Source organism: Sarcophilus harrisii, chromosome 3, assembly GCF_902635505.1.
Source record: "Sarcophilus harrisii chromosome 3, mSarHar1.11, whole genome shotgun sequence".
NCBI lineage: Eukaryota > Metazoa > Chordata > Mammalia > Dasyuromorphia > Dasyuridae > Sarcophilus > Sarcophilus harrisii.
The window spans coordinates 490,657,863-490,802,041 of NC_045428.1; the positions used below are offsets into that span (position 1 = coordinate 490,657,863).

The window sequence follows — 144,179 nt, forward strand, 5'->3', positions numbered from 1 at the left end:
AGCAGAATAGATCCCTTCATGTGAGAGGAAGACAAGGATAAAAGGAGACTGAGAGGCAGTTACATTGTCTGACCTCTCTCCTTTTCCCTCTGGACTCAGATTTATTTTATTCCCAATTCACAAGCAACATCTATGTCAACAATGGTTAATTTGCAATTCCTTCAAGTGTGTTATGATTCACAGATATATGGGCTTTCGGAGAACTGACCTGCTCCTTCACAGTTAGGCATAGTCCTTAACAAACCTTTAGTATCCCTGAGATCCTTTCCAGAGGTCCTTAAAGGTTAAAATTATTTTCATACTAATACTAAGATGTTTTAATTTCTAATATATATATATATATATATATATATAGATAGATATAGATATAGATATAGATGTAACCCACATAAACAGAAACATTTTGGGGGTGGGTGGGAATTCTTAATAATTTTGGGATTGTGAGACCCAAATTTTGAGAACTGCTGAATTCTAGGTTCAAAAAAGCAAAAGAAACATTACACACTAAAAGTAAAACAAATGCTTTTATTGCACATTTATAAAATCTGCATAGTTGTATCAAGTGTTCTTCCCTCCCACCTCTTAGCCATTTATCCTTACAATTTGGTTAAAACACAATACCCAAACAGGGGACTTAAAAAAATGGTCAACTAGGAATTTTTTTCTTCCACAATCCCCTCTTTTAGAAAAAAAAAGATAAAAATGTTCATTTGTGCTTGCATCCACCCTGGACACCTACTATTGATATCAGTAAAATATTTCCAGATGCTAGAAAATCTCTAAATGGTAAACTATCATCAAAATACTACTGTGGGTAGTCAAGCTTTAAATTGACAGTTGTCAATGCTTTTGTTTCTTTCACTCAATCAGAGCCAAGTGTGAGATTTTCTGATTTATTTCAGAAAATTTAAAAAAAAAAATAAAGGGAAAAAAGTAAGGAGGAACCCTCCCTTTATGACTTTCTGGTAGTCTCAGTGACATACACAGTAGCTCCATGTGCTACCCTACACCTAGAGGTCAACAGCTCTTCAGCAATCCAATCCTGACATTTCCTGTCAGAATATTAGCATATGTTTATTTTTCTCTCTTTTAATTAAGAATTTTAAAGGTGTCTACTGTGCATATTTGATAAAATAACTGGTAGCTGCTCATCTGAGTTAGGCTCTGAATCACTCTTCTATTCTGCTGTCAAAAATATTTATGCCTGGAGGACATTAAAAAAGTGGCAAGTGGCTTAGACAAGCCCAAGCATTTTTGTAGGTACAAGAGGCACATAAAGTCCCCTGAAAGAATTTGTGACCTAAGTAGTGGTTCCTGCCCCTTGCTGTAAAATAGCTCTTAAAACTTTGTACCTAAAAAGTGCAATATTGCTTTTAATCCTCTACACACACAGTACAGTTGGGTTTGGATCCAAATCTCACTTGTCCAACTATTTCCCTCCCTGAGGTGAAAACTGTGACAACACGATTCTGTGCAGCAGCTGGGTGACCAGAGACCATGTTGGGCCATGAGCAGTAGGAGGCTTACTTCACTGTCACAGCTGAAGCCCCCTGGATTGACTCCATGACTGCAGCAAACCTGCTACAGAGATCATAGGGGGAGTTGGGGCGGATAGTTGGAGGCTCTTTCAAGACTATGATTTCTGCAGAAGGGTCTAAAAGCCTGGGGAGAAACTCCCCAAGCCTCAGCTGAAGGTTTTCTGTAAAGGAAGAATTGAAGGTTAAGTCAATAGCAAAAAAAAAAAAAAAGTAACTGATAGAGAGACAACAGACTAGTGACTCTACTATGAGATCTCTGAAGAGCTGGTGAGGTACCTAATAACACAAGCATAGAGTCAAAGTTCCAAGTGATTTTTGTTTTTTTTGGAAGGGAATAGCTGGCTCTCTGAAATTAAATAACTACCTTGGGACAATCTCAGAAAAAAAACAAAAAACAAAAAACAAAAACTTGTTTTCCAACCACAAAAAACCCCAGAACTCATTGCTTCCCCCTTCCTGAGCCCACCAGAAAAACAATCACATTTTACAACCAGTCTTATAGACCAGATCCCTCATTCTTCATTTTGCAGTTTAATAGCATCAAGATGCTACACAGTTTTCTGCTTCTTTCAAATGATTAGAATGTATCTCTGTATATTCATTCACACTTAGGGACCCAAGTAAAGTTATATCATATATGATTTGAATAAAATCTGAATGCACGGGGAAAAAAAATAGTTTCTAAATCATTAAAATTCATAAAAAGATATTTCCATATAGTTGATGAGGTCAATTTAATGCCGTTTACATTTATTAAAATAGCATCAAACTGGGTGAAAACTTTCCCCCCATATACTAGTGTTCCTGCTAAGATTTTTGCCCTCTCTCTAGAACTCCAAGATAAGATTTAGGGGAAGGGTTGAATCCCTTTACTAATTTTTTCTTCCTGAACTCATGACAGCAGAAACTAATTTAAGTTCTTAACTTCAGGATAACATTTTTGAATACAGGCACCTGTAAATTCAGGGATCAGGCTCATGTATTATATTTTAGTATCCTTTACTGTTGATATGTGAGGAATTTAATTCACAGACTGTTAAATTTCAAGAGAGTTCAGACACTTACAGTTAAGATATCTGAAAATAAACTTGATATTCTTTCCAAGGGTGAACTAAGGTCATCTCACTGACTTTTGGAAGCCACAGTTGTTACAGAAATTAGGGAAAATAACCTACCAGCAATATCCTGTCCAAGGTAAGAGCACCAGTGGTTCCTCATGATTTCAATAGCAGCCAAGTCATCCTTTGAGATATCATTATTTATGATGAGATGAATGCAGGGAATAATCAACTCATTCATAACATTAATGCCTTCAGTCACATTTAGCTCCTCATTGGTTTCAAACAGAGAAGCTGCCATACTGTTCAGTTTCTACAGTTAAAAGAGAAAACAAGAAGTTAAACATCAATGAAGATAAATCTTAACTGCCTCTTTAAGAACTCAGATCACCAAATGTAGCACATATAAAGAAAAGATACCTTCTCTTTGTCTGGAAAGCTCAGAAAAAAATGACTAACACTTTAAAACTCAAATCTACTAGTTCAATAAACACCTCCATTTAAACTACAAAGTATTCAAATAATAGTTATACTGGATTCAAGTAAAACCAGAAAGCTCAATACATGGAGATATTTCACCCTTTAATACCCTCCTCTTTTATTTATTAACAAGGCAAGAGCAAAAAAAAAAAAAAAAAAAGGCTGAACTCCAAGTTAAGGAAAAATCTGACAAGGTACTAGAAAATACAACTGATTTGGGAGCAAGCAATTAGCAACTATTTTTAGATTTCTCTTAATGACAAGCACCTGTTGGGGAAAAGGGATTATATAGCTCTATAGGTGCTGAACTCATAAAAAGCCTGGACTGGAGATGCATCTTTTATGCCAGCTGCCATAGGCAAAACAGCAGGACTAATTTATGCTTTCAACTAGTCTCTACAATTCACTCAAGTACAAAAATTCTCAAATTTTCTGGTCTCAAGACCCTTTTTATATGTAATTTTTCTTTTTCTTAAATTTTACTGATGTTTTGGTTTTTACATCACCATATACTACCAATCTTTCTCCCTTTCAACAAAAGCCATCCTATATAATAGTATTGTTTTAAAAAAGGAAAAAAATCAGCAAAACTGATCAAAAAGTCTGAAAATATGTATAATGTGCAAAACTTACAGGCCTCCCTTCTACCTCTGCAAAGGGGAGCCCGTTACACTTTTACAAATTAATGAGAACACTTGAAAGAACTTTTGTTAGATTGTATCCATCAATATTTTTCCATATTAGAAATGAAAACACTTTAGTAGTATTATAAAAACAGATTTGACTTTGAAGACCCCCCCAAAAGGATCTTGGGAACCCTTACAATTACACTTTGAAAGCTCTTGTTCTATATAGTAATGTTCACTATCTTCACTGGGAGACATCTAAAAATAGGAAGTAGCCCAGGAGCAAGGCTTTTGTTCACTTCAATAAACTGTCAACAAGATTTATCAATCACTTATGTACCAAGCATTATTCAAAGTAGTAGGAATACAAAGAAGGTAAAAAAACAAAACAGTCACAATGTAATAGCAGAGACTATATACAGATAACTGTGAACACACAATATAGAAAGGATAAATTAGAGATCGACTCAGAGGAAAGGCACTAAGATTAAAAGGGATCAGGAAAGGCTTCTTGTACAAGGTGGGAATTAACTGTGACTTGAAGGAATCCAGGAGGTAGAGATGAGTTACAGGATGGGATAGCCAGCAAGAATCTCTCAGTGTTGGAAGTGTCTTGTAAGAAGAAAAGCAAGAGGGCCAGTGTCACTGGATCACAGAGAACATGAAAGAAAGGAAGATATAAAAAGACTGGAAAGGTAGGAAGGAGCCAAATTATGAAGGTCTTAAGAAACTAAAAAGATAATTTTATATTTGATGTTGGAAGTAAAAAGCAATCACTGGAGTTGGTTGAATAGATAAAGTAACATGATCAAGCTTATACTTTAAGAAGATCAATCTGACACCTTAATATAGTAGATGAATTAGGATGGGGGAAAGAAAGCTTGATGCAAGCAGACCTGCCATCACGCAAGCTACTACAATAGTCTAAGCATGAGGTGACAAGGTCCTGCACTGGGTAGTACTAGTATAAGAAATGCTATGAAAATAGAAACTACTGAACTTGACAAATAAATGCATACAGGGAGGTAAGAATAAGAAGTTAAGGATAACATCTAGGTTGTGAAGATGGGTGAATGAGAGAATGGTGTATCTTTTGATAGAAAGGGTAGGGATTTTTGGGAAAGATGAGTTCAGTTTGGGATATATTGAATTTAAGATGTCTAAAAGACATCTAGCTGGAGACACAAAGTTGTGAAGAGGTTAGTAAAGAAGTTAGGGCTGAATAAGTGAATCTAAGAGTACATAAAGATGATAAATGAAGCCATGGGAACTGATAAGATCAGTAAGTGAAACAGAATAGAGGGAGAGAAGAGGATACAGAACTGTACTCCGAGGGACCATGCATGGTTAAAGATAACAGTCAAAGATTAGAAAAGGGAGCAGCAGGACAGATAGAAGTCAGTGTCATGAAACACCTAGAGAGAACAGAATATCACAGAGATGATGATGATGAACAGTGTGTCAAAGGCTGCAAAGAGGTCAAGAAAAATGAATTGAATATGCTCTCATCTTGTCTTAGGTATCAAGGGGAGATAGAAAACAAGTCCGAACACCTAAAAATAAATTGCTTCTTCTGTAGAATCTCCTGAGAAAGTTTAAAATTTATAAAGAAGACAATTGTTATTTCATAATACATTTTTTTTTGGCTGCAGGGAACAGAAGTGTGTAAAGTTAAAAAATAATCATCTCAAAGCCTTACAAGCCTCACAATCAACCAATAATACAAACCAGAAGGCATTTTCTTCGATACAAAGCGATCACTGATTCCTCCACTCCTCTGCTAGGCCCCTTCATTAGCAGGGCTGCATTACTCTGGTATGCATACACCAAGTAGGAAAGAGCTTCATGGCACCTAGAAGATGATGGAGAACTAATGATTGAAATGCTTAATGTCCCCATATCTAAACCTTAAACTTTACAAAAGTTCAGATATAATGACCAGTTTTTTAGTTTGTTTGGGTTTTTTTGGAAGGTGAGAGAGGAGGAATGTACTAGGAAGGGAAGCAATATGGAGAAAAAGAAAATATCATTGGAGTAGGAGTCAAGAAAGCTGGTTCCTAGTTTTGATTCTATCACTAAGTAGCTTTAACTTAAGGTCTTATCTAGATATAACATTTTATGATTTACTCTCAGTTATTCTAAAGAAAGCTTGGGAAGTTTCACAGTCAGACTGATAAGTTGTGAGGTAAAGCACACCCAGCCTTATCTACTATTAGGTTGAGAAGAGAGAGCATTTGTGACATGCTAAGTTGCTTCTGAAATACAGAATTAAGAGACCAACGGTGCCAGTGTCACCTGAAATACAGAAGAGATGCAGAACTGCTATGTATGGAATTCATGGGAGAAGATTCAAAAGTATCACTATCATCAATCAATCAGCAAGTATTTGTTCAGTGCCTATTTCATGCCAGAATGCTAACTAAAAAGCAAACATACTTTCCATTCTGATAGAGCTCCAAGCCCGTCAAAAGATACACTGATACTTTGCGAAACAAACTGTAATCTTCGTGCCATTTCTGTAATGGAAATATGTATCAGTAACATAACATTTTAAACCATCAGATCATTTCTGTAATTTCCAATATGGTAACAGCAAAAAACAAAACAAAACAAAACAAAACAAAAACCCTTCAGGCAATAATCGTCAGATAAAAAAAAAAAGTTTAATTTAACATCATTTTTTTTTTTTTTTTTTTAATTCCCTGTTCCTCTCACTGCTGACCACTGAACGGGCCACAAAAAACACTAGATAGTATAAAGTTTCTTGGCACCTTGAAAAGTGATTCAATTCACCTTAGTAATGGGAATATTAGCAGTCAAAATGGCCCTAGAGATCATCTAGTCCAGCTCTATAGTTTCTCAATTTGATAAATGAATAAAATTAGGCCTCATAAAAATTAAGTGGTTTGTCTAATGTTAGAAAGCTAATCTGTGGCAGAGCTTCAGACTATATTTGCTTCAATTCTAATAACTGATCCAAGCACATGTAAGCTTAGATATAGGAGTGGATTTTTAAATTTTAGCATAAACCTATTCAGCTGTAGGGAAGATGTCAGGCTATGAGAATTCCTAGCCATCCATAAAATACTCAGTTTTAGTTTAATCAAAGGAAGACATTAACATGTGACTGGATGGTTCTAAGCAATGGCCAAATCAAGTAAATCTCAGGAGAATTTATTTTTTAGTTGGATAGAATTACCTTTAAGGTACAGAATTCAGAGCTATAGTGAAACTATTTCTACCAAAAATTTATTTTAAATCACAGTAGATTTTATTTATTAATGCTTAATACTTTACAAATCAGAAGGCCCTTGCCAGAAATCTAAACCACAAAAGCAAATTTAGGCTAAAAGAAAGTATAGATTAACATAAGTACTGTTCTTTTAGAAAAAATAAAAAATCTAGTCTAACCATCTAACTTTATGAATAAGGGAACAAAGACACAGAGAAGATGATCTTGTCCAAAAGCACACAGTAGTAACTAGCAGAAATGGGACCAGAATTGCTATTTCCCACTCTTAAATAAAAACTTTTAAGATTTTATCTAGGAAAACTATATGGAGAAAAAATAGATCACTTAAAGGGAGAATGGAACCCTTTCCAAGTTCAGATCGGGTCTGCCTTAGTTACCATTAAAGGATTTAATGTTCTGGTTTAAAAATACTCTGGGAAGACTTTACCTTGTATTCTTCCATATTCATGTCATCTGGACCAATCTCCTTTAGTTTGGCTTGAGCCACCTTCATGATACTAATTGATCTGTTTTGACAGAAAACACAGAGAAATGAGAAAGTAAAGTACAAACTACTCAACCACTACAAGGAAAAGCAGCAAGTCAACTCAAGGAAGTGTTTCTCCTGTGTATTTTCTCACCTTTCATCATAGCTGAGATTTTTATCTGCAAACTGTTCCAGAAGAGTCCGCTCCACCACACGTTTTGGAGCCTCATTTTGGAAAAAGTATACAAGGACATGCTGGAGCCGAGGGTCATTGTGAGGTGTAGGGGTCTCTTTGGCCAGCTGATATAGCCTGGAGTACTCTTCATGGAATGCCTGTCAAAATAGGACAGGTTTTTTAGTGGAATGTCCACCACAGATCTGAGCACAGAAATATGAATCCAATGAATCCAGGGTTTCTTACGAGTAAAACACAGATTAACCATGGATGATCATAAATGTGACAATGTTTGGTATGAAATGTATGAGTTATTTGGTAGGGCATAATAAAGAAAAGCAAATGTAATTCTCAAGTAACATCAAAAAGTATTCATCTTTTTCACAAAGACCTCTGAACTGCAAATGTTGGATTTAAAATGCTTTGGGACAAGCACTGAGGTTCCTCAGATTTAAAAAAAAAAAAAAGGTTATTTATGTTTCAATTCTACCCACATCCTTTAAGAAATTGTGCCCATCGTGTTTAAATTATATTCGATTACTTGCTGCCTAGGGGAAGCAAGGGAGATAAATTTGGAATACAAGGTTTTGTAAGAGTGAAAGCTGAAAACTATCTTTGCATGTATTTTGAAAATAAAAAGCTATTATTATTAAGAAAAAATACCTAATAAAAAAAAATTGTGTCCATTACCAACCTAAGCATGAACACACCAAAGACTTTTAATGTGCATTAATGTAGGAGGTCTTTTGAATATTCTGGAATGGACCATAACCTAACTATAACATATTATCTTAGAGAGTTGCCTGAAGCAAAAAGAGATTAAGTCACTTGTAATTTTTCCAGTTACAGAACTAACATGAATCAGGATAACATTTGAACACAGATCTTTTTGATCCCTAGTCCAAGATTTTTATCCATTGTGGCACTCACTCTCTCATCTACTCTACATCTCTCAAATTACTTGCTAAGGTATGAGAAAAAAAATCTATTTCATAGATCAAACAGATTTCCCTTAGATTGAACAGTGTTGGCAGTGTTCAATAAATAGCTTCAATGAAGCTACATTAATACAAATAAAGAAAAGAAAACGTTATCTGTCAGCCTGATCATTAGTTGGTCAGAGAAGGTAGAAAGACATTTGTAATTAGAATTTCTCCTGCTTTATATTGCTATATAAACACCATAACAGTTGTATGTTAAGGGTTAGAATTAAAAAGCAGAGATACCTTAATAAGCCCTGCTTCAGACCCATCTCGATCAAAGGCCTGACGGGCTTTAGCTATGGCCAGGATGACCCCCTGCATGGCGGGGCTCAGCATCACCTGGCACAAGAAGGCACAAAACAAAGAAAGAAAGAGGGCAGAAGAAAAGTTCAAAAGAATGCTTATAAAAGAAAGGTGAAAAGCCCTGAATCGAAGTAGAGCAGTTTAATAGGCATCTACTACAAGTTTCACACACAACTGCTATGTGCAAATACACCTCTGTCATGCAATGCCCCCATCCCCTTTACACAATGTCAAGCCTTTGCTAAAGTCACACTAGCCATTCCTATATACTCTCTCTAAATTAGAAAGATAAATGCAGATATACGTACTAAAAATATCCCCAATAAAGCTTTGTTAGAGAATCAGACAAAATTATAGCTTCACAGAGGAGAAGAATCTGAGGCAACCGTTCCAATTTGGCACTGAGCCTGGATATACAACATGAATACTCCAAGATTACAAAGTCCAATAGATAAACAGATCATTTACAACAACCTGGACACTACATAATAGGAGGCTACACAAAAGATGTCCCTGTAAAATAAAACCAAAGCCTTACAAAGATTAGGAAATAAACACAACACAAAAACCTCCGTTCACAAGATAATGGAAATCTGAGAGTTAGAATTGTGTATCTGATGGTGGTTTTGGTTTAAAAAGAAGATCAAAGATGAATATCATTGACTTCAGAAAATGATTACAATTTACATGAGTATCTCCCTTTGTTTTGAATACTGGGTATCTGGGGGAAAAAAAAATCAAACTTTGGCTCTGTAGGAATGACAGTGGAATAATTGCCATCATCAATAACATAGATCCTTTCCTTGAGAGTATTTCTGTCCAAGACAAATTCTCTCTACATAAACTATTGAGATTATGCAGGGGACTTGAATGTGCCCAAACCTGTACGTAAGAAGATATGTAAGTAAAGAAGGAAGATGGTCATCAGCTATTTTAGTCATAAACATATAACTGCATGTTATAATTTGTGATGATTATTATTACAAAGACAAAACCAGTTTAGTCCTGTCTATACTTGCTACCCTGAGAAAAGGTAAATTACATTCTTTCTAAAATCCTTAAAGAAACAACACCACACTCAGCCACACAAGAACAGAAATGTAGTAAGACTAAGGAGAGACAACAGCTAAGTCCTGCACTCATCTCGTGTACCTCCTCATCATATCCATCTGCATCAGATCTAACCAGAATCTTTCCCACACTGGGAATCTCGACTTCAGAGACCTGAGAATTAGGCTGGCCAGCCGACTCAGTACCATTAGCCTCTTGGAGCTGCTCTGACTGATCTGCAGGGTTTGTTTCCTGGGGGTTGGCCTTCTTGGGCTCAGCTTCCTTAAGCTGTGGCAGCAAAAAAGGGAGAAAAGAATGAGAAAAAAACAGAAGGGCAGATGGGAGAGGAGGGAATGATTAAAGATGACAAAGATGGATTTATAGATGTATGACAAAACAAAGGTCAACTTATAAAATGCAGGAGTATGCTGAACAATATGGCAGTGCAGCAAGGATGCATTTCTGACACCCATTTACCTCTGAGAGAGCTGCTTCCACACCACTTTTCTCATAGGCATATGCTGTGTTGGCAATAGCCTGGGCTGTCTGGTCCTTTGCAATCACAGCATGCTCAGATGACAAACACCGAACACCATGGGAAGGTGTCAGGGACGGCTCTGATAAGAAATTTGTTAAAAAAAAAAAAAAAAAAAGAAAAGAAAAGAAAAGAAAAAAAAGATGTAAGCACCAGAAAACAAATAAAGTGAAGAAATCATCTGATAAAATCAAGTAGGACCAGAACCTAGTTTAAAAATCCACTTCCCAACTTTTCCTACATCTGAAAAGATATCCCCCTGGGACTAGTGATGAGGAAATATTTATTTCATTGTCCCCATGGGCAGATTTCTTTAAAGGTATTCAATAGTGCAGTCCTATTTCTCAATGCATCACAAGATCTTTCTATAGGTTAATTCACCAGGCAGAAATCACCTTTTGAAAACAGTATTCTTAATCCACAGCTATTAAACCGAACTAATTTTTACTACAATTGAAGTTAATAGAGAAGTGTAACTACAGAAAAACCTGGGTATTTAAGTCTTTTGCCATCATTTCTTTTTCACAGACTATACTCTAGCACTGGAAATTTATATTTAATGAAGTTAATGTTCAACAAGGAAAAGAAAGTTATTTTTCTGGAGCATTTAGGTTGTGTGAGTTTCATCATCTCCAAACTATCATATTGTGAAATGAGTAATAAAATGCAAAATGTCATCAAAATGCCTGTAACACACTCAATTTACTGAGGGTAGAGATCCAGCTTACTATATTGGACTATTAGGTGTTAAAATATGACTGGTATGAACAAATTTCTTCAGCACCTTGTGAAGTATCTGAGAAATCCTGTGACTCAGAGGTGGTAGAGGATTCAATCTGAGGAATCTTGCAGGACTGTTGCTCCTCCCATTCCTCAACTTCCTGCTCAAATCTCCAATTATCTTCTTGGATATAATGCTTAAGTTCTACGGACAAGGCTTCTACCTCTTTCAGCATCTGGTCTGGTTCAGTTGCTGCTGCTTCTGAAGGAGACCAAAATGAAGTCAGTGTGAGACAAGCTTACCAACAAGAGAAGTTCATCAGGAAAACATTTAAGTCTTAATTGCAGAACAAATTGTTAAGAGGAAGTATTTTTTTTTTCCTCTTAAATACAAAATTTATAAAGAACCCCAACAGAAACTGCATCAATCACATGGTATCAATTCTTAGAATTTATGCCATTTATCATTAATAGCAACAAGCAAAAGTGATCACAGAAGAAGTCCTGGTTTGGAATAGATGCACTGAACTGGCAAAAGAGTGAGAATATTACAAAGACTAGGAATCAATAAACTCTTAAGCCATCCCAAAGTGTCTGACCAGAGTTTCTGGTCAGACTGAAATGTTTCACTACTTAACCAGTGCTCATGCAGGTTAAAATATTTATGTTGCAATAACTGAAAATTATGTAATAACTATTCATAATTAGAATAAGTTAAAACCCAAGAAGTTATTTATATTTTTTTCAATTTGAGATGAGTAAATTAATATAATGGCCAAAGACTAAACAATCCCTCAAAACCCAAACATGGTAAATGATGACACCAAAAACATAGGACTTTAAGACAAGAATTGAAAGGGACTTCATAAGTTATCTAGTCCAAACCCTTTAGTTTTGAAAGGAAGAAACTGAAGTCTACAGAAATCAAGTAACTTGCCAAGGTCATTCAGGAAGCAAATATTAGAAGTGACACTGGACTCCTCACAATTCCTCTCACAAGATGCCCTATCTCCCACTCTGAGATACTGTCTCCTATGCCTCCAAATCTCTTCCCTCTTCATGGCTCAGCTCAATTCCCCTTTTCTACGAGAACTCCCTCCTAGCACTCCTTTATATTAGTGCCTTCCTTTTGTTGATGATCTCCAATGGATCTTGGATAGCACTTGTTTGCACAGAGCTGTTTTACATACAGTCACCTCCATTATACTGAGCTCATTGTAATCAGGGTTTCCTTTTCACTTTTTAATGTTAAGCAGACTACTTAGCATAAAATAGGCACTTAATAAATACTTACTGACTTTATTTAATATGCTAACACCTATGAAAAGTCATTTTTAAAATAATTCTCACCAAAAGATATGTCTTCATACAATAATCGATATTACAATTGATTTCTCAGTGTCCAACCTCTCCATCCTACATATCCTTTTTATACATATAACTTAGTGAGGCCAATATACTACTTAAGCAAAATGCTCCTTACATATACACAGTATATGATAGATATCTAGCACATGCAGGAGGAAAACAAAACTCAAAGATGTTATAGAAATGTCTCTTGTGATCTCAGAAGTGAAATGTTCATCACAGTAGTTTCATCAAATGCAAAGATAAAGAATTCCACAGACCAAGTCTTTCCCCTCCCTAAAGCAGCACAACTTACTGCACTCTGCTGATTGGTGTTACCTGCAGTGAAGTGGGGCAGCTTGTCATTAATGTACATCAGGCAGTAAGCGCTAACATTCCTCAGGCCTCCATAGGAGTCCCGCTCAAGTTCTTCCCACGAAGATTCAGTCACAGAGATGTCATTGTACTTGAGCCAAATATTTCGGGGTCGATTATAGATATAAGCCCAGTAATGTCCAGCATTTGCCTGTCCTTCATGAACCAGAACTGCATGTAAACGATAAGGCACCTGAAAATCAAAAGCCAGACTCTTGGGTAATTTTAAGCAGAAACTTTTAAGTCTTCCAGTAGGATTACTAAAATCTAAAAGGATATTCCTAATTGCTAGGCATGTTCCTTAATGTTTTAACATAGAAGTAACATTTACCTATCTTCTTATTAAAAACAAATCAGAAAACCCCCTCAAAAACCCAGTGTACTCCTATAAAAATATCCAAAATTGAAGATCTGTCTACTGCTGTCAATTACTGTGAGTTTTGGCCTTCATCCTCAGAACAGAGCATGACACCTATTTGCTCATTCTGGGAAGAGAGAGAAGAAATATTTAGCAAATTCAAATGTTGTCTTGATCCTATCCCTCCTTTTCAGATCACCAGATTTCACTCTGAGCCAATTATCTAAGCTCCGCATTTCTTCTGCCAGTAGAGAGAAAAACTCTGCATAGAATCCTCATAATTTGTATAACCACTGTTATGTTCTTTCAGTGAAGTTATCCACTTAACCTTGTTATGGAAGAGATCTGGAATTACTGGAAGATTATGTCAGGGTAGTGTGAGTTCTCAAAGTCCTACCAAAAGTTTTAGTGTAGACTCAGTAATTTACTGTTTGAAGATGAGCATAATTGGGCTTAGAAAGGCACAAAGGATTTGGCTATCAAAAAATGAATATTTTTGGTCACACCAATTCATTAAACTATTAAGACCCAGTCAGTGGAAGGAGAATACACACACTAAAATTACTCATCTTTTCATGTATTGAGGTAAGTACAATCATGCTAAGGCCAAATGTTTAAACAGATTAACAGAGAACCAAATTAAGTTTCATTCTGGTGATTCAGTGAATTATCAAATATTTATGGAGTCATCAATATAGTGTGAAAAACTATCAGTGAGAATAGTGAAGATGGATTTCCCTGGATACATGGTACTTACTTCTAAAATCACACAAACTCTGCAAACACAACTAAGTACCTTAGTAGTATAATTATTCCTTTGATAAAAAAAAAGATAGGAGTAGGGAAAAGGAAGATTGAGTTTTTTCCCCCTTTCACGTCCAAAGAGTAAACTGATACCTTAAAGGTAGTAGAATAAGGAAGTGAGAATGAAATTTAGTTAGGACAGTCTCTGTGGTTTTTTTTTTTTTTTGAGTCTCTTAATTTTGCTTGAGGTATCATTTTGTGAAAGAAGTCAAAATATATAATGCTTCCCAACAAGATAAGATGTTTTAAGATAATACTCTATGACTGAACTGATGTATCAGTTCTGAAACATGCAATTTCAAGAAAAAAATATATTAATAAATCTTTTTTTGTAGCTCTCAAAATGCATCAAATTCTCACATAGTCTTATTTTTCCATTTAGTCTTATCCTACCTGGTGAAGAAGGGGATCAGAGTACATTTGCTCAATGGTTTGAGTAGTAGTTGCAATACAGTTCTTTAGGTCTGTTTAAAAAAAAAAAAAAAAAAAAAAAAGAAGACATAACACTGAAAAGTTAAATAAAGTTCATTCCATCTCATATCAGCCACATCTTTTTTTTCTATGAAGACAGTGATTAGCTATCCATAATTAGGATTCTTCCAATCCAAACTGTTCTCTCCAAAGTTACCAATGATCTCATGACAAATCCAAAGGCCTTTTTTTAATCCTCATCTTTCTTGACCTCTGTAGCCTTTAACACTGTTGATCAGCCTCTCTTCCTTCAAACTCTTCTAAAAATTGTCCTATACTGGTTCTCTTCAAACTATATGACCTCTCAGTCTCCTTCACTGGATCTTCATCCAGGTCACCTTCACTAACCATGAGTGATATCCCAGGCTCTGTAATAGTACTCTGTACTTCTCTTCCCCCATATACTATTTCATGTGGTGATGTTATCAATTCCCATAGTTTTATCATGTTCAACTCAGTTGATTCTGACATCTATTTCTCCCTTAACCTCCCTTCTAATGGCTAGTCTTACATCTTCAATTGCTTTTTGGCTATCCTGAAATGAATGTCTTGTAGACATCTTCAACTCAGTATGTTGAAAAACTAATCTTTCTTCCTCACCCTGAAAATCTTTCCTTCTTCCTCACTTCTCTGTTATTATCATGTATTTTCCACCATCCTCCCTGAAACAAGGCTTACTATCTAAGTGTCATCCTTCACTACTCAATTCTTTCTCAAATCCCTCAACTCCATTCCATCTGTTGCCAAGTCCGATAATTTCTACTGTCATACATTTCTTCTATATATCCCCTTCTCTCCTCTAACACTACCATCACTTAGGGGCAAGACCTCTTTATTTCAAGCCTGCACTACCTAAATAGCCTGCTGACTAATCTTATTCAAGTCTCTTCACACTCCAGTCCATTCTGCACTTGGTTTGTCAAATTGATCTTCCTAAAGTAAAAGTATGGCCATGTTACCTTTCCTACTCATTAAATCCCAGTGAATTTTTTTTTAACCAGTGGGATCAAGTATAAAATTCTCTATTTTTAGGTTTGGAAACCCCTTTAAAATCTAACCCCTTCATATCTTTTCAATTTTCTTTCTTCTTACTCCCCTTTATATACCCTTTAGGTTCAGTGACACTGGCCATCTTGCTAAGAGTCACACTAGAACTCCATCTCCAGATTCTAGGAGTTTTCATAGGCTGCTCTGTGTACCTGCAATTTTCTCCTCATCCTTATTTTCCTATCTTCTTTTAAGTCTTAGCTAAAACCTGACCTTCTATAAGAAGCTTTTCCAAATCTCCTTCATGCTAGTGGCCTTCTTGGTTGATTATCTCCAATTTATCTTATATCTTTCTCCTTTTGTCCACAGCTATTAGATCATAAGCTCCCTGGAATCAAGAACTGTCTTTTATCCCTTTTTTGCATCCCCCAATTGGCTTAGCATTGTGTTTAGCAAAAAGTAGGAACTTAGTAAATTTTTGTTGTCTGACTAGGTTCTGCCTATATTACTTCCACTGACTGGTAATATCCCTGAACCTTAAGGTGACAGTATCAAATGAGAGCCATTTGATTCAGAGAGACTTCTTTAAAAAACAATTTGAGAAAGTTCACTAGGGAAGAACAAAATGAAAACCAGACCAACTTAAACTGCAAAGAGAATCTTAAATGCAAAGGCACTACAGAGAACATTTTTAGTTAATGTAGTAAATTTTTTAAATTCTTACTTAAAACATACTACAACTAGAAAGAAATCAAAGAATAAGAGAGGTTTAGATAGTCAAGACAACAAAATTTATGCAATAAAGACAATGACATAGTTAGGAAGTATGTTCCAAGTATGACCCCAAATTTTCTTCTTCCATTTAACTTAAAAACATTTTTTAAACCAATAAAAAGTAACTGCTCAACATGCTACAAAACAGTCAACCTTGTATATCTTGTTCAATCTCACTTCTCCACCTCTGAAGACAAGTCTTAACAAAATTCATTTCTTCCTCAGTAATTGTTCGTGGAGCTGGGTGCTCAGGCATTTTCACTGAAGGTCGGGAAGATGTAAATGGCTTATTTATCAGATCACTTTGGAGTAAATTTTCTTTTTCCAAGGAGGATAGAGAAACTTCAACTTTGCCAGAATATTCTTCTGCTCTAATGCTGAAGGGGGAAAAAAAAGAAAAAGATCAGATGACCAATACTTCTTTTCAAGTAGTAATTTTGAACTAAATTAAGTTATTCATAAATTAACATTGTAGCTTTCTTTTTTCTATTAAGACTACTTCATGGAATATTCAGAAAACCAACTGGAAAGCTTCTAATAATAATAATAATAATAATTCTTTTTAATAATAGCCTTTTTTGCCCAAAATATGTGCAAAGATAGCTTTTAACATTCACCCTTGTAAAACCTTGTGTTCCATTTTTCTCCCTCCCTTTCTCCTATTCCCCTCCCCTAGACAGCAAGTAATCTGATATGGGTTAAACATGTGCAATTCTTTTAAATATATTTCCACCATTCATCATGCTGCACAAGAAAAATGTTATCGAAAAGAAAAAAATTAAGGGGAAAAAAGCAGGCAAAAAACAACAAAAAAGGTAAAAATATTATGTTGTAACTCATATTCAGTCCCAATAGTCCTTTTTCTCAGTGCAGATGGCTTTCTCCATCACTAGTCTATTGGAACTGGCCTGAATCATCTCATTGTTGAAAAGAGTCATGTCCATCAGAATTAATCAATAAATAATCTTCTTGTTGCTTTGTACAACGTTCTTTCTACTCATTTCACTTAGCATCAGTTCATGTCTTTCCAGGGCTCTCTGAAATCATGTTGCTGATCGTTTCTTACAGAACAATAATATTCCATAACATTCATGTACTATAACATATATTCCATAACATTCATATACTATAACATATCAGCCCAACTGATGGGCATTTATTTAGTTTCTAGCTCCTTGCTTCTACAAAAAGGGCTGCTATAAACATTTTTGCACATGTGGGTCCCTTTCCTTCTTTTATGATCTCTTTGGGATACAGTCCAGTAGAGACACTGCTAGAACAAAGGATATGCACAGTTTTATAGTCCTTTGGGCACAGTTCCAAATTGCTCTCCAGAATGATTGGATCCATTCACAATTCCACCAACAATGTATTATTTCCTCTAACATTTATCATTAACTTTTCCTGTCATCTTAGCCAATCTGAGAGGTGTGTAGTGGTACTTCAGAGTTGTAAGAACTAGCTTTCTAAAGCAGACTCTTCTTTTAGACCAAATCAGATAGAAGCTTGAAATATATGCCCAATACAGGATCAGAAACTGAAATCACATTTTCCTTAACAGTTTGATAGTTATCCACTACTCTCTGAAACTAATTTAGTTTAAATTTAGAGATATAGACACACAAAACAAAAGAGAACAAAACTCAAACCCCAAACCCTTCTCATTATTGCTGGGGATTATCATCAAATCTAAAAATTAGAAATGGAGGGAATGGCAATCAATTGAGGAATAGTGGAACAACTAAATATATGATTGTAATGGAATAAGGGAAATTATGCTTTCAGAAAAACCTGTAAAGACTCATAAGAACTGATAGAGAATTAACAAAACCAGGAGAACCTGTCAGATTGGCTAAGATGACAGGAAAAAATAATGATGATTGTTGGAGGGGATGTGGGAAAACTGGGACATTGATTCATTGTTGGTGGAGTTGTGAACGAATCCAACCATTTTGGAGAGTAGTTTGGAACTATGCTCAAAAAGTTATCAAACTGTGCATACCCTTTGATCCAGCAGTGTTACTACTGGGATTATATCCCAAAGAGATTATAAAGAAGGGAAAGGGACCTGTATGTTTGTGGCACGAATGTTTGTGGCAGCCCTTTTTGTAGTGGCTAGAAACTGGAAACTGAATGGATGTCCATCAGTTGGAGAATGGCTGAATAAATTGTGGTATATGAAAATTATGGAATATTACTGTTCTGTAAGAAATGACCAACAGGATGATTTCAGAAAGGCCTGGAGAGACTTACACGAACTGATGCTGAGTGAAATGAGCAGGACCAGGAGATCATTATATACTTCAACAACAATACTAGATGATGACCAGTTCTGATGGATCAGGCCATCCTCAGCAACGAGATCAACCAAATCATTTCTAATGGAGCAGTAATGAACTGAACTAGCTATGCCCAGAAAAAGAACTCTGGGAGATGACTAAAAACCATTACATTAAATTCCCAATCCCTATATTTATGCACACATGCATTTTTGATTTCCTTCACAAGCTAATTGTACAATAATTCAGAGTCTGATTCTTTTTGTACAGCAAAATAATGTTTTGGTCATGTATACTTATTGCGTATCTAAGTTATATTTTAATATATTTAACATCTACTGGTCATCCTGCCATTTAGGGGAGGGGGTGGGGAGGGTAAGAGATGAAAAATTGGAACAAGAGGTTTGGCAATTGTTAATGCTGTAAAGTTACCCATGTATATATCCTGTAAATAAAAGGCTATTAAAAAAAAAAAAAAAAAAAAAAACCAGGAGAATATTGTACACAATCACAGCAATATTGTATGCTGATCTCCTGAAAATGATTTAGCTACTCTCAGCAATATAGTAAACCAAGACAATCCCAAAGGACTCATGATGAAAAATGCTAGTCACTTCGAGAAAGCTGGGAGCATCTGAATTCAGACTGAAGTACATTATTTTTTATGTTTTTTTAATTCATTTTCTTATACAGAATGAATAATATGGAAATATTTTTACATGATTAAACATTATAAACTGTATCAGAATGCTTGCCTTCCTAAAAGGGAGAAGAGAAGGAAAGGAGGAACAGAATTTGGAATTCAAAACTTTAAAAAAACCAAAAGTTTAAAGTTGCTTTTATGTATAATAGGGAGAACATACTACTACTAACAAAAACAAAAATGAGTCAAAAATACCATCAAAAATGAGGGAAAAAACCATTCAGCCTTCTTTTCCCCATATTTAGTATATTTAGAATATATTTAAAATATACTAAATCAGGCATCAGTGAACTTCAGTCTGTCACCTGTTTTTGTACAGCCACAAAGTTTAGAATAGTTTTTATATTTTTGAATGGTTGAAAAAATTAACAGAATACTATCACATAACATGTGAAAATTATATTACATTCAAATTTTGGGCTCCGTAAATAAGTTTTCTTGCAACACGAGTTGTTTGTCTTATATGTCTCATTTGTCTATACATTATCTGTGGTTGCTTTTGTACTACAATGGTAGAGCTAAAAAATTATGACACAGAGCATCTGGGGTACTGTCATTCTTTTACATTGCAGCTGAAAATACCTATAAATAGCAAGGCCTAATTCTGCAGGACTGAATGCCAATATGTGGGGAGTAGAGTATGAAGGGGTATATACACATACATACACACATCTATTTTTTTCTGATTGAGAAGAACTGCCTTACACACTATTATCACTGAATGCCTTTGGAAGTTAGCTTTTGCTGAAGATCTGTTTTTAACAAATCCAACCTAAAATTAGGGGGGCAAAACAGAATTTATATATAAAACCTGTATCAAAGCAAAATCAATTTGGCAGCAACAACTAATAAATGTCTGAATCAAAAGTAATCTCAAGCAGCTCAACACTTTCCATCTTGACAAAAATTAAAATAAGATCTCTATTCTCATACAAATTTGCAACAGATACATTGTCGAAGATTGAACTACAGTTCCAGCAATATTTTTCAGACCTTGATATAAGTGCAAAAGAAATTCCCCACATTTGGATATCCACTGAACTGGCAATTAAGGAATTTCCACATAACCTTGAAGTGGAATTACACATTAAAAGGCAAGCACCAAGAGCAGACTATCTAAAAAAGTCTTCTAAGTCATGAATAGATTCCATTAAATTTATATTCTCTTGTAATGATATCAGTATATGGCAGTATCTCTGTGTGAAAAGACATTTTTAAAGATGAAATAAGTAATATTTCATTACAGATAAGCATTCACAGATGAACATCTGCAACGATTTTGATGCTCAGGAATACTAACATTGAACCCCAATTGAAATGTTACTCTATCACCATCACCGTGCACTCTTCTCATTAGTAGATCTGTCTTTTTAAAAACTGTACTCAATTATTTTTATTATATTTTGAATTTCATCAATAAAAAATTTGTGGAAATTAGCCTTTTCTCTTGTAGCTACATAAAGACCTTGATTTTTGTCTCTTGGTCTACAAAGCCTAAAATATTTACTATCTGGCCCTTTCAGAAAAATTTGGCCAACTCTCATAGTATATATAGTAAAGGAACATCTAGATAGCACAGTGGACATGGAATAATAAAGTCTTATGTTCAAATCTAGCCTTCAACATTTACTAGCTGTGTGACCCATAGTGAATCACATCCTCTGCTTGTTCAGTTTCCTCAACTGTAAGATGGGAATAAAAATCTCATTGGTTGAGGACCAAATAAGATACTATTTGTAAAGTGCTTGGCACATAGTGCTAGATAAATGCTTTTTCTCTCTAGTCTGCACTCCATAGAACCTATTAACATATTTAAAAGCCCTCCCCATTCATTATCTCTAGGTCTTCACAACAGTCCTTTTAAGAAAGTCTCCCCCACATTTCATAAATAGACTTGGATGATATAAGAGGTACAAGATCAGCCAGTCATTCCATGGGAGCAGTCACCTCCCTCCATCTTTTCCAGATACTCAAATGGTACTCACGGGCATTATCTCATTAGACTCTCATCCTACATGGGTGGATGCCAGCAGGCAGCACATGGCTCAGGGTCATGGCTACACGGCTAGACTATGGGAAGACTAAAACTGAGAATACATAGCAGCTTTAGAACCCAAAACCCAGAGCTCTGCACAATGCCCAGGACTCAGCTTGAATATTCAGTGACACAACACCCCACCCTACTACAAGAAGTCCAATCACCTCTTTTTGGCTGTCAGGTCAGAAATGGGGCAGTGGAGAGATGAGGCATGCCCCGAGGGAGGCACTTCCTCGGCAGGCTTGGTGCTGGCAAACTCAAGGACATACTGCAACATGTCGGGGAGGGGGAATCGAGCTGGGCCAGAGCCATACTTCACATACCTAGGAAACAACACAAACATGCACTCTGAGAGCCAAAGTTGCTGCTGTGTTTCCTGAGACAAATCCAGGATCATTGCTGTGGAGACCCAATAGAAAGGCTCACACCAAAGCAGAATGAGTATCAGGAGAACACAGAGAGAAACCTAAGAAAATTTCTGCAGCATCCAGACGGAAAGCTATTCTGAAGGGCAAGACCATGATGACCAACACATTTTTTAATATCTCATAAATAAGACTAGAAATTCAGAGCATTTCAAGTACGTTCTAACTTACTAAGAAATTGTCAGTTGTCCCATATTACTGATATATCCCAGTATGGTTCTAGGCTAATGGGAAGGAATTAAATACCTCAAAAGGGAAATAAACACTTCATTAGAATTGCCAGAAAAAAATGAAGCTGGACTGAAGAAATAATGCAATTAGCTGGTAGTGTCAATGATAAATGAATTCCATGCAAAACCACATGTTAAAATGATTGTCTTAATTTGAAGGATTTTTTCAGTCTTACCTATTTTTTACATTTATACCTACTTTCATTTCAATAGCAAATTCTGATTGTTAGTCAGCAAATTTCAGGTTCATCCCTGTTAAGAGATGATAATGGATGGGTATGGTGGGGGTGATCCAGCTATCTTGATCTTCTACCTTGCAGTAGCAGTAAAGAAACTAGGAGATTCGAGTTCTAGTTCCAGTTTTGCCACTAACACTTTTGTATAACTTTTAGGCAATCACTTATCCTCTCAGACACTCATTTTAAATTCTAAGATGTCTTTTAGATTTGAAATATTATTTTCATTTCTCATTTTTCTTGACCATTTTGTAAAAACACAGGAGTTAATACATACAACTATACATTAAATTTCTTTTTTTCTCTGAGGGGGGGGAGAAGAGGGAGAAGAAATCAATACAGCCAATAGTTATTTCCGATACTGTGTAGCAAGACAAAAAAGTTATCTAAGCTAAGCCTGATAACATAACCTAATAATTTATGAATGATAGTTATTACACTTTTTATCATTTAGAATGTACATATTCCTGAATTTTAAGATGCAGATAACTTACCTTTCCAATTTTTGCTGCAAAACCTTAACTTCCTCTTTCAACTTCCGAATGTGTTCTCTTTTAGTTCGAATAAGCTCTTTGCTGCTATACATGTACCTATAAAAATTATAATGTATAACTTAAGAAAATAATAATCTCTCAAATAAACTTCAAACTAATATTTTAAAATTCCACTAAGTAGCAATTACTTTTAAAAAATAAAAATACAAAAGTATTATTTCGAGTATATAACACATACTACCTGGCTTCCACATTTAATTGATGCTTTCTTCTCCCTTAACTGATTTTTCCTTTCCTAAATTAAGAACCCTTCACTTAAAATAGACTCATTTTATAGCTGGAATTCAAATAAAGGCAATCTGCAACACAGTAAATGACAAATGAGTGGAGAGTCTCACCTATCCATATAAATAATCTGAGGAAACTCCAGCTTATTATGAATTTTCTCTGGTTGACCTAAGGATTGATTGAACTCAAATCTGGAGAGTTCAAAGGTCAGCACTGGAGGTAGCTTTGTAAACCATCGCTGTCAGAAACAAAAATTAAAAGGAAAAGAAAAAGAAAAATCAAGTTCAGAAAAGAGCAATGTTTATATTTAACATCAATAATAGTATCTCCCAAAACTACTTCTTTAAAACTATACTCCTGCTAAACACACATATGAGAAAGGACCTTCTTCCTCCTCCTCAAATATCTAAGGAAATGGTCTCTTATAACGGAGGTCACTCAATAAAGAAGTTAGCTAAATATTTACAAAAGAAAGAATTTATGCATATTTTCATCTATTCCAAGATAATCATTTAAGGGATAAATGAACTGGCATGGATTCTTCCCAAGATAATGGACTTATACCAAAGAGCAAAGATTAGTTTGTAAAGCAGCAAGCATTTAAGAGGTATCAGACACTAATATAAAGAGAAGTCATCATCTCTCAATAAGATAAAGAGAGAAATATTGGGATTGTAATGTGAAAATAGGCATAAATTTAATTATTTTTTCTCATTGTTTAAGTTTTTGGCAATTTAAAAAATTCCTATAGTGCTCTTTGATGGTGGTAGTGGAAGGTTTTTCCCAAAATTATTTAAAAATATTTGGTGAGTGCCCAGTGTTCATAGGACAAGAATGACAATTACAAAGGGGCATATCCTACTTAATGCATTACGTATCAAGTCACAACTTCATTTGAATAAAGCTATCTATTAACAACTGAGCAAGAACTTATTATTTCCCTTCAGATACCTTGTCCTTAAACAAAACACTGAATCTAGGCATTATGAGGGTTTTATAATTACCAAAGGACTAAACTTAAGCATACAAAGTAATTTTTTCAGTCATTTAAGGGTACCTACATTCTCGATTGACAGGTCTCCAAACTAAGAACAATATATTCAATTGCTTCTAAGGACATAAAAGATTGCACAGATGGTATAAGCCACAAAGAGTTTTTAGTAAGATAGGTCTTCATCAGAAATTAAGAGCCATTTTCCTGAAAATCTAGCAAGGTATGACATTCTATTTTTAATCTTATCCTACAAATGTTTCCTTAAGATTTTGTTATGGGTTTCCCAATATCATATCAAAAAAGCTTCCTTGTTTTTCTTACAGTAACTAAGTTGGAGTCTTCAATATTGTGGCTAAATAAATGAGTATCATTCAGTACTGGCACTAGAAGTTTGACTTGAGGTCTTGTATTTTTTTACCTCATGCTTCTCACCACCACCCCCTATCTATCTGTTATTCCCCATCATCTAAAAAATAACACAAAGCACAGCAAGAGAATTTAATACTGAAAAAAAGTTATAGGAAAAATATTCTAAATTGCATATTAAGAGTTAATAAGCACTTTTTTGCCTTCCAAAAATATGAAGGCAATAGGTTCCCCCCTATTTAGGTATAGATCAGGTTCAAAAGAAAAACTGGATTACACTGAAAGCATGAGATAGATGTATTTTATGATTTTTAAATTACTAAAGAATCTCTCAATTACATTAACAATTTCTCTGCCAAAAATATGCAGGCTCAAATACAGACTTTTGCTCACACCCTATAAAATGTCCAGCAAAATAATAGGTTTTTATAAAATGATAGGAAGAATCCCCTGCAAAAGATCTTAGCCTTATTTAACTGGAACTTTGTCCTTTGCAAAGCAAATAAAAATATCAAACTAACCTCTTGTCCATACTTCACTGAATGATCAGGAGGAAGCATCTCGATCTCCCCCTCCACCATGGCTCCTTCCAAACATTCATCTAAGTTCCGATAACCATTTACCTGAAGGGGATACTGGCCAAAGGTTTCATTGTTGCAAAAGGTCTTACCTGGAAGAAAATTTTGCATGAAAAAAAAAAAAAAAAAACCATCCTACCTCCACCATCTGCCTTCTGGTCCCCAAAACACTATTTTACAGTATCTTCCTAGAATTGGAACAATTTCTGGTGAATCAGGAATTAGAAGTCACTTAAGGTTTTGTAGCAAGCATGCAGCTTAAATAAGCCCCCCAGTGGAGGACATTAGTATTTTCCCAAAGCAGAAGCTCCTTATAAATCTGTCCTTCCCAGGAAAAGTGTGGCTTCATATAAAACTAAAACCTCTGAGGATCCATATTAAAGAAATAAAAAAGAGAAAAAACTATAATACAAGGAAAGATTTCTTAACCAGATAATTCCACCTAGAACCTGAAATAATATATTCCAGATCACAAATCAGAGATCCAGAAGTGACAACCAATCAGAACACAGCATTTACCTTCATGAACCCCTTCAGTCAGGAAAGTGCCATAGAAAAGCTGCACCATTGGGTTTTCGGATTTGTTCCTGGGACTGCTGCTTTCAAAAAGGTAGAGAATTCTGCATCATATGGTCCATAACATCAAGCCCTCCCATTATTTAAAGGTGGAAGTTATTTAATTTCTACCAACCCCAAGAGAGCAACATATGTTATAAAACAAATTTTTAAAATCACTTTTAAGAAGCCTTGCAAACAAATATATTGTTTTCCCCAAGCACCTTCTACTCCAGTGGCACACAGGATACACATGAAAATCAGATTCCTTCCTAATTTGCCTAGCTTAAATTGTTACTGGCTTTGGGTAAAAGGCTTTGTAAGGATACTTTTATAACTCACAGATATTTTCACCTAGGAAGTCAAAGCCTTTTAGGGATCAAATTCCTAATATCGATAAGACAAGGAACATCTGTTACTTGTCACAAATTTCATTTCTGTCAAAACTGAAATGGCTAATGTTGCCACTACCCTCACCTATCCCCACACAACAGGAGTAATTTCAAAATGGTCACATATTAATAGAAAATGCTGCCACTTTCTCAGAAACTAAAGCAATGTCTTCAATTATAATTAATGCTATTATGTCCATACCACAGGTTAATTTGTGTGCATCACAAGTGGTACGTGGTTTAAAATAGCAGCCAGGGACAATCAAGAAAAAGAATTATAGGCTGGGATAGCCTATTAACTTTGAGCTATCAACTTTGAGAGAAGAGGAAAGGCAAAAATCTAATTGTGATTCTCAATAAATCTATAGGTAACACGATCGATAAGACTTGGTGGGAATTTATTTATTTCTCCAAGCAAACAGCCCGAATAAATTTTAAGGTATCCTAATTCATAAAATTTTGAAATTCTCGGAAAATTAGGGGTGGGAGAAAAAAAGGGATCAAAAAGTCAAATTCTTAATACTTACTTGACATTAACAGCAAGCTGGAATGCATCCTCCAGCCAATCTAGGAGCTTGTGGGTAAATTCACTCACATCTTGCTGTAAGAGGCAAGAATAGCATGGACATCAGATATGTTCAAGGGGAATGAATTTTTTTCCTTTTACCCACCAAGCAGGAAGACTATTCTTTACTAAGAACACTAGAACATGAAAGCATCTTTAGAAAAATTCATTATAAATGGATTCAATTTCACGTGTCAAATATTTATTAAATGCACACTATGTGCTAAGCACTCTGCTAACATCTGGGGATACAAAGAAAGGAAAAAGTTAAAGCATGGGAGGTAAGGACAGGGGTGGTAAGACACTGGAATGAGTAGGAAAAGATTAGGGAGAAGAAACAGTGTGGCAACCTAAGATACTGAAAACAGAAAGTAATGTCAGAAGGCACTTATGGGTGATACTCATCCCCTCCTTGCCAAATATAAGGGAAACCAAAGGAACTATATCCCTCAAAAAAAGAAAGATATCTGATGGTAACAAAAACCAACAAATTCAAAACTTAATTGTTAAGGGATGCTAAAGGTTGTCTTTGAGGAAAACATTTAGTATGCAAATTCTAACTTTCTTTCTTTCTTTTTTTTTTTTTAATAACTTTTCATTGACAGAACCCATGCCTGGGTAATTTTTTTATATTATCCCTTGCACTCACTTCTGTTCCGACTTTTCCCCTTCCTCCCTTCACCCCCTCCCCCAGATGGCAAGCAGTTGAATATGTCACCGTGTAGCCTAGATACAATATGTGTGCAGACCAAACAGTTCTCTTGCTGCACAGGAAGAATTAGATTCAGAAGATAAAAAATAACCGGGGAAGAAAAACAAAAATGCAAACAGTTTACACTTCAGTGTTCTTTCTTTGGGTGTAGCTACTTCTGTCCATCCTTGTCAATTGAAACTGAGTTAGATCTCTTTTTCGAAGAAATCCACTTCCATCAGAAGACATCATTATACAGTATCATTGTTGAGGTATATAATGATCTCCTGGTGCTGCTCATTTCACTTAGCATCAGTTCATGTAATTCTCTCCAAGCCTCCCTGTATTCACCCTGCTGGTCATTTCTTACAGAACAATAATATTCCATAACATTCATATACCACAGTTTACCCAACCATTCTCCAATTGATGGGTATCCATTCATTTTCCATTTTCTAGCCATTACAAACAGGGCTGCCACAAACATTTTGGCACATACAGGTCCTTTTCCCTTCTTTAGTATCTCTTCGGGGTATAAGCCCAGTAGTAACACTGCTGGATCAAAGGATATGCACAATTTGATAACCTTTTGAGCATAGTTTCAAATTGCTCTCCAGAATGGCTGCATGTATTCACAATTCCACCAACAATGCATCAGTGTCCCTGTTTTCCCACATCCTCTCTAACATTACGCATTACCTTTCCCTGTCATTCTAGCTAATCTAACAGGTGTATAGTGGTATCTCAGAGTTGTATTAATTTGCATTTCTCTGATTAATAATGACTCAGAGCAGATTTTTATATGGCTAGAAATAGTTTCAATTTCTTCGTCTGAGAATTGTCTGTTCATACCCTTTGACCATTTATCAATTGGAGAATGGCTTTATTTCTTATAAATTAGGAGTCAATTCTCTATATATTTTGGAAATGAGGCCTTTATCATAACACCTCTGAATGTAAAAATGTTTTCCCAGTTTATTGTTTCCCTTCTAATCTTATCTGCATTAGTTTTGTTTGTACAAAAACTTTTCAATTTGATATAATCAAAATTGTCTATTTTGTAATCAATAATGATCTCTAGTTCTTCTTGGTCATAAATTCCTTCCTCTTCCACAGGTCTGAGCGGTAAACTATCCTATGTTCTTCCAATTTATTTATAATCTCCAAATGCTAACTTTATAAAGAGGATACTGAAAATCATAGGATGAAAAAATACTTATTCCTGGTGGTTAGGCCATGGGAGCAAACTTAGAAAGAATCTTGAAACTAGTCTTATTAGTTTAATAAGAAACTAGTCTTTGATATTTACTAGTCTTGGCTCTTATGTCAAATTTTCTATTAAGTTCAGGCTATTTTTTGCAACAAAATCCTGAAAATCTAGAATATTTTTCCTTCGTGATTATAATTAATTTTGCTGTACCTATTTTCAGCTGCAACCCTAGTTCTTTTTATCTTCAATAGATAGTATCCCAAGAACTATGTTCTTTTATTGTGGCTGCTGACATATCTTAAGTGATTATAATTGTGACTGAACTGAATTGTTTTTTGTTGTTGTTTGTAACATATCCTCTTTGATCTGGTGATGTTGAAAAATTTAGGAATTGATATTTCTGTACATCTCTCTTTCAGGTGATGATCAGCAGATTTATTTTTTCTATTTCTATTTTCCCTTTTTGCTCTAATACTTCAGAACAATTTTCTTTAATTATTTCTTATATTATTGCATCAACATTCTTTTGTGATCATAGCTTTCTGCAGTCCAATTGTTCTGTTTTCTCTTCTTGAGCAGTTTTCCACATCTGTTGTTTTTCTGAGCTGTTTTCCACATCTGTTGTTTTTCTTTTATCACACATTCTCTTCTATTTTTTGATTAGTTACATTTTATTTTATTATTTCTTAGTCTATTATGACTCTGCTGGCTTCCCCTTGCCCAATTCTAATTTTCAAAGAGTAATTTTTATTCCTTAAGACTCTGGATCTCCTTTTTTCTAGTTGGCTTTCTTTTCATAATCTTCTTGATTTTCTTAGATTGTTCTTATTTTATTTTTTAGTTTTTCCTTAATCTCTCTCATTTTTTTAAAATCTTTTTTGCGCTTTTCTACAAATTCTTTTTGGGCAAGTAAAACATTTGATGTTAATCTTTGAGGTAAAAGAGGCTTTTTTTACTTCAATATCCTCCTCTGAATATGAACTGCAGTCTTTCCTAATCCCACGTTAACTTTCTTGGGTCCTTTCTCTTTAGTCTACTCATTTAAAAAAAAAAACAAAAAACTAAGGGCTTATCAGTGTAATTACCTCTAGTCCTGGGCAGAGGGGAAGGGAATGGTATCTCTGGCCTCAGGTCCCTTCAGTTTTCCCCCTGGCATGGAACCAGAAATGTAGAACTTACATGCCCACCCCCTGAAGCGTTCCTGTTCACTGCTTCTGCACCTACCAGGTTCCTTTTTACCCAGGACCACCTCTCTACATTCTTTATGCCTGGCATTCTTTATCAGCAAAGATTCCTTCAATCTTTCTGAATTCAAATACTTAACTCCTTATACTCCTTGTTATCTTTCTACAAATCTTCTCCAACTGTTCCAGTAAGAACACTGTTTTGTCCCAACTCCTATTTGTTTTTAATTGCTTTATGTTCATCCTGTGGCTCAGTTTTGTCTTGTTTGTGGGGGAAATATGGAGAGTCTGGAATTTTCTGATCTTTTGTACTATTTTCCCAAAATTCTCCTCTAGGAAAGAGCAAATTGAGGAGAGCCTAGCACAGTCAAAAGATTAATGGTTCATCACAAGGAACCTGGACTCTTAACCTTAGTGCCTATATCCTCCTGACTGAGTTCATTCCTTGGGCCTCAGTTTCCTTCTCCATAGAATGAGAAGGAGGGGATAGATTGCCTCTGATGGCCCTTCCAGCTGCAGGTCCAGGAGCAGATGCTTCTTCAAGGGCAAACTGTGAAAAGCAGAAGTGCTGGAATCTATCTTAAAAGCCCCATGGAAGCCACTGAAGATTCCTGAACAGAAGTGACATGCACACAGATAACATGATCCTTTTAAAGAAATGCCAGAAAATGCTGAACTGAGAATCAGGATTTGTGATGTAAGCAAAACAGTCTTGGCCTGGGACTGAAGGACAGCACTAGGTCCAAACAGAAAGAAGCTTATTTTCATGGTAAACAGGAGAAACGAAGCTGCTCTGGGGACTTAGACAAGAACACTGGAATAAAGGGTGTATAAATGAGCAAAAAAGCCTCCAGTATCTGTGTACCTATAACATACCTAATTGGTTTGTTTCCTCAAATTCCCCACACAGTCTCTAACATACCCACCTAAGTGACTGAGGATCAGAGAAAGTATGATGCAGGGGAGAGAACAGTGCCTGGCATATAATAGACCTCAACAGATTATTTCTGTTGAGTTGAAATTAAGTAAAATGCCCATGGATCCAGGGGGAAATTCTTGTTTCTCTACATACTTACATAGGTGAGAGCAACAAAATCTTCTGGAGAGTACTATAGTTGGAGATTACCCTCAGCTGGTCCATTGTGTTCATTCTGAACACTGCAATCTAGCTCAACTGGCCTCCTCTCTGTTCCTCATTCACAATACTAAATTTCCTATCTTTATGCCTGTTCCACCAGTTTACAATATGTTCCTTCTTCACCTTTGCCTTCCTGAAACCCTTTGCTTCTTTCAGATGCTGCTTAGACACAATCTTTTGCATGAAACATTTCCTGATCCCACTCCAAATGTTAGCACCCTCCTTTTCACAGTACTTAAGAGTTATAACTGCCTTTTGTGTTATGTAAACATATAAATATATGTATATGTATTTATTAGGAACGTAAGCTCATTAGGAATAAGAAGTGTGTTATTCCTTGTCTTACAAACAATGCTTAGCAGAATGTGGAACGCGTAATAAATACTTGTTGACTGATTGATGATGGCACTTGCATTTTTCTCTCTACCTATTTTTCCCTTCCTTCTCTCTTCTACTCTCCAAAACCTCTTCTTCTTCCTTTTTGTCTGCTTATGCTTTAAGGCTGTCCATAACTCACATAAGCACTTATATTGACACCCATTTTTCTTTCTTTCTTTCTTTCTTTTTTTTTTTTTTTGGCTGAGGCAATTAGAATTAAGTGACTTGCCAGAGTCACACAGCTAGGTAGTATTAAGTGTCTGAGACCAGATTTGAACTTAGGGCTGGTGCTTTATCCCATGCACCACCTAACTCCTCTTGACACCCATTTTTCAAAACTTAAGCAGATGCTGATTGCTGAAATAAAGCAAAGTCAGTGGAATATGAGCAAAGATTAATTGAAAGAATTTTTTTTCAGGATATTTTGAGACAAAAAAAATTTACTACTTTTGTACCTGCTGTTCATCAGCTGAACGGAATGCTCCCTTTAAGAGATCCAGGGCTGCTGAAGGGTCTACAAATTTACGATTTGATCCCATCATTAGAGCAAACAGATACTGAAGCTCCTGCATAAATACAATATTTCTTTTTTCCTGTAGGAAACACAACATACAAGGTAGTTAACATCTGATATAGGAAATTAAATGGCTCAAAATAAAAATTGTTAGGGATCACTCCATAAACAATATTCAATCTTATTCAGTAAAGAGTCAGGCCCTAAAATATAGAGCAGAAATCAAGGCTTCTATGATTACTGCTAAACTCAGTCTAAGTGGGACTGACAATCTTGGCTGAGGACCAACTATGTCATCACTCATGGCAGCTGTCATCCCACTTGCTGTTACGGAAATACATTACCAGAAGAAATCTAAAGAGGCATTAGAAGAACCCTGGCTAAAGGCTCAATCCTCAGATAAGAATAGATTATTCTCTCTATTTCAAGAATGTTCAGGCCTCTGGAGAATTTGGGTTGAATAGCTACTGAAATCTCACTGAGGGATATCCCAAAATAGAACAAATGTTTTCAAATCTTCTATTCTCTGAATCCCAAAGGCAAACAGATACAGAAGCTAGGAGTGACAAGATGACTCTCACAACTAGAATTCTTTGAATTCTTCCTTTCTTATAATTCTTCACATAAATTTAAAATCCTATGTAATTTTTAAAAATCTGTTCTAAGAGAAGAAAACTTGCCACTCAGAGAGCAGAAAGCAACTGCTAAGACAAATCAAAGTAGTTCAGAAACAGAACACTTAGAGAACCCAAGCTAAGCCTCTAAACTGAAAGGAACTCAGTCATTAATTATAAAAATCACTCAGTAACAACTTACTGTGTGGCTTCGGCAATTTTCAAGTATATTTTGTGGAAGACTGTAGCCAAGAACAAGTCTTCGAAATTCAGAGAGCTGAAAGAGAGACTAGGGAAAAAAAGTATGTCTTATAACTGTCACCTCAAAATATATCAAAAAAATAACATCCCTCACATACACAGGTATTTACATTCCATATACTTTTAAAAGAGAACATTCTGTTCATTAGCATTCCATAAAAACCCATTATATATAAATGAGTATCTTATTAATCTATCCAATTCAATAATACTTATTAAAACCTTGTACTGTTTATTAAAAAGTCTGTATCTTCTGTTCATTAGTTGATCAGAATGCCCCTTTAAAAGATCAGGGCTGCTAGATCTCTTAAAGACCTCAGTACTATGCTCAGTTCTGAGGATACAAAACCAAATACAATCCTTGCCCTTAAGGAGCTTACATGATAGTTGGGGGAAGAAGAGTACACTTAGCACTCAAATGATTCATTCTTCCCCAAGACCGCTAGCAACCTGAAGAAGTTAGGTAGAAATAGATTCTAAATCAGAACTAAATGGAATATCTTTATCTCTGCAGATATATCAAGTACAATAGAATGTTATTGATCCTAACTTTTACCTCAGAGAACTTAAGTTCATCCTGAATGGGCCCCTCTCAAGTGACACTACAGAAAACAGATCCAAAAGGAAACTAAGATTTCACAGAGTAAATAAATTATCAATTATTAAGTTAATCTGTTAAAATTTCAAACTGATAAACTTACCAACTGTGATCTGATCTACAAAGTGCTATCTGAAAATGAGTATTCAGAGTTGGAAAGGAGGCCTCTAAAGCCATATAGTCCATTCCCATTTTAAAGAAAGATAACTGAGTACTAGAGAGGTTAAGTCATTTGCTGAAGGTCACTCAAGTAGTGTCAAAAGTTATACTAAAAAAAATTTAATTGAATATAGTTTAATTTCTAAGTATAATTTAAGAAATGAAAAAAGAATTCTATCATTATTTCTGATCCTGGAGTTATAACTATAAAGCGCCCACGAATAATTTTAACTTCTATTATATTCTTAGAAATTTTTATCTTCATCTGATTTAGTCTTTAGGATATCTGGGCTCCCAAAAGAAACAAAACCCAGTGGCACATGAAACAGACTTGCTAATCATTTTAGATTATTAATTTAATTTTAAATATATATTCATCACATTTAATTTTGGTGATAAAGATTATGTGCAGAAGATTATCTAAAAAACTGGAGAGTACTTTACCTGTATAACAGCACTAAACCAACAGGTATTGCCAACATTTTTAAGTCCGACTGGCCAACCATCTACTCTTCTCCAGTCATTGGGATTGGGATTTTCTCCCCAAACTTCACAGCGCTTCCTCTTTGAACGTTTATTTTCAACAGTAGCTGCTTCATGAGTCCTGTGTTTTTTCAATATATATACCCATAAAATCAAGAGCTGAACTTGGCAAAATAGTAGCTGACATTTATATAGTGTATTATACTTTATAAACCTTATTTCATTTGTGAACCATGTGGTAAATTTCAGTGACCTTGTGTAAACGATCTAAGTTTAAAAGAACTACATAATCACTGGTTACATATGAAATGAATTCATTAAAAAAAAACTTCAAGGAATAGCTGCTATTCATACACACATAATTAAAAAAAACAACAAAGGATTCACTGACTCGAGGAATTGAGAATACTGATTCTAACATAGTGATTCTAACATAGTCCATCAGTCTTGACCTTAAACACAAATTTATTTGATGATTATTAGATAAAAGAATCTGGGGTTGTCAGAAGGGAATACTATCACAATAGAGGTTCTTCAGACTACATTCCTGGGTGAAACTCAAATTGCTCTTATAGTATATGGAAACAGATGATATTTACAAAACATTCTGAGGTTTACAAAAGGCTTTAAATACATTGTCTTATTGTTATCTTTGATAATTCATACTCGCTGGGGATTTAAAAATATAAATAACTCAATGACCTGTTGTGATCTCTTCCATCAGCTTGGATTTTTGGTGACTCTAGTAGACTCAAAGCAATGGCTGCCTGAAGATCATCTTTATTATCATGTGTTGGATCAATTACTTCTGTAAAACAAAACAAAAATATATTTTGGCTTCTTTACACATTTGCATAAAATACAACATGTTCACTTGAACTAGAAGAAGAAAAATTAAAGATTCACACATACCAAATATAGAATTCCAAATACATAGTAGATAGGCTATACTAAGTTATTATCACACCAGGTAGACCAGTGAGGTAAATTAATAATTTAATTTATTGGTAGGATGTAACCTTAAACAGTTTCAAGAACCAACAAACTTTGGGACTATAAATGAACAAACCTCTTGCTTCATACTGTCTTTCCAAAGAGTCAATTTAAAAATTTCCCCTTATTTTAAGTTAAATTTCATCTGTCTGGCTCATGAATTTATAGGTACATTAAGAGTACAATGTTCCAAGTTTACCAACTTCCCTTTGAATGCTGTTTCTGGAAGTTATGGGGGGGGGGGGGGGGGGGGAGGAAACTACCTAGAGGCTCAATATATTTCCCTTTCCTCCTGGGAAAAAAGAAAAAAAAATGTTATCTGGCAAATAAATAGTTAAATGAAAAGAGTCTAAACTAAACTAAACTAAGTGATTTCCCTTCAGGAAATGTTTGAGAACTCTTACTAACAACTTTCTCATAAAATGCTAGAACAGATATTTTCAAATGTGGTTCAGTCCAGAGACTTGGGGGTGAGGAAGGATCGTTTTAGAGTCTATGAGGTCAAAACTATTTTTTACAAAATTCTAAAATATTTTAATCTCATATAGCAGATGTTGATAGATACAACCTACTTATCAATTTTTAGGAAGTGTAAATGGGGTTAGAATATATACATTCCTTAAAAACACTGTAGTGCCTAGTTAAATAAAAGGGCTTTTAAGAGCTTGATAAGTGCTATTTCATTTTACAGTAATGTTGTAAATTTCACTGATTTTATGGAAATAGGTATCCTCCTAAATCATGATTTGAATTACCAAAACTTGCATTTAGGAACGAGGCTCCTAACTAGAAGATTCGGTATTGTTTATAATAGATCTAACAGAATAGTATATAAAATACGCATGAAGCTACTTTACTATGAGAGGAATGCTCTACTGAGAAAGATGTGCATAAATTTCTAACAAAAGTTAAAAAAATTATAAAAAGAAAAAACTTAACATTGTAAAATAAAACCTACATTACACACAATTCATAACTTAAGTGTTCCCATTTTTAAACCATAATCTCTCATGTAACTGCACTTTGAATCAAAGAAACCCAGGTGTAAGAGACTTCAAAGGTCAATGAATCCAATTTACACTGGTTCATTCACAGCCTTTTCCTAAAAACATTTAGTGAGGGGAAAGAATCCTCAACTTTCCTTTCCCAGGCAATTCATTCTATTTTTGTAAGATAATTGTTGAAAATTTTTCTTTATAGCAAAACTTCAATTGCCTCTCTACAATTTCTATTTTCTACCTCTAGGTTCTGTCCTTGGACTTCAGGTAGAATAGTTTAATCCATCTTCTTCAAGGGTAGCCCTTCAAATACTTAGAAGTTAGCATATTTTTTTCTCTGCAGGCAAAACATCCCTATTTCAATACTTACATTATATAAGCTTAAAACCCTTTATTATTTCCATCACCCTTCTCTAGAACTCCAGTATATATATATATATATATATATATATATATCTCCTTCCCAAAATGTAGCCTAAAAGTCTACAGGAAATATAAAAACATGAAGAATTAGAAGCACTCAAAAATGAAATTTTGCAGTCACAGAAAAAAAAAATTCTTTTGATTAGGAAGTGAAGGAGATACTAAAACAAAAATGAAATGGTAAGGAAACATGATGTGGAGAGGAACTATCACTGGCTTTAAAGTAAGAGGACCTGTGTTCAATTCTCACCTCTGACACTTATTACCTGTATAATTTTGAACAATTCTGGACCTTGCTTTCCTTACCTGTAATATAAAAAGTTGGACTACAAGTTCACTAATGATCTTATAAATTTTGAGCTTTCTAAAGAAATTGACAAGGATGCACATAATATGCAGAGATGACAAAATTAAAGACAGATTATGACTTCTATAAAAGTGTGGCATAGTCCCATAATTATAGTATTATTAGCACTGCAAAAGCTCAGAATGAACTGGGGATACATGTTCCCATTAGCAAAAAGAATGTACTAAGAGAGCTACAACATAAAAAAGGATCCTGAATATCCAGTATTCTGAAGTTTGAAGATCTAGGACAGTTAATACACACTCACTCATTAACAATCTCTCTTAACAATCTCTCTCTCTCTCTCTCTCTCTCCTTTCCCTTCCTCTCCATCTCTCTCTTCTCTCTTCTGGAAAAAAAAAAAAATCAAGGACCTTTAAAAAACAACTTGATTAAAAATAAAAAAAGCCTGGATACATATTCCAAGAAATAATAAATAATATTTTAAGAAATAAATCATCATAAACGAAAATAGTCCATATCTATTAACCAGAGGTCAAAGTGAGGACAGAAAGAATTCAACAATCACTTCCTGAACCCAGAAAGAGTCCTAGAGATGTGATAGCCTAAATCCAGAGTTAGGTAAAGTAAGTTAAATCAAGTAAATTAAATAAATAGTGCCAAGTAGAATGATGCCTTTCACATCATGGGGAATATCACCATTGTAATCTGGAAAATATGTATTAAAATTTTGGGCCTTTTTGAATCAAAGAAAAAATCTGAAATTTTGCTTTTTTAATGAGGTGTTTATAGTATTACAAATTAAAATGTTTGTGTTATACAATATTTTAGACATATTTTATTAATTTCTGAGTGTATAAACTTTTCTATGTTATCTGCTAGACTTTGCATGTCATGAGATTTCGGCAAAACTTACAAAAAATTTCAACTTAATTTCTTATATCAATCTGTGATATATTGAAAGTACAATGGGGAAAGTCTCAATGTGGAAGGGATAACTGTATCCAGAAAGAAACAGTTCAAACACCCAAGGATCACAGTTAGGATCACATACTAGCCCTAGAAGCTGCTACTAAAAACTCCTATGCATTTCCAAAGTCCCCATCTTGGGGTTTTCTGGACCACTTTGGGACTTAGGACTCTACTCCTATTGTCTCAGGACACAAGAGACTTATAGGCTTGTGTTGCTAACTAGGGCTCCCTTTTCCTATAGTCTATATGACAGGTATCAGTTGATCAGAGGAAGAGAACCCAGGAGCAGAGGAGAGGGTTCTTTCAGTGTGGTATGTCCAAAGGTTGAATGAACTAGATACATCTCCATGTTTCTCACTGAATTTCTTAATCATTATTTTGTCTGGTGTAGAATTCAGCATTTTGCTCCAGTCATGCAGACATCTTGGCAGGAAGTTTCCCATGATCATTTCCCAGAGCCTCAGAGTATATTCTACTTTTCAACTTCCAAGAGTTTTTTGACTCATTTCCTTCACTGTGAAGAATGTTTAATGTACTGGTTCTAGATTGTATACTAATTTCTCTAACTCTTATCAACTTTTATAAACTTCTCTGGTCATTTTTCTAGGATGTCCTTTCTCTACTTGGGCTTCTTTCTATGAATTTCTTTCATTTACCTTAGATAGAAGGAAATGAAAAATCCGGTCAGAGATGTTGTACTATTCCCTCTACCCCAGCTGCCTATTCTCTCTTCTCTCCTAGTGATCAACATTATAATCTACTAGGGGTAGACAAAAATCTGTAACCTTCGTGGACTAGATAATTACTTGGGTCTTTACTATAAGAAGACTCTGACAAGTTAGTATTTCTGGGCTTATTCACTACTTTTGCCAACTCCCCTCACTTGGACTCTGAGCAACCAAGTTTTTGGTATAATAATAAGGAGATGAAGAGTTGAACGTGCCCTAGACACAAGCCTCTCATTCTACCATTTTCTTATGATATCTCCCTAAGTTCCTTACTTTTTATTTACAACCATGATCAAGAGATCTTCTCTATTCTAAAACCAAAAAATCTTCTTCTGATCCTACTATTCCCTCTCATGCTGTTAGTTACTACCTCACACCAACTCACTTTTCAATCCCTTGCAATAAAATTCCATTTTTACTTTAATGAAATTGTTCTCACATAAAAAAGGAATTGAAAAAAACCCTCACAGATCTTTTTCTTTATATTCTTCATATATCTCTAGCATGATACTGTTGTTAACTACATATTCCTTCTTTAAAATCTTTCATCCTATGGATTTAGTGATAGTCTTCTTGTTCTTTTCTTTCCCACATGAGTACTTCCTTCAGCATCTTTCAACAGTTCCTTTTTTCCCCCACTGAACATAGTTTTCTCTTCCTTGGGGATTTGATTCACTCCCATGGTTTTAATTATCATCTCTTTGAATGATTCCCAAATCTCTATCTTCCTTGAGCCACAGTGCCAAATTTTCAATAGCACATTAGATAGCTTTACAGTTCAAATATGGTATAGTGAATAGAGCGTTGAACTTGGAAGTCAAGAAGGACTGGGCTCAAATTCTTTATCAAAACACTAACCCAGATATGCAGCAATGTTTCTATTAGGATTATATCCCAAAGAGATCTTAAAGGAGGAAAAGGGACCTACATGCGAAAAAATGTTTGTGGCAGCCCTTTTTGTAACAGCTAGAAGAAACTGGAAACTGAATGAATGCTCATCAATTGGAGGTTAGCTGAATAAATTATGGTATATGAATGTTATGGAATATTATTGTTCTGTAAGAAACGACCAGCAGGATAATTTCAGAGAGGCCTAGAGAGACTTACATGAACTAATGCTAAGTGAAATAAGTAGAACCAGGAAATCATTATACACAACAACAATAAGATTATACAATGATCATTTCTGCTAGACATGGCTCTCTTTAACAATGAGATGATTCAAACCAGTTCCAATTGTTCAGTGATGAAGAAAGCCATCTACACCCAGAGAGAGGACTGTGGATCATAACATAGTATTTTCACTCTGTTTGTTGTTTGCTTGCATTTTGTTTTTTTTCTCAGTTTTTTTTCTTCTTGATCTGATTTTTCTTATGCAGCAAGATAACTGTATAACTATGTATACATAGATTGGATTTAACATATATTGTAACATATTTAACATGTATTGGACTACCTGCCATCTAGGGGAGAAGGTGGGGGGGAAGGAGAGGAAAATTTGGAACAGAAGGTTTTGCAAAGGTCAATGTTGAAAAATTACCTATGCATATGTTTTGTAAATAAAAAGCTTTAATAAAAAAAAATAATAAAGGGTTGGACTGGATTAAAAAAAAAGAAAGAAAAAGAAATGATGATCATGCTGATTCCAAAAAAGCCTGGAAAAGACTTACATGAATGAAGTAATCAGAACCAGGAGAAAATTATATATAGTAACAATAAGATTGTGTGATTATCAACTATAATAAATTTAGCTCTTTTCAGTAATAAAGTAATCCAAGACAATTCCAATAGACTTGGGATAGAAAATGTCACTCATATCAGAGAAAGAATTATGGAGACTTGAATGCAGATTGAAATATTCTATTTTCACCTTTTTTTGCTTTGTCTTTTCCCTTTTGTTCTGATTTTTCTTTCCCAAGATGACTAATATGGAACTGTTAAAAATGACCATATATGCATAACCTATGTCAAATTGTTTGCTCTCTTGGGGAGCGAGGTATTAGGGAAGATTTAGATATTTATTAAATATTATACTAAATGTATACTATTACTAATATTATATTTAATGTGTTTACTATTAAAATGAAAAAAAGTTACAATTTATATATTTGGAAATAATTGACAAATAACCTGGGTGTAGTTTCCAGATCAGCAGTGGAACTCTCTAAAGGGAACTGACGCCCTCAAAAAAAGGTTTCAAATAGGATTGAGAGTAATCCCTTAAAGAAGTCTTTGCCTTCAAGGAAGATCCCCAAAAGTCAAGGGGTAATCAGAAGGCTGTACCATATTGACATTTCCCAAACCTGAAAAATTGAGAAAGTCCTACATTTCTACTGCAACAGTGGACACTAATTACTTCTAGTGGTGTTCTTTAAAATTTAGGGGGAATTGAGAAATTAATATTTCTATCCAGGGACTCAATGTGATTGCTATTGGAGGTTTTTTTTTTGTTCTTGTTTGGGAGAAGTGAGGAGGCCTAATGAAATATCATGATTCTCCTAGCCAGGCAGGATATTAGGGAAATATCTAAAATACAGAGGAACAAATTGATTTGAGCAAATTCCCCCTCCCCATTCTCCCCACAGCCAGCAGGTCTCTGGAGACACTTAGTGGCTAAACTGAGAATAGTAACACACCTGTGTTTCTGCTTCTTTTTAGATCTAAAAGCTGTCAGGGCCATTTAGTTAAATTCAAGAATTCTTTGAGCAGAAATACTTCATTTAACAAAGGAGAAGTAAAATTTGTAAGATTGTTTCTGAAGCCTCACACTGATATCAGTAAGTAAACATTGTAGCCACTATCTAACAGCTTTGTGTTTTTCTGTTTCTCTGTGCTTGTGTGTTTACAATTGCGTCTATATAGGAATGTCTATGCCAAGTTAGAAGGCAAACAGACCAGATAGAAAGGTGGGTTTCTTTGCCTAACTTTACAGGGTTTTATGGCATCATACTGGCCAGGGACTATCAATTTCCAAATTGTGGCTTAAACGTTTTTGTCTGTTTTTTTTTTTTTAAATAAATGGAAAAGACTTTTGTTTGTATTATTTGCTATTTAAGACCATAATTGTGAAAGTTGAAGGGAAATTAATACTTAGGTTTCTTATTACTCTTCATCTACTCAGTGACAAATTTATTATTTTATAGTTAAAAGAGAAAGCCATTTCAATGATTAAAAAGCTGATTTGAAAGATGGCATCAATGAAGAAAAAAATAGATTGCAGCTTATATTTTAAATAGATGTGGTACTTAGGAACTACCTGCCTATTAACTCTTTTCAGTTTTACAAAGAGACAGAGACAAAGAGAGAGAGAGAGAGAGAGAGAAAGAGAGATTGTGCAAATCAGAAAACATCCAAAAAGTATCCTTTTAATTAGACTATCTAATTAGATACTTGGCAGTTTTGCAAATTAAAATTGAAAACAAGTCGATTGAGATAATTTTTTCAAACTGATATGTTTTGAAAGAGAAACTTTACCCTTTGCCAACTTAAGTAATTTAGAAATTTTGTTATAAATTGTAATAGATTCCTTGACTCAAGTACGGATATTAGTTGGAATAAACTTTGGACAATTTGTCAGGAAGAAAATTAAACTCCTACCCATTTTTATAACAGATTATGTAGAAGTACAAGGCAGATTTGGGGTTAGAATCATTCAAACCATGTGATGAAGAAATTATTAAAACTGCTTTTGCTAATCAATGTCTGCAGGAATTTATTAGTATATCTATATTTTCTGCCCTAAGTGACATGAGAAAGGTATAATGAAATTAGGAAAATTGCCAGAAATATATATGAGAATGAAAAAAGAAAGGGAAATTATTCTGGGCTAATTTTTAAAGCAAGTTTACAAGGTAAATTTTTAATAACTGTTTTATTTCTTGCCTACAAGAAAGAGAAGCTGATTAATCAAAGGAGCAACTTGGATATAAGTGAAATTTAATTTGGAAAAATCTTTTGTATTATTTTTATGAATAATATTACAACTGGATTGTTATTTGAATAGTCCAGGCTTTTATAAACTGGTAAAGTTTGTATTTAATTGCTAAAGACATCTTAATGGATTTTTAAATTTGCAGCCACAATTAGGACTAGAGTTGTGCAGTACAAGCTTCTTTCCCCTTTTGGGAGAGTAAGAAAAAAATAAGATGCTTTCATCTCTTAGGGAATTATAGAATCATGGCTAATCAGCAATAATTCAACATATTGTTACAGGCAATTTAGTGGCAGAGTCACCTGAGCTGAAATAAACTATGCAACTTTGGCAGTAAAAGTTACTGGTTTTGTTTAATTTTGTATGCTAAAATTATAAAGGAGAAATTCAATGAAGATTAGTTCTATAGACAGTTTGGGATATGACTGAAAGAATTTGGGAACTGAACAAGTAAAATAAAAGAATAACTTTTCTTATAGGTGTGATTTTCAAGGCCACTGGAAGAACAGATAGAGAAATGTAGAAGTTTAAACACTTTGGAAAGAAAGCTTTAAGAGAGGTTTTTGGTTTCATTAAAAGAAGAATGTGAGAAACTTTGTTGTTTATTTTATAGGAACTATAGTAATAAAAATTATAACTTGAAATGCCCAGATTCCAAGCAGAGGAAAATCTGAAGGACCAGTATTGATACTATATAATCAAGTCCCTGCTTTCAAGGCAAATCTATGATTTTTTCTTGCTACAATACTTTAGCACTTCTGTAGTGCTACAGGATGCAAATATATAAAATTTTACCATCTTCAATCTGAAATTAAGTCATTTTGATATCCTAAACAATTAAGCAGATAAGGAGTTGGCCTTGTCATCTACCTGTTAACCAGTTTTGTGTTCATGTATAAGATAAGATTCCTAAATTATCTCAGAATGTTATGGGAATAATTGGACAATGAAACAGAAATTTGTGGGACCAAGCTATAAAATCTTTGAATTAGTAAGATGAGAATCATGTTCTGATTTGTTTTAAAGGAAGAGTTTTTCAGTGCAATGGACTATCTTGGAGGAGAATAACTTATGGACTATCTTGTGCTAACTCAAAGAAGAATCCATTTCTACTTAGGTTTATTATTTAATTTGGGATTAACATCTATGTGTACAGCATGTCCCGAAGTACAAGCAATTTACATTTAGACTGCTCATTTGTGATATACTCATTTCTTTGAATACAATTTGGAACTGATTAGCATATACACATACCATCTTTTAAGTGAATTCATTTGTGTAATAGAGGTCATCTATTTACAAAGAATGTTGTTACCTATGTGTTCCTGTAAAGATTAAATCTCCTAAGGGGAGAATTGGAATTAATTGGAGTTCTAAATAATTAAAGTAGAAAATTAACTTGATAGAAAATTTGAGGAAGCAACAAGATCAGACAATTATATATGTAATTTTAAAAGTTTTCAGACTTCTGCCTTCTGTGGTACCTTAAAATATTTAGATTTTGATTCCTCAATTATTTGAATTTCTTAAACATAATTTTTAACATATCCCAGGAAGTTAAATGATAATGTCTTGAATGGTAATCTAAAAAACTACTCAACTCTAGCTTATAAGTCATATTTGGTAAATATTAAATCCTTAATCAGAATCCTTAATTATTTACAGGTCAGATCCTCACAGATTAAAAAAAGAAAAACACTCTTCAGCCTATTTGTTGGCAGTGTCTATCTCAGATACAGGGTTTATATAAAGATAGAAATAGCAAGGGGTATTTAAAAACTGAAATTTTCTGACATTTCAAGTAAACTATGGGTTCCTAATTTGATGGGGGCTTTTTATAGCTCTGTTGTTAATAAAATCCAATCCATAAGTTTATACCATATGATCTAGTTATTAAAGTAGTAAAATTTAAAAGGGCATTCTAAATTGTATTGAAATCTGTTATACAAAAGATTTTAGCAGGAACATCTAAGATTCTCTACAAGTCATAGTGAAGTGGGTTGTGGTCCCTTTAAGAAACTGATTTGTGATTCCTTTCAGATTGATTTATTCCTTTCTGATTCCCAACCCTTCCTGGCTGATGTATTATCAATTCAGGAAAGTAGGACCTTTGATTCACAAATCTGGTCAAAAGCACCCCTTTGAATTCCAATAGGAGATACGGGCTTGTCCCAGCCCCCATCGATCTGAGCCAATTAGGGCTGTCCCAGCCCCATTCTAATGAACTGCTCTGGCTGTCCCAATCCCCACCAACACAAGCAATATAATGAGCTTCCATCAACTAAGGCTTTTGCAGATGGACTTCAGCAGTGCCCTTTACAGCCAAGATCTCTCTGCCCACTGGAATACTGTTTCCAGTGCTATCTTCTCTTTATCCTCACCTATTTCCTTAACTAGACTTTAAACTTACTTCCAATCCCCATAATAAACCTCTTTTTATCAATCTAGGTTTTCGGGTCTGTAAATTCATTTACAGAGAACTGTGTTGCCGGAAGGGAGTTCCCCAAAACTCCCTACCTTTGTGCGGAATCCTGAAGGGTTGCAGAGGAGCCAAACTCCTCCATTTGATTCCCTGAACCTGCTACTAGACCATTTAAGTCCCTGACCACCAGAAACCCTAATTTCATTTGGGTTCCCCAAATCTAAACCTCACCATTAGGGAAACAGAGAAGCACATATATTAAAGAGGAATCAGAGTTGCCCTGAAAATAGGATCTATTCTAGAATGTCCAAGAGAAGATAATTTCCAGCAAAAAGAAAGGGATACTCCTACTTCTCAGATCTGTGTACAAAGGAGGATTTTATGGTCAAAGAAAAACTAAGAACATGAAATTTCAGATGGATAATTCCTTCTAATCTTGGAAGCAATGGTTTTCTTTGTGCAAAAACTTTTTTTTAATTTAATGTAATCAAAGCTGTCCATTTTGCATTTCATAATATTCTCTAGTTCTCCTTTGGTTATAAATTCCTCCCTTCTCCAAAGACCTGATAAGTAAACTATCCCTTTATCTATTTGCTTATAGCATTACCCTTTATACCACCTAAGTCATATACCCAAACCATTTTGACTTTATTTCAGTATGAGGTGTGAGACATATTATTTTCTAGTTTTCTCAGCAATTTTTGTGAAATAGGGAGTTCTTACCCCAGAAGCTAGAGTTTGGGAGTTTATCAAATACTGAAATATTATAGTCATTATCATGTCACGGTCATCACATTTGGCACCCAAGTGTGGTAACCAAAGACCCTACTTTCACTGAAGAAGTCTCCGGTGACCAGGAAATTAGGTGAGTATTTTAATAGACAAACAGGGAACTTCGTTTCTTAAGGACTAAACTAGTAACCTCTTCTGGCTGAAATGGGACAGATGTTAGGAAAAGATTCTCCTCCATCCCCACCCCCAACACCGAAGTGGCACTACAGAAAGCATGCTTATGGGGATAGAAGGACAAGGGCTACTTATAACTTGGGAACAGATAGCCAGACTTCAGGGTACATTAAAACGCACCTCCCCTTGGTTCTTAGAGGAAGAGCAAATCTCTCCAGATAATTGGAGATTAATAGGTCACCAGCTCTCTGAATATTACAACGGAAAAGGTCCTCCTTCAATTTCCATCGAGGCATTCTATATATACAATATAATACAGTTGACCTTAAAGAATCCTACAAGTTATAGAAAAAAAAAAAAAAAGTTCTAGGAATAGCCAGATGAGGAAGCCTGAGAAGAAAGAGGAAGACAATGAACAGATTAATGACTATATCCCCAAAGGGCATGGAGATTTAAGTGAGGCTCAAGGGTGTGGTGACTTTCTATGAGGCAGTTTCAACCCTGCCCAAAGAGCAGGTAATTGAATCTCCTCCATCAACTCCACCTTCCTGGATGGAGGGAGGAGGGGTTGGGGGGAAGGGGGGAGGTAGTGACACCACCAGCACCTCCCCCCCAGCATCCAAGGGCTCCTAAGAGTAGATTGCAAAAGGCACTACTCAAAGCCATGGAAGACCGGAAAGATGTAACTGAGCTCCAACTTCATATTTTTTCCTGTGATTCAACAGTTTAATTCTTCAGGTTAAGAAAGTAGAAAATATACTCCTTTTGATCCTCAAATCCTCAAAGACCTGAAAAAGGCTTGCACTCTTTATGGGGCTACATCAGCTTATGTTAAGATGTTATTACAGAATTTGGCTTTTGAAATCTTGACCCCTAATGACTGGAAATCTATAGCAAGGGTATGCCTAGAACCCGGACAAAACTACTTGTGGCTAAAGTGCAGTTCATGCTGCAATCACCTATGACCTACTAACAGGTGTAGGTTCCTATGCAGACGTTGCAGTACAGATTAATTACTCCATAGCATCATATGAGCAAATTGCTACTAATGCTATCAAAGCTTCTCTCCACAAGAAAGACGACAACAGTGAGGCTTTCACAAAAATAACACAAGGGCCAAATGAACCCTTTTCTGACTTTATGGGATGTTTGCAGACTGCTATCACAAGAACTAATGGTGAAAATGCATCAACAGACATTTTGATAAGGCAACTTGCTAAGGAAAACGCTAATGAGGTTTGCAGAAGAATTATACTAGGACTGTGCAAGGATGCTCTTTTAGAGGAGTTCATAAGAAGCTGTGCCACAGTGGACACAAATGCCTTTTATTCCCAGGCTATAATGCAGACTTCCCAAGATCCAAATATGGGGAGACAGAGTCCCTTTTGGCAAGGAACTTCCAGAGAGACTCATCAATGCTTTCAGTGTGGTAAAGTAGGGCATCTGAAAGCTCAATGTTAGTATAGAGACAGAATGAGAAAACAGGGTGGGAGAACAAGACCCAATACCCCATGTCCAAAATTCAACAGAGGCCTCAGAATGTAGACTGATTCAGGCAAACGGGATGAGGGGGCCCCAGAGCCGAAGACAAAAAACACTTGGGGCATGATGGCAGCTGATGGTGCACCCAGAGAGTGCCTATAAGTCCAGTACCCAGACATGACCAATCAGCCAGGAAGCCATATGATGGGAGAAAGGGATTACACAATCAGCCAGGAAGCAACCTGATGGGAGAAAGGGATTACAATTGGGGAGAATAGAGTTGTATGCAGCTGGGTGAAATCTGTTCCTCTCCAGCCTATGGATCCCTTGCCTCCAGGCACAGTAGGCTTGATCATTTCACTTCCTTTTTGTCCGTACAAAACAGTGTCCATCCACACACTGATGTGGGAAACTGGGGAATGTGTAGATAATATCCCAGTCACTAACACAAGTAGACAATGTGTGACATCACCCAGGACAAGTAGTAGCAAGTTTACTGATACAGAATCCTAATAAGCAACCTGGTGATAGTAGCCCAGATTCTGACTCCAAACCACAAAATCCAGGAATATACTAGACAGCAGCTGTAACAGCTGATCGACCTATGCTCATGATCTATGTAAATGGCCTACCAACAGAAGGATTGGTAGACACAGGTACAGATCATATAGTCATTAGACGTGCCAACTGGCCAAAGATTAAAGCAGACACCTACATGTCTGGTGTAGGAGGATCAATAGCAGCTGAAGTTAGTGTGCCCCTATGAGATGGACTTCTGAAGGCATAACAGGAGTTTTTACTCCTTTTATAGTTGAAAAAAATCCCCATCAATCTGTGGAAAAGAGATGTTATACAACAATTAGGGTTAAAAATGAGTACTTTGGTCTTTTTAGGCAGGGCTGCTGTTGAAGGCCTGCCAACACTTTCATCTGTTCCTATCCAATGGAAAACTGATACACCAGTGTGGATAGAATAATGGCCCTTAGGTAGCAATAAAATTCAGGTCTTATTAGATATAATACAGGGGCAACTTGACCAAGGACACTTGCAACCTTCTCTAAGTCCTTGGAATTCCCCAGTATTTGTTGTAAAAAGAAATCTGGAAAATGGAGGATGTTGACTGATTTAAGAAAGGTGAATGAACAGATGGAAACTATGGGAACTCTTCAGCCTGGACTCCCATCTCCTACTCAATTGCCTAGAGAATGGCCTCTTTGGGTTATAGACATTAAGGATTGTTTCTTTATATCCCTCTAGATAAGGAAGATATGAAAAGATTTGCCTTTTCAGTGTCCAGCATTAACTTAGCTGAGCCTCATAGAAGATATGAATGAACAGTTTTGCCACAGGGAATGAAAAACAGTCCTACTATGTGTCAAATGTATGTTGCTGCTGCTTACTCCAGTAAGGAAAGCATTTCCAAAAGTTATATTGTTACATTATATGGATGACATATTGGGATGTGCACCTGAATAACAAATGTTAGAAGCATGCCTACAAAAGACCATAGAAACACTAAGAAATTAAAAATTGTACATAGCTCCAGAAAAAATTCAAAGATATGCTTCTTTTCAATATTTAGGATATGAAGTATACCCTAAGGTGCTTACAGTACAAAAACCTTCCTTAAGAACAAAGAAGCTAAACATCTTAAATGATTTTCAGAAATTGATAGGAGATATCCAATGGATGCGACCAGTGTTAGGTTTGACTACTTATCAATTGCAACCATTATATGAGATTTTAAGGGGAGACAGTGTGATAGAGTGGGTGAACCTCCTGGTACAACCAGAACAAAGTCTTACTCTGTACCCAGTGCTTGTGGCTAGAATTTTATTAAAGGCCATTAAGCAAGCAGTACAATTATCTGGGACAAGACCTGACAAGATATGCACCTTTTATACTAATACACAAATTAATGTGTGCTGTGAGATCATCCCAGAGTGGCAAATTTTATTATCCATGGCTCCAAATTTTACACACGGGTCTCCATTAAAGAAAACCAGACTATTACATAATTGGCGATGAATTCTTGAAGAAAAAGTTTCTAAAGTTCCTCTAAAAGGACCAACTATCTTTACAGATGTATCCAAACATAATATTTGTGCTGTATACTCTCATGACTTAACTATAAAGAGAGTAGTCAGAACTCCTTTTCAGTCCACTCAGCAGAATGAATTGTATGCGATCATTCTAGCTCTTACTTATTATCCAGGAGATATAAATATAATATCTGATTCAGCCTATTCAGTAGGTGTGGTACAAAGAATTGCCACAGCCCAAATAAAATTTGTAGCCTCTAATATATATCAGCTCTTTAAGAAACTTCAAGAGCAAGTGAGAAAGCATCCAGGTAAGATTTATATTTTGCATGTCCACTCTCATAGTGGACTTCCAGGTCCTATTTTTGAGGGTAATTCAAAGGCAGATAGCTTTCTAACTATGTTGGTCAATACTCTTTTATTCCAAGAAGCCCAGGAATCTCATTCCAAATATCACAGGCTGCTCAAGCTTTACGTTTACAATTTGGAATAACAAGAGAGGAAGCCAGGAGCATAGTAAAAGCCTATATGGCTTGCCTTCCTTTCCACACTCCTACACTGCCTCCAGAGAAGAACCCTAATGGTGTGAGACCCAATGAAATCTGGCAAATGGATGTGACCCATTATAAATCTTTTGGTCGCCTGTCTTTTATCCATGTTGTGGTAGACACTTTTTCAGGATTCACTTTTGCAATACCAGCAGCAAAAGAAACAGCCCGAGTGGTCATCACTGAATTCCTCATACAAGCATTTGCAAATTATGGATGTGCCGCATATACTTCTAAACATTTTGCACACTTTTGTGCACAGTAAGAGATTTTACACACCACTGGCATACCTTTTAATCCTCTTCTTGATTTTTGACAAAGATGCACTAGTTCCGGCAGACAGGTTTTATAACCCACCAGCAGGGCATGTCCAGTGAGAGCAGCTCCACTATCTTTAGATAATTGCCAGGTAATGTGGAGAGACCCAGAAAGTGGTGAATGGAAGGGACCAGATAGATTAACTGCTTGGGGGAGAGGGTTTGCTTGTATCTCTAACAGGTGGAGAAGGAATCAGATGGTGCCAACGAGCCACATTCGCCTTGTCCATCACAGAGAGATGGAGCAGACCCTTGAAACAAAGAACTCCCAAGAAATATCAAGTGGTTCTGTTGCTGATTATGCTCACCATTGAAAGAGCATGGCAGTTATGGCATTTGACTCATGGACATCGAAAATTGTTGGACTTCAAAACCCTCAGGAAACATTGAATTCTCTGAGACATGATAAGACTGTTGTAGGACTTGAAAGCCCTCAGGAATCATTGGATTTTCTGAGAAATGATAAGACTGTTGCAGGACTTCAAAATCTGCTGGAATCGTTGGATTCCCTAACACATAAAAGGACTGTTGCAGGATTTCAAAAACTTGGGGGGATCATTGGATTCCCTGACATGTGAAGCAATGGACAATAAATTGGTTTGGGACTATCTCTTGGCTGCTGAAGAAGGTGTGTGTGTGACTGTTGTGTGTGTCTGTGACATGCCCTCCTCCTAGGACTTCTGGCAATCTTTTAAAACATCATATTGATTTATATTGTTTGTTATACCGCTACTTGCATATACAATTCATATTTGTTACACCACATAGAGCCTGCACTGACTGTGGGGAGAGTCATCACTAAAAGCCTCTGCGTTATAGCTATGTGCTTGTGTAATACCTCCCATGCTGATGGGTTTGTGCATACTTGTTTCTAATAAGACCCTTCAGCCCAGAAACCCACTAGCAACCCCCACTTCCCTTTGGTGCTTTTCATCTCCCTTGCTGAGAAGTCGGGGGGGGGGGGGGAGGGTGTGATCATCTCCTTTTTGGTGCTTTCACCTCCTTTCCTGAGAAGTCAGGGAGGGTGTGATCACCTCCCCTTGGGGGCTCTCACCTCCCTGAGAAGTGTTCTAAAACAAAAGAAAGTGGGAGATGTAATGGGCTGAAGCTTGAATTGATGCACTGAGGTCCCAAGCATGTGAGTCTAAATAGCAACTGGGTGATATTCTATTAATATATGCTTGGAAGAAGAATGGCCCTGCCCACTCTTTGTGCAAGTTTTGATGTGTTGTATAGGAAATGACGTAGAGACGATTTTGGTGGGTGGAGAGAGGCAGAGAGACTGCTGGCCAGATTCGAGTTGCAGTTGCTCACACTTCCTATCGCCATCCCCCTTCACCTCCGCAAAGAATAAAGATTGAGAATTTTCCCTTAACCTGAATTCCTGACTCCAGCTGATTTTAAAACAAGCGGTCATCACAGAAACACAGAAAGGTAAGTGACTTCTCCAAACTACTAGGCAAGGTAGTAATAGACAAGTTATGATTTGAATCCTTTTACTCCAAATCCAATACTTTTCATTTTATCATACTCCATCTCAAAGGCAAACAAAAAAAAAATATGGAGGTAGGCAGCCTACCCCCAGCACCCCCCAGGTTAAGCCTCTACATTTAAATATGCTAAGAAGTTCTAGTAAGACCTAAACCTAGTGGAGAACTTGCTTTTTCAAAAGGGAAATATATAAGGCTCAGGACCTGACTGAAGGCCAGTAAGAATCCAATCCCATATTTCCACAGGAAAGTTCAGGCCTCTCTCCCAATAGGATCTTTGCAAAGATATGCTCCCCTTCTACTACAACCTATTAGATGAAGCAAATTTGAAATTTGCTGGCCTAGCCTTGCTTTTGTTGACTTTGATAAGAACTTTGCTATCATTGAAAAAAGGTTTAAGTATTTATGAGGAAAGTTTACATGAAAACATAGCAATTCTGACCACTGTTTCACATCTTTTACTGGCACCCCCTTTTAAGTCTTATAGGCCCATAGCTTAGAAATTTTTGCTCTAGCACAGCCCTACTTCTCCATTTATCTAAAAACTACTTTTTCTTCAAGACTCAGCTCAAGGGCAATTTCCTCCAGAAAATTATCACTCCCTCTTCTACACTCTTATAACACTACATCATTCACATAGGGTCATTAGTGTATTACACATTTTTATGGACATATCAATCTGCCTATTAAGGTTGTAATAAGCAACTCTAGGGCAAATGCCAGTATTCTCATATCATCTACACCTAGCACATAACAGTGTCCTACACTTAGCAGGCAGTCAATATGCATTAATGACTATGAAAACTCATTAATAAGTCTAGCCTAGAAGGCTTTGTTCATAAATGTAATTGTTGACTGATAGTAGCTAAATTACAGAAAACTTAAGCTACTTACCAGATGGCAGGTGAAGTTCATTATCTGAAACTCTGACCTAGATCAGATAATCAAATCAAATGTGCTTCTCAGTATATCCTTCACTCATTCATTCAATAAGTTTATCAACAGATCTGGCACAGTTGGAGAGGGTACAGAGAGTGGTGAGGAGGAGAGATAAAAAGAAGTATAACAAATTACTTCTAAAAGTATCAAACTAATTTGGGGAAAAAATCCATGGCAAAAAGACAATATAAGACATCTCTACCAGATCTTACTGGCACTTAATGGCCTAGGTTTAAATGCTATCCTCTCTGCAAAACTTTTCTTATTTTGCTGAATACTCATACCATTTTCACAGAACCATAAAATCTCAGACATAGAAGCAACCTCAGATTTCATCTTCATTTCCACACATTTAAGTCTCTTTCTTCTACAAAATAACCAACAAGTAGCTATTTAGGCTCTGCTTGAAGACCTCCAACAAGGGGCAACTTATTACTTTCCAAAACAGTCCATTCCACTTTGGGGCGATAATTTTTCAAGACATTTTTCTTTAAATCAAGTTTAAATCTGACTCTCTGAAACACCTAGTCTGGATCCTTGTTCTGCCCTCTAGATCAAAGTAAGAAAAAAAAAAAAAACACTATTTCTTTAAATTCTTGAAAACAAGCTGTACTAAAGTCAGAGGGGAGTCCTCTCTCCCCTAATCTTCTCCAGGACAGCCATCACCATTTCCATTTTACTGAATAAAAACAACTGTTACAAATTTTAATTAACCACAAAACATTCTCATGGTAAATGAGAAACTTCCTATCCTAGAAAAAAAGAAGGCTAGAGGAACATCAATTCCTACCTAATAGTCTTATCTATCTCGGCAGGACATCTGAGAAAATCTTTCTCCACAAAGTTATGAGTTTCTTGTGAGCAGAGGCCAAGCTCTATTTGTCTTCCTTTCTCCTCATACTATTTGCTGGTGGTAAATACCAGATGGTCATTTGTTTCATTAAATTGGCATTAGAGTTAAAAAAGACCAAAACTACAGGTTCAATTTCTCTTTCAAGCACAGGATCCAACTTTTAAATGGATTACTGGATATCTCAATCTAAATATGTCCATATGATACCTCAAGCTCAGTTTGTATATAATACATTTCATCTGCCTACAAAACATAAGTCATTGTTTTGACCTGAATGAAGCATTTCTTAAGTACTTACTAATATATACACTAAGCGCTAGGAATACAAATAGAAGTCAGAAAGTCAACAGAAGCAGACTTCAGAAATTCCTGTTCTACTGAAGATTATAAAGAGAAAATTTCAGTTGCATATCACATGGGAAGGTCCCATGATCTTCAGCAGATGGCAGCCAGACACTAATGAATGCCTCTTTCTTCAATGTCATTTCTTGATCAAATTCTATCAGTTTTTCATGTTGAATGATTTAACAGAGGAAAGCAAGGATTCTGATGACAAAACCTTTCTTTTCTAGGTGTCAATGTCAATAGTTGCAGTGCTAGCATTAGTGGCCAAGCTGCTTCTGCATAGGCTTGCTTCTCAGAGCTTTCTCCTATCTGCTAATAACTCTACAATTTATCCAGACACCCAAACAGCAAACCTCATTTTCAACACTTTCCTCTCCCTCATCTCCCACATCTATTTCTTACTAGATTTTACCAATTCTAATTCTGATGTCTTAGATTTTTATCTTTCTATTGCCACTGCTACCATCTCAATAGTCTCCTAGATTAATATGGCCTGAATGATATTCTTTCCTCTAGCCCCTCCCCTCAACCATCTTCCCCAGAAATTTACTTTTTTATGCCAATGCAGCTCAATGTTCTTTACTATCAAGAACTGAATCATGTTATTCCTCTGCTAGAAATCCCTCAGTGATTCCTTACTACTTATCAAAGTCCTCATCTACAACCTAGCATCCCACTATATTTCTAATTTTACCTCATATTACTCTTTTCCATGGACCACATTTAAGCCAAACAGATCTATTCACTGTCTCTGGTGCAGTAAAAATAATGCTGGATTTGGAGTCAGAAGATCTTTGTTTAAATCCCAGCTTTGTCACTTACTACCTGAATGATGATGGGCAAATCACTTAGCCTTGCTAAGTCTCAGTTTCCTCATCTGTAAAGTGAAGGAAATGGATTAGATGGCCTCTAAGGTCCCTTTTAGCTCTAGCTCTAGGATCCTAAACACAGAGTATTACAGTTTCTATGTTATCACTCATGCTGACCCCTCCTGTGCTTTTTATGTTTTCTCTACTACTTCCACTTTTTGAATTCCCATCCATTTTTTAGTACCCAAACCCAATGTTATTTTTTCTAGGAAGCCTTCCCTAACCCCTCCAGTTGGAAAAGACTTTTCCTTCCTTTGACCTTACAGAGTACTCTGCTACCTGTCATGAGCTATTACATTCTCTTTTGCAGTATTATTTTAGTTACATAGTATTGCACAGTTCTATATCTAATGTTACCACCAATAAGATTTAATAGGACAGGTTACTACTTTAAGCTCAGGAGAACAGGAATTATGTTTTAACTATCTTTGTATATCTCTAGCAGAGTGATTTGCACACAAACATCTGGTGAAGGAATAAATGAATTAAATGAACATGAATTATAATGGATGGGGGTGGGGGCAGGGATAAATGGCATAAGCAAAACACCAAGGAAGAAATGATTATGGTATAATTAGGGAACAGCCTGGCTATAATATAGCTTTCATGAAGGGAAACAGCAGAATGAATGAATTATAAAACATTTATTACACTATGATGCAGCCAGATAGCAAAAGACCTAGAATGTCAGGTTATCTAGTTATCTGATGATATTTAATGGAAATAACACAGGAATTCACTCATTCCAAATAGTTAACATATAGTTAAGTTCAAAATGTATAATAGCTGAACTACTTGTCAATTAAACTCCAATTTAGAACCATTTGAGTTTTATAAAAATTATGCCTCTTTTGGAATACTTGCCATTTATAAAAGATTCCTCAGCAGTTCAATTATCCTTTCAACGATTAGAATAACCTCTAATACTAGTAAAAGTTGGTTTTATATAAGACCTTCAAAATAAGTTTTTACACTAACCATATTACTAACCATAGGACTCAACCCACAAATCCCTTAATTTCCACTAAAACACTGAAAATCTACCTACTTGTTGGTACTACTTTGTTGGCAGCACTCCCTTCTCCTTCTGATGGTTCTGCAGCAATGGTGTCTTGGCTTGGCTCTTTAACTCTTTCATCAGTGAGAAGGCTTACTGCTTGGGTTATATCACCATTACTAGCCTAGAAAAGAAATGGGAATATCTGTAGGAAAGCATCAGAGTCAAGAATTTTCCTTAGGCTTGACAGAAGGGAAAAAAGTAAGCCAAAGAACCTAATACAAATAGATAAATTTGCTTATAACAGACTAAATAGCTAGCTAAATTACTCAGATGCTCTAATTCCAATATAGAATAACTACAACAGTAATTGGAAACTTAAAATAGGGCAGGAACTAAATAGACAAAGATATGAGAGGAATGATGTTGGGTACTAGCTGTTTTGAAAAAGGGAGTTAAGCAGCCACATACTAGTTGTCCAAGGGGGTACTGAGGCTGGGAGGGAGTGGTTTCTTCAACTATTTCCTGACACAGAATCTTTTCTGATATACTGTGTGAAGGTGCTAATGAGCAAATTACCACCCCCTACCCTCCACCCCACCCTTCCCCCATCAAGGTTTAATCTCTACATAGATTTACTGATGAAATGAAAATGTGGATAATGACTTCTCTAAATGTAATTGCTTAAAAGACTCTTTAAACTAACCTTCAAAGCTTCATGAAGAAAAGATGGATCCTGAATTCCAGTGATTTCTCTCAGTTGATTTAATAGCATTTGGCAGCTCTACATTTGGAGAAAAAAAAAAAAGGGGCAACATCAGAATGGGACAAACTTGGATAAACTTCAAGAATAGAAATGATATCATTTGAGTGAACCAATTTGTGAAGTCATTTTTCCTAAGAGAAAGCAGAAACCAACAAGGTATTCACTGTTCAATCAGACCTACCACAGAAACCCAGAGACAAGACTGATTTTCCTAACAGTTTATTCACAAGTAAGATTTTGAGCACTAACTGATAAGAAATGCATGCAAACAATACAACTGAAAATGAGTTATATTCAAAGTCTTTCATGAAAGTATGAGAGTGGAAAGAGAATGCAAAAAATCAACTCGTTCAGTTCCAGTTCAGAGGTGAAGAAACTGAGGCCTACAGAGTCAAAGTAACTTGTAAAGGTCAGAGAGCTATTAAGAGACAGAAGAACCCTAGCTCTCATGAAGCTTAAAGTGCCCAGGTACTTCTTGATCCAATAAGCACCAACATGAAGACATATAAGGAGTCCAGGGAATGTGCATGGGTATGAGGATGGGCTATTTTAAACTAGGCTGAGCATACCATTTGGTTGTGTGTCATTTTTCATTTGTAAGCTTCCAAATATGCTGTCAGTTACAGATACAACCAGTAACGGTTTAAACAACAGCATTATTTATGAGTTTTTTTTTTTTAAAGATAAAGATGAAACTATATTTCTGAATTCCAAAATAGCCTAATTAAAAAAAAAACAAAGTGATTCTCTCCCTCTTATCAGCAAATTTCCAGTCAGCAAACAATTTAATAACCCCTAATCAATAACAAGACTTGTTTAGAATCCTTTTCAGTCATTTAGTAAACAATGATTTATTAAAAAAAATCTATGTACAAGGCACTATGTTAAGTGCTGGGGATAAAAAAAAAAAAGTCAAAAAAAGTCCCACTGTTTAAAAAAATTTTTATTCCTATAGCAGAGACCACATGTAAACAATTATATACAGGGCAAACTGTAGGTAATCTCAGAGAGAAGAAATTAGAAATAGGTAAAAGGAGAAGCTTCTTGCAGAAAATTGGGTTTTAATTGAGATTCAAAGGAAGCCAGGGATGCCAGGAGTTGATGAGGGAGAGCATTCTAAGTATAGAAACAGTCAGTGAAAAAGCAAAGATTAGGGAGATGAAGCATTCCATGTGAGGAACAGCAATGATAACAGTATCAATGGTGGGAAGAGGTCAGGTTATAAAGTACTTTAAAAGCCAACTAGAAGGCATTATACTTGATCTTAGGAGTTAGAGAGAACCCCTGTAGTTTACTGAACAGAATTATGACATGGTCAAACCTGTTTCTTTTGTTTGTTTTGTTTTTAAGGAAGATCAATGGAAAGCAGACAGGAAGAAGTTGAAGATTAATGAGTTACAACGATAGAGGGGCCATCAGCTAAAAAATGCAAGACGGAAAAGGATTACTTGTATATGTACAGTGGTTTGTCTTAGCAAGAAGGGATGGAGATTAATGAGTGACAAAGCAAATAACTGATGTGAGATGAAAAGAAGATAAGAGGGTAGTCTTCATAAATGGCTCCCATTTTTAAAAACTGAATTCATGTTTAATAATTATAGGTGCTATGCCCCCTCCTTTCCTCTGCCTAGGCAAAAGAAGAGATCCAGGGAACTGGGGCAGAACACCTCCAACAGCAAGGACAGCCAAAAATGATTTTTTTTTTTTTTGTCATGGCAATTGGGGTTAAGTGACTAGTCCAGGATCACACAGTTAGCAAATGTTAAGTGTCTGAGGCTAGATTTGAATTCAAGTCCTCCTGACTCCAGGGTCCACACTCTATCCACTGAGCAATGTAACTGCCCCCAAATGTGATTTTCTTAAAATAAAAAAGACCCTAGGGATATGCCACCCCAATTTTTAAGACTTTATACACACACATGTGTGTATGTATGTATGTATGTATGTATATGTCTGTCCTAGAATCTTTCTAGATGGGAGAAAGGCCCTAATTTTTCAGTGAAATGTGATTCAAGAGTCTCAGCTGAGAGGACAGGGGGAAAGAGAGCCATAAGAATTAGATTCTTTGCAGAAAGAGAAATCAATAAAATACCTCTTAACAAGGTTAAATTTGCAGCTTGAACAGGATCTTTAGGATAACTATCAAACTAGCCAAACTAGCCTATATAAACTATTTGTACTGCTTACTCTGAAATGAGAAGTTTGGTAGATGAGAAGTTCTACTACATCAGTAGAATAAAAATTTTAGTAAGATTAATTTCACAATGTTTATCTACTGCTACTTGTGCAGATGAAATTCCAATATTTACTGTCTAATCAACATATGAATCAATGACTCTAAACAATGACATCAACTTTATAAACCTCAATGCTGACAACCACCTTTTTGCTCAAATCAATGAAATGAAACTACATACTGCTGACACATATTAGAAGTTACATGAATTATGTAGTAAAAAGGAGTCACAAGCTAAGTATTGGGAGACTGTCTAGACCAGAGTCCCCAGATTCAGTGTGGGTAAAAGTTGAAAAACACAAACCAGTGATAGTGATATATTCATTAACTTATTAATTTGTCCTAATATCATTTATGCTATTTTATACTCAAAGTTTGCAAAAAACTAAATCTGAATTTCTCAACTTAACTGAAGTGAATCTGTATACATTTTGAAAATTTAAATGACACAAAACCAAAATATCAAAAATATTTTTATGAAAAGCAAACTATCAACTAAAAAACCCTAAAGCCCTAACTTGCTGAAACAAAAGAAAGAAAAAGGATTTCTATAATCAACAACAAAATCCAACTCAAAACTATGCAAATATTTGTACATTTGATTCCTGTTAAAAGTTCTTTTTTGAGAGTTGATGGAATAGCAGAAAGAAACTTCCAAGTGAGTCCCTTAGCCAAAATTGCTCTAAAGAGATCTAGAAAATGCCCTTAACCAAATCAGAATCAGAATTCAAAGGAAAAAAATCACAGTGAATCATTTGTCCAAATAGTTCAGAGCAGGAGAGAGAGGTCTATGAGTTCAGGGGATGAGATCTAAGCATTCTAGCACTTAAGGACGGTGCCCAAGTACAAAATGATAAATTTAATACAGGGTGTGGAAAATAACTTTGTGGCCCACTACCCAGTTCCCAATTACAGAATCAAGTCAGATTGAGGAAATGACCTGAATCCAACTGTGAGTAGAAAACTCAAAAGTAAGCAGTGGCAGTTTGGCTCCAGACCTCAAATATGAAGCATGATATTAGTTTCAGCTTCTAGCCCAATCTGAAGGAATAATCAGGATAGAAAAACATGACAAAATAGGAATACAAGTTACAATAAATGGTGAAGTTTTGAATGCTGTGGATAATTTCATGTATCTTTTCAGTATACTTTTCAGGGACGTATACACATTATTAATGAGACTGATACACACATTGCCAGAATTAGCTCAGTGTTTGGGAGGCTCCAAAGGAAAGTGTAAGAGAGGTATTGGACTGAGCTACCAGACTGAAGGTCTACAGAGCTACTGTGCTGACCTCATTGTTGCATACCTGTGAAACCTGGACAGTGTATTAGCGCCATACCAGGAAACTGAAATCACTTCCATTTGAATTGTCCTAGGAAGATTCTGAAGATCACCTGGCAAGATAAGATATCGGATCCTGAGGTCCTTTTTTGAACTAAACTGCGAAGCATTTCAACTCTACTAGAGAGCACAACTCCATAGGGCTGACCACACTGTTTGAAAGACAAATGTACACTTGCCAAAAAGATTATTTTATGGAGAACTCACACAGGGCACAAGCACTTACAAGGTGGTCAGAAAAAAAGCAATAAAATGACACTCTCAAGGTGTGTTTTAAGATCTTTAGAACTGATTGTATGACATGGGAGACATGGTACACTATTGCCTAGCATGGTCTACTCTAGTAGTATTGTGTTCATAGTGCTGTGCTCTATGAACAAAGCAGAAGTGAATTAGCTCAGAAGAAACTTGAGATGCACAAAGTTAGAGAGTACATCCCAAGTGTTCATAAGGTCTATTTGTGTCTGACCTATGGCAGAGCATTCTGAGCTCATATTAATCTGATTACTTGGACACACTGTAACTCGATTCTAACACAGTGATGTCATTTTGGTCCTCTTCGAGAAGGAAGGATAACAACCAAGCAACTCAACCAAAGGGAAGCCTACAGTTGTGTCACTAACAGTAGAGCTTTTCAACTGGCTCCACAAGACAAAGTCCAGCAGCAGTCTACTGTTGCTCAGAATCAAACTCTGGTCTAACTTTCAGAGCTCAGACCAAGGGGACAGCAGTCAGACTTTGTCCTGGATTAAGTCACTTTAGAACACTGAAAACCTGAAGACCTCTAATCTGGGCTAATCCCTAAAAGCCTAGAATAGCACAACACATAAAACCTCTAAAAAGCAGCAAGAGGACCAGCTCAGCCTTTCCCTCCAGAAGAGCACAAAACCTGACCTTAACAAAATTCAAAGTCAGAAAGAGACTGGAAGAATGAGAAAAAGCAAACTAAAAAACCAAAGAATTATCATGGTGATAGGGGTACTCAAGACACAAATCAAGAAGAAAATGACCCCAAAATATCTAAAAGAAAAACCTCAAAGAAATGAAGTCTAATTATAAGTCTAATCAGAACTCCTGAAAGAGATACAGGAAGATTTTAAAATGAGTTAAAAATGATTTTAAAAACCAAATGAATGCACTAAAAGAAAAATATTGGAAAATAAATGAGAATTATGGAAGAATCTGAAAGGGAATTTTAACAGCTTGGTACAAGAGGTACAAAACCTTAATCAAGCAACAAACTCCCTGGTAATTATAATGGGCCAATTAAAAGTCAATAATTATTTGTAAAAACTTCTGAGGAAAATCGAAACCAATCTGGCAGAAATTAAGCTTATACCAACAGCTTATATCATATTCCATACTGTATTCTAAATGGACATACCTTAATAGTAAAGAGCAGAAAAATATCAAAAAAGAAGAAAATCAAATACCTTTCACAGCCACAAGTATGAGGTATATTCTTAACCAAACAAGAGACAGAATAACAAAAGATAATTTTAATTACATGAAATCAAAAAACTGCTGCACAAACAAAAGTAATAAGGATAGGAAGAGAAGTCACGTGGTGTGGGAAATGAGGAGAGGAGAAAGAGAATATATATATATATATGTATATATGTGCATTACATATATATTTCTGATGAAAAGATCTGAGCTTTAATGAAAGTTTAACATTCAAAGGAATTTAAAGAAACATATAAAGGTAAACATGAATAGAAAAACTATAAAGGACTAAACAAAGATAAAAATGCTGTCATTCTAACATGAGGAGATGATAGGGAGTCAAATTGTTTTGATAGTCTTTTAAAGACAAATGAAAGGAAAAGAGGAATACATGGGTTAGGAGGAGTAGCAAGCAGGAAAGGTTAAAAATGTATACAAACAGAAAAGGTAGGGAGAGAAAGGACTGCCACTTGGGCCTCACTCTCACCTGAACTGGTCAAAGGAGATAATAAACACATATAAGTACAGAATTATATATAAAACACACACTTTGCACATGGATACAAAGAAATAGAGAAAGGGGAAGTGAGAATAGGGAATTAAAGAGAAAGTAGAGTAAGGTAGAAGCAAAACAAACTCTAAAATAAGAATGTACAAAAATGATTGTTTTTCACCTCATATCTATCAAATAGGCTGACAGGAAAAAAAAAAGGAAAATAACATGTTGGGAGAGAATGTGAGAAAATTAGGATATTAATAAACTGATGGTGGGTTGTAAACTAAATCAACTATTCTGGAAGGCAATTTGGAACTATGTCTAAAGGGCTTTAAAACTGTCCTTACCCTTTGACCTAGAAATATCGCTACTATATCTGTATCCCAAAGAGAATTTTTAAAAAGGAAAAGGATTTACACATATAAAAATATTTATAGCAGTTCTTTTTGTGGTGGCAAAGTGGAAATTAAGGGAATGCCCATCTATTGGAAAATGGTTGAACAAACTATGGTATGAGATTGTGATAAATACTACTATCCTAAAAGAAATGACAAGCAGAATTCTTTTCAGAAAAGGCTGGAAAGATTTGCATGAATTGATGCAAAGTAAAGTAAGGACAACATTGTACACAGTAAGAGCAATTTTGTACAATGATCACCCGTGAATGACAGCCATTCTTAGTAATACAAAGATCTAAAACAATTCCAAAGGACTCATGATGACAAATGCTACCTACCTTCAAAAAAAGAACTAATGGAATCTGAATGTGGATAGAAACATACTGGGTTTTTTTTCAGTTTTTTTGGTCTGTTTGCTTTCACTACATGACTAACTAGTAAGGAAATATTTTGCATGAATACACATACATAACAATCATCAAATTGCTTGCCATCTCAATGAGGAGGGAGGGGAAGGATAGAGAGAATTTGGAATTCAATTTTTTTTTTAAATTAATGTTAAAAATGTTCACATGCAATTGGAAAAATATTTTAAAAGTCATTTTTGCCAGTTCAAAAACTGGAAACTGAGAATATGTCTATCAATGGCCAGATAAGTTACAGTATTATAAATGTGATGGAATACTATTGTGTTGTAAGAAATGAAGAAAGAGATGATTTTGGAGAAACCAGGGAAGACTTATATGAAATGCAGCAAACAGAGAGAATAGAAACAGGATAATTTATATACAATGACTATAATACCTTAAAGAGAATAGCTTTGAAAGACTTAAGACACTATAATCAAAATGACCAACTAATGATGAAACATGCTATCCATGTCCTAATAGAAGAGTGCAGAATGAAACAGATGTGTCTATGCATTTGCAGATGTATGTGTGTATATATATATATATACTCACAAATGCATGCACAATCATTTAAATGTTTTTTAAACACTTGATCAATGTGAAACAACATTCAGCCCCACAGCATCTCCATTCTCACTATTTTCATAGTGAATGATGAGACAGGGAAAGAGGATAAAGCAGGAAGGGGAACTCTAGAAAGTAAAGAAAGGGGCATGAATAATGATGAACTATGTCCAAGCAAGTATTCTTTTTTTTTTTTTGGTGGGGGGGGGAAGAAGGGGAGATTACTTATTGGTGATATTTTCTTTTTTCCAAATACATATAAAGATACCTTAAAATTAAATTAATTTTTATAAAACTGTGTTCTAAATTTTTCTCTGTCCCTCCCCCTCCCCCTCCCAAACAGCAATCTATGTTAAAATACGCATAATCTTTTTAAACATATTTCTATATTTGTCATGTTATACAAGAAAAATCAGACCAAAAGGAAAAAAAAAAAAATAAAAATAAAAAGGTGAGAATACTATGCTTTGATCCACATGCTGTCTCCATAGTTTTCTCTCTGAACGAACCTGGCATTTCCATCTTAATTCAATTGGAGTTGCTTTGATTCACCAAACTGAAAAGAGCCAAATCTATCATACTGGTGGCACATAGATTTTGCTAATTAAAGAAAATGTAATTTTTTAAAAGTTCTTTTTTTCTGATATGGACAGGTGATTTCAACAGTATACACTCAGTGAGGAAATTCTCTTTACCAGTGTACCTTGGCGAATAATTTAAAGTTTATATTCTTATTCTTAGGAAAGCCCTCCCTATTTGTTAAAAACTTCTGAGGAAAATAGAAACCGATCTGACAGAAATTAAGCTTATATCATATTCCACACTGTAGTCTAAATGGACATATCTTAATAGTAAAGATCAGAAAAATATCAAAAAAGAAGAGAATTATATACTTTTCACAGCCACAAGTAGGAGGTATATTCTTAACAAAACAAGAGACAGGAGTAATTACAAAAAATAAAAAAGATAATTTCAATTACATGGAACTGAAAACCTTCTGCACAAACAAAAATAATGTAACTAGGACAGGAAGAGAAATCATGTGAGGCGGGGATGGGGAAGTAAGGGGAGGAGAAAGAAAGGGGTGGACATCAAATTTTTCTGATGTTTAGTCTCTAAAATAACTTATACATACACAAAGACCAAAAATCTTGTGTGTGTGTGTGTGTGTGTGTGTGGTCAACAGATAAAAACAAATAGTTCTCAAAAAAAAAAAAAAAAAGAATTTCAAGCAATAAGTAACTGTATGAAAGGCTCCAAAACACTAAAAAAAAAATTTTTTTTTTTAAAATGCAAATCAAAATAACTCTGAGATTTTACTTCACACCAGGAAATTAGCTAAAATGACACAAGATTGGCACAATCAATGCTGTGGGAAGATAGTACACACACTAGTATATTGCTGGTTTAGCTGTGAATCAATAGAACCAATCTGGAAAGCAACTTGAAATTATATAAATAAAGAAACTAAGAATATAATTGTTCTCATCTATCTAGTTTCCCCCAAAGTTTTCCTTCCCTATATGTCCATTCCCACAGTTCTCTCACTTCACCTAATTTGACTTCTTTTCCTTCTTGGTCAATAAACTGCCATGGCAGCAAGGTTATCAAAGGATAGAGCACTAGGCTTCAAGACAAGGAGGAGTGGAATTCAAAACTAATCTCAGACATTTACTAGCTGTTATGACTTATGATTCTGAACAAGTCACTTAACCTGTTTGTCTCAGTTTTTTGTTTTTTTTTTTTTAATCTGTCAAATCTATTTCCCAGGCTTGATGTGAGGATAAAATAAGATATTTATAAAGCACTTTCCAATCTTTATAATCCTACATCAATGTCATTAATAAATCTCAATTTTGACTAACATCAAACTACAGAGGAAGGAGAGTTAAAAACACTAAAAGATATATGTTAAGTAGAAGGAATAAGTCACATCTATTTTAAGAACACTGAATTTTGTCTCTACATTGTAAACTTCTTGATTGGCCTGGTATAGTGGAAAGGGATTGGGAGTTGGAAAGGAACTAAAACTACTTCAACCATGTTGTTGTTTGACTTGAAGCTGAGACTTCATATGAATTGCTAAAAGTCAAAGTCGGTGACAGAGGCAGGATTTGAACCTGCGATATGAGGCCAAACAGCATTGTTTACCATCACAAATGCCTCTAGGAAAAGCATGGTTAAGCTGAATTAGGAACAAATGGGCCTGAAGTAGCAACCAGTAGCCAGTCAGAGGAAATTAGGTTAGTCCGCAGATTGTGGGCTTGCTCTGAAGGATCGTATCTGACTGCATATCTTATGTGTCTTTTTATATCATGCTACCTTTGTGGTTTTCAGTCTCCTCACCTTTAAAATAAGGGGACTGACATTGAAAATCTCTAGGAATCCCTTCATGTTCTAAATCTATCATGACAAGAATCCAAATCACAGATTTAAGCTATAATCTCACAACAATATGCTAGATATTAACAGCTGTTCAATAATTGCTAAATCAAATGAAATGACAATGGCTATTTGAAAATTTAATTTCACTGACTTCAAACTATATTAATATGTACACTCCTTCCCTGTAATAACATGGTTTATTATTTCACCCATTTAATTATACAAGCTAAATCAAATATCCCAAATTATAACAATTACATATAGACAAGAGTATGAAGCAATGGCAAGGGCCAGTGGACTGAGTGGGAGTCTTAGTGTCCAGGTTCAACCACTGACTAGCCATGTGACTTTGGCTGTGTATGTACCTTAACCTCTCTGATAATCAGTTTCTCCCATGTACAAAATGAGACTTGGATTAGAAGACCTCTAAAGTCCCTTTCAGTTCTGACATCCTATAAAATATAATAGGTTATGAAGCCAAGTGGGATTCATACTGCAACTTCTTCAGAACTTCTGAGCTTGTTTTTTCAGTGGAAATTTACATACTTTACTTGAGACTTCATCTTACCACCGCATATGGGCAGGCCAAGACCTGTTAAGATGTAACACTAGTTACAATCTATATACATCCCTATCAAATCAATGCAGCTGAACAGAATAAATCTTAATCACAGCAAAGGATGACAGCCAAAAGATTTGTACTTCCTTTTGCCAAGTATGCAGTTTTCAAAACAAAGAACTCTACTTTTCTAGCCCTAGAGGCAGAAAAAAAAAAAAAAAAAGACACACAAACTATCACTAAAGAAACTTAGGCTTTTTGACTTCCACAAAGTACCATGGTTTTATGCAAGCTCTCAGGCTTTATGGGCCCAAGTTTTCCAGGGTAAAGAAAACTAATTGTCACTTTGCAAGAAACCAAAAACAGTCCAGAATGAACCTTTTTAGACAAGATACATGCAAACACAAATTGGTGCAGCCTCATAGCATTTAATTCACAATGGATGAGGAAAACTGCTAGAATCAGTTAAACAGCTGGTGAAAAGTCACAACCTTAAAACCATTACCTTCTCCTATATGGAAAGTAGATCTCCCTGTACATGATGAGGCTTTTAAAGTTCTATTCAAATATTTCAATGTAGAGATTCTCTGCTTACCAGTCTGCAGCTGACATCATTTGCCTATTCTCCAGCAATGTTTCTCAATTTTAAATTAATAAACAATTGATAAACAAGCCTTTTTTAACCATATCCCAACATCTAAAAAGTCTCTTCTTAAATGGCCTGAAAATTACTTTTACATATTTCTATTTTTAAAAACAACAGAGTCCAAAGAAGAGAATACTAGGGCCCAAGGAAAACACATTAATGTGGCATAAAGAAAGTAATCAACATTTATTGGCACCTACTAAATAAAGGCACTGCATTAGGGGTCAGGAATATAAGGACACAAATTAAATACTCCCTGACTTGAGTTTATATTCTACTATAAGGGTGGATGAAGGAGATAAAACATGTATACAGATCAATGTAATAAAGTTATTTTGAAGGCAGCACATTAATCTGAGGATGAAGTAAGACTATGAATTCCTAGAGGAAAGGGAATTTGTCTCTTTCACACACACTTTATATACTTTCTCCATTTAACAATTTGAACACACAGCAATTACTTTATGAACTGAAAATTTTAAAACTCTGAACTTAGCCAATCTCAATCAAATTGAATATTTTTATATTCAAGAGAACAGAAAAGGAATTATGCATGAAACGGCCAGTATTATATTTTACTTTTGTTTATAAATAAATTCAACAAATAACTTTCAAAGCTGCCCTACTTGTCTATAATTCCTTTTGTTTTCTTCTATGCTTTTAACAAAATTTTATTCCATGCCCCTTTTCATCATCCCCCCTCTTTTCCCACTGGGTGAAAAAACCCTTTTAACAAGTATGTATAGTCAATCAAAATAAATGTCTACAATGACTTTAAAATATATTTCTCATTTTGTACCTTGAGTCTATCACATCTTTGTTTACTGACTGATAGTGATTTATCTCTTGGGGAATGGCTCTTATTCTTTTAAGCTTTAACCAGTTCCTTATATATCTTGGATATGAAACTTTTATAAGAAAAACTTGATGCCAAGATATTTTCAATTAATTATTTCCCATTTAATTTGAAATGGGAAAGAAAAAAAAAAAAGATTAAATTTCGTTTTGGATTCAAGGTGGAAATTATAGGATCAAAGGCTCAAGTAAATCATTTGGTCAAACACAACATTTTATAGGTAATGAAAACAAGTTTCAGAGAGACTTTGTCAGGATTGCCCACTAAGATAGAGTTGTGATCTGATGCCCTAGCTGCCAGTGCTCTTACTTTTTAATTGTTTTCTATTAATAAAAGTAAACACACATTTTTGCACTCTATATACTTCCTCAGTATCCTTAGCTACACAGCGGGAACAGTATCTCCTTCACAGAGCTGTTGTGAAATCAAATGAAAGAATGTGCTTACAAATCTTAAAAATGTTATAGAAATGGCACTTATCTAATGTCTCATGCACATGACAACTCTTCAAAGACCTGAGGAATTCTGTCATGTTTTCTCCCTTCCTTTTTACATGCCTTTTCTTCTCTAGGTACAACAACTCCTTTGCTTTCAGTCCTCATTTTGAATTTTGTGGCTCTTTGCCAAATTCCTATTCTTTAATGCTAATGAAGTTACAGGCCTACAGCTGGAAGTCGGCCCAAAACTTTTTCATTGTACAGATGAGATATGGGAAATGGAGGGAGATTAAATGACCTGCAGAAGGGCACACTGAGAGACAGTAAAAGGCAGAGCCAGGCCCACTATTCCTATCACCAAGGTCTTCTGAAATGTTGCCCCTTACTAACACCTAAATAGGGTAACCCAATCTGAAGGCAACATTACTAAATGTAGTCACTAATGTTGGTCATTAGGCCTATTTTAATGTGGAATAAAATCAAACTGGCTTTTTTTAAGTTGTTGGTCACACTATTGACTTATATTGAAGTGAGAATAGCTTTGGAAAAAATTTAATTCATTTAACAAACATGTACTGAGGGAGAACTTGTCATATGCAAGACACTGTTAGATGCTCTTAAGAAAAAGATAGCCACGTCAAATTTAGCCCTTTTCTTCAAGAAGCTTGTTATCTAAGTAAAGTGATGGACCAAAAAAGCCAGACAGTAGGGAAATAAGGAGGAAACATGAATGGAAAAGGGCAGCAGACACGGAAAGGTCTTTAACGCAGTTTTAGAGCAGTGTTATGATTTAGGGTTCTGTGTACATTTGAAGGCAACAGAGGAAAATGAGGAAACTGAACATTCAGGAGATGGCATGCATTTGTAGAAAACATTCTTCTCCTTATGAGGAGAAGAGGGATTTATATAGTAGATTCCTTTCAAAGATAAGAGTTAAGAGGCAACAAAACTTTGGTCGAATACAGTAAAATTAATATATAATCCAAGTTAATGAGCAGATCCTTACTTTTCATTAATCAATAAACTTTTTTCAAGAAATATACATTAAATATGAAATGACAGGGATTATGTTTATAAAACAGCTGTATTCAAACAAAATACATTAGTGATTTTTTTAAATTTAAAAAACATTTTCTTTTTTGAGACTGAAGAGAAAAATGAAACAAACTAAGTATAGAAACACTTTAGAAGAGCTAAGATGGAAAAGGCAGTCCCTGCTGAATAACCTTAATTTTTTAATAATTAAGAGGAAAGAAATCATTTGCTCAGTTAGACATGGACAGGGAAGGTCTAGTAATGTGACAAAAGTAGAAAGTTTAGAACAGGTGAGGAGCTCATCAGGGAAATCAGTAAAAGGGGAGTAAAGGGACTGTTGAACAAAATAAAGGCTACTGTATTCTCACTATTATCACTTGTGACTGTACTGGTAAAAACATACTTGCTATAATCTGACACTTGCTTTCTTTGATTAAAAAAAAATCTTTATAAGTAAATAGAACACATGGTGAGCTCTCTTCTGGTAAGATGCCATTTGTCAGTTTGTTTTATAAATACTCTTTGTTTAGCCTAACACCCTTTGCAGCCGATGAAGCAACATTAAGTGTTGCAGAAGAAAACCAAGATTGGCTCATTAATATACCAAAAAATATAAATGATCAACAAATCCTGGGCAAAAAGTCAGCAAAACAAGAGAAAACAAATAACTATGAAATCCAATTTTTAAAATTACAGAAAAATAAGCAAGCTTTCTTAAAACTAGAGAAAATATTAGGCTGTTATTGCATAAGAATAAGGTTAATGTCACCGCAACAGGCGACAGGTTTCTTTAGATCCCAAATTGTCTTCATGTGATTATTGTTGTAACATTTTCTCATATTGTAAATTGAAATTTAATGAAATTATAAAAGCTGGAACATCGAACTTAAAAGGAAAATTTTTATAAAACTATGATCAAGACTCCTAAGATTGTTATTTTGGTAACTTATTCCAGGAGTACTACATTTTTTTCTTATAAAAATACTGAATGGTTATGTGAGAATTGTGATCAACTTTTAAAATTTTAATAGTTTTGGAAGGCAAAGGAAGTGGTGTAGTACTTTTAAATTAGCAGCATCTTTAAAGGGTAGAGGCATTAAGTCTCAGAAAACTGTTCATAGTCTACAAAAAATTAAAGTTACAGGACACCCAAAAGGCAAAGGATAAATAGATGTAAAGAACAAAGAAAGGTACATAAATGATTTTATCGGAAAAATATATGATCAGAAAAGGAAGACAAGCTGCGATATAAATTATTGGTATAACAAAATATCATGAAATCTAGATGAAGGGATTCATCACATGTGATATACCACTTATTGAAAACTTGTAGAAGAATGTGAACAGTCAAAAAGAAGACTTAGAAAGATTTCAATTTACAAGACTGTAGATTTCAACAGTGACAGGATCACAGTTCTACAGAAGTACTGCTTAGTCATGTCTGACTTCATGAACACATTTAGAGTTTTTTTGGCAAAAATATTAGGAGTTTCTGATTTCCTTCTCCAGCTCATTTTATACATGAGGCAATTGAGACCAGGGTTAAATGACTTGCCCAGGGTCACACAGCTAGTGCCTGAGGCCAAGATTTGAATTTACTAAGATGAGTCTTCCTGACTTCAGGCCCTGTGTTCTATCCAAGGTACTACCTTGCTGTTCTAAACTTCTATGAAAATATAAATCTATTATAACAACCAAGAAAAAGATGTTACTAACAATACATCTATCATAATGAGGGAAAAAACAGCAACACATTTTTAATATCACATTCATTCAAACTGAGTGGCTTAACTTGAAAAGCTTCAAACTAGCAAGAGGAGGAAGTAATCCAAATATGAACTAGTATTTCACTCCTCATTTGTCTGAAAAGAGCAAATCATCAGTACAATATAGCAAATGTCATCACTCTACAAGATACCAGGGATCAAACTACTCTTGACTGTCCCTGTGATTCCAAGTCCTCCAAAAATAGTGTTGACTTAACCAATAGTATCTGTTGAAGACCTAAACATTAGTTATATCTGAAAACAGATCTGGATACACAAGTTGAAAACAGTGACTAGTTGGAAAAAAAAAAAAAAAAAAACAGTTAACCTGTGATATAGGTAAATGAAATTGCCATTAGGTACACAGTCTCATTAACTAGCAAAGATATAACTGATTTGAAGAAAGTTCACTATCTTTTAATTGTTTCACTTCTATTACCTACAATGTCTTAAAACTAAAACATTCTTCTGTTTCTAAGCCATAAATTGATTTTTGAATCAAAAGGGACAATTTCGGTTCAAATTCCAGCCATCTTTTGCAAACAACATGTACATTAACTAGATAATAGTCTCCTATTTCCTTTTGGGGAGTTTCTTTATCTTTTCTTTTAAGAGAAGTTCTAAATAGACTTCAAAAGGAACCCAGGTACAATTCCTATGCCATAAGCTATAAACAAAACTAAGAAGCAAAAAAATTTTTTTGTCTTTTTGTGTAGGTGCATGTGATTAGTTTGATGGTTCTGTGGTTTAGTTAGTCAAGCAAGGTCTTCCAATTCCTGACTTTTGACACCTAGTATACTTTCAATATTCCCAGAAACCACACAGCGGTGTCTCCTCATCCTTACCATCCTGGAAAAAAAAAAGTACAACAATTGGATATCATGTACTTTAATATCAGCAATTAAAAAAAAAAAAAGGTTAAATGCAATTTCTGGCTTTTCAAAATAACAGCACCTGCCGCCAAGCATTTGTTTCCTCGGGGAAATTTTTGAGCATCCTACTTCCTAACTGTTTCTACCACATTCTTACTTTCTCCCAAACCTCGGGTACCGGTGTTAATGGACACCAGATTCCTTGGACAGCCACGCTCCTTCCTATCTTTCTTACTCTTTTATTGGAAACTGTTACCGACCAGACCAGCTACCATTTTAAAAATCTGCCTGCATGCTCTTGCACTTATCACGGTCTCTCTCTGGGTAGCTATTTCTGTCCGTGTCCTCCTACCCCCCCTCCCCAGCCCCCAAACCCATTACACTACATTACACTACCAGAGAGCTGGGTGTGTGTCAAGTCTTTGTATCCCAGTGAGGGGCCCTGCACGTACCACTAAGTTCTTAACCAAGGCGGTTGGAGCCGATCAGAGCCCTTCTCTCCCGCCCCAACAGCCCCCCGCGTTTGAGGGTGATGAATGCTAGTTTGGAAGCCAATCACCCAAAGAGAACGGGGACTCTGGGGCTCGAGCCTTCCAGGCGCTTCAGCCGAAGAGGTTCTTTCTCCGCAAAGTTTTCGGAGCCCCACAGCGTCCTCCTTTGCACGCACGGAGAACCCACTCGAGGTGCTCCTCCAGCACCCCCGGCTCGCCAATCGGTCTCATCCGCGGCCGCCCGCCCCTCAGCCCCCGTGTCCCCGCTTCCTTCGGCCGCGGGCTGCACTCGGCCTCCGCCGCCGGCACAAACGCCTGGCCGGCCGCCCGGCCTCCATCCGGCGGGCCCTCCTCCCCGTCCTCGCCCTCTCCCCTCCCGCCTCTGACACTGCTTGGGGGGCCCGACGCGCGCCAGCCCCGCCCCGCCGCCCGCTTGCCCCGGTCCCGACGGGCTCACCGAGCCGTGGCTCTCCGCCGCGCTCGCCGCGTCCTCCTGCTGCAGCTCCGCCGTCATGGCTGGGACCACCCGCCCCTCCCCCCTTCCCGCTCGCTCGCTCGCTCTTTCTCCCCCCTCCGCGGGGTGCGCAGATATCCCGCCGCTGCCGCCAACGCCACCGCCACCGCCACCGCCGGACTCAGCCCCGAGGAGGAGACCCCCCCCCCCGCCTCCTCCGCCTCCTCCTCACAAACCCCCCCTCCTCCTGGGTTCCGTTCCAGCCCCGCCCCCTTCGCTCGCCCTCCCCTAACCTGGACGCGCGCGCGCCTCGGGCGGGCCCACCCCTTCGGCGACACCGGAACCGTGCGCGCGTGCGCAGGAGTGGGAGAGGCGGGGAACGAGGCCGCTCCGCGTGCACGCCTACTCGGGGTCGCCGGGCGAGCGGGAGCGCGCGCGTCCCAGAGAGAGCCGCTTTCCCCTTGACTCACCCCCCACCCCCGCAATGCCTCCCGCCCTCTCACGTGACTTTGCTTCAGCCTCATAACGGTCGCCTCCTCCTCCGCCTCGGCCGCGGCGGTTGGGGCTCGGGGTCCGTTGTCTGCCGGGCAAGGAGTTTTGGGAAGCATTGTTGGCCTTGCCCTCCAAATCTCGGCCCCCCTACTCTCTCACGCTAACCCGAAACCTAAATTTTGCCCTCATTTCAGCGGAAACGGAGGCCACCTTGAGTACGGGTCCTTTGAAGAAAGGGCTTAAAGTGCCCGCTGCTTCATGTGACCCCGAAGACGCCCCCTAGCCTAAAAGGGGAAACTGAGGTATACCGGACGGGCCAGGCTCGGCAAAAGCGAGCCCCGCCCCAAGCGTGACTCGCTGCGTCCCGGTGCAGTGCTCCAGACGCTGCGGCTGCTTAGCGCGGCGAGCACGAGTGAGGTTTTATTTAATTTCAAAAGACAGTCCAATAAAAACTGTAGTGCTCTAACTGCACGTGGGCTCAGTGCGGCGTCAAACCTGCAAAGTACAGAGCTCTGGGACGGAGGGGACTAGGAAGGAGTAGCGAGGACTCCAGCCCCGCCCCGCAGGGGGCGTTGGTCCCGGTCGCTGCCTTTGCGTTGGAAGGACTAGGACGATGGGGGGCTGGGTGCTTTAGAAAGTGGTGGGTTCGTGGACTAGAAGGGGAGGACGCCTAGAGCCGGGAGACGGTCCGGTGCTTAACAGAAGAGAAAGCTTAAGTGCGGTGACTCGCTCAGGGTCACCTGTGCCAAAGCAGCGTTGCACTTCGATCCTTTGATTCCAAATACAAAGCTACGGCCACAAATCGCACCCCGCCGGGGGCCCTGGAGTTCTGTGATCGAACCGCATTCCACGCGGGAGAGAAGCGCGGCGGCTTGCCGAGGATCCCAGTGGGCGAGCCCACGCGGGAGTTCCCCAAGCCCTAGACCGAACCCCTTCCTGGGTGATACTTAGGAACTGCAGTTTGACGGCTAATTTTGCTCATCTTTAAAGTCACCATTCATATGCACATATGTAGATTCGGTCACGGCTTCTTTTGTGAAATGGTTATCTCTTGTCTTTATCTCCCAGTGCATCCTGCCCCTCATTTCCTCTCCGAGGGGTCATCTCTTACAACAAAAGAAATCAAAAAGCACCGCAAAAAGCAATTTGCAAAAGGAACCCTTCTCTTAGTACAGTGTATGATACAATGTTCCACATTCATAATTACCACTCCAGGAAGGAAAAGGGGTGGGGGGGACGTTCTCATTTCGGGGGCCAGGTTTGGTCGTTATAATTTTGCAACATTCAGGGTTTATTGTTTACTCGCTGCTGTTCTTGTTCTCCTTTATTCATTTTGTAAAAATGGATGTTTCCCTATACATCTCAGTATGGGTCACACTCCCTGTAGTTGTAGTTCAGTCCTTTCAGACTCTTGGTGACTCATTTGGGGTTCGCTTGACAAAAATACTGCAATGGTTTGCCGCTTTCTTCTCGGGACGAATCTTCCCGACTTCAGGCCCTCTGTCCATTGTGCCGCTCTCTATCCTTCATTGTTTTCTTACAGAACCATACTTCTATTATGTTCGCTTGTCATGACATATGAATGCTATTTATTTGTGTAAATTTAATAAGTATGAATACAAGACTTCTTTTCATACTGTGTATACAAATGAACGTTTTCCTTTGTTTTTTTGCTACGCAGGTGTAAATTAGTGCTGATTAATACTGCTGTACTGGGATAAGAAATAGATTCCAGCTGCTTCTAGGTTCCCCCCGGCTGAAGTGGGGAACGGGGAGAGAAGGAATGACTAGTAATTCATTAAGTTGTAGGGGGATCCTTATGCCAGAAGACATAACTGACATACATAAAAGAAGTAACATCAATGGGATATTGGATTTACGGAGTTTATTCTATTGGTGCCTACAATTTAGGTTTAGGGAGCTGCTGGTGTCTGTGGGTTTGCCTTTGTCTTTAATGCTACCTTTGCTCAAAAAAGAGTGGTCTTTTTCTCATTTCAGTCCACCAAATTGACCTGTTTGCTAGCAGTCCACACCTGTATTCATTGCTTAAAACTAAGTATCTCTGCATTTCTTCTATCTTTTCTTTGCTTGATCAGCTTATTGCTTGGTTTTTCTATAGTAGAAGGAAAAATTTCATAGGATAAAATGTACTGGAGAGATCACAATCTACATTGGTGGAAAGAACATTCACAGCAAATTAAATCACAGATCCACCAAAATTCACTTATGCCTCTTATGAATTTTCCTGCCTTGGGAAAATTTTCCACATTATCCTAAATGCACACCTCCAAAAAACCAAATTGTAACTGAATAGAAAATAATGGGCCCAAATGATTAATAATTCATGATTAAGGCTCCTTATGTTGAACTTGCTATGAGTCTAAATCTAGCAAATTATTGGAAGCTCATCTTGTTCCCCCTGGGTAAAACTTCCTTCTTGGGGATTACAAATCTTGACTGTGATAATCTACCAGAGACACACTGTCCAACATTGAATTTAATGAGCAAGTCCACATCAAATCTTGGCCATTAGTTGGCAGTCCTCACAGAGATCAAGTATCAAAAGTAGATGTCGTGGGACATTTTGCTGTCGCCAAAGGGAATCATTTTCTTGTTACTCTGTTTAAAAGCCCAGACATGATGGCTGCGGAATGATTACATTATTGGATTTTAATCATTGTAAGATAATTGGGGGGGGGGGGAATATTGTGAAACGATGAGCAATAAACAAAACCTAGGGTAAGGCAACTTAAAGGCATAATAAAGGTTCCAGAATACTCAGAGGAAGACTAAGAATATTTTATTTTCCCCTTCTTGGCTAATTTGTCCTAATAGCAAGTTCTATTTTATAAACTGGTGATTTTTTTTTATTTCTGGTGGTCTGAATCAAATTCAGAATGTAGTTGGGATTACATTATAATGACTATATTAGATTTGTTGGAAAAAAAAGAATGGAAGAGGGGAAAATAGAGAAAGAAGGGGGATATGAGAAATCAGAAAAGGAAAATGTAGCAAAAGGCAAAAAGGAAAGAAAAATGAAGAAGAAAAAGTGACATTAATAAAATTACTAAATTACTCAAAAAGTAAAATGGTTATGCAACGATATAAGTTAAATTCTGATACTTCAAGAGAAAGTTTCAAAAATGTCTCCCTTTGCAAGTTGAAGGATTTCTAAATTCTATTACTATTGTCACGTTTTCACTGATGTGACATTGTAAGTGCAGTGTTTATAAAAGTCTGGGATAACTTGCAGTGAACTAATGTGTTTATTTTAGTATTTATACTTGGTATTCAGTAACAATCCCTTGCATGCCTTTTAGCCTTCTCTCTTTGATGTTTGAAACCAAACCAAACCACATACTACTAATAAAAAAAAACAAACCAGTAACCATAGGAAATCTCTTCAAATCATTACTACCATTAATTATTCATAATTTATGAAAATCTTAAGCTATAGAATTCTGAATTTCCATTCTTAAAATAAATATTCAAATAGATCTGTGCTCTCATCCTTTCAGATGTTCTTTCCATTGAAGTATATCACAACTTATCCATGTCATTCCATACTGTTCAGCTTGGATCCTTATCTTCTGTAATTTTGCCATAGATATGAACCAAACATATTGGGGATCTTCATTGTTTTCTTTTCCCTTTCCAGTTCATTGTAGGGATCCTGGTGTAATATTCTAGTTATCTACCTATTATCTTTTAATCTCCTTTGTATGAAGTCTGTCTTCTACAGACTGCTATTTCTAGTAGAAGGAGAAATAGCTGTAGAATTTTGCAATTTTCTAAAGTTATTCCTGTTCACTGTCCTGTCCTATTCAATCTGGGACCAACTCACTGTCCATTTGGATACTTATAGATATTAACAGCTGTGCACTACATGGTGTCCTTCTGATTACATGTAATAATCTGGGCAATGATAATTTTTCATCCACTTGTTCTAACTATGTGGATGTTTGGGCCAAATTCTTTTGAGTGATTAGAGTCCTTTCAAAGGGTTTTATGCAGTGTTTCAGGGTTTATGGCAAACACCAATGTTACTCATAAAAACACCTACTAAATCTGACTTTCCAAGTTGGGCACTGTATTGTATCTCTCCTCCATCATAGTGACAAATGACTTTGGCAAACTCTCTATCTTTGTTTTATGATTTGTTTGATATGTATGACCAATGGATTATTGAACAAAGTTTATCGCCACTGTTACATACTTTAAGGAAAACTGGCATGACTTTAATGTATGGATGGAAAATACCTTATTAGAAGAGAGATGACATTTTACTCTACCAAATCAAATTGTCTTTCAGTATCAATAATAAGCACATGAACATCTTAGTATCATCTACATTTTTCAGTCAATTATATGATGATAAAGATATGGTCCATAAAAAATATCTTTTGTAAAAAATTGCTTGCTCCTTTTCACCAGGAAGACTATGCCACATATGACCCTATTCATTCATATCAAGCATGTAATCCACTGAAGCCTCCAAATATTTTTCAGTACCTTTTGAGTCCAGTCATTTAATCAATTGTGAATCCACCTAACTATACTGTCTAAACCAACTCACATCTAATGGTATCATCCATTTCTCCTTCAAGGATCTAAAAGGGAAACCCCTAAGGAGCTGAAAAGTTTTTTTTTTTCTTTAATCTATCAGTTTAAGCCCATATTTTAGTGTATTTTTCCCAATGTTAAGTATTAGCTATTAGTTCCTCTATAAGTTAACCAATGACTATGAATTAGCTTTTACAAAGGAATATTTGCTAAGAATATAATAGCAAGAGCAAAAGTGATGAACCATTTTCCCTAAGATCTGAGAGTACAGCCTTCTTTAGACAACCTCAGTTCCTGGGGGAAATGGGCTCAATCTTACAGCAGATGCTGCTAACTATTTTTTTTTAAACTAAATTCACTTTCAAATGCATCATAAGTGATAGAAGACTCACTTATTACCTCTTGGCTACCTTCAATCTGTTGCTAATCAAATAGTTCCCTTAGGTTTTCACTCCTCCTTAAGATTGGCTATTAGCATGGCCTCAGGTTCCCAGTCTTCTAACAGTTCACTTTTCTGACTTTTCAAAATTCTCATGGTTACTGCTAAGGTCCAGAATGAACAGATTCAAAGAGAAAAAGAACAGAAGTTTATATTCATTGTTACATGTGTGCCCAAATGAGGAGATTAAAGCCTGAGACCTTTTCATTCAAAGTGTCACAGCATATCTTCCCTCTATCATAGAAGAAAAAGGAGAAAATGAAAAAAAAAAAAGTTTTTTGAAATGCACACAAAATCTAGGTTCAGCAGCCAGTTAAATTTCTATTTCTTTACCATTTTAATAGACTGAAACAACCATAACTTGCCTCTGAAATCCATAGGAAGATTGCATTAGCCAATGATGAGCTTGTGAGGGATAAACTAGGCAAATTCCTATTGCACAGATGTACAGTATTCCTTTCATCAATTGTTTACTAACCTAGTTTTAAAAAGGCAATAAGGTTAGTCTGTCATGACCTATTCTTGATTACCTCATAGATGGCAATGGATTCCCTTTCTAAATTTTCATAAAATATTTCTTTGACAGAGGTTCTATAACTTTGCCAAAAATCTAAGTTACACTAGCCCATAGTTTTGGACTCTACCCACTTCCCTTTTTTGAAAATCAGGACATTTACTCATTTTTGTTTTGTCTGCTTTTTTATATTAGCAAGCCTACATTAATTTCTCACCAGATATGAATAATTTTGTGGAGAAGCTGAAATATTATAATTATATACATATAATATTTCTATTATATAATTATAATTTCAAAAACACACAAAAATGCTTAAATGAAAAAGTAAAAATTAAATATTTTTTATGAACATTTTCTTCCTCACCATGCTCAAACTGGCTTCAATCTGTATGTCTGGAAACATAAATAGGATAATAAGCCCAGTTCTAATAAACAAAACACTTTTAAAACAAGCTGAAGTCAGTCAACCTGAGTTTGAAGGTAGATTCAAATTTACTAAGTGTGGCCATAGGTAAGTCATTTAATCCCTTAGTCTCAGTTGCAATTATATGAAATAGTGATCATACTTAAAGAATCTAACAAGATTGGATGGACACAAGGGAATATATCAAAACACTTTGCAAATGTCAGCTAAAATGGTATTTATAACTTGCCTTGGGTAGTAATAACCCATATTTATGTATGATCTTAGTCTTCTTGTCGAGTCCTATGGCTAGCAAAGGTCTGATGTGAGATTTCCTGTCATTTCTAAGGATTATTATTAGAAATAGATATAATACTATCAGGCAAAGACAGAGACAAAAAAAAAAAAGAGCTTGGTGAGATGTCAGGAATCATAAAGATGGGCTGAACTTATTCTAGATCAAAAAGACTTAAAATGTCATTTGAAAACTGGAAGTTCTGGCTATCTTAGAAATAAAACGTCTTCTTTCCAGGTATCATGAATGAAGCTGTCAATGATCTCCATGATAATCCTGTATTGATATTAGACCTTAAGCAACTTATTTCACCTCTCTCTAGACTTTAGGGAATTAATTGTCCAGCAGAGGAGTTGAACTAGATCAGAATTTTCTCTTTTTTTATCTTAGTTTTTTTTTTATTAAAATCTTTTATTTTCAAAAACATATGCATGGATAATTTTTCAATATTGACCCTTACAAAATCTTGTGTTCCTAATTTCCCCTCCCTGTTCCCTCCACCTCCTCCCCAGATGTCAAGTAATCCAATATATGTTAAACATTTAAAATATATGTTAAATCCAATATATGTATACACATTTATACAATTATCATGCTACACAAGAAAAATCAGACCAAAAAGGAAAAAAAATGAGAAAGCAAACAAAATGCAAGCAAACAATAACAAAAAGAGTGAAAATGCTATGTTGTGATCCACACTCAGTTTCTACAATCCTCTCTTTCTGGGTGTAGATGGCTCTCTCTTTTCACAAGTCCTTTTGAACTGTCCTGAATTGTCTCATTGTTGAAAAGAGCCACATCCATCAGAATTGATCATCGTATAATCTTGTTGCCATGTACCATGATGTCCTGATCCTGCTCATTTCACTTAGCATCAGTTCATGTGAATCTCTCCAGGACTTTCTGAAATCATCCTGCTGATCGTTTCTTATAAAACAATATTCCATAACATTCACATACATAACTTATTCAGCCATTCTCCAAATGATGAGCATCCACTCAGTTTCCAGTAACTTGCCACTACAAAAAAGGCCACTATAAATGTTTTTGCACATGTGGATCCTTTTTCCTCTCTTATGATCTCTTTGGGATATAAGACCAGTAGAAATACTGCTGGATCAAAGGGTATGTGCACATTTTGTTAATTCTTTGGGTGTAGTTCCAAATTGCTCTCCAGAATGGTTGGGTCAGTTCACAGCTCCACCAACAATGTATTAGTACCCCAGTTTTTCCACATCCCCTCCAACATTCATCATTAACTTTTCCTGTGACCTTTGCCAGAGGTGTGTAGTGGTATCTCAGAGTTGTCTTAATTTGAATTTCTGTGATCAGTAGTGATTTAGAGCATGTTTTCATATGACTAGAAATGATTTCAATTTCTTCATCTGAAAATGATCTGATCATATCTTTTGACTATTTATCAATTGGAGAATGGCTTGAATTCTTATAAATTCTTATAAATTTTATAAATATAAAATATTATTTTATAAATTCTCTATATTTTAGAAGTGAGGCCTTTATCAGAGCTCTTAAATGTAAAAACTTTTTTCCCTGTTTATTGTTTCCCTTCTGATCTAATCTGCATTGGTTTTCTTTGTACAAAAACTTTTTAACTTAATATAATCAAAATTATTTAGTGTTCAATAATGTATTCTAGTTCTTCTTTGACCACAAATTCTTTCCTTCTCCACAGATCTGAGAAATAAACTATCCTTTATTCTTCTAGTTTGTTTGTTTATAATATCACTCTTTATTGTCTAAATCATGAACCTATTTCAACTTTATCTTGATATACAGTGTTGGATATGGGTTAATGCTGCATTTCTACCATACTAATTTCCAATTTTCCCAGCAATTTTTGTCAAATAGGAAGTTCTTATTCCAAAAGCTGGGGTCTCTGGGTTTGTCAAACACTAGATTGCTATAGTTATTGATTATTTTGTCCTGTGAGCCTAACCTATTCCACTGATCGACTACTATACCAAAATAGCCAGTACCAAATGGTTTTGATGACTGCTGCTTTATAATATAGTTTTAGGTCTGGTACAGCTAGGCTACCTTCATTTGCATTTTTTTGTTTCATTAATTCCCTTGAATTTTTGACCTTTTGTTCTTCCAGATGAACTTTATTAATTTAATTTTTTCTAGATCTGTAAAATTATTTCTTGGGAGTTTGATTGGTATGGCACTGAATAAGTAGATTAATTTAGGTAGTATTGTCCTGTTTATTATATTCGCTGGGCCTACCCATGAACACTTGATATTTTTCCAACTGATTAGATCTGACTTTATTTATGTGGAAAGTGTTTTGGAATTGTGTTCATATAATTTCTGACTGCCTTAGCAGGTAGATTCTCAAATATTTTATATTACTTACAGTTATTTTAAATGGCATTTCTCTTTTTATCTCTTGCTGCTGGACTTCGTTGGTAATATATGATTAGAATTTTTAAAAGTTACTTTTAGCTAAAAATTTGAATATATATTTATATCTCTTTAAATCTTGATCTACATGGTTCATAGACTTAAAGTTTAGCAGGGGTTTGGGAAATTACCCAGTTCATCATCTTCCATTTACATATGAGGAAACATAAGGACCAGAAAAATTAAATGACTTCTCTAGGTTGAAAGTGGAGGCAAGCTAAGTGGTTTAGTGGATGAAGAGCTGGGCCTGGAATCAGGAAGACCTAAATTCAAATCTGGCCTCACATACTTAATACCTGTGTGGCAAGTCATTTAATCTATGTTTGTCTTAATTCACAAAAGAAGGAAATGGCCAACCACTTCAGTATTTTTGCCAAGGAAACCCCACGGATATTATTGATATACTATGGTCCATAGGATCATGACGAGTCAAATAGGATTGAACAACACAGGACAGAAACTAGCAAAGTCTGGATTTGAACCCAGAATTTTCTCTAGTCTTTTCTCTACATCACATTTCTTATCACCTTTTAAATAGCTGAAGATTTCATTGATGCATAAGAACTATGAATAATATAGTTATTTTCTGCAATACAATGATCCAACACAATCCCAAAGGACTGATGATGAAGTGTGTTATTAGCCTCCAGAGGAAGAACTGATAATGATTGAATACAAACTGAAGCATTCCATTTTCATTTTCCTTCATTTTTTTCTTTTATTTGAGTTTTCTTGTACAAAATAACTAATGTTTTACATAATTGCTATATCTGATTACTTACTGTCTCAGGGAGGGGGAAGAGGATCTAAGGAAAGAATTTGGAACTCAAAATTTTAAATGAGAGTATTTTTAAATGAAAAATAAATTATACAATTAAAAAGTGAGGGTTTTATAAAGATAAAAAATACATTTTATGGTTTTGTTAAGATTTCTGTTTTTAAAGTAAGGAAAAAGTGAGCCTAGATATTCAACCAATCATGCTTATCTATTTGGGATAGTTGCTTTATCCACAAGTCATAGGCACAGCTCCAGTTACGACTGATAGCCTATCTAGAAGGTAGGGAAGTCCTAGCAAATACAGATCTGTGCAGTGTTGACAAAACTTAAATTAGTCCACTCATGGGTTCACCTCTCCCTACTCCTTACTCATCTTATGACTGATGATGAAGGTACTTCCTTAAAGGAAGAAACTACAAAGGAGTGATATCTATGGGCATTAGCAGGACCTGACCTGAGACAGAAATTAAACAGACAATATTTTATTAGGCATCTACTATTTGCAAGGCACTATTTTAAATACTGAGGACACAAAGATGAAAAAAACAAATGTGGCTCCTGTTCTCAAAAGGTTTTTAATATAATAGAATAGGTAAAACATGTAGGAAGAAAGGAAGGAAGAAAAGAAGGAAGGAGGGAGGGAAGGGAAAAAGAGAGGAAAGAAAGGAAGGAAGTACAGATGAAGAAGTGGAAGGAAGAAGGAAGGAAAAAAGAAAGGAAGGATGGAAACATGTATTAAAGGACCTATTTTCCAGACACTGTGTGGAAGTTTTTACAAATATTTTATGATCTGATCCTCAACAATCCACCCTAGATGCTAGGTGCTATTATTCCCATGATATAGTTTGAGGATAGGTGACTTATTTAAGTTCACACAGCTAATAAATATCTGAATCTGGATTTGAACTCAGGTTTTCCAGATTTTGCCATATACACAAATGAGTAATACAAGTATTTACATGATTAAGTACTAAAGTTTGAGTGACATGAGATCAAGGTAAGAAGGATCACTTGAATCTGGAGACACAAGAGAAGGCTGCTTGAAGGAAGTAACCCTTGTGTCAGGTATTTGAGAAAGAGGACTGAAGAAAACAAAAATGGAGGAGTTGGGGTTGTTCCAGGCATAAATAATAGCATGGGGAATGTATAAAGGTAGGAGAAGACAGGGCAAGATTAGGGAATGGGTAACAGTCCATTTGGGCCAGAATCTAATTACATGGAGGAGAATAGTATGTGTTATGGGCCAGAATTTGAAACAAAGTACTAAGTGGAATTGAGGAGACAATGGTTAGATCTAGTTTAGCATGGATTTAATCCTACAACAAATAATGGATTCTTACTGATATAATGATTTGTGTATACTCAGTGTGGGGCATATAAGCTAGAAGCTCTCAGGGCCAGAAGGACAAGCACATTAGAAGCTCTCGGAGGCTGAGACAGATTCATTCCATCTTCCACTTTTGTTGTGGCTGGACGCTAAAGCACAAATTCTTGGGAGTCGGGGAGATTCAGAAGCCAGAGAAGGCAGGCAGGAGCTCAAGCTCTCAGAACTAAGGCCAGACTGAAAGGCTCTCCAGAAAGCTACCCAGCCCCAGGAAGGAGGTAATAAAGGATCTGGACTATAAGAAAGCTAACCAGGCCACAGGAAAAGAGACAAGATTTGGAAAGAGACAATAAAGGATTTGGACTTTAATCCCTGGCTGCACTTGTGGTGATAATTGAACTGAAAGGAAGGATGCCTCCAGCAACCCCAAGAAAACCTCAACAGAGAATATTACATTTTAAGAGAGAATATTACAGTATGAAATAACACTGTTTATGAATATTACAGTATGAAATGAGACTGTTAGGCTGTGGAAGACCTTGAGTGCCAGGCACTGAGCAGTGATGTATAAGATTTATATATCTGGAAGATTAGTTTGTCAATAATGTGAAGACCGGGAATAGGAAAACTGGTTAAGAGGCTGTTACAGTAGGCTGGGTGAGTTAACAATTAACTGAACTAAGATAGTAGCAGCAAGAGTGGGAAAGAGGGAATAGCTACCAGAGAGAGTGCAGTAATATATCATAAAATTATAGATTTAGAACCAAAAGATATTTTAGAAATGTAGTACAACTCCCTCATTTTTCAGTTGAGGAAACTGAGGCTCAGAATTAATAAGTGGTGACATAACTGTTAGAAGAAAAATCCAAACTTTGATTTTTCTTCCTGTCTTCAGTCCATCATTCTATCCACTAATGTCATACTACAATTGATTAGATGTTTAAAGTTATAGCCAAAAGAAAAGTCTTACATGTATATGTATATGTCCATATTAGAACAGAATCAGAATTTATAGCTGGAAGGGACTTCAGCATCCATCCAAGTCCAATTCATACCTGAAAAGGAATCTCCATACCAATATACCTGACAAGTGGTTATCCAGCTTCTGTCTGAATGATTATAAATGTATCTAGCAATGTTCTGAGGCACTTACCCTAACTCCTTCTTACACTGATAAATCAGGTTCCCAGAGCATGCTTACTATACCCCTCAGCACCCTTTAGGGACTCTGAAGGAATGGAGAAGTATTTTTAAAGTCAATGATTGTTGTTGACTTGATTATAGTTAATAAACCCCCACTGATGTGCTCCCCCTCTCCCCTCCCAAGATCATTTGTTGAGAATCAATTTGATTGTATGGTCTTAATTAACTTTTTGTTGTTATACAGTCATTTCAGTCCTGTCTGACTTCCTGACCTATAAATTTGTTGTTGTTGTTGTTGTTTTGGCAAAGATACTTTTTTAGTTCATTTTACAGACAAGCAAACTGAGTCAGCAGGATTAAGTGACTTGTCCAGAATCATAAAGCCAATGTCTAAGGCCAGATTTGAACTCATGTCTTCCTCACTCCAGACCCAACACTCTATATACTCTTTTAGAAAGGGGTATTTCCTAAAGTAGTACACTAAGAACAGCTAAGAACAATGCTTAGAGTGTGAGACCTAAAGTTCAGGGAAAGTCTTCCTGCCTCAGTTTCTTCATCTATAAAATGAGCTATGGAAGGAAATGGCAAAGCATTCCAATTTGTTTTTGTCAAGAAAACCCCAAATGGGGTCATGAAGCATGAGACATGACTGAAAAGAACTGAACAACAAACAGTTGATACAAAAATAACCCCCCAAATCTATAATACACTGTCTCACCATTACATACAGTATTCAAGTGACAATAAGCTTAAATTTAGAAAGCATATATGAAAAAAAATGTCTAGTTCTGGAAGTCCCTTTCTCCCTTTCATGGGATAGTCAGGATATCTCTTTGAAGTATGGCTTCTTTTCTGGGCTCCTTATGGGGCCATGAATCTACATCCAGTTTAACCTTGGTTCCCAATGTGGCCACTCCCTGCTAGTCTGGGCTCACTGCTAGGATGAATGAGATTCACAAAATTCTGTGGATTCTTTGAAATTCACAATTCTGAGAGTCAATTGTTTTTCCAGTCCCTGGGGTGGCAGGGGAGGAAGATAAGGAAGCTAGGATGAGGAGAAAAGGAGAAGCCTCTCCTTCCCCCAATCCTCCCCAAAGTGGTTCTTGAAGGCCACACTTTCATTCCAATATATCTAATAATTCTAGTTCTAAACTGTCTTGTTTAATTAAACTACCTACAGAACACTACTAAAGCATGAACAAGTTTCTTCAGCCAACCAGAACACTATTTTTTGCAATTTCAATCAAATTCCAAAACCTTTTTACATTTAGTTTAAAACCTATGATTCAGATAAGTCAATTAAGACTTGTTCTAAATTTGTTTAAGCTTTAGGGCACCTTATTATTTATTTTTAATTAGAGTGGGGTGATTTGAATCACTTAATCATATTTATATTTAAAATATAAATTTACAAATTATATACATTTATTTAAAAATAAATTACTTTAAATAAGTATTTAAGATTATATTTCAGTCTAGTAAAATGAAATTTCATATTAAATTTGTATATTCCCAGCCCCTTCATGCTCCAACAGCTCCCATTATAGTCAATCACAAAGCATTTATTAAGCACTTACTATGTACCAGGCATTGTGCCAATGGAATAAATGTAAGCTTTGTAAGATATATATAGACAAGGAGGAAGGATATGTCTGACTCTAAGGGGAGGGGGAATTAATGTAAGGAAATATAGAAGATCTTTAGATAACAAATCTTCATTAAGGTAGAAAGATAAGTGGTACTAAGACATTAAGAAAGCATGAGAAACTAGAAAGGAGACAGCATTATGATGATAAAAGTTACAAAATTGCTAGGATAATTTGAAAGAAGTATATTACTTAAAACCATAGAAAACATCAATTCAACTGAACAAATATTATTCATAATAATATCTAGTATTAACATAGTGCTTTAAGGTATATAAAATACTTTACGTGCATTATCTACCTCAGCTTTGTGTTACAATCTTGTTAAATAAGTAGTAGACAGAATTATAAATCTCATTTTACAGATGGAGTATCCACCTTCTATGTGCAAAATATTGTTCTAGGTGGTAGGGAAATCAGATTTTTTTTAAGTCCCCGTCCTCAAAGGGTTTACCATCTTAAAAGGAAGATATCACTAGTACACCAGCAGATATGGTAGACAAATGTCAGAGCTGTAAAGTGTTAGAAATATAAAAGATATCAACTCCTTAATTATTGTCCTGAATGTCAAAATCCAAAAGGACTTCACAGGTATTATAGTCCATCCTATCCTGGAATAGGAGACCTCTCTGCAAGATTCCTGACATAATTAACCAGGCTGCACTTAAGGAACCTCTAGTGAGAAAGAGATCAAGATCTCTTGAGGCATGTCACTCTTGGTCAACTTGAATTGTTAAGTTTTTCTTTACATTAAACTGAATCTGTTCTTCTGTAGCTTCTCTTTACTTCTAGCTCCATCCTCTGAAGCCAAGGAAAACAATAGGAATTCCTTTTCCCCATGACGGACTTTCAGATACTTGAAGAAAGTTATCAAGTTATCAAGCTCCACACTCTCTCCTAACCATTCTAATTTTCTTTAATTGATCCCCTTGTGGCATGGATTCCAATTTCATCATCTTGAAGAAGTTGCCATACTCCCCTGTAGCACACCCTCTCTCCCTCTAAAATTTGTCATTATGATTCCTAAAATCTGGTTCTCAGAATCTAAATAAATATTTCAAAGGTATATATATAAAGCAACAGGACTAGCTTCCTCGTATCCTGAACATTTTTCCTACGTTAGAGCCTAAGATTGCATTGCATTTTTTTGGCTTTCATGTCACCTCAGATAATTTTCAGAAAATTGTTTTCCAGGAACCAATTCTATACTGTACTATTTTGCTGTCATCATCCAGGTAGTGGCTTTAAAATGTTTAACAACTTGATTTATATGCTATGTATGTCCATTGATGATTAGTTTTTAACTCACAATGAAATATTGTTGAACACCTAATCTTATTTCCTTTCTGAAAACTGGCTCTTAATTTTAGGCTGTGTTCCAGAAGGATCCATTTTGGGATTTACAGGCTTTCTCAAAAGAATTAGATATGTCAGTGATACTGAAAGTAATAGTCCTTTCTTAGGCATCCTTTAACTTACATAAAGCAAGGCATTAGGTCTAACCTGAGATACTTAGGGCCTGGGGAAAGACCAATTAACAAACAGATAATTTTGTTCCTTAGGTGTGAGAAGTAGGAAGAAGGTCAATAATGGCCCAGGAAGAGGGGCTCTCTGGATTTGGCACCTCCAGATTATAACAGCCTCTCCTCATTCCTAGTTTTATTATAGGTAGGATACTTGAATTCTTTGTTATTGTTGTTTTCATCCTGGAGCAGATCAATAATTCAGAAAAAGGCCATACATTTTATAAAGAAGGATGAGGTTCTACTCAGAGATGTCTAACTGGTTTCTCATCCCTGTGTCACAGGACTGGGAAATGGCAAAGATTAGCTAATGAGACCCCATGAAGGGGGGGGGCAGCTAGGTGGTGCAGTGGTTACAGCACCAGCCCTGAAGTCAGAAGGACCCGAGTTCAAATATGGTCTCAGACACTTAAAGCTTCTAACTGTGTGACTAACTTCTAACTGTGTGTGTGTGTGTGTGTGTGTGTGTGTGTGTGTGTGTGTGTGTATATATATAAAACATAAAGGATGAAAATTGCCAATTATTGAAGATGCCAGAAAAAGGCAGAGAGGCCAAGAGAAAGGAAAAGAGTAACAAGATGAAGCTGTCACAAAATACTAGTTCTAACAGATCTCAAATAAACCCAAGGGAAAGATTTTGTCTTTTCTCTAATACCTAATCAAACACAAATCTCTGTAGATAGTAGAAGTTAATAAATATGTTTGAATTATGGATTTACTTAAAATGCTAACAATTGAGGCCTGAAGCTATTAGGTTTGAAGATTTTATATGTTTGACTGAGTGAGCATAGCTTAGGTACTTGTATTCTAATTCCATCTTTATAAGACTGTGTATGTATGTTAAAGGGACCCCTAAACTATGACTACTGTGACACACACGTGTGTGTGTATATATATATATATATATATATACACACACACATACACACATATGTATGTCTGTGTGTTAAAAGGACTTAAATTTGACTACTATGATTCATTTCATAATGTTTGGTTTTTGATTCTATGGCCATTTCTTATGATGTGTATAAGGATAAATTTGCTTCTTAGAATTTCCTAACTACAAGTGCTGACTTTTCTGTGGAGAATGTTAATGAATTGATATTGCTTGCTACAGAATATATACAGGAATTCTCTTACATATTATATATATATATATATATATATATATATATATATATTATAGGAATACTCATATGTGTGTATGTGTGGTGTGTGTGTGTGTATTAAATGGGCTCCTAAACTGGCTACTGTGATCCATTTCATAATGTCTTGTTTTTCGTTTCTATGACCCTTCCTTATGACATAAGGATAAATTTGTTTCCCAAAATTTCATAACTATACATGCTATTTTTTCTGTGGAAAATGTTAATGAATTGATATTGCCTGCTACAGAAAAAAACTATATATATGAATACTCATATTATATATATATAGGATATTCATATATATAACCATACATATCATACTCACATATTACATATCAATATTAATAATCAGACCTTCTTTGCCTTGTTAGGATATTTATTTTTGGAAGTTTATTACTCCTCTCCTAAAGAATCTGGGTTAGCTTTCATTTGTACAATTTTGAGGAAAAAGCCATACCCACTTCCAAAGAAACTGAGCCTCACGCTGAGAGAACAATCCCAACACTATCATCCTGGTATTAGTCAGAAACTTTAAGTCAGAACTCTCTAAGGAATCTGCAAATCGGTAAATCTAGAAAATTTGCAAGTAAATTTCACAGAAAACATTGCCTTGATATGGCCCATAGAGTCCCAAAGAGTTAAGCATGACTAAATAACTGAACATTATCCTATATACTCATACAGTTTTAATTCCTTTTTGTTTTCATTACTGAAAGCAGCCAAGGTGTCCCCTATTTTCTTAATTACAGTACATCTGCATCTAAATGGATCGTGGCACCTTGGACTCCCCCTCACATTTCCCTTGTTAGATGACATGGAGCAAATGGAGAAACATTCCAATCCTACATGTCATGCTGCCCCAAGCCAACTACTTCATTCAAAGATCTGAAAGTATAGATCTGGAAGAAGAGATTATAGATAAAACCTTGCTCTCCATCACTTACAACCTTGGAACTCACCAAAGGGAGAAGTATCTTTAATATATATCACAGATGAGATTTTCTTTTCCTTCAAAAAGGGGAAATCTGGGAAGTCATTCTGAATTAGCATACTACCACCCCAATTTTCTATAGAATTGCATGGGAGTATTTTAAATTAGAAAATTCCTAAGTCCATGTGTTTTGATAGTTCTTCCCATTAGGATCATAGGATCATAGATTTAGGGCTGAAAGAGATATTAGAGTTTATCTCACTGAACTATTTTTTTTTTAAATAGATAAGGAAACTAAATTTCAGGTGATAAGTGAGGAAGTTCATATTTAAACCCAGACCCTCTGATTCCAGATCTGGGATCCTTCCATACTTCTTATTTTGTTGGTACTTAGAACTGGCCATGTAGGAAGTGTCATGTGAATTGTACTTTGAAGAAAACAGGAATTCTATAAAGTCAAATTGAGGAAAAAACATATACTAGTGTTGTCAGAGAACCACTTGCACAAAGGCAGAAAAGAAGGATATAACAAATCCTGCCCCAAGAATGGCTAGTCAACTGGCTTGATTGGAGTAGAGATGGTGAAAAGGAGTAATATGAAAATTAAGCCTGGAAAGATATAAGGGCCAGATTGTGTATGGCTTTAAAATGATAAACTGAAATTTTATCTTAGAAGCAAGAGTGAATCAGGGGAGATTTTTGAATAGAGAGATGATATGGTTGATTCTGTGTTTTAAGAATTTAAATTTGACAGCTGTGCAGAAGATTGATTGGAGAGGGAAGAGACTTAGACCAAATCAAGAAATTATTGCAATAATTTAAACCAGCAGTTCTCAAAGTGTATTCTGGGACCCTGGGGAATCTCCAGGATACTTTCATGGAGTCTGCAAAGTCCTAAGACATTTTAATTTTTAATGTAATAAATATCAAGAGATAAAACCCACATAAAAACTCATGGGGGAGGAGTCTCATTAATTAAGAGTGTGAGGGGATCCTGAGACCATTAGTTTGAGAACTAGAACAATAAATGATTGAACTTAATTCATTTATTGAGGCTCTATTGTGAGTCATTCAACAAAAATACATTAAATATCTACAATATACCAAGAGTTGTGATAAGTGCTATATGCAGACCAAAAAAGTTCCTGCCTTCAGAGAGAGATTAGAAACAACATATACATATTATTAGCAGGGAAATACAAAATCCTTTTTTTGGGGGGGGGAGGGGAAAGGGAGTGCAGAAAAGAGTATTAACAACTAGAGGCAATAGGAAAGAGATACTCTGTAGGAATCAACACCTGAAATGTATTTTAAAGAAACTAGGACTGATACAAAGCTAAATGAGCAGATCCAGGTGAGCAACTTAAATAATAGTAGTTTCACTGTAAAAATAAACACCTTCTAAAGACTTAATCTGATCAGTGCAATGACAAATCATGATTCTAGAGAACTGATGATGAAGTCAGTTAGCCACTTCTTGACACAGTGGTGATTAACTCTCTTGAATCTATCAATTCAAGATACAGACTGACCCATTTTTAGACATGGACAATGTGGCAATTTGTTTTGCTTGACTATGTATATGTATTAAAAAGATTTTCCTTTTCTTTCCTTTTTCATTTAAATCATGAAATTGTAGGGTGTGAGGGGGAGACAAAATAAATGCTTGATAAATGAAAAATAGAATAATTAAAATGACTTCTGGGGATTCTTCCTAATGGAGATGAGGAGGGAGACCAATGAAAGAATGTGAAATAACCTATGCAAAGATATAGAAGCAGAAGATGGAATGTCATATACAAGAAACAATGTCAGCCAATTTAGCTGAAATAGTATGCCGTCAGTTGTGAAAGATTAGTTGGAACCAGAATATGAAAAGCTAAAAAATGCTAGACAGAGCATATATTTTTATACTTATAATTTTCATTTCTATTTTAGCCTAGAGGCAATAGGGAGCCACTAAAGTTTTTTGGAAAAGAGATTAATGTGGTCAAACCTACATTTCAGGCATACACATTTGGTATTTTTGTGGAGAATGGTTGAGAGGGAGAAGGAAAGGGAGAGATGGGTGCAGAGAGACCAACTAGGTGGCTAATGTAAGTCCAGGAGATAGGCTAAAGTAGTGATTATGTATCTAGACAAGAGAGATGTGGAGATAAATCACTAAGATTTGGCAACTGATTATATGTGGGGGAAAATGGAGAGTAAAGAATAAAGGATGATTCCTTGGTTGAGAATTTGGTTTCTAGAAGTGTGGTGGTGCTATTGACAGAGACAGGAAAAGTAAGGAAGAGCAAACAGTTTGGGGGGGTTTTGGGGGGGAAGGAAAAAGATAATGAGTCCTCTTTTGGATATGCTAAGTTTTAGAGGGACATTGAGATGGAAATGAACTTGTATGAGGTTTGAAATGAATATAGAGGCTGGGTGAGGAGAGAGCAAAAGGTGAATGGCAGAGATGTTAATGGAAGTAGGATAGAGAAGAATTGGCACCTGATTTAGATATGGAGGTTGAGATGGAGAGGGAAAAGTTCAAGATTAGTCCAAGATTATGAGCTTGTGGTACTGAAAGGATAATAGCACCATCAACATAAATGAAGAAGTGTAGATGCTGGAATGCTTTGGGAAAAGTACAATTAGTTCTATTTTTCCACAAGTTGAATTTGAGATGTGTGTGGAATTTTCACATGGAGATGTCCAACAGGCAGTTGGTAATAGAATTGGGTTCAAGAGAGAAATTAATGTTGTATATATAGATTTAGGAATCATCTGCATAGAGATAATTGAATGCTGAGATGAGATCACTGAAAGTGTATAAGAAAAAGAGGACCCAGGCTAGAGCTTTGAGAGAAGTCTACATTTAATGAGTAGAAGGAGTATGATGATTTTCAGAGAAAACTGAGAAGGAATAATCCAATAGGGAAACCAAGAGAGAGTGTGTCATGAAAGCCAAAGGTGAGAGAATACTCAAAGAAGAGGGAAGTACACAGTGTCAACAGTACAGAGAGGGAAGAAAGATGAAGAATGAGAAAACATTGGGTTTGTTTTTAACAACTCTTGCCCACCTCTCCTTCTTTTCCATTGAGAAAGAAAAAACACCTATTACAAAAATATATAGTCAAGTAAAACAAATTCCTACATAACGCGTTTGGATTTAGTATTTAAGAGAATATTGGTAATATTGAAAGAGCAATTTCAGTAAAGTATTGTTATCAGAAGACAGATTGTAAAGAATTTACAAGTGAAAGGAAAATAAAGAAATGGAGGAGGAAACAGACAAAAACGCTTCTGAGAGTTTTACTGCAAAAAGTAAAAGATCTGCATAGGATAGTTAGGCTGAGAATATGGTAGTCAATGAAGTATTTTTTAAAAATGAAGATTTGGGGATATTTGGAGACAACCAACAGGGAAGGAGCTAGTAGATAAGAAATAAAAGAAAGAGTACCTGGTCATTCTTTGTATTTGTATCCTTAGTACCTAGCACAGTACCTAACACACTGCTGTTGTTCAAGTATGTCCTATTCTACATGACCCTGAAGTCTATGAATTTTTCTTGGCAAAGATACTATCAAAAATGGTTTACCATTTCCTTCTCCAGTAGAGTAGGGTAAACAGAGGTTCAGTGACTTGGTCAGGATCACATAGCTAGTAAGTGGCTGAGGGCAGGTATGAACTCAGGGCTTCCTGATTCTAGGCCCAACATTCTATCTACTGAACCATTTAGCTGCTATTGGAATGTGTCTGGCAATAGTAAATCCTTAATAAATGTTTGCTTTTTGATTAATTGATCAAAGGGGCAAGTTCTGCAGTAGGAAAGGAATAAAATCATTATCATAAGTACAGGTATTAACTTTGGCAAGCAGAATGCCCTCCTAATCAAACACACACACACACACACACACACACACACACACACACACACACACACACACATACTCCACCTAGAACAAAGGAGAAGAGAATGGAAGTGTTTGAGATTGAGCTCAGGGAAAGAAGGAACTCATGAAGGGTACTTCTATTTCCCCAGAAAGTAGGAGACAAGATCCTTTGGGAGTGAAGAATAGGGAAAGATAGTGTAAATGATCAAAGGAGAGGTTTAAAATAGCTTGAACACCCAAAAGCATTTATAACTCATACTTCAAAAATCTTATTTGTTGGTCTGGATACTCTGTTCAGTGACACAAATTGCAATTGCCCTACAACTTTGTAGATAGTCTTTAAGGGTTGCTGTGGCCGAAAAATTTATCACTTATGGCCAGCTTGGTAAATCTCTTCGCCTCACTTAGCTGGGCTTGTCCTCAATAGAAATACAATTAATCATCTGGCCCATACATTGAATTCTTTGCAGCTGGTTAGCCCTGCCTGAGCTTGTGCTCTGATGGCAGGTCCCAGGAGAATGTTAGTTGAGGCATCAGTATAGCTTTAATCAATGCAATCCAATTTTCTTGACTTTTTGATTTGTTGAATGTTTAACATTGTCATCAAATCAAGTATTATATATCTGTGTATAAGCTTAAGGTAACCTAATCTTCCTATATGTGTCAAGGGGAAGTTTCCATTTATAGAAGTAACTTCAATATCAAGAAAGTTAATTATCATTATTTATGATTAGTCTCTGAGAGACTTGATCATTAAGTATTTTGATAATTAATTGAAAACAGGAGTTATAAGAACCCCTAGGAATTTTCAAAAAACTCAATTCTATATGGAGGTGACCTCTTTAATATTTTATTTTTTACTACTCTGAAACTACAGTACTTTTTAACTGTGGGCAGTTGGGTGGCATAGTGAATAGAGTGTCAGGCCAGGGCTGGAGTCAGGAAAACTTATCTTTTTGAATTCAAAACTCGCCTCAGATATTTGCTAGCCGTATTTTCCTGGACAAGTCACTTAACTCTCAGTTTCTTCATCTACAAAAGGAAAATGGCAAACCTCTCCAGTATTTTTGCTATGAAAACCCCAAATGGGTCATGAAAAATCAGATACAACTGAACAACAACACTATTTAACCACTATTGTATAGACTAAAGCAAAGATCTGCAACCTTTCAGAAAACCTAGGAAGCCTTTATATACTTGTATGGAAAAAAGTGAGATGAAACATAATCAAAACTACTATATTACTGATTAGAAGGCAACCCAATTGGGCCTAGGCCACAGAAGAAAGCTAGAGCCTTAAACTGAAGGACAAGAGTTTGAAGGAAGGGGAGGGGAGTGGTTATAAAGTCTCACACAGTTTGAAATCCAAATATCACATATTCCTGGAAGGATTCAAACCTTAAACTATCAGGTACCCTCAGTTATCATATAACACTTTAGGAGGCATTAGTCATTAGAAGGGAGACTACCAAACCCTACAAGACCTTTCAAATGTTTTGATCCATTTTTTGTTTAGTTTTGTCTCGGCATATTCTTGCCATCTCCATTTTGTTTCAAGTCCTTACTGTTTTCTCCTTGAAAAAGTTTATGTATTATACCTGCTTTAAGAAGAAAATATTGAATGTGTTGATTTTGTGTAAGTAATATTACATAAACTCTCAGGGTGCCCTTTTTCCTGCTTGATCAGAATCAGTAAAGCAAAAGACATTATTAGTGCCACAAGGTGGAGCTCTGACTATGTGGACTGAGTTAGAAAATCATTAGCAAAATCATTGAGGTTTGCATTTTCAGGTTCCTTTGCTTTCAAACTGATGGAGCTCAAAGGAAAGTCTTGCCTCACTCCAACTATATTAAAGCGGACTATTATTCTAAGTCTTATCCCTGAGCACTGACAATATGAATTTCACTGGTCAATGAACAAGCACATATTAAGCCCCTACTGTGTACCTGGTCCCAAATGAAGTTCACAAAAATAAAACCAGCACCTCCAAGAATGAAATCTTAAAGAGAGCTTAGAGTCTGTTGAGGGAGACAACACGGGCCAAATAAATATACAAAACAAAAACATAATAGTTAAATACCAGGTGGTTTGAAAGAAGAGGCACTAGCAGCTGACCTGTAGAAGATGGTGCTGGAGCTGCCTTTTGAAGGTATTTAGAGATTCTACAGGGCAAAGGGGGAGAGGGAAGTATCAAGATGAAAGTAGAACAATGTAGTTGCTAGATGGTTGTGCAGGCCATTCAAAGAGCTTTGTAACAACATATATGTGTGTGTGTGTGTGTGTGTGTGTGTGTGTGTATTCTCCCCTTTCTACTTTTTCCCCTCAACATTTTACATCATTAATTTGTAAAAACACAGGATGTTTTCAAAAAGATTATTTCAATTTTACTCTACTCTACTACTACTTTACTACTACTCTACTAAGCTCAAAATTACACCAAGATTTTTCAGACACTCTGACAGTGCTGTGAGGTTGGTCTTGAACACACCAAGAGTAGTGGAGCCAACTCAAACTGGCACAGAAGAACGGATTGTTAAATTTTCAACATGACCATTTACATCTGAGAAATCAGCAAACACTACAAATCAGGACTTGATTTATTGTTTTATTGATTGTCTAGATTTAAGAAAGGAAGTACAAAATGCAAATAATGCAATTAAACTTAAAAGTGTAGTATTTATTTTTATTCCCCCCCTCCAATTTGGTTATTAAACAGTATACCCTTGATTGTACCCCAATTTCCAGTCAAGCAAACTAAGGCATTAAAAAAATCAACTGACATAATGATGAAATAATTTAGTTCTGTTATCAATTCTTACTATTAAGAATACTTCCTCAGGCTAGTAGACCACACCTCATTCTCCTGGCTTATAAGGGATGTAGAAGATTGAATGTAGTTGTGAATAATGAAGTAGCAAATTACAGTTATAGAAAGTTTCTGGTTTGATATCTCTTGAAAGGTAGTTCTTCTTTTTCTTTTGATGTTTTCAAATTTAGATTATATAAACCAGAGGATAAAAAGCTGTGTTTATTTACATAGTGCATATGAAACGATAAATTTAGTTTACAAAAATGCTCTAATTCAATATTCTTTTTTTTTTTATTTAATAGCCTTTTATTTACAGAATATATACATGGGTAACTTTACAGCATTAACAATTGCCAAACCTCTTGTTCCAATTTTTCACCTCTTACCCCCCCACCCCTTCCCCTAGATGGCAGGATGACCAGTAGATGTTAAATATATTAAAATATAAATTAGATACACAATAAGTATACCTGACCAAAACGTTACTTTGCTGTACAAAAAGAATCAGACTCTGAAATATTGTACAATTAGTTTGTGAAGGAAATCAAAAATGCAGGTGTGCATAAATATAGGGATTGGGAATTCAATGTAATGGTTTTTAGTCATCTCTCAGAGTTCTTTTTCTGGGCATAGCTAGTTCAGTTCATTACTGCTCCATTAGAAATGATTTGGTTGATCTCATTGCTGAGGATGGCCTGGTCCATCAGAACTGGTCATCATATAGTATTGTTGTTGAAGTATATAATGATCTCCTGGTCCTGCTCATTTCACTCAGCATCAGTTCGTGTAAGTCTCTCCAGGCCTTTCTGAAATTATCCTGTTGGTCATTTCTTACAGAACAGTAATATTCCATAATATTCATATACCACAATTTATTCAGCCATTCTCCAACTGATGGACATCCAGTTTCCAGTTTCTAGCCACTACAAAAAGGGCTGCCACAAACATTCGTGCACATACAGGTCCCTTTCCCTTCTTTATAATCTCTTTGGGATATAATCCCAGTAGTAACACTGCTGGATCAAAGGGTATGCACAGTTTGATAACTTTTTGAGCATAGTTCCAAACTACTCTCCAGAATGGTTGGATTCGTTCACAACTCCACCAACAATGCATCAATGTCCCAGTTTTCCCGCATCCCCTCCAACAATCATCTCAATATTCTTTTATACACATGCTGGTTAATTCTAAAATTACATAGGCGGTGATAGACAGAAAGAAGAGGCTGATACTGAAAACCATGCTAATAGACCATGAAAGAAAGGGTCAGAGTCGAGACAGGGTAGTTTAGTGAAAAGTGGCTTTGGAATCCAAGGACCTCAATTTTAGACCTGACTCTAATACTTCCTTTGTACAGTTAGTTAATTCTGTGATTCTGGACAAACCACTGTATCTTTTGGAGCTTTTCTTCAATCAACAGAATGAGAGGGCTGGATCAGATGATGTTTAAGGTCCTTTCTAGCTCAAAATTCTATAATTTCTGCAATTTTATGGAAAGCAGAATACGCACAAGATACTACTGAAAATTTGGTTTTAAGCCAAAAGAAAAAGCAAATATAGTATAACTTTGAAATTGAAGTGAATACCCAGATCCAGTGCCAGTAAAGAAAAGAAAATTTAGAACCTACTGTCCCAGGTAAAGGTTGGAGATGGAGGAGCTGCCATTTATCCCCCTCCTTCCATTTTGTACCGCCTGACCAGATGTGCTGGAAAAATCTGGTTTCCCTAAATTTGTACATCTGTCATAATTCCTGTCAATTTTAGCTGGAGAGAGAACAAAGACTGCTAGCGATTAACTTCAAAGAACTTTGTTGGAAAGGAATGAAGATATTTAAGGCCTATTTTGTAAACTAATTGCATTTGCATATTTATGGGATTTACTGATATAGCAGTAATTAAAAACTATTTAGTAGTCTTAAAGGACACATAACTCAGTTGCTGTTTGCATAATAAACACTTGCTTATTATGTTTATTATGTTTGCATAATAAACCCTTTCCCCCTGCTCTAGCCAAAGACATTGGCCCATGGAGAAGGTATTTTATCTCACGTGTAATGCAGAGGAAACAGAGCAATGGATTCATTAAAAAAAACAAGTGGAGAGCATGGGGCCAACTCGGGAAGACAATAAAAATGTTCCAGCTTAAGACTGACCTATACTTCTAGGCAAGGGATGACAAATTCAAATATCAGAGAAGTTCTTTGCTTTCTTGACCAAATGGTATTATTTAAAGGTCTTCATATTCAAACTCCTTGAAAATAAAATCTACTGGTATATGGGGAAGATTCTCATGGACTTCACTTGTTTTAGCTTCCATCCTAAATGTTCAAGAAGAAAGAGGTTTTTTGAACTCAGAAGTAAGTAAACAAAGAGGAAAGGAAGTGAAAAAACAATTTGTTCTTCTAGAGTGAAAGGGATGTTTTAAAGGATAAAATTCAAAGGGATAGTTCTCAATAAAAAATGGAAATATCAGCATATGTTAGCAAAACCAAGTCTAAAAAGACCAGAAAAGTTATGAAATGAAATGTCTTGAACCATCTGATGATAGGCAGAGGGAAATGACAAAGGAGATCAGAAAATTCCTGAATATAATTTCCTTGAAACTAGTCTCTTCTACAAAATTACTCACATCATTTAGCAGTATTTGTTTGTCAATAAGGAACAATAATAGCAAGATCATAGGCCTATTGTTACATTAGGTGATGAATGTTGTAATGTACCTGAATTACAGAATATAAACAACATACTTCTTAGTAACAGATGGGTATTTTTTTTTTAAATTAAAGCTTTTTATTTACAAAGCATATGCATGGGTAATTTTTCCAACATTGACCCTTGCATAACCGTTTGTTCCAAATTTTCTTTCCCCTCCTTCCCCCCACTCCTCCCCCTAGTTGGAAGATAGTCCAATACATGTTAAATATGTTGAAATACACATTAGATCCTATATACGTATATCTATTTATACAGCTATCTTGTTGCACAAAAAGAATCAGATTAAGAAGGATGAAAAAGAAAAACTGAGAAAGAAAACAAATGCAAGCAAATAACAACAGAGAGAGTGAGGATGCTATGTTGTGTTCCACGCTCTGTTCCCAGGGTTCTCTCTGGGTGTAAATGGCTCTCTTCAGCACAAGATCATTGGAACCAGTTTGAATCATCTCAATGTTGAAGAGGGCCACATCCATCAGAATTGATCATTGTATAGTCTTCTTGTTGCCATGTATAATGATCTCCTGGTTCTGCTCATTTCACTTAGAATCAGTTCATGTAGGTAAACAGATGGATATTTGAAAGAATATACAGAAAAGTCAAAGAAAACAGATTCCAAATAGAGTGACTTAAAGTCGTGGATTATTACAATGCATGGGGAAAAGAAAATAACAATCTTAATCTCAATTAAATCAGTACATAAAAGAAAGCTTTTGTGTGATCATTTATCCATAAAAGGCTTATCCAATATGCATGTGCTGCTTGAAACTTATCCTTATTAGAACCTATTAATGTAATTCAGACCTATCTACTTTCAGCTTTACTGTGACTTAAACATTCACATAGATTTAAAGGAAGGCCTCCTCCTTACCAAGGTTAAACTTTTCCCCAAAAAAGCCAATTTATATTATGGTGAATTCTATACATCCCAGATTCTCGGAAGATGATGAATTAAAATAGTGTACAATGAGGTGATTAATTAGGGAATCCCTATCAAATTGATTCCCCCTAGTCTACCTAACAATCTAAAAATATAGAAATAGATATAGGTGTTAGATATAAATATAGAAATAGACAAGGTGTTAAGGTCTTGGTATAAAAAGTAGTGACACTTTGCTACCTCTTTAAGAGATGTAAAAAGGCTCTTCATAAAATTGGTGGGTGCTAATCATCCATTGATGGAGAAAGCAACAATGCCCTTAGTTGCCTTTAGAGAGTGAGACAACGTTTTTTAAAATGTAAGTTGAGGCATTTGTTCAATAATGAATAGAACCAGCTACACCCAGCAAAAGAACTCTGGGAAATGAGTGTGGACCACAACATAGAATTTCCAATCCCTCTGTTTTTGTCTGCCTGCATTTTTTATTTCCTTCTCAGGTTAATTTTACATTATTTCAAAGTCCAATTCTTCTTGTATAGCAAATAACTGTATGTATATGTGTATATATATATATATATATATACATATCGTATTTAACATATACTTTAACATTTTTTTTTAAAAGAGTAAATTGAGGCAAGAGAAAAGTTTGAGTGATGTGATCTCTGGCAGTTGAAAGAAGCTATGGAGGAAAAGCCTAGCTCTTGAGAAGGAATTGCTCATTGCCTCCTGGGGACAGGAAACTTCTCCTTCTTCCCTCTGGCAGTTCTCATGAAAGTTCTCTTTCAGCAGATGTTGTGGCCAGAAAAGAATGAGCTATCAAATCTGGAGAGATTCTTTCTGGCAGTCTGCAGTTGGCCTGCAGGCAGGCAGGAGGTCCAGTAGCCAGCGGGCAGGAGGCAGCCTAACTGGGCAAGGGCAGGAAGAGGCCCAACTGGCCAAGGGCAGGAAGAGGCCCAACTGGCCAAGGACAGAAGGAGGCCCAGCCCACCAGGCAGGAGGAGATCCAGCCAGCTACGGGCAGGAGGAGACCCAACTGGCCAGTGGGCAGGAGGAGGCCCAACTGACCAAGAGCAGGAGGAAGCTCAGAAGACTATATGACCAAGGGAGAAGGGCCTGGGAACTGTGTGGGCAGGGATGGCCATGGCAACACAAAGGACCTCTTCTCATCTCTTATTAGTATGTTCTGCAAGCATACCCACTCCATTGAGAGTATGAGTGTTTGTGGGACAGCGAACTCTGGGTTTACTTGGGGAAGGTTTTGTTGCTATTGTTCATACTTCGCTGTTTCAGTAAATGCTTTTGCTTTGAATAAATTATTTCTACTGGCTGAGTGCTAAAGGTAAACTACAGTGAGCCAATTTGGGAGGTACAGCCCTACATATTACCTGGAACTTGAACAGTCGATGAGACTAGGCCAGATTGGGGGGGGGGGGATGTTCTCAAAGGGCTCTGTATCCACCTTCTGGGGATGCAGTCTTTGTCTGGTCTGCTCTTCATTAGACCTGTCCTCCACCTGACCTTTCTGGGTGTCTCCTGTCACCCCAAATTGTGGCTAAATGTGAGAAAGAGGAAAAGGACCACATATGCTAGGATCAAGGGCCAAAGTTTTTGAGTTGGAGGGGCCTCTGGTCCAACCCCCTCATTTTACACAAGAGGCAACTGAAGCCCAAGGAAGTGAAGTGGTCTGCTGAAGGTCATAGGCAGTGAGCATCAGAAGGAATATGGAAATCCAGAGGACTTGGACCAGTGCTCTTTCCACTGTGAATGGCTGTTTGATTGGGACTAAGGACAAGAAGCTAGGAATTTTTCCTTTTCTTTTCTTCTTGATTTATCCTATGCAACCCAAACCAAAATGTGTCAACTCTCTGTGCCTTTGCCATTTATTCACCAATTGGAAATGTTTGAAGATAAATCATTTGGTGTTTTCAGAACACAAAGGTGGCATTAATGAAAACCAGCTAGATGTGAAGATATGGCCAACTAAAATTTCTTGACAAATCAATAATCAGGTATTTATCCAGAAACTACTCTGAAGGGCACTGCATTAATATAATTGTGTCAATGTTTGCTTTTTAAAGTAGTTTTGCCAGGTTGATTCAAAACACTTAGGTAGGTTTTGGACTTGTCACCCCCACCCTCATATAGCTGAAGTGAGAATACATAGTTCTTAGTCCAATCTTCAAGGATCTGGCCTTCAGTGATGGAGATCCATGGAGCAAGGTGACAAACTCTGCTTTTTTAGTAGTTAGCTTTTGAGAGTTTCTGTGGAAGCCAATCTCCTTTTTTATTATAGTGCTCAAAGACCAGAGGTAGCCTAAAACAGAACCTGTCCTCATAATCTTTGCAGCAACAGTTTGTAGCCTTGCGCTCATTGAGAGATTCCAAGAGGTTTGTGAATTTGGATGGAAAAAATTACATCTTTTACATCTTTATTTTAATACAATTGGTTTCTTTTGGAATGCCATATGTATTTTATGCATTTGAAAATATTATTCTGAAAAGGGACTTACTCCAATAGGATTCATTAGATTGCCAGTGTCATCCATGACACAAGCAAAGGGTCAGCTTCATAAAAACCTCAAGAGTTTGTACTTCGCTAACATAACCTTCAAAAACCCTGGGTTGCTACACATAATAAGGTTATCTTCCTTCTACTATGTATGTACATATTTATATAATTCACTACTACTTTGTATATAAACAATTTGGTTGCTGAAAGGAGCAGAAAAATTAGATATGTCTAAGGTACACTTATAAAATCAGCTTGAGAAGAAAGACACTCCCTCATATAAAATATGTAAGGAGAGAAGCAGACTAGTCTGAAGACCTAAGAGGATACTGCTCCCTCAGATAAATGTATTTGTTTGAAAGCAGAACAATGACTGAGTTAAGATAGCTGTGATGCACATGATAATCAACTTATTCACATAGGTTTTCAGCATTTTGAAGGATCTAGTTGGGACATATTTGGAGACCTTGAGAAGATTACATAAGGACTGATGAAGTTATAACTGACAGGTGGATTATTTTTTCTTACTTTCATATCATATTATAGATGGGTTACTGTTTATAAGGTATTGATTTGCATCATTTGGAGCCAAATAATAATATAAGTGATGAACAGATCAAGATAGAAGCAGTAAAAGAAGCTGAAATCAGGAATAGGACTTAGAAGATACAGAATATAGAAACTGATAGGATCTAAGCTGCTGGACCCTGAAGCTGTTTTGCTGACTTGCCTTGTTGTTTGATAGAAAGGTATTGCTTTGCTAATAGCTGATTGTCTCTGGAGAAAGACTTATTTATGTCAGATAATGATAACTAAGATTTATATAATATTTACTATGTGCCAGGCATTGTGCTAATTGCTTTACAGTTTTTATCTTATTTGAGCCCTACAATAGTCCTAAGAAATAGGTGTTATTATTATCCTTATTTTACAATTGAGGAAACTGAGGCAAACAGGAGTTAGGTGACTTATTTAGGGTCACACAGCTAATAATTATCTGGGATGGATTTGAATTCAGGTCTTCCTGATTCCAGAGCCTGCATACTAGTCCCTGTGCCACATATCTGCCCCAGAAAGTAGCTGCTACCCTGAGACAATTTCTAAAGATACAAGAATTTGATTGGAGAAGAGATGATTCTGGTTACTAGGTGGAAAACTCTTAGTGCTAATTGATCTCTAGTACATCTAGGAAAGATAGAAACTTCTTGGGGTGCCTTTGTTGATCTTTACTGCCTTCTATACTTAAGAAAGGCAATCAGGTTTTGTGGCTGTTTGGAGTTATATTAATACATTATGTTGATAAAGTTTTCTCAGAACACTCCCAAGAGTGGCTGTGTGCAAAGAGCTTAATTCTGTCCTGAGAATAGCAGAGAAAGGTTTTTCTCAAAATAATTAAGTCTAGAAAGGGAGCATAAGCAGAGGGGTAGTTTTACCCAGTAGAAGATGCATGATGCAGACTGTTCTCTAAATAGAACAAGGACATCAAAATTGTGAGTTGTGAATACCCCAGGTGTATGGGTTTCCCTACTTATGTGTTTTCCTCTTGGGTTTTGGTAATTGTCTGCCCACTGTTCCCAATGGACACTGTGTGCATTGGTGGAAGAATGGGTGAATTTTTTTTTTTTTTTTTTACTATTTCTAGTCTTTACTTCCTTTAAATAAATGGTATTAATATTATTATTGATTTTGCCATTTCATTTAGTAAACATTTCATGCCTAAGAATCAATGATGTTATTGTGACTGATTTTGTTTAAATGGGAGCACACTTGTGAGGGCTCAGGACCTACACTGGCAAGAGGTAAGCATGTAACTCCCTCACAGAAGGACACCCTTAGTTTTGACATATTTATCTCTTTGGAGAACCATTTTGACATGTTTGAAGTGAACGTAAATAGGATTAGTAAATCAATCCCATTGTAGGAAGAGAGGGGGTTTACAGAGAGTTGAGGGGTCAGTGTCATGCCAGGGCTACATGTATCTTGTATATTTTCTTATTGACATTCTGTTTTTCCCATTAGTGTATAACCTTCTTAAGGACAGGGAATGCTGTTATGTTTTGGCTTTTCTTTGAATCCTTAACATTTAACACAGTTCCTGGAATAAAGCAGGCACTTAAATACTTGATGAATGAATGATAAGATATTGAAATAAGACTTTACTGGAAGTTAGCATAAGTATTATTAGATTGTAGATATGTCAGTATTTGGAAGAAAAGACAACAGGGAATGAATATCTAGATTGATGATTTCCTCATTGGAGTAATGGAGATCCAGGCTGAGAAAATGAAAACCCAGATAATGTTAAAGAGCAAAGATTTTTGGAACCTCAAGTTTTTTTAAAAAAATAAGAATTTTGAAACCACACTGGGGCAAAGAGATGAGACAGTTGATAGTGTTGTATGGAGTAGCCAGGTAAAATCAGATTAGAATTTCATTGCTTTTCACTGAAGGCCATTTAAAAACTTTTAATTTGAGAAAGCTTTAAAAGGAATTGCAGCTCAAAGGAGTTAACTAACCAGGAAAGGGTATGGTTAGTGCAAGGAAATTAAGTAGAGTCTAAGGAAATTATAACATTGGAATTTAGGAGATAAGTCTAGATTTGTGTAAGAATGTGACACAGTTGAAAGAGCAGTAGATTTAGAGTCCAAGAATTCAGTTTGAATGTTCACTCTGCTCCTCACAACTTGCCCAAGTGATTTTGGGCAAGTCACTTATGATCCTCTGAGTGTGGTAGATTTGGAATCTAAGCTGAAAGGGCTAGATTGCTTAATTAATCATATGAGGTAAGACTGAGTACTCTGCTTTGAAATATGAGAAAAGACAACTGGAAATGCCTATCAAAATCTGGTGTCCATGTACCTATAACTTGCTTGTAATGCAGAGCCTGGTCTCCCAAGATTCTTCCCCCACTCTAGTAAACTGTCCTCTTATTGCACTCAAAATGACTGGGCATGTTATGCTTACATGGGAGTGATAGGGGAAGGTACATGACAGAAAAAGTATAGTAGAAAAGAACCACAGGAATCAATTTAGGGATTTTTGTGCCAGAAATCCCTAATCCCCTGAGTAGTGATGGATACCCAAGCAGTAATAGCTTTGTTTTGATGCCTGGCATGGGAAGAATGGGGCTGACATGGACTGGGATTCATGAATCAAGAATTAGCAAATATTCCAAATTTGCATGATAATCAAGCAGACATTCTTAGAACTAGCTTAGAGAAGGAAATAAGGACAGAGAGTAACCCTTAGATTTACCCTTAGTTTTCCTTATTTTGTCATGTCAGCCTTAAATTCTGGTCTTCTGCAACAATCCAAAGATTATGAACACCATTATGAAAACCTGTGTTCATTCATTAAAATGAGTAAAAGTGAAAAACCATTTCAACCCTTTCTTGGTCCTCATTCAGTTAACTTCTTAAAATCTTATCTTCTGAAATGTGGCAAATGAAAATTTAAGTAGTACCCCTATTTGTCAAAAGTCATTGAAAAGGATGCAGGAAAGACAAAAAGCAGACAGCATTTTTTTTCTCAGTGCATTGTTAGCATTTGTTCTTCATTAAACAATAACAGATTTCCATTAGCCTGAGTAATTCAAGAGCCCAGTAACTATTGTCAAATGCTGAAGATGTTACCGCCTAAGTCTGATTTGGAGTAGCTATTTGGATCTTAATTATTAATGGGATTAGCCTTCTGTATGTCAGCAAGCTCATAGCCTAAGGTAAAAGCACTACAGGAAATCATATTAGAATAGAATTTCCTTTCCTTAGGGGCTCCCTTTAGATTCCATTATTCACTTAGCTATCCTATGTCAGAGAAATTAAAATCTTGCCTATGATCAGATCCCATAGGAGAAACCATGAAGGAAAGGTACGGATGTGGTGCTGGCATTAGTTCCAAAATATTCAAGTGATAATGGTATTGGCCTTTGGTCACATTTAGTGATTACAAAAGAGCCTGGACAAAAAGCAGGCAGCATATCAAAAAAGAGCAGACCAGAGCAGAGCTCAGAGAAACCTTCTTAAGAAAGAAAGGCTCCTGTCATCCTTCAGCTATCTGATAAACAATGTTTCTGTTTGCTTCTTGAGGACCATCCGTTGAATGCTTAGGCAGGGGGTGATGGCAGCTCTGTTGTCACTTGTCTTGGTGGCAGTCTCAGGTAAGTGGCTTTAATGGTTAATGTGTGTCAATGCTTTAGAAACCCATGAGTTGTCTTTTTATACACTATGCTGTACACGCTCTCCTGATTGCTCATTTCATTAGCCATCTGTAAAATGCCAGCACTGAGACGATATATAGAGACCAATCATTCATTTAGGACTTTGCAGTTTTAATTAGATACCCATAGATATATTCTCTTATACTCATTATAGATGAGAAAAAGAATTTAAAGTGTATTGTTTTAATGATTTAATTAGTGACTGCTTTTCTAAAAATCAAGTCCTATTTGCAGTTATTCTCATAGCTTTTGGGTATATTCTATTTTTAAATTCATTTCCACATTTGGGTAAAAACAAAAACAAACAAACATCCTTACCCTTCTTAATTGTCTTGCCTTTAGAAACTCTGATGTTTTCCAGCGGGTATACCATGTCCTCAGACACTTGAATATCCTTTTGTTACTAGAGGTTTTATCTCAAGTTTTATAGAACATAGTTCTAAGGAGGGGCATTACTCTTAAAATAGGTCACTGAGAATCTACAAAACCCAACTAAGATTTCTTCAGCTAAAAAAAATGTTACCCATCATGATACATATAGTATCTTTTCTACATGTTGCTTCTAATTTAACATTAGCAATTTTAATTCTCCTGAGTTGAAATATTTTAGTGGCATTTAGAAGATTTTCTTGTCACTTAGAAGTATCTATGTTCATTTTTGTTGTTTTCCCAGTTGATAGGAATCCTAGAGGTCCTGAAAGAGTATTTACAGGCATTTTTAAATTTAAAAATTCTGGTGGAAAAGTGTGGAGTGTCAGAAATGCCTATAGGTGGATGGAAGAAAAAGAAAATAAAGATTTACTGCTCCTCAAAGATAGTATAAGGAATCCAGGAAAGCTGAATTTAAACTGGTAGAACATTTAAAGCATAAAAGAAAAAAGTAGAGGCAGATTTTAAATTTAAATGCCAAAAAAAGAGAAATTAAAGCAAACAACAACCTTGAACCCCAAATCATAGACTTACAAATGTATTCTGCAATAATAATAAAAGGGAAACTTAATCCTCAATCTTTTCCTACTTCCATGATTTTCTTGTGCTTTATTTGATAAATAATTTAAGTCACAAAATTCAGTATGGAAAATGTTTCACAATGATTCTAACATAAGTCAGACACAGAACTTTTGTTGTAGTAATAAAATTCGTTTGGGATTTTGCTGGATTAACATAATGATGATTTGTAAATACGAAAGGATTTAACAAATTATCAGGGAATATTTACTATCTTGTGAAAATACAAAGGGTAGCTCTTTAACTCCAAAATTTTCTGCCAAGTAATACTTTCTACTTTCTATCCTAACAAAGGAATTGTTGCTTCCAACAAGCTCTTTGTTAGCCTGCAGAAACTTCAGTTAGATACTTGGGGTCTATGTCCTTGTAATTCTTAGGCCTAGATTCATTACAATATTGAAGAAGCCACATTCGAATAAAGAAAGGCCTCTTCATAGAAGTAACAGAACTAAATGAGTGAAAGACACACTATAACTAGGGGCAAGAGCAAAGTATTACAAGGGAGTTAGCTGAGCTTTATGGAACTCTACTCATCAAAACAAAACTTAAGACATAATTTCATTTTCTTTTTCTTTTATCTCTGGTGTCCTATTACACTCAGAAGAACTTCAAAACTCTTTCCTTCACAGATTTTACTTTCAGGAGATTCTTCTCAGAAGACAAGTGAAATATTCCAAGTTAAAAAATTAATATCAAGGAGACAATGGGGCAGGCATCTTTCTCAGCCTTGTTCTTGATGGTGTCATCAGCGTCTGTTGAAATATCTCTGATCTCTGAGTCATTTAGTACATGTGTGAATGTCACATTAGCTTTCATGGAGGCATAATTTACTGTTAATTAATGGTCACTTAAATTCTTAATCTCTTTCTTGAAATTGATCCTACTCCTCAGGCAAATTCGCATTCATAGTAGAAATGTAATTTATTATTTCTACTTTTTTAAAAAAAAAAATCTGTCTCCTTTGGAACACTAAAGCAATCCAATTGTTCATTACCTTTCTTCCATAAATGTTTATTTCTTTTTTGTTGCTAGCTCTAATTTTTTTTTCCTCTTTCTAAAAGCACTTTTATTTTTCTATCCTTTTCTCTGGAAATTCATACAGATATTTTTGACAGCTTTTAGGAGACACATATATTACTCACCTCAGGCTCAGAATACCGAAAAATAATGGTGTTGGAGAAGACAGGCTGGCTCATTCATTCCCCACAGGAAATGTTTCCTTTTGGTCTTTCACTATTTCTCTCACACTAACACATACACCCTTTAACGTTTCCCTCTCTGGAACTTGAATTCAGATCTCCTTACTAAAGCAAAAAGTGAACTATTCATTGCCAAGCCAACAGGAAGGATATCAGAGCAGCCTCATTGGAAATCCTGATTTCTCACCCCCGACATACTGTCATATAAAAAAAAAATCCTATCAGACAGTCTCATACATGAATATTTTCCCTGACTAGATACACTACATATTTTGATAATAACTATTCAAAAAAGTCCTTAGAAATAATACTCAAATTCAGTCTCTCCCTCCCCCTTTCCTCTCTCAACATTGTCATTCCTTCCATCTCTGCCGGCACAGCTGAATAGCTGATGCTGCTGTTTAGCATCTTCTTGGGAGCATAGTTAGAAAGTAAAATGCTCATTAGATTCCTAGCTCTGATGATAATGAAGGTGAATATTCCACTGCCCACAATGAGCTTAGAACTGTACCTCCAGCACAATTGTGTTAGCATTTTGGTCACAGTGACATTGATAAATCATAGAAATTGCTGCCTGTGGCGGCAAGTGACACGACATCATTCATAAAGAAATGGGTATAAACAGGATTGTCGCACAGGGAGAAGATATCTCATTTACAGTTTCCTGCTGGATCCCTCATACCTTCAACAGCTCATCAAAATAACCATCAAAACCACTGAGAGCCCAGGCGAATGCATGCCCAGGACACTCCAGATTAGATTTCACTCACGCACTTTGGCAGGAGGTGTGCAATTTGCTTCAGTCCAATGACTTAGCGAAGCTTCAAGTTCCCCAAGGGCTAGCAAAGCTTGTGAACAAAATATCTTTCTGCAATTCAGAAAAAGCATTCACAAATTTGTCACTTACAATTGTTGATGTTCATTTCTCTTGCTTCCCATCCCCCACCCCCAGTCATTGCCCTTCTAGCCCTTCCATGAATCAAGATTCCTAGTGCATAAGAAACATTTTTCCCCTGGAACCAGAGAGAATTTTCTCAAAACAAAGATTACATTTTCTGACAAGTGCATTTTTATTTAATGAGCCAGAAGAAGAGATAAAGTTTTTTGAGTAGAAAAGTATGAAACAAAAAATCACATTAATTCAACCTTACTCAGCTGTGTTCATTGATTTCCACAATCAACCAACAAATATTTATTAATTGTCTATTATGTACTAGATATTGTTCTGGCCTCTGGGAATACAAAGATAAAAGAATAATCCCTGCTCTCAAGGAGTTTTTGTTCTATGGGATCACTCACAATTTCCCCCAATCCTACCTCTCTTTCTTACCCTATGTGTCCAACCAATTGCCACATTGTGTTCATTTCTACATCCTTACCATTACTCAAATCCATCAGCTTTTCTATATTCTATTCTACCATTATAATTTAGATCCTTATCATCTCTGCATTATTGCATACTCTGCTAATTGATTTCCCTGCCTCAAGTCTTTCATCACCCCCAGCCCATCTTCTACAGAGATCCTAGAGCAAGATTCTGAGAGTGTAGATCTAACCAAGTCATTTCTCTACTCAATAAACTCCAGTGGCTCATTATTGCCTCTAGGATCAAATAGAAACTCCTCTGTGCTTTTCACAATCTAGTCTGATAATATTCCAACCTTGCACATTTCCCCCTTTCCCACATTCTACTCTCCTATAAATAGTCCTGTTTTTTCACCCATTTCCATGACTTTGCACACATGTGTAAAATGCCTAAAATCACTCCCTTTTCACCTTTGCCTCTTAAAATTCCTTATTTTCTGCAAAACTTATTGAAAGCCATGTTCGACATGGAGCCTCTGTACAACTGGAAAAGGAAGAAATTATAAATTTTGAGAGGCTTAGTCTAGTATTACCCACTTTTTTAGTCTTACTTCATGCCATGTGTTCCCTGGCTATGCATTCTGGGTTCTACACAAATCACTCTGTTTTGATCCCTAAAACATCCTCTAACCTTTATGATTTTACTCTTGCTATTCTTTATAATTGGAATATTCTTCCTTTTCATTTTCTTTGTTGAATTTCCTTTGTTGTGCTATTTGTCAGTCATGTTCAGCTCTTTGTAATCCCATCGGGGGTTTTCTTGGTAAAGATACTAGAGTAGTTTGCTTTTTCCTTCACCAGCAATTTTACAGATGAGAAACTGAGGCAAATAGGTGATTTGTCCAGGGTCACACAGTGTTTGAGATCAGATTTGAACGCATGAAGATGAATCTTTCTGACTCTAGGTCTGATGCTCCAACCACTGAACCACCCAGTTTCCCCACTCATCCTTTAAAGTCTCACTCAAGTACCACTTACTTTGTGAAATCTTTTAATTGGTAACAACTTTTATTCCTCTCAGACTTCGTTTTGCACTTTATTTTGGATCTCTCTAATGAACTTTTATATGAATTTTATATGTATCTTATCCTCCCGATGAGACTATAAATTCCACAAACACAGAGACCATGTCTTATATGTGCTTTTTAATCTGCACCGGAATCAATACAGTGCTTTGTATATAATAGGCACTTAATGTTTGTTGAATTATTTTCCATAATTTTTTTAGATTCCCAAAGTTGCTGGTTGCCAGGATTCTGTGGCAACCGTCACAGAAACACTGAAAGCAAGAAAGAACTTAAAAGGGCAAAGTTATTGCTGACCTTAAAAAGGAATCATCATTACTCAGTTAGTATATTCTATGCTTTAGACTCAAATCAGTTTTAAGTCTGACCCAATTCACAATTTTGCACAGAAATATACACCACAGGACAACACAAATACAGGTGTGAAAGGAAAACCACCCACCCAGGAGTGGAACCAGACTCCCCAGAGCCATAGTACTTGGTCACAATGTAGTCTTACCTGGCTTTTCCTCCTGTCAACACACTCCACTTTATGGCCACAGTACAAGGACTAATTTAGAAAATACCAACCAAGGTCTGGACTATTTCTACTTTTATTAGTTCAGAAAAACTCAAGAGTTATCAGGAACTTGTTAGCAACTGTTACCTCTCTGATTCTGGTAATAGTATTGCAGGATCACAGAATCACAGGATTTACAGATGCTAGAAATAATCTACATACATGTATCTGCACACACACACATACACACATATATACACCCATCAATTACTATGACTATCGTAACACAATCAACTATGAAGTAGCAGGACTAAAGTTCAAACCTAAATCTCCAAATTCAGCTCTCATAAGGTCCCTTCACCTTTCTGGCTGGGGCGTGGAAGGGATTGTGACTCTATTTTAGCTTTAGCTTAGAATTATTATTCCCCTATTCACTGGCCCCAAACTATTGGTTGTTGGTTAACCACCATCACAAGTATAAGTTGGCACAAGCTACTAAAGGTCTGCATCATGGGTGTCAATATTTCAATGTCCAGCACCCTCTTCCCATGGATCACCTTTGTTGTTCTTCTCTTGGAGGTTTGGGAGATGTCTCAAACTGGCTTCTTCTTGTCCAGTCCTGGATCGCCCCTGCCTTCTGTGATTCTTGCCCTGAACTCACTGGCCTTGTCAGTCTGGATTATTAGGGGAAAACATTGGAAGCCTGTATACGGACCAGTATAATACTACCAAATCCTTTTTGTGGACTTAGGTCTCTGATTGTCCTCTGGCTATATAGGACTACCCCAGTAACTCCACTTAGTCTGATATTAAACTTGTTTGGGTTTTTTTTTTTTTTGTCTTTATAGATATTCATTTTGTTTTATGCTTCAAATTCCCAAACAATAGGATGCCCTGCTAAAGAGTACTTTAAGAAATTAGGTCCTTTTGTAACACATCACTCAGTATTTGCCTCTTCCTAGACCAAAATAATTCTCAGTTGGGAACTCATTGAAAAATGGACTATCAAAACCCATCTTCCCTATCAAAGTCCCCAAATTCTGCTGATAGGAATGCCTGTAACTTTCAGAGATTTCACTTCCATAGTTCTCCAGCAAAAGCTGTCCTCCTCCATCAGAAGAGTTCCAGGTTAGGTCAGGGTGATGATTGTTAACCTTTAATAGCCTACAAAAACCATTGTTTGCTCCTAATTCTCTTGACACACTGGTACAGAAATCACAAGTGATGCTATCATAGTTATATATGAACAGATGGAATTGTCAGCAGTCACATTTATGGAGTCTTTTTGCTGTATCACTAACTAAGCAGCATCCCTTTAATTTTAAGTGTTATCAAATCCTATAGGATTATAGAATTGGTAGAATTTATAGTGTTAATTTTCCTTCTCAGTCTCCTGCAAATCAATCCAGTTTCTTTGCCAAGGAAACCCCAAATAAGGTCACAAAGAATCAAACACAACTGAAATGATTGAACAAGAACAAAACTCCTGATTCCTAGGAAGTGCGCTCCTCTGCCACAGTGAAGGCTCCCTGGACTTCCTTGCTTACCCTCCTGTCGATACATTATAGAATAGGCAATAGCAGCCTAGAGTCCTGGAAGAGCTCCGGTTTTATAAATTGCCTACCAATGGCCTCAGAGGAAGGTTAATGCCCTCCTTATGGATATTGACAACAGCTATATCTTCTTGCTCTCACTTTTCAATTGGCTTGTCTTCCTGGTAATAGCAACATTCTTCATGCTAGTTTTTCTTTAATTTGTTCAATGAGATCAGTAGAATATGAAATAAAAAATCTAATAAGAATAAATGTAGTGTTTAAAAGAAAGAATTAAATAAAAGTTCAATTTTGCCAAAAGGAGTTTTTGAAGGTCCAAGATGATGTTGTTTCTATTTGATCACTAACAATCAATATAAAGCCAATCTTCACATGGGTTCTTGAAGGGTGAGGAGGAATTTTATTTACAATAACTACTAATCCTGGGCCTCCTGCAAAGAAGTAGAAACATTGGCAAAATAGTAAAGTTCACATCCTTTGACATGATGAATAGGTTCATTTGTTCTTGTCATAAGATTTTGCCCTGGGTAAGGAACCTTGAGACTCCAAATAGCTGAGAAATATCAGTGAATTTATAGTTTTACAATAATTACCCAGAGATAAGTGTTAGACTGAAAATGGTAGAGGAAAAATGTCAACTCTACCAAGTGCTATCAAATGTTGAAACCACTAAAACCCCTCAGAAAGTTTCTGCCTAGTGTCCTATATTCTTCATTCTCCTCTTACCAGTCACCCATCTTCATTCAATGCCTCCTATTCTCTCTTATTAACAATCATAGATCTGCATGTAGTTCCTCTTCTCTCTCATTCTCACCTCTTACTGATGGTCATAGGCTTTCTTTTCAGGTATCCTATCCACAGATACTCATCATCTCAGCAATTCAACTCTTCATCACTTGACCCAAAAGTTGCTACAGAACTATCCCAGAGGAGTGAGACCAGTTCAAAACTGGACTCAGGTCACAACTGTTTACCTGGATTTATTGGTTCATGCTGTGTTGGATGTGGTAAGAACCATCTCTCTTGACTTTATATCTAGTAGCTCTTTATAAAACTTTTTTCTAATCATACCCAAGCATAGTGGATGCCATATAAAAGAGGTTCCAGGTGAAATGGAAGGAAGGTTTTTACTAGATACATGTTAGAGGAGAGTCTGGATAAAAATTCCCACTAGGCAAAGCCTCCATTGATACTGAGAGACAGACAAACCTTAGAAACCAGTACAAATTCAAGATGTTTTACAAAGAAGATTCTCTTTAGGACTAGGCTTTTGTGAATCTTGAGCAAAGTTTGAAAATTATACATGCTCTCCTCTCATAAAAATATGAAAACAGAATTACCTATAAAAAGAATAATTGTATCACAACAATAGTTGTCCACCTTTTCTTTTACTCATGACATAAATGATCACAAAATAAAATATGTGCCTGTCATGGGCAGCAGCACTTTCTAGATTAAAATATGCACATTTTCAAAAGGTAATATTAAAAAAAAAAACTTATCATAACCCTCTACTCTGTGTGGGGGTTTTGCCTATCTTGCCCATTCCTAGTCCCAGATTTAAATTTTAAGTATTTAGCCAAAGCTTAAGTCAATTGATAATAATGCAATTAAAATAATATTCACTTGTCATCATCTGAAATTAGGAATAATGAAATACACCATGTATGTAAAATGAATAAAGTGTTTCAATACTTAAAGATGTTTCTATCTAAGATGTTGCCTGAGGCTGGGTGGAGCTAATTCTGAAATAGCTGAGTTGTGTTTTTTTGTTAGTGCTTTTAGTCACAGATTTCCTAATTACAAGATAATAGAGGGAAACAGTTCACATAACTCAAGCCTCAGATTAGTTTAAAAGTAGATTTTGCCAAATCCACTATTTTAAAATGAGAGATTGTGTGCATATTTTTAAAGGATATATGTTAACTTCTAAGTTCTGTGCTTTGAACCTAAGTACCCTTGCCTTGATTTATTCTATGAGCACTGGACATTGAAACTGATAAGAAAATAAGTGCTATTTTGCTTTCTTTCTCATTTTTTCCCTTTTTGATCTGATTTTTCTTGTATGGCATGATAATTCTGGAAATATTTATAGAAGAATTGTACATGTTTAACATATATTGGATTACTTGCTGTCCAGGGAAATGGGGAAGGGAAAGTGAGGAGGAAAAAATTTTGGAACACAAGATTTTGCAAGGCTGAATGTCGAAAATTATGCATGTATTTTGAAAATAAAAAAGCTTTACAAAAAAGAAAATAAGATCAAAACTTACATTTTAAATGATATCAGTTATAAAAGGGTTTTTTTTTGTTTTGTTTTGTTTTTGCTGTACTTGTTATTTAGGCTAAGTAATTTTAATGTAGATTTCTGTCATGTTTAAATAACACCCTAATCTAATTAAATGACATATTTCATGTTGTTAAAAAAAAAAAGCAAAAAAACAGAACTCTCCTTCTGTCAATCAGTTGTACTTTTCAAACCATCAGTAAACATTTATTGAGTACCTTCTAGGTGCCAGGCACTGTGCTAAATGCTGGGGATACAAAAAGAGACAAAAGATTCTCTCTGCTATCAAAGACTTTACTATCTAATGGGGAAGGCAACATGCAAAAAAAGAGCAAAAATATACAAAGCAAGCTATGTGGAGAATAAATCAGAAATCATTATCAGAAAAGAGACTAGAATTAATAAGAATTGGAAAATGGTTCCAATAAAAGAAGGAATTTTATATGGGATTTAAAGGAAGCCAGAGAGGTCAGTAGATGAGCAGAAGAAGGAAATAATTCCAGGCATGATATATAGCCAGGGACAATGCCTTGGAGCCAAGAAATGGTATGGGTTTTTTTTGGAACATCTATGAGACCAATATCACTGAATTGAAAAGTATCTGTTGGGGAGGAAAGTATAAACTGAAGAGGTGGGGACTAACTTAAGAAAAGCATTGAATGGCAAACAGAGTTTTTAAATATTTAATCTTATCCTGCCCCTACCTTTCTGCTGGCCTCTATCTCACATCTCCAACTCCATTTCAGACATCTGGAACTGGATAACCAGTAGATTTCTTAAATTCAACATGTTGAAAAGAAAACATTATCTATCTCCTAAACCCTCCCCCATCACCTTCTTTATTATGATAGAAGGCAAAATCATCCTCCCAGTTCCTCAGGATTGTAATAAAGGAATCATCCCAAATTCCTCACTATCTCTCACCCTTCCATATAATATCTGTTGCCAAGACCTGTTAATTTCATTTTTGCAATATTTCTTAAATATGTCCTTTTGTATTTCCTAAATATGCCCCTTTCTTTCCTCTGACACTGGCCCATTCTGATACAGACCCACTTTCACTTCACACCTGGTGGTGAGTCTGCTTGTCTCAAGTCTTTCCTATTCCAATTCATCCCACTCAGCCACTGAAGTGATTTCCCTAAAGAACCCCTCACCTCACCTCAATAAACTACAATGGTTCCCTTGCCTCTGGGATCAATGATTAAATTCTCAGTTTGGTGTTCAAAACCCTTTATTGTCAACTCCCCTCCTATCTCTCCATTCTTCTTACACCTTACTTCCCAGCAGATACTCTTCAATAAAGTGACACTGGCTTCCTGGCTATTGCATAAACAAGACTCCATCTCTCAGTTCCAGGTGCTGTCTGTCCCTCTTGCCCGGAATGCTTTCCCTCCTCTGGTTCCACTACTAATCTCCCTGTATACAGTTAAGTCCCAATTAAAATCCCATCTTTTACTGGAAGCTTCCTCTAACCCTTCTTAATTATAATGTCCTCCCTCTGGTAGTTATTTCCTATTTATCCTGAACATAACTTGCTTTATATATATTTGTTTTGCTTATGATCTCCCCCACTAGATTGTTAATTCCTTGAGGACAGGAATTGTTTTGTTTTGCTTTTTGTACCTTTAATGCTTAGCACAGTGCCTGGCACATAGTAGTAACTTTACAAATGTTTATTAACTGATTTAATGAAACTGGAAGTGATAGCCATTAGATTTTATTGAATTAGAGGGTAAGATCTGCACTTTAAGAAAATCATTTTAATTCATGATGGAAAATTCTATCTACATCTAGCAAAAGAATTATGAGTATGAATGTAGATTGATGCATACTATTTTTACTTTTTTTGAGTGGCTTTTCCCTTTTGTTATTTTTCCTCTATCACAAATGACTGATGTGGAAGTATATTTATGTGATTGCCCTATATCAGATTGTTTGACATCTTATGGAGGGGGAGAGCAGGAAGAAAAAGAGAAAAAAAAATTTGATACTTAAAATCTAATTTAAAAATGAATGTTGAAAGCTATCATTACATATAATTGGAAAAAGTAAAATAGCATTTCCAAAAAAGAAAAACAACCACAAAGTAAATCACTTTAATAGATGAATGGAGGATGGATTGGAGTTGGGAGAGACTTGAAGCAGTCAGGCTTACCAACAGGCTATTGCAATTATCCAAGTGTGAGGTGATGAGGACCTGCCCTGGAAAAGTGGCAGTGTCAGAGAGAAGGGGCCATATTCAAAAAATAATACAAAGGTGAAATCAATGGACCTTAGCAACAGATTTGATAAGGGGGATGGTGGATGAAAGATAGTGAGGAATCCAGGATGACTGATTAATTGTGAGCCTGAGGAACTGAAAGGATGGTGTTGTCCTCTGTAATAATAGGAAAGTTGGGGGAAAGGTTTTTTTAGTCTCTTTTTCATGCACCAAATAGGTGAACTGAAGATCCTGAAAGATGTTTAATTTAATTCTAGCTAATAGCCCCCTAAGAAAGGCCCAGCGTTAACCAAGCTCTAAATTGAAATTCCTTTGAGACAGTTTCCTATGCGTAAATTTGGAGCCCCGGTCTCCCAGGGACATTTCCTCAATGTATAAAAGAGACACAGCTTCTTGGAAATTTTGTCACAAAGTTATCACTGCATTATTTAACAGCCTTGGGCAGATTGGATCATCAATACAACTTGGCCAAGGAAACATCATATGAACTGTGTAACTACATAGTCTAGCCTTAGCTAAGGCATTGAGACTTCCTCTTCTCTCTTTTTTTCCCTCTAGTCCCATATCATTTAAGATAAGATAGAATTGCTCCTGTTTCACTTTGGACCCTAACAATCCTGCATTTGCAGTGTTTGCCAATCTCCAAAGTATAAATAAATCCTCATACTAAAAATTTAACAATTGATTCTTAAAAGTTTGTTCCAGCTCAAGCATACCCCCATAATTAAAAAGCATACTCCATGCTTTCAAGCTCTGTGCCTTGCATTACCAACTATGCAGTGGTCTTTTCTTCATCAGTATCTCAAATTCATCATATGTAAAAATGAAATTCATGCTCTTTCGTGGTTAAATCATCCTGTCTTTCAAACTTCTTAATTTAGGTTGAGGTTACCCTGATTTACAACCTCAGATATATACTTGACTTTACCCTCTTGCTTATTCTCCTTAGTCAATCAGTTGTGAAGTCTTATAGATTCTATCTAAAAAATTATCCCCTTTTATTTAAGAATATTATGGCTAATGAAAAGGACAGAAAAAGAATATTTGTGTAAGGAAAAATTACCAAATCATTTTGGAAAGAAACAGACTCTCTGATAAATTCCTGAGTAGAGACTTCTCTGAGAACTTAAGAGAGAAATGTTCTTTTGAAAAATGTACCAAAAGAATCTATTTGAAGGCTGATTGAGTTAATGATGGCTTCGGGTATTGTGGTCCAATAGCAAGTGACTTTTTGCAGAGTTTTGAGTTTGATAATTGATAAACCATAAATAAATTAACTTTTGGGGGACTATGAAAAGATTGTATAAAGACTGGTGGGGCCACACCTGAAAGAAAGATGCATTTTTTTTTAGTTTGATATCTTATTAGAAGTGCTTATGATCAGGACCTGATTTGAGAAACTCAAAACAGAAGAAGGAGAAGAAGGGGAAGATATGGAAGGTCATAAATGACTAGATAATAATAGGAGCTAGAAATAAAGTTGAGCCTAAATGGAATTGGGGTCAGAAGGCATAATTGTCGATAGGAGGAACTGTTTATAGAAAACAGAAGCTAGCCCTGACAGGGCTCCTGACAGGAGCTGGTTGAAACTGAGAGGTAGGAGCTGCAGCTGTTTTACTGGGAATTGGGCTGATTGGGAGAAAGACTGAAGAACAGTTTTCTCTCAGATTCTCAAATAGCTTGTGCCTCTCCCCAAAATTTAATGAAAGTCCGGCTATCTTCTCCAGCTGATTTTTCAATTTGCTTTTCACAAATGTTCTTTTCTGTCTCCTTTTAGCAATTAAAACCTTTATATCTTTGTGAAGATCAAATGAGATAATATTTGTAAAGTATTTAGAAGAGCCTGGCATATAGTAGATGTTTAATAAATGCTTATTCTCTCCCTTCCTCTTAATACCTATGTTGGGCAAGTCATTTAACCCTTCCAAGTCTCTTCCCTTATCTGTAAAACAAGAGTTGGACTCCATTAAACCTAAGGTTCCTTTTGGCTCCTGTGTTTTTAATGGCTTCTTATTTGGACTACTGTAATAATTAGTTGGTATGTCTGCTTCTGATCTTCCCTCTTTCCTATTCATCCTTTATAGAATTGTCAAAAGAACCATGCAGTGATAGGGGTCTGACTGGGTTATAGTCTATCTTGCTCAAACACCTCCATTGTTTCCCCACAGCCTCTAGGATACAATAAAAAATGCTTCAGCTTAAAACTCAAAGTCCTGCACAGTCAGAATCCAACCTACCTTTCCAGTTTTATTTCCTTTTATTCCCTTTCCTAAAAACTATATTTCCACAACCCTGATCTTATTAGTGGTTTCCTTAGATCTTATTAGTGGTTTCCTAAGCAAAGCATTCTATCTCCTGACTTATGACTTTCTTTTGTGCCCTATGCCTAAAATGTCTTTCCTCATTAGCCTTGGAATCTATATCTTTCTTCAAGGCCCAGCTCTGGAATAATTTTTTCTAATAAGTATTCCCTATGACCCCAGTTATTAGTCCTCTATCCCTCCTTAAAGAAGTCCTCGATTTTACTTATTTGTTAGTGTACCTGTTATATCAGCTCAGAAGAATGACTATAAGCTTCTCAAGCACAGAATATTTCTTTTTTGTCTTTATAGTCCCAAGAGGATATCAAATATGGCTCCTTGCATGTAATTGGCACTTAATAAATGTGTAACTAAATGTTATTTCCTTTGTCTGGAATGTCCTTCTTTCCTTTATTTCAATCTTTCAAATTTCTACCTATCTTTCAAGACCCAGTCTTTAAATGCTACCTTCTTTAAAGTCACCACCACCAATCCCTGCTTCCTTACCCAAATTAAAATGATCTCTCCCTCACCTGAACTACTATAGAACTTTGCTGAAAGTTTGGTTTTTTTTTTTGCATATTGTCCTATTATGGTTCCTCATGAATATGTCTTATCTCTTCTTGAGAAAAAAGACCATATCATAGTCATGGAACTTTCAATTAAAATGTATCTTTTGCCTTTATCATTTCCAGTAGGTAAGATGATAACACATTGTAGGTACTTAATAAATGCTCATTGACTGCTTGAATGAAGAATTGTTGTATCAGTTCTAGTTATTGTCTGTAAGTCTGTCTTGGCTAGTCTGATTATTCCTGAAATTGCAGTAGCTCACATTTACATACAATTTTAAGATTTATGAAGTGTTTTTCATTTAAACACTTATCTGAAAATGAAAAATCTGCAATGCCCATTGGAAGGCTAAAACCAAGGCAGTTAGTTCAGGAAATCAGTGCTTGAAAGCTTCAAAAGACTTGATGCTGTGCAGATTTTACTCATTTAAGGCCACTCCCAAAGAAAATAGAGCTCTTGCTAGATGCAGCTGAACTGCTGATAACTTTTGTTAGGAATGAAGAGCTCATAGCCCAGCTTTCCTCCCTGTACCTTACTTCTACTGGGATGCTATGCCTCCTGTTTTATTTATATAAAAGACTACAGTCTTGTTTGAGAATATCTGGGTATTATGAGTACCTTAGGGAAATCTGATTATAGAGATAATCTACTCAACAGTGAAGAGTTCCAATTTGTTTCTATTGGGTTTTGTCAATTCCGAATCCCAGATACCTTTGTATTCCAGTCCATTGACTAGAGCCTCCCAGCCAGACGTTGAGGCATCTGTTTCTATAGTCTCCGGAACTGGGAAAGATAAATAAGAATGTGGAGGAATTATCTGTATATTTGCTAACCACCAATTTAGATCTAAATAGGCTCCCTCTGTTAGGAAGACTAATGAATTCCAATTCTCTGAAATATCCTTTGCTTTTAACAAGCAAGATGGAAGGTATCTGAAAATAAAAAAAAAAAAAAAGATACGCAGGGGAAGAGCTGTGAATAATGCCACCAGAGAACCAATTATGTTCACCAGCTGGCATTGAGAAACTTGTTTCCTTTGACTAAAAGATTTTTGTTTAGCCTCCAACTCCCTTTTTTTGACATTGTGTTCTACGGGTTTAGAGAGATGAAGACTACCCACCCCCGTTAGGCAGGCATTAGGGAAAAATCCTCGAAAGTAAAAGCAATTGAGCAGAGAAGTGGGCAAGAAGAGAGAAATGAAGTGTGGAACCATCCCCACAGACAATCAAGAATCTAATGGATAAAATAATCGTGAGAATGAGAACACAGTGAAAGGACCCGTCTCCCCATCTTCATGACTCTTTGATTTGATGAAGGAACTTTCTCAGCTTCAATTAAAAAGGAATGAGGAAAAGGTCACCATGTACATTTAATTGACATAAGGAGTTCATTTCTTGTGAATAAGATGCTGTCAATAGACAGAGCAAGGATTGAAGTACCTTGAGGCTGAAATTCTCAAGAAGTCCTGAAGTTAACTGCTAAGTCTCCCAACAGAGGTTACCGCATTAGACTTTATTCTCTCCAGCTGGAGAGTTCTTCATTGTAAAATGTAGTGTCCTGGGGAAGTGTGCAAGGACATTGCCAGATCTCCAAGCTAATGGGAATGATAATGAGCTAGTTATTCTCTCCTGTAATAATAAAGACCTGACCCCGACTGTCAGGACATGAATCGAGTCCATTTTGGCCAAGAGTCACATTTCATAGTGGCTACAAGCTATTCCACTAGGAATTGCTGATGAATTAATCCTTTCCTATTGTATAGTGTTAGGGGATAGGTCTCCAAAACCTGTCTCACAGCATCCATTTAGGGGCCATGGAAGATTGCAAACATGGTCCATCCAGACTGATCTTTGTGGGGGTACCAAAACAGGGCACCCCCACATCTGCTTAAAACCCTGTCTCTTCCCCTGAAATGTTTCAGCAACAGTTTTCTCCTCTTCTTAATGGCAGAGGGGACTTCAGTTTTCCAGGTTTAATATTAACTTCAAATGACAGATACATTTAGTGAAGTTGGGGAACGGGGAGGAGGATAACAACAACACATTGCTGTATAACTGATCTTATGCTTTCAATCCAGGAAAAAGAAAAAAAAGCAAACTAGTAAAGGCTGCTTGCCAGTGCTTTCATAACACCAACACAAGAACTATGATTTGTTATTTACTGAGAACTGGCATGCCCTAAACACCAAACAAAACACAGAGGAAGACTGGGCTCTTGCCTATCTCAGTGTTCCTGGGCTTTGAGTCAAAATCAGACCACAAAATAACAGTGGTCCATGAAAACAGCAGGTTAGAATATGTACAAAAGAGGACCCTACATTTCATATTTCTTCATCTTTGATTTTGTTTTTCTTTTCCTATTTTCTTCTCTCCAAAGGGATAGCTTTCATTAACAGCTTAATGAAAACAAAAGGAAGATGTGAGCTCATGAAGATTCCTTTAACTACAAATAGCTGTCCTCCACCCATATATTCCCAATAAACTTTTTCAAGAATGTTTTCCCCCCTCCTCTTGTCCCAACCCCCAGTAGCCTAGAAGTTTTAGGATTCTCTTCACATATTGAGAAATAGTCATTTTTAAAGATGATCACTGACTCATTGCAGGCCTCCGGGAATTGCATCTGTCATGTCATCCACAATATACCTTATTTATGTCCAGTCCATTCAGTTTCTTTTCAGAACAGGAAAATCCATAGTAGTGTGACTTAATGTGAGTAACTGCCTGTAGCAGCTGAAACAACATACCTTGAAAGATTATGAATAATATCTTGATTACAAATAAAAGCTCAGTCTCATATTTTTAGCCCAGGATTGGCTAAGAATATATATTATTCTTCATTCTGATTAATGGCTGAGTAACTAATTAGAGTGGAAAAGAAACTAGTGATTCGTTGAGGATGTCAAGTGCAGTCAAAGTGCCATTTTGTCACAGATAATATAGTAAAGCTCATAGAGACAGGTGTGCATAATAAATGGGAACTTAAGAGAGCTAAGAAGAGTAGAGGTGATGCTTAAAAATCAGGATTGCGTGGTGAGATTTGATTTCTTTCCTACTGAAATGACATACCATTGAACTAGGTCTTTGATTTATTGACATTCTGAGATTTAATGGGGTATTCAAATGTTTCTTTCTTTCTGACTCTGCAGGATGCACAGAATCAAAAACTAAAGACTAGTGTGTGGTACCAAGAGGTAACTGAGCATGTTTCCTTCTTTTAATGCTAGATTCCTGACCTGAAAAAACCCATAATTATCCTCATAAAGAATATACATTATTCAATTATTATGTATCTTTATTTCTTGGACATAGTGCTTGACATCTAGTAGACACTTAATAAGTATTTTTTTGTTTGATATATGATTAGCCAGGTCTTAAATGCCAAACTCACCTTATCTAACACCATCTGCAATGTACTATTTCCAGTTTAGGGCTGGCCATCCTCTTTATGATTAGTGGTGAGTTGGAGAGGAAGGGGAGAAATGTACTTACTTTATCAATTGATAGCCCCCAGGAGTTATCAATCTAAGCTTCTTCTCTGCTCTTTAACGATGCTAAATATGACAGATTTCTTTTCTGATTTCTTGCAGATTTGGAATGATGAGTTTTTAGCTTGGAACTCCAGTATGTTTGATGGAATAGGAGAAATTTCCCTTCCACTGAGTGCCATCTGGGCCCCAGATATCATCATCAATGAATTGTATGTAGAGTTAGTTCTATTTTCATGGGATATAGACTGGTTTGAGTACTCTGATCAATGGCTACTTATTTTAATTCTAAATTACCTTATTATTGGTTTTGCATTTGAGCCAAAGCTATGTTGTTGTGTATATACAGTAGAGAAAAAAAAGAATTTTAGAATCAAAGTGGACCTTATAGTGAGTTGACTTCATAGGAGATGACTATTTAATTATGGATGCTTGAGTTACTATATGAATAGGATTATTGCCCTCTGAGACTAAAATAGCACTACAATAGAGCCACAGAGAAAACTCATGAGGATGTCATTACTGAGACCACTGCCAGTATTGAATCATCCCAAGGGAAATGTCCATCTCTTTCTGCTTTATAGAGGTCAGTCATATATGTCAAGGCCTGTACTGAGCACCCCTCCTTTAGTATAATCAGAATTGTGTAACCAACCCAGGTCATATATTCAACAGCAAGTTCTCTTGTGTTTTATGTAGCGTGGACATTGAAAAATCGCCTGATATTCCCTATGTTTATGTGAACTCATCTGGGACCATTAAGAACAATAAGCCCATCCAGGTGGTCTCTGCATGCAGTTTGGAGACATATGCTTTCCCATTTGATACACAGAACTGCAGTCTCACCTTCAGCAGCATCCTGCACACAGGTAAGCTCAGAGAGATGGGGGTCAGCTACCTGCAAAATGTTCTTATGGAGAAAACATATGCCAAAAGTGAAAACAGCTGACATCTGTCATTGCTTTACTTTATCCTTATCAAGTGGCTTATTCAATTGAATTCAATTCAGCTTAACTCAACTTGCTTATTAAGTGCCCGATCTTTTCAAGGCACTGTGCTGGGTGCCCAGCAAAGAAGGATGAAAACAATATGGTCTTAATGAAAATAACATAGGACAGTATGTGTATGGAGAGGATATAACATATATTAAATAAGTGTAATACAAGATAGAAAACTATATGGGGCTAGGGGAGATTTGGAGCAAAAGCCATAGCAAAGCTTTAGAAGAGTGCAAAGAATTTCCTAGTGGAAGGAAGAGAAGAGCCTTGGAGGGAGAGGAGGAACAGATAAGGACAGGGAGAGATAAGGACTAAGGGCATTCTAAACTCAGGAGATTATCTGTCTGCACAGAATGGGGGAGAAAACATGGAGTCTAAGTCCTGTTTGGCTGGACTGTGTGTCACAGAGTAGGGTAAAAATAGGCTGGAAAGGTTGGTTGGAGCCTGAAAAAGAAAGCCTTGATGCCCTGGGTGAGGAGTTTGTACTTTATCCCATAAATAATGAGGAGCTACTGAAGGCTGTAGAGGAGGAGAGTGGCAGATCAAGCCTCTGTAATAGGAAGATTGCTTGGGCGGCTTCATGAAGCACATAGAAGGGGACTAGTGGTGCTAGAGTCAGAAGATCTGGATTCAAATTCTGCCTTTGGCGCTTCTTGCTTACGTGACTGTGGCAAGTCATCTAACCTGCCTGAGGCTTCCTCATCTATAACATGATGATACTGGACTAGCAGACCTTGGAAGTGCTTTCCCTCTTAGCTCTATGGTTCTGGGATCCTAGCTCTGCTCCAAGCCAATCCTGGAAGCATCCACCTGGTCCCTAGGGTGCCCTCTCCTGCCTCTGATTTTGGAGTCATGATGATAGTCTTTATCTCTAGAGGGAAGAGACAGGGAAGCCATGGTGCCTGCCCCACCAACCCAAAGACAAGAGCTCCAGTTCTCCCTGCTGTATTCATCTAGTATTCCAAATAGGGAGACCCAGTGTGGGGGATGTAAAATAGAGCCCAGTCCAAATAACGGTTGAAGTCTGATGGCAGGGAAAGGAAGGACTGTGATAAAGAAGCAGGAAGGTGGGAGAAGGCTCTCCTTCCCTGGGCAGACCTGTGGTTTCTGTTGTTTCCAGTGGCAGATGTAGATCTTGCCTTCCTGAGGAGCACAGAAGACATTAAGAAAGACAAAAAGATGTTCATGAATGATGGTGAATGGGAACTCCTCTCTGTGCCTTCAGCCTACCACGTCCTGTACAGTGAAGCCGGAGACTTTGCACAGATTCAGTTTCACGTAGGTGTTTTACTGCCTTCCTCTGGGTGCTCATTTTCTCCCTGTGATGTTCTCTGGGGGGGGAAGGAGTCCTAAAGTTGCCCCTGGAAGGAGAGATTGGGCACTGTGGGCATGCAAAGTTTTGGAGACTCCATTTTATCCTGGAACCTCAGGTCCCAGCCACAGGGCCTGTCATGATGCACTCAGCCTCTCACACGCAGGCTGCCTATAAATAAACAAAGGAATGGAGAGAGCACACGTTTTAGACAGCATAAGAATGAGAAGGGAAGATCTGGGCTAAGGAAATGAATGAATCAATCAACTCACTATGGCCTTGATTCTTAAAGCTTTCCAATACTGCTTTACAAAAGCAAAGATACCATAGAATAATTACCTGCCTAGTACAATATTCAAAATCCTCATTGAAATGACTGGAGAAAATAGGATCTCCCTGAAAGTAGTACTAATATATAATACAGCCCTTTATGGAAAAAAATTTATGAAAAAATAATAGTCAATAATTATCCCGTTCCATATAAGTTATAAATTTCATATGATTGGCATTGCTACTATAAAGAACCAGTTGATAGAGAATCTCAAGAGATAAGAGTGTGTGTGCATTGAAAAGACCTTTGGCTTTGATGTCAGAGGTCCTTAGTTATAATCCTGACTCTCCACTTGTGTAACCATAAGCAGCTCATTTAACCCACCTCAGTTTTTTCATTTGTAAAATTAGGATGTTAGACTAAATAATCTCTAGGGTCTCTCCCATTCCCATATCTATGACCTATGGCCCTATAAAATATCGGTGAAATATTGAGATGAAGAACTGTAATTCTCAAACCACTGTATGGAAATTTAGCCAGCAAAGGAAACCCTTATAATAGGAGAATGGTCAGGAAGAATTGAAACCTTCCAACGGTACTGTGATAAAAAGGTAGCCTGCTTGCACATCCCATGAAACGATTGCAGTTTACCCTGTTAGCTAGCCTAAAGTCCATAACGTTCCCATATCTGGGTGTCCTTTCAAAATACATGGCCACATGGAAAAGGCCAGCCCCCGCCTATTAGATTCAGCAGAGCTTGTTAAAAAGGGGTGGATGGATTCTTCACGCCAAGAAGGCAACAGAGCTGACCCAAAAAAGAGAAGCTGTAAGCATGTTGCAGACGAGATCTATTCACTGTGCCCATAAGAGAGATCCAGCATGAAACAGGCTTAGGAGGCAAACTTTAAACTTCACCTAGGAGCACCTGCCAAAGCTCCCAGCTCCGGTGAAGATGCAGGTCTTAGGGTAGGAAATGTCCACAGTGACTCAGAGCAAGACCTCTCCGGAACGCCCACAGATGCCCAAGCATCAGTTAAGCCCAGGGACTCTCTCTTATCTGCGTGTGCCTTCTCCCTTCCTTCCCCACACATACACTGCCATTCGGCCAAAGCTATTTACCACAAGCACAAACTTACGACCTAACACGAGGCCAGCTGTGATCCTGGCAGTCAGCCTTCCAGCGGCACATTTGCCTTGATTTCCTGTCTCTTCTCAGCAAAGACTGCACTGGGGACTACCTGTCCACCTCTTTTGCTAGAAGGAAAAAAGGAAGCTTTTCCTTGCCTTTATTTTGATGAGTTTCTTGGATAAGAGTAAACACCTCATTAATTTTAAAGATATCAGCCTGCAAACATTATTAATGCAGCCCAAATAATGGAGAGCATTAAAGAGAAATGCACAGGACTAACACGTGCCAGGTGGAACAGTCACCTATCAAGCGCTCCAGAGGCTGATGCACACCCCATTACCTACACTGCATGGAGGAGGCAAACAAAGGCAGAGCCGGCCGGCACACTGAGAAATACACCGACACAGAGCCTCCACCAAAGCAGTAGTCATTTGTACTTCTGTCCAACCATTTCACCCCATTCTCAATTCATCCTCTCGGTATTTAGATGGAGAATCTTAAGAGCATTACCTCCATTTTTCAGATGAGAAAACTGAGGCACCAAGAGTTTGCAGGAATTTGGGTCTCAGGAGTCCTGCCTGCAGATTCTTCCCCCAATCGCCCTACTGTCATATTTCCTCTTTGTATGTATTGCCAAGGCACAACCCAGATACTTTTCTAAACTTTTTCCTCCCTGAAGCTTCTTTGCTCCAGAGACCAAAATGGGACCCTCCCAGGTAAAGGAGAAAACTTCTAGGGTGCAGTGGAAAAGAATATGGTCATTTTCATGGAATATGTGGTTCAGTTCCTAGGATGTGTAGGAGTTGGATGAGCAGTCTAATGGGAGGGTCTATACATTCAATTAATATTGAGCTTGATTCACGATTAGATACTGGTCTCATTTGATCTCCCACGCCCCCTTTACTTGCTTTATTCCCATTATACACTGAATCTTGTATTAATTCTTAGACTCAATAGACCTTTATGAAAACTAACTAAGGTATTTAGATCCATCCTACAGTGTGGGGACTTCAACATCCCACTGCCTGTCAGATAGGAGCCTGGTTTCTCTTCACTCCCCAGAGCAGAACAAGGTCCTTCAGCTCTCTAATACTGCTATCCTGCAAGGAGGAGAGAGCATTAATTGAAGGGAAGCAAATGGAACCCCTTGCTGAAAGGTCATCTGACACAATGAGTCAGTGCTCCCTTCTATCTAATCACCCTCTTCTTCCCCAACTATTGTCACAAAGAAAGGGATATAAGGATGAAGATGAGGGAGCAAAAATCTATTGTAAATGTGCTGCCCCTTTGATTCTTCTGCACTCTGCTGCTGTTTGCACTGAATCAAAGGAGCTAAAAATCCAGATAGATCCCAGCTAATGGTGCAATCATATCTGCTGGCTCCATAACACGTATTGTTTATTAGAGGGGGCAGATGACACTTTGAAGTCAGGGCTACTTTCGGCAGGGGGCCCAGAGAACAGATATTTCTTTCAACAAGAATGTCTCTAAGGCTCCTGGGACCTGTTCCAACAGCCATAGGAGAGGACATAGCCTCCAATACTTTATTGGATGTACTGGTTCCCAGAAACAACAGGGAAAACATTTGATTCCTGTATGGCAGAGGTATTTTTTGTTTATTTTGTTTTGTTTTTAAGAAAGAAGAAATGGGTCCAAAACACAATTCCTCTTAGACTTATAGATTTTTCAGGCAAAAATTTGGTATGCCTGGAAAGCAGAATAAGGAGTATTAAAAGGGCAAAGAGTATTACTCTCCTTTTTTTTCCTTCCAGAGGCATCTCTGAGTCACCCTATAGATTTAATGTTGTATAAATCCAACAGAAGAGCTTTTTCCTTTCTATGGGGCCTGGAGTACCATTAGCCCTATCAACAAGTGATAAAAGACTAATCATAATTTTAGAAACCTTCTCCAAAGTCACTCTAAGTAGGTGTGGAGTCTTAGTTATCACATATTTGTGGAATGTCGATAACACGTTTGGCAAGGAATTTAATAATATGGACAGAAACTTAAACTCTGTCCAGTGGGGTCAATTTTTTCTCTCTGAGGAAATACAAGAGAAGACAGTTCTCAAGATATTAGGAAAAAGGCACCTTTCAGTGGGATCTTGTTCAAATTGCAGGCCAGATCCAAGAAAGGACAAAGAGGAACTTATCTGAGTGGCAGTAACTTTCCCAGCACTCTCCAAAATTGGAATGTCGGGGAGGGGGAGGGGAAGAGAGGAAAATGGGCTTCCTTATGGAGAGTGAATCTGGGCGTCAAAATTCCAACTATGTCATAAAGACGGTCATGCAAAATTAAGTACTGGTGGGGTCTACCATCAAGGAGGCAATTAGAGGCTAACCTTGGGGCCTATTCCATCTCCAAGGAGCTCTCGGCACACACGTTCTGAATTAGATTGATCTCTTTCATTAACATCAATAGGCTCCAAATACCTTTGTGTACTTATTATTACCTGGCTTTAATGGATAATGAAATTGTGGCATAATATTGCTAACACCTGAAGGGTGTCTAATGGAGAACATGGACTGAAACTAAAGTGCTTTCTCTTCCTTTCCTGTGGAATTTAAAGGCACCGGCTCCTTTAGTCCATTAGAAATGATGGGCTCTGGGTGTGATGGATCCAGAAACAGTAGTTTCTCACTGAGCCAAATTTGGTACCACTCCTCCCCCATCCCAGGGTCATGTTAGATGCTGCCTCTGTGTTTGTCCTAGGGTGAAGTAGCTCTCAGAGGATCTTATCTCTGAAGTCAGCTTTCTTTGAAATCACTCTATAGTCCCATTTTATGGAAGCTGAAAGCAGGTTCAATCCCAGACTTTCTGAACTTGACAGGAATTCCAGTTGTCTAGTCTAGTCCCCCTACCTCCATAGAGGGAAAATGTTTCCATCCCATCTATTCATCCCACTCCATCCCATTCCCATCTCAAACATTATCTCTGAGGATGGCAGTTTTCATCTAATAATCTTTCATGTTGATAGATACACAGCTAATTGGTTCCCACTTAAAGTTTATAGCAAAACCTAGATTTGTTCTTCATTTATTTGCCATCGGCTTCATAAAGGCTTTTTTCTTTCCTGCCAGAATTGATTCTGGGGCAGTCTGCATGGCAGCAATGAATTACATGTCCAGTATCCTTCCAACACTACTCCCTTTGCATTCTGTCAAACCCCATGCATGATTCCTATTTTGACAAAAATTCATCACCTCTGGAGTTGTGACCACTTGAAATCATACCTGTCACACCTTTTGTTCTGGTCCTATTTTACTCCTCAGTCTTCTGCTTTTATGATAATTAGACTGTGGATCCACATATACCATGTAAAACCCTGAATGAACACTATAATAATTCCAGCAACTAGGACTGACCCAAAGACTTTTTTCCAAGTGCTTCACAGTTTTAACCTCATTTGTTCCCATGACCTTCTCTCCAATGGAGGCAAATTTCATTATGCTAATAAGCTCATAGATTTAGAACCTATGGCTAAAGCCACCATTGTACTAATATCTCCCCAAAGCATGGATATGGGACTTTATTGGAAAACACTTTTATACTCTTGAACCTCTTAGCTCCCTATTCTCTCTACTTCCATATTCCATCATCAGTATGCACAGCCACTTGCTGACATAAACAGGAGAGGTATGGGTTGGAAAAAGTCAATTATGCTGTTTTTCTTGGCTACTTTTTGTGTTTTAACCAGATAATTTCAAAATGGTGAATTTCTGTTTCTGCTTTATATATTCATAGCCAATCGTGTTTCATGCTTTTAAAAAAAAAAGCAAAGCCCAATAATCACTATGCTATAATCAGCTAAATGATTTTGGCCTTGTTTAGTTCCATGGAACTGAGATGGAATACCAGAACCATTGGCTGATGAGGCTGATCAATGAGGTGGTGTCTCTTGTCTAAAACCCATTGAGCTCTTCCCTTTCCTTGGGATGATGCTGTAGTATTCTTCCAGCTCAGTTCTAACTTCCACCTCACCAAATTCATTTTTTCTTCTCTACACTCTACACTGAGTGTAGAGGGCTCTACACTGACAAGAGAGACAAGTCAGGCCAAGAATCATGACATTTTCCAACATTTCCTTCTATTATCTTTATAGATATTTATAATTTATAAATTATAATTTATAATTTAGAAATTTATAATTCTTTTGGCTGAAAGAAATCTTGAAAGATCACCTGATCCATTCATCTTATTTTTAAAAAAGCATCCCTTAAATCATTTCTGAGAGATGAAAATCTCTCCTGTTTTTTAAAAATTCCCTCAATTCCTACACCAGAAAAATGAGATTCAATGATTGCTAATAATATCAACAACCATCACAATCCTGTTTGCCAGGAAGTTCTTTGTCATTCAACTCCAATTCCATGCATTTTTATTGAATATCTATTTTATGCTCATCATTGTGTGAGTGGGAATATAATCCTACAGTGGATAAGTACTACTATCACTTGCTCCCATTTTATAGATGAGATTAATTAAAGTCAAGAAGTTAAGTGATTAATCTGTGGTCACATAGCCATTGATAGGATTTAAACCCAGGTTTTCCTGGTCCCAATCCAGTGCTCTAATTATTATTGTGCCTCTCAACTCAGTCCTTAAGAACATTATATCTTAGCTAAGGAGAGAAGGTAATTCATGAAAAATTCATCAACAATTTTCAGATCTAATTTTCATAAAATAATTATATTACAGCATAATAATAACAAGCATTTATATAATACTTTAAGGTTCGAAACGCATTTTACAAATATCCAATTTGGTCCTCAAAATTTTGAAAGGTAGTACTATCATCCTCATTATAAAGATAAGGAACCTGAAGTAGGCAGTAGTTAATGGCATAATAATAATAATAATAATAATAATAATAGCAGCTAACATTTATGTAATGCTTTTTATGTACCAAGCACTGTGCTAAGCATTTTATATATATTATCTCATTTGGTCCTCACAATTTTTTGGCAGATAGGTGCTATTATTATCCCCATTTTTCAAATGAGAAAACTAAGGCAAACAGGTTAAGTAACTTGCCCAGGATCACACAGTTAACAAGTATCTGAAGATGGATTTGAACTCGGGTCTCCCTGATTCCAGACATATCGTTCTATTTGCTGTGCTGTCTATATGCCTTGACAGTACAATTGCCAAGAGATGAGACGTGATTTCCTTATTGAGGAAATTCTCCTATAGGGAAGAACTGATAACTCCAGTCCAAACCCATTCCCCTACCCCTAATCCTTTAATGTTAAAACTTGAAACTTTCCATTTTTCCCCCTATTATTGGAATAATGTCACATACATTTCTAAAAGAGAAGTACAAACTTACAAACTCTTAAAAAGAGTTGGGAACCCAGGGTGGTATAAGAAAAGCCTTGACCAACAGACATCATGTAGTTAAAAGGATGCTTCCCATGCTCCATGATGGAGCGTGGGGAGCCCAGAAGGGAGACATGCTCCTTGACTGCTTTTCCCTTCCCAGCTGGTGATCCGCAGACGACCATTGGCCCATGTGGTAAATCTGTTGATTCCCAGTATCTTCCTCATGGTTGTGGATTTAGGCAGCTTCTATCTACCCCCAAACTGCCGCTCAAGGATCACTTTCAAGACCAGCATTCTGGTGGGCTACACAGTGTTCAAAGTCAACATGTCTGATGAGGTTCCCAGAAGTGCAGGGAGCACACCTTTGATTGGTGAGTGGTATTAGCAATACAGAGAGGTAACTTTTCTGCCCCTCAACTGTTTTTTAATTTGGAGAAGGAGGAGGGACTGCCTTTGCTAACCCTCTGCCTGATTCCCTTCTCCAGGTGTCTTCTTCACAATTTGTATGGCCTTCCTGGTTCTCAGCTTATCTAAATCTATCCTTCTGGTGAAGTTCCTCCACACAGAGAGAAGCAATGGGCAGGACCATCCCCTCTTTTGTTTCCAAAAGACCTCTGGGACTAGACCACAGGACAGTGCCCTTGTGACCAGAACTTCTTTGAAGGTGACTGATTCCCCAACAGGTAGGTGAGAAGCTGGAGTTTCCTTCCTTCTCCCCATGCTTCATTTTTATCAGCATCAATTCACATTGATAGGACACCTAAGGGGTATCATGGATCTATGCTAAGGACTTTAGATCTATGAAACACTCTCATGATTCCAGCTCAATCAACTCATCTCAGAATCTAAAGGTCTATCTGCTCCATCCACCTGATTCCCTTCCTAATTAGTCTCATTTGAACTAGAAAACAGACTTCTATGGTTTGTGCCTTATCCTTTAGATCTGGAATTTTTAACCCAGGGCCTGTGAACTTATTTTTGAGTACTGTAATAACTGTACTTCAATACAAGTAGTTTCATTTAAATTTTAATTTATATATTAAAAATATTATTCTGAGAAAGTGTCTACAAAGCCTTATTAGACTGCTAAAGATCTATGTGACATCTAAAAGGTTAAGAACCCCTACTTTAAATGAGTAAGAGATATATCCTTACAAACCAAAGTACCTAAGCTTTTGATTCCAAAGCCTTTTGATATTCATTTGATGTGAGAAAGCAAGGCAATCTTCCTGTCCTAATTGTCCTTCATCCAGTATTTCCAGGGCCCTAAATGTACAAATTGGATCAGTCCCCAAGCCCATGAAATCTACTCTCATCAATTTGACCTAGATGCCCTCAGATGTACAATTGTGGATTTGGCATTTTCCCCATTTAAGTTGATTCACAAAGAGATATCAAACACCTACTATGTGGAAGGCACTTTGCTGGGTATTAGGAATACAAACATAAAAAGTGCCCTTGCCTTCAAGGACTTTATAAACTAATTGTGGGGGGAGGACGGCTTCTCCACATTCACAGCCAAGTATGGTAGAAGGCAGAAAGTGATAAGGAGAGATCCAGACATTGGGCTACTAGACATTTGAGGAGGATGTCACCAGAAAAGGGTTGGTATAGGAGGTAGCACTTCAACTAGTCCCTGAAGGAGTTGGAGATACGTAAGAAACGTTTATAGAATGGGGATAGGGCAGGTGAATGAAAAGAGGCAGAAAGCAGAACAAGATCAGGGCGTGTGTAGCTTGTAATGTGTGAGTCTAATGTCTTGTAAGTCTAATTAAATTGAAATTAAATTTTCCATCCCAGGTAGAAGAATTGCATTTTATCACCAGGCAATGTGGAACCATGGAGGGTTTTTGGTTAGAAAAGTGAAACGGGGAGAAGTGCACATTAAGAATATTACTTTGGCAAGATAAGAGACCAGATCAAAATGGAGAGAATATAGGGAAGGCAGGGAGATCTGGTAAGAGGCTGTCACAATAGTCTGGCAAAAGATCATGAAGATCAGAATTATGATAATAACAATGGGAGTAGAGAGACAAAATTGGAGATAGAAACAAAAGGACTTGGAAGATTGTTGGGATGTGAGGGGTAAAGGAGAGGGAAGAATCAAAGATAACTCCAGGGATATTATCTAAACTAAATGCTAATTAATAGGGCACACTGCAATTTGGTCTTCACTCTGCCCCACAGCCCCACCCCCCCTCTATCAGGGATGGAATATCTTCCCCTACAAATTTCTTCATACCAGATACATTCTGGGTCTTAGCTTTGGGATCAAAAACTGAATCTTGGCAATCCTGACTTACTCGGGTCTTTTCTCCCCTCATTCCAGATGTTCCCCTCTCTCAAGAGCATCAGACGCAGGCGGGGTTTCTGGAGGAGACTCTGGCCCAGCTCCAGTCCATCAGCTCCTGTATACAGGCTCTGGACCAGGCTGCCCAGCAGGAGGCTTCCTGGCTTAGGATGCTGTACCGATTTGACAAGCTTCTGTTCAGGGGTTACCTCCTGGTTCTGGGAGGGTACACGGTCACCCTGTGCTCCCTCTGGGCAGTGTGGGGCTCTCTTCAAAAGTAGCCAGGCCACATTCAGAGTGTCCACAGTGTGTGTGTGTGTGCGTGTGTGTGTGTGTGTGTGTGTGTGATGCAGGGAAAAGGGATGGGCCACAAGACCACAGGCTGCTCTCTTCTCTATTTCCATTTACCACCAATGATGTTTTTAAGAGCAAGAGAAATAATACAGAATAGCAGAAAGGACATTGGTTCTGGAGTCAAAGTATGGGGTTCAGATCCTCCCTTTGCCACCAACTATCTTCCACAAGCCATTTATCCTCTGGCTATAAAATGAAGAGGTCAGACTAGATGGCCTCTCTACCCCTTGCAGATCTACCTGTTGTTCAGGGCACTTTTCATCACCCCTGGGCCATCCTATCCATGACGTTTTCTTGGCAAAGGTACTGGAAGGGTTTGCTGTTTCCTTCTTCAGTGGATTAAGGAAAACAGGGTAAAGTGACTTGCCCACTGTCTTACAGCTAGGAAGTCTCTGAGGATGGATTTAAATTCACATCTTCCTGACTCCAGGCCCAGTCTGATCTACAGCTATACTAAAAACCCATCCTATCTCTTTCCTCTTTGTCTAATTTGGGTTCCAATGTTCTTCTGTGGCAAACTAGCTTCCCTACGAACCTTGGTCCTCATAGTTGACCAAAGTGCCTTCAAGATCTGAATCTATGATGATTAATATCCATGTGGATTAAATCCAATGATTCTTTCTAGATTACTCAATGTCTTAAATTCCCATTAGACCCTTACCTTTCTGCATTACCCAATCCCACTGTTCCCAGGCCACTATTCAGTGCCTTTGATTTAATGTTGGCTTTTTCTGAATGTTAATTATAAAAGTAGATCCTTGATTCTAAGTTGCATGAATTGAACAATTGGCCATTTATTGAGCCCACTATGCTAGACATGCTGGAGAATACAAGGATAGCTAAGAAGGGGTCCCTGCTCCCAAGTTTCCATTCTTTTTCCCTTACTCTTTAGCCTCTTATTCATCCCCACTCTTCCTCTAGAGCAGAGTTTCTCAAACTTTACCCAAGAAATTTTTATGTGACCTTGTGTATATAGGTATAATAAAAGATATACAAATCAAAGATTTATTGACAATCAATCACAATTTTGCAACCTCCACATTCAGGTACATATGGAGTTACCCCTTATGGAGTTAAAACCCACAGTTTAAGCAGCTTTGTTCTAGAGTAGGTAAGGTTTGTTTGCCCAGCATCTGAAACAAATTTTTCCTCCCTTCCTCCAGTCTCTTTCTTCCAATATATGCAACTGTTAGGGTTATTTTCTTGGAATACCATGTTAATCAGGCTGTTCCTATGCATGGAAATCTTGTTGTCTATTGTATCAGATCCAAATCCAAATTCAAAACCATCCTCCAGCTTCTTTTCCTACTTTATCTAAGGACCTTCCCACCCTTCACTGCTCAGAAGAGAATTTCTCTTATAAATCTCAATTTCTCCACCTCACCGTGAGCATTCAGTTCTCTCCTTCTCTTTATTACTGAGATGTAGTTTTACAGAGTTTTTATTGATATTAATGTTCTCACCCTCTTCAAAAAGCAGCTGGTTTTCCTGCATGATCATGTCCTACCTCCAAGTAGAATGTGAGATCCCTGAGGGCCTGAACTCTGCCTTCTCTTTCTAGGATCCCCTCTTCCTTGCCTCGGACTTCACAGGGGTTTTCATGCAGCGGCAGACAAACAGTACATATTATGGAGTGACTGATTCTCTCTGGGCTTGCCAAGGACACATTTTCCAGCAATCTCCTTGTGCTCCTCCCAGACAATCCCAAGTCTGAGAGACTGTGAAATCTGTAGCCTTACTCCACCCCTCCCCACCAGCCTTTGGGACGATCCTGGCAAATAGGGGATCGAGGAGAGAGAAAATCTACCTTGCCCCCCCAACTCTGATAGTTTTCTTTGTCCTTGTGGAGGTCATGGAATAGTTAAAATAGATGGTAACTTTGGCCAGCTCTGAAATTGCTTTTTAAAAACACCACCCTCCTTCCCCAGGAAAAAAAAAAAAATTAAATACAAACAGCCTTTACCTGAAACCTCTTTCTCTCATTACCTCCCTGTTAGTGCTCAACACCAATTGTCCATGAAATTCTGCTGCCGCTGTTAATGAAATGAGGAACATAAGAAGTTTCAGAACAGAAAGTGTCCACGGAGCCTTCCCCTCTCCACCTGTTAACCTTCCCTTTTCCTGCTTTCTCCCATTGTGGATATTTCTCTGCTTTTCCATGCTCAAGCATTCTTTGAACTTAGCCCAGCTTTCTTCCTTTTCTCCCACAATGAGAGGTAGGGACGATTCATGGTGTTCTCAACCCTCTGAGGTCCAGAAAGAACCATCTTCCTTTTCCCACTGCTCCACCACACACATACACACAATCACACAATATACACACACACATACACAAATATACATACCCACACACCCACATACACACACAGCTCTTGGATGCAAAGGTTACATTGGATTAGGAGGCAGTAGACCAGTATTCTAGTCTCCCCCTCCCCCCTTCCCTTAATTAGCTAACTGACCTTGGACAAGTATCTGATATTCTCTAAGTCTCAGTTTCCTTATCTGCACTTTGCATAGTGCCCGGTGCATAATGGGCACTCATAAATGTTTGTTGGATTGACCACATATGTTGCCTTATGTTACCTTCTCAGACACTTGCCTTCCTGTTATCTTCAGGTGAATTTTGGTGACTTTTTCTTATGGGTGAAAACTCCTCCAAAGGAGGCTACCTAACCTGCACGGATCCTCCAAGGGAGGCCATTTGTGCATGCTCAGGGAAAAGCCTCCTGATAGTTTTAATCAAAGTCCCCGACAACAATGGGAGAAAGATCGGTGCACGAGGGATAGGAAGACTAGGATTCAAGTCAAATCACTAAGAATTTATTACATAACTATTCTATGCCAGACACTGAACTGAACTCTAAGGAAACAAAGAAAAGCAGGGTCTGCTTTCAAGAGATCACATTCTAATTGGGCAGACGACATGCAAGCAATAGATACAGGATAAATGGAGATAATCAACAGAGAGAAGGCACTACTACCAGTAAGAGAGACTGGGACAAGCTTCCATATCAGCTCTGTTGCTAGTTCAGTGTATAATCTTGGATATGCTACTTGATCTTTCTATGACTCAATTTCCCCATCTATGAAAAGACGACATTGGACTAGATAATCTCCAAAATTGCTTCTAGTTCTAATGATCCATGAATCTCAATCTAAATGAGTAGTCATATACTTTTAGAAAAAAAGAAAAAGCAATCTATCCCCTTATTATTGAACAACTTGCTCCCCATAATCTATGATTTTTTTTTAAATACTCTAGTATCTGTCATGGTCTAGGAAGAGCTGGCTAGCCCAGGATAATCTTTGGGATTTGATTTGTTTTTGTTTTACTGCTCTAAATTATTCATGTGCCTTGGGCCTGTATGACTCAGTTATTTTCCTATTCAGCCCCAATTAGGTATTATCCAATTTCCCTGTCTGGATTGGCCAGGTCTTGGTGCATGCCCACAATAGGTCATGCTGCAGTGCTGGACCTCTGTTAGGTCACTCTTTGGAGCTATGAGTAGGATGTGAGCTGACTCATGCAACCTGAAACACTATCACCCCTTAGTCATCTCAGTCAGAACTATCCAGCCCAAATGGGGCCTGCCTGTCTCTAGATGATTAATGTTCCAGGGACAACTGTGGGGCTAGATCTAGCTCAGAGTTTGTGACCCTTGAAACTTAGGTGAAACCACATGATGATGTAGCTTATATGCCCATCTTGGTGAATGAGGTAACATCCTTGGCTCAATTCCTATTTCTAAGAAGTATCAAGGTGTATTAATACAATATCCCTGTTTCACAGATGGAGAAAATAGCATTAGAACTGCAACGTGACTTTCCTAGCAGTGTTTGAGCTAGAAAATATCTGTTACCTTCCTTTCCCCCTGAATTTCACAGATAGGAAGGACTTTAATATCCACCTAACCCATACCTATAAAAAATATCCCTCTTCAGCATCTCAGGCAAGAGGTCATTTAGCTTTTGCTAAAATACTTCCAGAGGCATGAGGAACTATGGAGGCAGTCAATTAAACTTTTATGTTAAAAGGATCCTCCTGACCTCAAGCTTAAATTTTCTTCTTTGTAGCTTTTACCCATTGCAGTTCTGTCCCCTGAGGCTAAGTATAAGTCCAATCCCTCTTCCCCACAAAAGTCCTTCAAAAACTTGAAGACAACTATCTTGTCCCCCAAGTCTTCTCTCCTCCAGGTTAAACACACCTAATTTGTTCAATTCATTGTGAGATGGCATGATCTTGAGACTCTTTCCCTTCCCTTTCCATCTTCTGGATGCTGTCCAGCTTATCAGTGTCCTTCCTAAAATGTGGTACCCAGAGTACAACACACTATTATAGATGTTATCTGTTAAGAACATTGTACAGTAATAGCACTGTCACCTTCCTAGTGACTCTAGGCCTCTCAGTGCAACCAAAGACCAAGTTAAATTTTGGTTGATATGTCCTGCTCTTGTTTTCATATTAAGCACAATATTCTACTAGAGTGCAGACCCAAGGCCTATTTTATACAAACCTTTTTCTGGTCTCATCGTACCACCCCCATATTATATTTGTGATGTGAATATTTTGAATCAATTGTAAGATTACCTATTTATAAGTATTAAATTTCATCTTATTAGATTTGGCCCAACAATCTTACTTATAAAGATCTTTTTGAATCCTGACCCTGTAACAATCCAGAATGTGAGCCATTGCTGCCAACTTTGTGCCATTTGAAAATCTGATAAGCATCCCCAACAATATTTGAGAGATAACTCTCAAAACTAGATGTCCCAGGCTCATCTCCCATTTAAGAGACAGCTCCCCCATCTCCAACTGTGGGCTGGACATGTCCATCTGAATGGACTCTATGTATCTCTCCTCCTAACTCTCCAATTTCTGTCAACAGTTCCACCATCCTTCCAGCCACTGAGTTTCACGACATTCAGTCTTGGCTCTTTATTCTTCAGGGCTCAGCTCAAATACCATTTCCTTGAAAGAACTTTCCTGTTTTGGCCAGCTGTAAATCTTCCACCTCCCATATCAACACATATTTATTTCATATATTAATCAGTGGATATTCTGGAGTACTTCCTTCCCCCTCTACATAATCCATAAACTCTAGTAGAAGTTTCTTGAGGACAGAGATGGCTTCACTTTTTATTGATATCTCCAGCTACTAGTACTATGCCTGGCACATAGTAGGAGCAATCACAAATGCTTATTGACTGATTGATCATTGACATGCATTATGAAGGTTCAGATGTAGCATGAAGAAGTTGGGCTAATCTGTATTCAGGCATTTTAATCTGGCATCCACAAACTTTTTTTTTTTTAACTATTTTGATAATTATATTTCATTATATTAGATTTCCTTTGTAATCCTATGAATTTTATTTTATGTATTTAAAAGATCATTCAGAGAAAGGTTTTCTAGTCTTCACCAGACTGTTAAAGGGGATAATGACATCAAAAATGATAAGAACCCTTGGTGTATATAAATCTTTGGAGCAGAATTCCTCTTTGGAACAGAATCCCTCAGTCAGATCCTAAGTCTGGTTGAGTCAGGAACCTATAGCAAACCAAAGGGATGGTTTTAAAAAGACCCAAGGTAGAAATGCCCCAGAAATGACCCTGATAGTTTTTTCTAAAAAACTTATTAGCAAATTATCTGTTGCTTTTCTCCCTCCCAAAATTGCACACTTGGTTGAAAAGAAAGGATGGAACCAATGTCTGAGACTGAAGTTTGCAAGCATTCACATTCTTCCATGTCCAGAGGTTGGTCTCTTTAGGTCGGATTTCTTTTGGATAGGGATTAAAGATAAGAATCTTACAGTACAGCTCTGGAATCAGTAGCAAACTGTTCCACGTGGGTCCCTACCGAAGATGTGGAGGTTCAGTATTCTTTTGCCACAATGGCAGCTAGTCTGTGCATGGTTTGCCCTCTGTCCAAGGTTCCAGGACCCTCAGCTGTCTGAGAGTGGACCCAGGAACCTAACCTGCAGCCTAGGCATCCTAGCTCGGATGATACATTGTTAGATCTGCTCTGCTGCTTATCTCTTTCCTCTCCATCTCTCTGCTGGCATCTCTCAGCACTGAGTTATTTACCTACCAAGACACTTATGGGTTCATAATTAGCCAACCAACACAGCATGGGGGCGTTTATGAGCAGCAGCTCTCACTCTGCACTCAGGTGTCCATAATTGAAATGACCCACGCCAGTGATTACATTATGGAACTGAAGCAGCCCTCCATGCAGGCCCTCGCCCTGCCCTCCCTGCAACCTATCAAGAGGGTGTTGTAGTTAAGGTTATGCTTCATTTGGCAGAAATCATAAAGAAGGAATTGCAGTGATGCTTTCCCTAGGGCTAGAAGAGACTGCCAGGCAGGTAGGTGGGAGGCTGGGCTTTCTGCAAGCTTCCTCATCTCAATGAAAGTGAACCCCCTGTGCATTTCCACCCAGCCCAGCACCAGGCTCTAAACTGCAGCTGAAATGGCACCATCTACAAGAAGTATTTCTCAGCCCCCCTTACTGTTTTCCCTCTGAGATCATGTCTAATTAATCTTCTCTCTTGCTCTCTCCCCTCTTTCTCTCTTTTTCCCCTTCTCTCTCTCTCTTTCTCTCCCCCTTCTTTCTCTCTTTTTCCCCTTCTCTCTCTCTCTTCTCTCTCTCTCTTTCTTTCTCTTTCCTTCTCTGTCTTACTCTGTCTCTCTCTCTCTGTCTCTCTCTCTCCTCTTTCTCCCTTTTCCCCCTTCTCTCTCTCTTTCCTCTCTCTTCTCTCGCCTCTCTCTATCTTTTTTTCCCCTTCTCTCTCTCCTCTCTCTCTCCTTCTCTCTCTTCTCTCTCTCCTCTCTCCTCTGTCTCTCTTTTTATCTTTCTGTTTTTCTCTTTCTTTGTCTCTTTCTAACTCTGTCTCAATCTCCCTTTCTCTTTCTTTCTCTTTGTCTCTTTTCTCTGTCTCTCTCTGTCTCTGTCTCTTTCTCTCTCTCTCCTTCTCTGTCTCTCTCTCTTTTTATCTTTCTCTGTCTTTCTCTTTCTTTGTCTCTTTCTAGCTCTGTCTCAGTCTCTCTTTCTCTTTCTCTCTGTGTCTCTTTTGTCTCTGTCTCTCTTTCTCTCTCACTCTGTCTGTCTCTCTGTGTGTGTCTCTCGCTATATAATACATATGTATGTATGTATATTATATATAGTTTGAAGGGCAGCTAGGTGGAATACACACACACACACACACACACACACACACACACACACATAGTCTGAAGGGCATCTAGGTGGGACAGTAAATAGATTACTGGACTGAAATTCAGGAAGATTCATCTTTCTGAGCTCAAACATGGCCTCAGACACTTACTGGCTATGTGACTATGAACAAGTCATTTAACCAAATGTGCCTCAATTTCCTCATCTGTAAAATGAGTTAGAGAAGGAAATGGGAAATCATTCTAGTGTCTCTGCCAAGAAAACTCCAAATGGGACAAATGAGCTGGAGAAGGAAATGTCAAACTATTCCAGTATCTCTGTTAAATGAGGTCACAAAGAGTGGGAGTGTCTGACAGGACTGAACAACAACAATTATCTTCTTTGCACATGTTGTCTCCCCATTAGATTGCAAGCTCCATGAGGGCAGAGACGGTCTCATCTTTCTTTGTATCCCCATTACTTAGCACAGTGCCAGTCATATAATAGATGCTAATAAATACTTGCTAACTTGATTTCACAGTGGAGCATGTAAAAAAGACTGGTCAACTCTTGGGCCTCCCCCATATATCTGAGCTTGAGTTCAGGGTCAGAGCTCTGAGAAAATACTAACATCAAAACTATATATAGAATAGTGAAGTTTTCAAAGCTCTTTTCATACTTTTAACAATTCTGTAATGTTGGTACTGTTATTATCCTCATTTTAAAGATATGAAGGTTAAATGATTTACTCAAGGCCATAAGCTAATGTTTGAGGCAGGATTTGAACTCTGACCGAG

The 144,179-nt window shown here is 36.8% G+C and overlaps 2 protein-coding genes across 10 annotated transcripts; one reads left to right on the forward strand and one right to left on the reverse strand.

The window, feature by feature from the left end:
- Positions 1-505: 505 nt before the first annotated feature.
- On the reverse strand, positions 506-72,599 carry USP28 (ubiquitin specific peptidase 28). 9 transcript variants are annotated; one of them, XM_031961238.1, is made up of 26 exons: positions 72,404-72,599; positions 55,945-56,022; positions 55,290-55,422; positions 34,379-34,484; positions 33,638-33,797; positions 32,378-32,464; positions 31,503-31,640; positions 26,409-26,482; positions 25,454-25,533; positions 24,878-25,026; positions 23,107-23,234; positions 22,709-22,804; positions 21,488-21,646; positions 16,457-16,680; positions 14,465-14,535; positions 12,874-13,102; positions 11,252-11,449; positions 10,410-10,549; positions 10,107-10,220; positions 8,823-8,918; positions 7,576-7,754; positions 7,383-7,461; positions 6,139-6,218; positions 5,431-5,554; positions 2,714-2,909; positions 506-1,699 (listed from the first exon to the last, which is right to left on the reverse strand). In XM_031961238.1, exons 1-26 carry the CDS (start codon positions 72,458-72,460, stop codon positions 1,524-1,526), a joined length of 3,351 nt encoding a protein of 1,116 aa, XP_031817098.1. In that variant the 5' UTR covers positions 72,461-72,599; the 3' UTR covers positions 506-1,523. The 9 variants fall into 9 exon arrangements, with proteins under 9 accessions (XP_031817098.1, XP_031817094.1, XP_031817096.1 ...); XM_031961234.1 differs by having other exon boundaries at positions 10,035-10,220; XM_031961236.1 differs by lacking the exon at positions 72,404-72,599 and adding an exon at positions 71,908-72,193 and having other exon boundaries at positions 10,035-10,220.
- Positions 72,600-106,576: 33,977 nt separating this feature from the next.
- Positions 106,577-136,554, forward strand: HTR3B (5-hydroxytryptamine receptor 3B). The gene is made up of 9 exons (XM_031957239.1): positions 106,577-106,971; positions 114,527-114,687; positions 124,210-124,254; positions 124,651-124,760; positions 125,248-125,417; positions 126,667-126,824; positions 133,742-133,952; positions 134,067-134,264; positions 135,911-136,554. Exons 1-9 carry the CDS (start codon positions 106,914-106,916, stop codon positions 136,150-136,152), a joined length of 1,353 nt encoding a protein of 450 aa, XP_031813099.1. The 5' UTR covers positions 106,577-106,913; the 3' UTR covers positions 136,153-136,554.
- The last annotated feature ends 7,625 nt before the right edge of the window (positions 136,555-144,179 follow it).

What these genes read in the sequence shown, in the direction of transcription:
- USP28 (XM_031961234.1), bottom strand. Translation starts at nt 72,460, where the DNA reads ATGACGGCGGAGCTGCAGCAGGAGGACGCGGCGAGCGCGGCGGAGAGC. An exon ending in TTCTTCATGAAGCTTTGAAG is followed by an intron (nt 55,423 to 55,944) that starts GTTAGTTTAAAG and finishes TTTCTTTTCTAG; the next exon opens with GCTAGTAATGGTGATATAAC. An exon ending in GTTCAGCTGATGAACAGCAG is followed by an intron (nt 26,483 to 31,502) that starts GTACAAAAGTAG and finishes TGCCTCTTACAG; the next exon opens with CAAGATGTGAGTGAATTTAC.
- HTR3B (XM_031957239.1), top strand. Translation starts at nt 106,914, where the DNA reads ATGCTTAGGCAGGGGGTGATGGCAGCTCTGTTGTCACTTGTCTTGGTG. An exon ending in TGTCTTGGTGGCAGTCTCAG is followed by an intron (nt 106,972 to 114,526) that starts GTAAGTGGCTTT and finishes CTTTCTTTTCAG; the next exon opens with GTATCCTATCCACAGATACT. An exon ending in CTAGTGTGTGGTACCAAGAG is followed by an intron (nt 124,255 to 124,650) that starts GTAACTGAGCAT and finishes GATTTCTTGCAG; the next exon opens with ATTTGGAATGATGAGTTTTT.